General features: G+C 46.5%; 2 protein-coding genes across 2 annotated transcripts; both read left to right on the top strand.

Moving 5' to 3' along the window:
* Positions 1-1694: 1694 nt before the first annotated feature.
* Positions 1695-26603, top strand: LOC121578297 (SLIT-ROBO Rho GTPase-activating protein 2-like; the record flags this gene model as incomplete). The annotated part of the gene is made up of 17 exons (XM_045217773.1): positions 1695-1916; positions 2281-2382; positions 2973-3170; positions 3482-3566; positions 4158-4185; positions 11482-11512; positions 12565-12625; positions 13896-13973; positions 14163-14297; positions 14438-14543; positions 19106-19330; positions 20327-20403; positions 20967-21165; positions 21405-21533; positions 21821-22046; positions 22340-22450; positions 22565-26603. Coding segments are annotated over 17 exons (2526 nt in total), but the record flags the coding sequence as incomplete, so codon positions are not given.
* A 2268-nt stretch (positions 26604-28871) lies between these two features.
* On the top strand, positions 28872-63550 carry LOC121578296 (inhibitor of nuclear factor kappa-B kinase subunit epsilon-like). Its single transcript, XM_041892579.1, has 20 exons — positions 28872-28954; positions 29958-30081; positions 35629-35766; positions 35873-36002; positions 36120-36301; positions 38513-38673; positions 38880-38990; positions 39097-39276; positions 39416-39612; positions 39940-39998; positions 40677-40768; positions 40864-40965; positions 41148-41202; positions 41493-41605; positions 41748-41824; positions 41947-41986; positions 56629-56730; positions 56837-56933; positions 58611-58711; positions 63077-63550. Exons 2-20 carry the CDS (start codon positions 29980-29982, stop codon positions 63138-63140), a joined length of 2103 nt encoding a protein of 700 aa, XP_041748513.1. The 5' UTR covers positions 28872-28954; positions 29958-29979; the 3' UTR covers positions 63141-63550.
* The last annotated feature ends 37913 nt before the right edge of the window (positions 63551-101463 follow it).

The following is a 101463-nucleotide window of genomic DNA, read 5'->3' as shown; positions in this document are numbered from 1 at the left end:
TCTCTCTCTCTCTCTCTCTCTCTCTCTCTCTCTCTCTCTCTCTCTCTCTCTCTCTCTCTGTCTCTCTCTCTCTCTCTCTCTCTCTCTCTCTCTCTTCTCTCTCTGTCTCTCTCTCTCTCTCTCTCTCTCTCTCTTCTCTCTCTCTCTCTCTCTCTCTCTCTCTCTCTCTCTCTCTCTCTCTGTCTCTCTCTGTCTCTCTCTCTCTCTCTCTTTCTCTCTCTCTCTCTCTCTCTCTCTCTCTCTCTCTCTCTCTCTGTCTCTCTCTCTCTCTCTCTCTCTCTCTCTCTCTCTCTCTCTCTTTCTCTCTCTCTCTCTCTCTCTCTCTCTTGTCTCTCTCTGTCTCTCTCTCTCTCTCTCTCTCTCTCTCTCTCTCTCTCTCTCTCTCTCTCTCTCTCTCTCTCTCTCTCTCTCTCTCTCTCTCTCTCTCTCTCTCTCTCTGTCTCTCTCTCTCTCTCTCTCTCTCTCTCTCTCTCTCTCTCTCTCTCTCTCTGTCTCTCTCTGCTCTCTCTCTCTCTCTCTCTCTCTCTCTCTCTCTCTCTCTCTCTCTCTCTGTCTCTCTCTGTCTCTCTCTCTCTCTCTCTCTCTCTCTCTCTCTCTCTCTCTCTCTCTCTCTCTCTCTCTCTCTCTCTCTCTCTCTCTCTCTCTCTCTCTCTCTCTCTCTCTCTCTCTCTCTCTCTCTCTCTCTCTCTCTCTCTCTCTCTCTCTGCTCTCTCTCTCTCTCTCTCTCTCTGTCTCTCTCTCTCTCTCTCTCTCTCTCTCTCTCTCTCTCTCTCTCTCTCTCTCTCTCTCTCTCTCTCTCTCTCTCTCTCTCTCTCTCTCTCTCTCTCTCTCTCTCTCTCTCTCTCTCTCTCTCTCTCTCTCTCTCTCTCTCTCTCTCTCTCTCTCTCTCTCTCTCTCTCTCTCTCTCTCTCTCTCTCTCTCTCTCTCTCTCTCTCTCTCTCTCTCTCTCTCTCTCTCTCTCTCTCTCTCTCTCTCTCTCTCTCTCTCTCTCTCTCTCTCTCTCTCTCTCTCTCTCTCTCTCTCTCTCTCTCTCTCTCTCTCTCTCTCTCTCTGTCTCTCTCTCTCTCTCTCTCTCTCTCTCTCTCTCTCTCTCTCTCTCTCTCTCTCTCTCTCTCTCTCCCGTCTCTCTCTCTCTCTCTCTGTCTCTCTCTCTCTCTCTCTCTCTCTCTCTCTCTCTCTCTCTCTCTCTGTCTCTCTCTCTCTCTCTCTCTCTCTCTCTCTCTCTCTCTCTCTCTCTCTCTCTCTCTCTCTCTCTCTCTCTCTCTCTCTCTCTCTCTCTCTCTCTCTCTCTCTCTCTCTCTCTCTCTCTCTCTCTGTCTCTCTCTCTCTCTCTCTCTCTCTCTCTCTCTCTCTCTCTCTCTCTCTCTCTCTCTCTCTCTCTCTCTCTCTCTCTCTCTCTCTCTCTCTCTCTCTCTCTCTCTCTCTCTCTCTCTCTCTCTCTCTCTCTCTCTCTCTCTCTGTCTCTCTCTCTCTCTCTCTCTCTCTCTCTCTCTCTCTCTCTCTCTCTCTCTCTCTCTCTCTCTCTCTCTCTCTCTCTCTCTCTCTCTCTCTCTCTCTCTCTCTCTCTCTCTCTCTCTCTCTCTCTCTCTCTCTCTCTCTCTCTCTCTCTCTCTCTCTCTCTCTCTCTCTCTCTCTCTCTCTCTCTCTCTCTCTCTCTCTCTCTCTCTCTCTCTCTCTCTCTCTCTCTCTGTCAGTGCTGTGACCTGGGCTACCATGCCAGTCTCCACCGTGCGTTGCGGACCTACCTGTCAGCGGAGATGAACGTGGAGGCGTCTAAACACACTGGTCTGGAGGGCCTGGAGGGGGCAGTAGAGAGCCTGGAGCCCAATGGGGACAAGCAGAGACTGATGGAGACCTACAATAACGTCTTCTGTCCCCCCATGCGCTTCGACTTCCAGTCACACATGGGAGACACGGTACGGGAATGTGGTGGGGGGTGATACGTGCTGTGGGGGGTTGGGCTGGTTGGGTGGGGGTGGAGGGATTAGTAAGTGTTTGAGTTTAAATCCGGAATCTGTAGCGGTGGATCTGCCACGTCCGTTTGTAATATTACATCAACAAAGATGTTACTTCAAACAACACAGAATTTGTTTTCCCTCTGACATCATTGCACATGCGATAGAACAGCGGAGTATGTACTATGATTATTTATTTTTTACCATGAATGCGCCTGGGGCGACCAGCATGTGGATCTCAGCTGTAAACTAATTGTGTGTGTCTTTCTCATTCTCTCTCTCTCTCTCTCTCTCTCTCTCTCTCTCTCTCTCTCTCTCTCTCTAGATGGGGGTAGTATGTGCCCAGCAGCCGTTAGAAGGGGAGTTACTCCAGAGGTGTCAGCAGCTGCAGTCCCGTCTCTCCACCCTCACCATCGAGAATGAGGAGGTGAAACCTGCACTCCTCCGCCTCATCACTCCATCATTTTACCCCTTCATCCCCCCATCTCTCACTTCATTACTCCATCATTTTACCCCTTCATCCCCCCATCTCTCACTTCATTACTCCATAATTTCACCTCCTCCTCCCCCATCCCTCACCTCATCTTTCCATAGCCTTTTCTGTTCATTATGACAGTTTTGATTTGTCTTCCCACTCACACCATTTCCACCCACATTTTGAAGAGAAACAAGATGTTTTATTAATTTTTAATAGAAAAATAAGAAAATAACAAATCAAAATAACCTTGCCTTGTCTACACGAACACTCACACTTTTCTTGCCAGCTCTGACTTTGCTGATAGCTACTTTTATTGAGGATTAATGTACTTACTATGACTGAGATATGTGCTTGTCTCATCTAGCTATCTTAAGATGGATACACTAACTGTAAGTCGCTCTGGATAAGAGCGTCTGCTTAATGACTCAAATGTAAACAATTGATTTCACCCACATCTGTTGACAGAATTTATGACACTATCTCTCTCTCTCTCTCGCTCCCCTCTCCCCCTCCCCCCTCCTTTCTCTCCCTCTCTCTAGGTGAAGAAGACTATGGAGGCCACTCTGTCGACCATCCAGGACATGGTCACCGTGGAGGACTATGACGTCAGCGAGTGTTTCCACCACAGCAACTCCATGGAGTCGGTCAAGTCCACCATGAGCGAATCATTCCTTAGCAAACCCAGCCTGGCCAAGAGACGGGCCAATCAGCAGGAGACGGAGCAGTTCTACTTCACGGTGAGAACCAATCACAGGGCAGAGATGTGTCGTGTTGAGGACAGTGGTGTGTTATGGTGATACAGGAAGAGTCAGTGAGGTCTTGTTGTGGTGATACACACATTCACATGCGCTGCCTAAGGAGGGGTCAGTGATGATACACACTCAAATCTGTGCACAGTTACTAACGTCCCCCCCTCGTGCGCGCGCTCTCTCTCTCTCTCTCTCTCTCTCTCTCTCTCTCTCTCTCTCTCTCTCTCTCTCTCTCTCTCTCTCTCTCTCTCTCTCTCTCTCTCTCTCTCTCTCTCTCTCTCTCTCTCTCTGTACTGTAGAAACTGAAGGAGTTTCTGGAGGGGCGGAACCTGATTACCAAACTGGAGGCCAAACATGACCTGATACAGAAGACTCTGGGAGAGAGTGAGTCACACACACACAGTCACATATTGCATCAACTTTTTAACTGAGCATGTCACTGCTAGGACAAATAGTTTGAACACGTTTCCAACAGCGTGTTAGAGAGACATTTGTGCGTGTGAGAGAGCAGAGCAGAGCAGAGCAGGGATTGGAGGACGGGGGGTGAAGGAGGCCAGAGCAGGCCACAGAGAGCAGACGCGTGTTAGGCCACACGAAGGGCCACATTGGGGAGCAGGATGGGGCAGGGGGGATAGGATGTGGGAGGGAGGGAGGGAGGGAGGGACGGAGGGGGGAGAGCACAGCTGTGGATGGGGGGGAGATCCTCTGGGATGTGTTTAGCAGGAGGTATGGCTCCGACAGGAAAACCATTGAGACTGTGTGTGTATTAGCGTGTGTTTGTGTGTGTGTTTTAGCGTGTGTGTGTGTTAGCATGTGTGTGTGTGTTAGCGTGTGTGTATTCCAGGGGAAGTCTGTCACAGTTTGGATCCAGCTGCGGCCATTTCCCTCTTCTCTTCCTCTTGCTTCTGCTATAACTTAATATTTTTTTCTCTCTCTTTCTCCCCTCCCCCTCTTCCTGTGTCTTCCCTGCTTTAGGTCAGAAGACTGACTGTTGCCTTGCCAGGTAGGTGAAGGAAGGAAACACATACACACACTTACCATTGGGAGGTTCTATAGTAGGCTCTATGGTCTATTTGACTGTCTGGGCGTGTTTATGGGCACATACTCATTATTCTGTTAGCGGAAATTGTGTGTGTCTTTGTGTGTGTATGTGTGAGTTCACAAATGTAAGAATATTCGAAGATAAATATACAACGCAGAGGACTAGTGGTCAAGAGGACTAGAGGTCAAGAGGGAATTAACGATCAATGGAAATAGTTGTTTTTCAGTTCAACATCTGTTTAGAATAGATACATTGAGCCTAAAACAGGATACTTGGGGGGTTGGCTATTGGCCCAATTTTATTGCAAGGAATTCTAATTGGTCAGCCACATGCTAGGCTTGAGGCTATAAACTGCATCCTGTCTCTTTGTTCAGTGGAGAAACATTGAGAACAGGGAAGATTGAACATCTACCATCTACTTCCCAGCAAAACAACTATGATTTGTTCTCTTTGAATAAATATTTTTTCTCCCCCTGATTTGCTTTGGGGTCTGTGTTATTGAAGAATAACATCAACTGCTAACACATACAGTGGCTTGCGAAAGTATTCACCCCCCTTGGCATTTTTCCTATTTTGTTGCCTTACAACCTGGAATTAAAATGGATTTTTGGGGGGGTTGTATCATTTGATTTACACAACATGCCTACCACTTTCAAGATGCAAAATCTTTTTTGTGTGAAACAAACAAGAAATAAGACAAAAAAACAGAAAACTTGAGCGTGCATAACTATTCACCCCCCCAAAGTCAATACTTTGTAGAGCCACCTTTTGCAGCAATTACAGCTGCAAGTCTCTTGGGGTATGTCTATATAAGCTTGGCACATCTAGCCACTGGGATTTTTGCCCATTCTTCAAGGCAAAACTGCTCCAGCTCCTTCAAGTTGGATGGGTTCTGCTGGTGTACAGCAATCTTTAAGTCATACCACAGATTCTCAATTGGATTGAGGTCTGGGCTTTGACTAGGCCATTCCAAGACATTTAAATGTTTCCCCTTAAACCACTCAAGTGTTTCTTTAGCAGTATGCTTAGGGTCATTGTCCTGTTGGAAGGTGAACCTCCGTCCCAGTCTCAAATCTCTGGAAGACTGAAACAGGTTTCCCTCAAGACTTTCCCTGTATTTAGTGCCATCCATCATTCCTTCAATTCTGACCAGTTTCCCAGTGCTGCCACCACCATGCTTCACTGTGGGGATGGTGTTCTCGGGGTGATGAGAGGTGTTTGGTTTGCGCCAGACAAAGCGTTTTCCTTAATGGACAAAAAGCTCAATTTTAGTCTCATCTGACCAGAGTACCTTCTTCAATATGTTTGGGGAGTCTCCCACATGCCTTTTGGTGAACCAAACGTGTTCACTTATTTTTTTCTTTAAGCAATGGCTTTTTTCTGGCCACACTTTCGTAAAGCCCAGCTCTGTGGAGTGTACGGCTTAAAGTGGTCCTATGGACAAATACTCCAATCTCCGCTGTGGAGCTTTGCAGCTCCTTCAGGGTTATCCTTGGTCTCTTTGTTGCCTCTCTGATTAATGCCCTCCTTGCCTGGTCCGTGAGTTTTGGTGGGCGGCCCTCTCTTGGCAGGTTTGTTGTGGTACCATATTCTTTCCATTTTAAAATAATGGATTGAATGGTTCTCCGTGAAATGTTCAAAGTTTTTATAACCCAACCTTGATCTGTACTTCTCCACAACTTTGTCCCTGACCTGTTTGGAGAGCTCCTTTGTCTTCATGGTGCTGCTTGCTTCGTGGTGCCCCTTGCTTAGTTGTGTTGCAGACTCTGTGGCCTTTCAGAACAGGTGTATATATACTGAGATCATGTGACAGATCATGTGACACTTAGATTGCACACAGGTGGACTTTATTTAACTAATTATGTGACTTCTGAGGGTAATTGGTTGCACCAGATCTTATTTAGGGGCAAAGCAAAGGGGGTGAAAACATATGCACGCACCACTTTTCCGTTATTTATTTTTTAGAATTTTTTCATTTCACTTCACCAATTTTGACTATTTTGTGTATGTCCATTACATGAAATCCAAAAAATAATCCATTTAAATTACAGGTTGTAATGCTACAAAATAGGAAAAACGCCAAGGGGGATGAATACTTTTGCAAGGCCCTTACGTATTTATTTGGACAGTGAAGCTAAAACGTTTAATCTATACTCCAGCATTTTGGATTTGAATTAAAATATAAAAAAATGAGGCAACAGTACAGAATGTCACCTTTTAGTTGAGGGTATTTTTCTGTTTTACCGTTTAGAAATGAAAGCACTTCATGTATCTAGTCCCCCCATTTGAAGGTGTCACAAGTATGTGGACAAATTCACTTATAGTGTATTAAAGTAGTCAAGAGTTTAGTTTTTGGTCCCATGTTCCTAGCACGCAATGACTACATCGAGATTGTGACTCTACAAACTTGTTGAATGCATTGGCAGTTTGTTTTGGTTGTGTTTCGGATTACAGTGCCTTCAAAAAGTATTCACACCCCTTTTTCCACAATTTGTTGTGTTACAGCCTAATTTTAAAATGGATTAAATAGAGATTTTTTTGTCACTGGCCTACACACAATACCCCATAATGTCAAAGTAGTTGTGTTTTATAATTTTTTTAACAAGTTAATAAAAAATGAAAAGCTTATGGCAAGCCTAAACAAGTTCAGGAGTAAAAATGTGCTTAACAATTCACATAACATGAACTCACTCTGTGTGCAATAATAGTACTAAACATGATTTTTGAATGACTACCTCATCTCTGTACCCGACACACACAATTATCTGTAAGGTCTCTCAGTCGAGCAGTGAATTTCAAACACAGATTCAACCACAAAGACCAGGGAGGTTTTACAATGCCTTGCAAAGAAGGGCACCTATTGGTAGATGGGTAAACAAAATATATATATATTGAATATCCCGTTGAGCATGGTGAAGTTATTAATTACACTTTAGATGGTGTATCAATACACCCAGTCACTACAAAGATACAGGCGTCCTTCCTAACTCAGTTGCCGGAGAGGAAGGAAACTGCTCAGGGATTTCACCATGAGCCCCATGGTGACTTTAAATCAGTAATGAAGTTTAGTAGATGTGATAGGAGAAAACTGAGGATGGATCAACAACATTGTAGTTACTCCACAATACTAACCTAATTGACAGAGTGAAAGGAAGGAAGCCTGTCCAAAATAAACTATTCCAAAACATGCATCCTGTTTGCAACAAGACACCCAAGTAATACGACAAAATATGTGGCAAAACTTTTTCACTTTTTGTCCTGAAGTGTTATGTTTGGGGAAAATCCAATGCAACACATTACTGAGTACCACTCTCCATATTTTCACGCATAGCAGTGGCTGCATCATGTTATGGGTATGCTTGTAATTGTTAAGGACTGGGGAGTTTTTCAGGATAAAAAATAAACGGAATGGAGCTAAGCACAGGCAAAATTGTAGAGGAAAACCTGGTTCAGTCTGCTTTCCACCAGACACTGGAAGATGAAGTCACCTTTCAGCAGGACAATAACCTAAAACACAAGGCCAAATCTACACTAGAGTTGCTTACCAAGAAGACAGTGAATGCTCCTAAGTGGCTGAGTTAACAGTTTTGATTTAACAAATGTTGCACAATCCAGGATGGCTCTTAGAGACTTACCTAGAAAGACTCACAGCTACAATCGCTTCCAAAGGTGATTCTAACATGTATTGACTCAGGTGGTTGAATACTTACAGTTGAAGTCGGAAGTTTACATACACTTAGGTTGGAGTCATTAAAACGTGTACAGGTACCACGTTCATCTGTACAAACAATAGTACGCAAGTATAAACACCATGGGACCACACAGCCGTCATACCGCTCAGGACGAAGATGCGTTCTGTCTCCTAGCGATGAACGTACTTTGGTGCGAAAAGTGCAAATCAATCCTAGAACAACAGCAAAGGACCTTGTAAAGATGCTGGAGGAAACAGGTACAAAAGTATCTATATCCACAGTAAAACTAGTCCTATATCGACATAACCTGAAAGGCCGCTCAGCACGGAAGAAGCCATTGCTCCAAAACCGCCATAAAAAAGCCAGACTACGGTTTGCAACTGCACATGGGGACAAAGATCGTACTTTTTGGAGAAATGTCCTCTGGTCTGATGAAACAAAAATAGAACTGTTTGGCCATAATGACCATCGTTATGTTTGGAGGATAAAGGGGGTGGCCTGCAAGCCGAAGAACACCATCCCAACCGTGAAGCACGGGGGTGGCAGCATCATGCTGTGGGGGTGCTTTGCTGCAGGAGGGACTGGTGCACTTCACAAAATAGATGGCATCATGAAGGAAGGAAAATGATGTGGATATATTGAAGCAACATCTCAAGACATCAGTCAGGAAGTTAAAGCTCACCTCGTGGAGTTGCAATGATCATGAGAACGGTGAGGAATCAGCCCAGAAGTACACGGGAGGATCTTGTCAATGATCTCAAGGCAGCTGGGACCATAGTCACCAAGAAAACAATTGGTAACACACTACGCAGCTGGGACCATAGTCACCAAGAAAACAATTGGTAACACACTACGCCGTGAAGGACTGAAATCCTGCAACACCCGCAATGTCCCCCTGCTCAAGAAAGCACATATACATGCCCGTCTGAAGTTTGCCAATGAACATCTGAATGATTCAGAGGAGAACTGGGTGAAAGTGTTGTGGTCAGATGAGACCAAAATTGAGCTCTTTGGCATCAACTCAACTCGCCGTGTTTGGAGGAGGAGGAATGGTGCCTATGACCCCAAGAACACCATCCCCACCGTCAAACATGGAGGTGGAAACATTATGCTTTGGGGGTGTTTTTCTGCTAAGGGGACAGGACAACTTCACCGCATCAAATGGACGATGTACGGGGCTATGTACCTCAGCCAGGGCATTGAAAATGGGTCATGGATGGGTATTCCAGCATGACAATGACCCAAAACACACGGCCAAGGCATCAAAGTAGTGGCTCAAGAAGAGGCGCATTAAGGTCCTGGAGTGGCCTAGCCAGTCTCCAGACCTTAATCCCATAGAAAGTCTGTGGAGGGAGCTGAAGGTCCGAGTTGCCAAACGTCAGCCTCGAAACCTTAATGACTTGGAGAAGATCTGCAAAGAGGAGTGGGACAAAATCCCTCCTGAGATACGTGCAAACCTGGTGGCCAACTACAAGAAACGTCTGACCTCTGTGATTGCCAACAAGGGTTTTGCCACCAAGTACTAAGTCATGTTTTGCAGAGGGGTCAAATACTTATTTCCCTCATTAAAATGCAAATCAATTTATAACATTTTTGACATGCCTTTTTCTGGATTTTTTTGTCGTTATTCTGTCTCTCACTGTTCAAATAAACCTACCATTAAAATTACAGACTGATAATTTCTTTGTCAGTGGGCAAACGTACAAAATCAGCAGGGGATCAAATACTTTTTCCCCTCACTGTATATATATACACTACCGTTCAAAAGTTTGGGGTCACTTAGACATTTCCTTGTTTTCCAAGAAAACATACATGAAATGAGTTTGAATAGGAAATATAGCAAAATGCATAGGAAATGTAGTCATTGACAAGGTTAGAAATAATGATTTTTAATGGAAATAATAATTGTGTCCTTCAAACTTTGCTTTCGTCAATTTGCAATTACAGCCTTGCAGACCTTTGGCATTCTAGTTGTCAATTTGTTGAGGTAATCTGAAGAGATTTCACCCCATGCTTCCTGAAGCACCTCCCACAAGTTGGATTGGCTTGATGGGCACTTCTTACGTACCATATGGTCAAACTGCTCCCACAACAGCTCAATAGGGTTGAGATCCGGTGACTGTGCTGGCCACTCCATTATAGACAGAATACCAGCTGACTGCTTCTTCCCTAAATAGTTATTGCAGAGTTTGGAGCTGTGCTTTGGGTCATGGTCCTGTTGTAGGAGGAAATTGGCTCCAATCAAGCGCCATCCACAGGGTATGGCATGCCGTTGCAAAATGGAGTGATAGCCTTCCTTCTTCAAGATCCCCTTTACCTTGTACAAATCTCCCACTTTACCACCACCAAAGCACCCCCAGACCATCACATTGCCTCCACCTTGCTTGACAGATGGCATCAAGCACTCCTCCAGCATCTTTTCATTTGGTCTGCGTCTCACAAATGTTATTCTTTGTGATCCGAACACCTCAAACTTCGATTCGTCTGTCCATAACACTTTTTTCCAATCTTCCTCTGTCCAGTGTCTGTGTTCTTTTGGCCATCTTAATCTTTTCTTTTTATTGGCCAGTCTGAGATATGGCTTTTTCTTTGCAACTCTGCCTAGAAGGTCAGCATCCCGGAGTCGCCTCTTCACTGTTGACGTTGAGACTGGTGTTTTGCGGGTACTATTTAATGAAGTTGCCAGTTGAGGACCTGTGAGGCATCTGTTTCTCAAACCATACACTCTAATGTATTTGTCCTCTTGCTCAGTTGTGCACCGGGGCCTCCCACTCCTCTTTCTATTCTGGTTTTCTAATGATCAATTAGCCTTTTAAAATGATAAACTTGGATTAGTGCCATTGGAACACAGGATTGATGGTTGCTGATAATGAGCCTCTGTACGCCTATGTAGATATTCCATTAAAAATCATCAGTTTCCAACTACAATAGCCATTTACAACATTAACAATGTCTACACTGTATTTCTGATCAATTTGATGTTATTTTAATGGACAAAAAAATTGCCTTTCTTTCGAAAACAAGGACATTTCTAAGTGACCCCAAACTTTTTAACGTTAGTGTATATATAAAAAATGTTTTAATGGTCATCCACTTTGATATTAGGTAGTATTTTGTGTAGATCGTTGACAAAGAATTACAATGAAATCCATTTAAACCTTGTAACACAACAAAATGTGAAAATAGTCAAGGGGTATGAATACTTTCTGAAGGCACTGTACTGTATGTTGTACCCAATAGAAATTAATGGTAAATCATGTATTTTTGTCATTTTGGGGTCACTTTTTCTCACTCATCATTATTCAGGATTCATTCATGATTATCCGTAATCATGGTAGCATCCACATTAATGTAGAAGTGTTCATAAACATTTTATTCTTATTTACAATAAGTTACAGAGGACAAAGATCATACCCCCCCCACCCCCAAGTTACACATTTTAGCTACATTGTCCAAATAAATACATTAGGGAGTGTAGATCATTTCCAGAGTTGTGTATAAATAGTATCTCTGGAGGCGTAGTGATAGAACAGTGTTCTCTCTCTTTCCCTCTCTTTCTCTCCAGTGACAGGAGGAACTCTGCACTACGGAAGCAGGTAATTTTCTCTCTCCGTTCAGAGTGTGGTTTCATGTGTGTACGTTTCTCTCTCTGTGTATGTGGTTTTACCTTTGTCCTGGACTCACTGTCCACTGCTCTACATATTATGCACCAGCCCCATGCCAATCTCTTGCTAGGTTTACAGACTACACCATCTGAAACAGTTCTGCAGGTAAACTGTACTGTATTAGAAGGGTCAGTGCTATCTGGGGTCCTTGGGACGTCCCTAACCTAAACCCTAACCCTACCCTTAACCCCTACCCTAACCTTACACCTTACCTGAATCATTGTACATTTCAACTAGGGACATCCGAAGGATCCAAGATTGCAAGGACCGTATAAGAAGAGATAGATTCCATTTCTATTATAACATCCAGTGAGTGTAGCTAGCTCCCCCTAGTGGGAGCCTTCTGCTGTGATCCTCCACTGTCAACACCCCCCCCCCCAGAGATCAGTGAAACAGCAGGCAGCTTCTGAACAGCATACAACCACACTGATACACACAGACATGTAACACACAAATACGCACACATGCACAGACACACACACAGAATGTTCCACAGATTCCCTGCCCTCATCAGATAGTGATCTGTGGAAAACCCAAACAAAGGGATTGGGAAAAAGCTAACTCCTAGCAACAGCTGGCTTCTGTATTCCCGCGCTTCCCTCTCCGCTATGAAACCTCTTCCTCATCGATGTGTGTGTGTGTGAGTGTGTGTGCGTTCAAGCATGTGTGACTCCTTTTGTATGTGCTGTGTGCCTGATTGCATATGTGATTCTTGTATCCGTGTGTAAGTCATATTCTCCCTGTCTGGACTCTCAGTCTCAACACTGGTTACTGTTATTCTACTGCTCTCCCTCCATCCCTCTCTCCCCTCCATCCCTCTCTCCCCTCCTCCCCTCTCTCCCCTCCTCCCCTCTCTCCGACAGAGGGAAATGGTCAGGGAATTCTCTTTTCACTCTCCATCCCCCTTTCCTCTCCTCCCTCTCCTGGTTACCTGCACGGCATATTCTCTCCTCCTCTAATCCTCCTCTCCTCCTCTCTCTCAGGAGGCTGGCCAGGTCATCCCTCTGATGGTGGAGAGCTGTATCCGCTTCATCAGTCGCCATGGTGAGGATGCCCTGCTCTGTGCTCTCATTGGCTGGGTCTCTGTTGAATAGGTCAATGACTGGCTGTGTCTCTGTTGACTGTGCCAATGTCTGGCTCTGTCTCTGCCTGTGTGGATGGGTGTTTTGTTGTTGGCTTTGCAGGGGCAAAATAAAAAAAAATAAAAAATAGAATAACCTTAAGTATTGTGACATTGCAATATAAATAATTCAAATACAACAGAATAATAAATAGCCTGTGTCGGCTGTCTGTTGTCTAGAAGATCAGTAACATCGCTCTCTCTCTCTCTCTCCCTCTCTCTGTCTCTCGCTTTCAATTCAATTCAATGGATTTATTGGCATGGGAAACATATGTTTACATTGCCAAAGCAAGTGAAATAGATAATAAACAATAAGAAATGAACAGTAAACATTACGCTCACAAAAGTTCCAAAGGAATAGAGACATTTCAAATGTCATATTATGTCTAGTGAGTGTGCAATAGTTAAAGTACAAAAGGGAAAATAAATAAACATAAATATGGGTTGTATTTACATTGGTGTTTGTTCTTCACTGGTTGTCCTTTTCTTGTGGCAACAGGTCACAAATCTTGCTGCTGTGATGGCACACTGTGGTATTTCACCCAATAGATATGGGAGTTTATCAAAATTGGATTTGTTTTCAAATTCTTTGTGGGTCTGTGTAATCTGAGGGAAATATGTGTCTCTAATATGGTCATACATTTGGCAGGAGGTTAGGAAGTGCAGCTCAGTTTCCACCTCATTTTGTGGGCAGTGTGCACATAGCCTGTCTTCTCTTGAGAGCCAGTTCTGCCTATGGCGGCGTCTCTCAATAGCAAGGCTATGCTCACTGAGTCTGTACATAGTCAAAGCTTTCCTTAATTTTGGGTCAGTCACAGTTGTCAGGTATTCTGCCACTCTATACTCTCTGTTTAGGGCCAAATAGCATTCTAGTTTGCTCAGTTTTTTTGTTAATTCTTTCCAATGTGTCAAGTAATTATCTTTTTGTTTTCTCATGATTTGGTTGGGTCTAATTGTGTTGCTGCCCTGGGGCTCTGTGGAGTTTGTTTGTGAACAGAGCACCAGGACCAGCTTGCTTAGGGGGCTCTTCTCCAGGTTTGTCTCTCTGCAGGTGATGGCATTGTTATGGAAGGTTTGGGAATCGCTTCCTTTTAGGTGGTTGTAGAATTTAACTCTCTCTCTCTCTCTCTCTCTCTCTCTCTCTCTCTCTCTCTCTCTCTCTCTCTCTCTCTCTCTCTCTCTCTCTCTCTGAAGGTCTGCACCATGAGGGCATCTTCAGAGTGTCTGGCTCTCAGGTGGAGGTCAACGACATCAAGAACGCCTTTGAGAGAGGTAAGACTACACTACCCAGAAAGCCCAGCTCCAGCCATAGCATAAACAGTAGGACCTGCTTATCTCACAATACTCATTCTTTAACCCACCCAAATGTCTTTCCTTTCCCCTCTTTCTCACCCCAACACATCTCTTTCTCTCTCTCTTTATTTCCCTCTCGTTCATCCTCCCTTCATCCTCTGTCTCCAGGTGAGGACCCGTTGGCGGGGGATCAGAATGATCATGACATGGACTCCATCGCTGGCGTTCTAAAGCTCTACTTCAGAGGCCTGGACCACGCCCTCTTCCCCAAGGAAGTCTTCCATGACCTCATATCCTGTGTCTGTGAGTCTCCGCCAGCGCCACTCCTTTTCCATTATCATACCCTACAAAAAGACCACTGTCCACTGTCCAGTGGTTAGTGTGTGCGTGTGTGCAACGTGTGTGTTTGTATGTGTTCACCCTTTGTGTGTGTTCTGTTTCAGCTATGGAGAACCTGCAGGAGAGGGCTGTCCACATCAGGAAGGTTCTGATGTCTCTGCCCAGCAACACTCTCATCATCATGAGATACCTGTTTGCCTTCCTTAACTAGTGAGTAATGTTGTACTAACACTATTACAACACTACTGGAACATTACTACAGCTCAACTAGTGGTGATCCCACTGCACTACCAAAGCTGTGCTCAGGCTAATCTGTAATGTTGTATTCAGAGTAGCCCGTCCCACTATCCCTCCCTCCCTCGCTCCCTCCCTCCCTCCCTCGCTCCCTCCATCCCTCCCCTCTCTGTGGTCTATGTGTAGCCATATGGTTTCTCCAGCCAGCGGAATCTGTTACAGTTTCACTATCTTTGCCAGAATGAGGTGTGTGTGTGTTTCCCATACTGGTATAAATGGCTGCTCTGTGTCTGTCCGCCCTTACAGCTCTCCCCTGAGTCATAAAGGACACCAGACGTGCCAGAATCACCCTTTACTACTGCTACTACTACAACACACACACACACACACACACACACACACACACAGTCATCAAAGTCTCAGCTTTGATGACTAAACCCTCCATCTGGGGGCTGAGATAGAAAGAGAGAGAGAGAAAAGGAGTGAGGAGAAAAGAGAGGAGTGAAACTTGAGCACCATGTGCAGTTTTCAGGGTCCCAGACAGACAGGCCTCTTATGACAAATCCTGTTTGGAGCTGGTCCATTTGGTCCAAGTGATTCAACATGACCCCCAACTATGGCTGTGGCGGTCACGAACTTTCGTCAGCCGGTGATTGTAAAGCAAATAATTGTCGGTCTCACGGTAATTTACCGTTAATTAACATAAACACACTTAGCATCTCCTGGCTTCCACACATAGCCTACAAGACATTTAAAAAAGTCTAATAAATCCATGTAATATAGCATACACCTTCACAATAAATCCATTATTTATTTTAGACAGGTATAAAGAAGCATGATATGAAGAAAATGTAGTCCATTTCAGAAGAAAATAATAGCATACTCTGAGTTGTCCTTATGTTAGGTCCTGATGTGGCTATGCCAAATGGATGTGGGCTACACTAGTTCATTTAGAAGACAAGATTTGCTTATAATTCTGTGGCATTATTTGATATTATTTTATAGTATGAAGAATACAATTGAACAAAGCTGAATAAAATATAAATATTTTCTCCAAACGATTTGAGGGAGTGCGCACATGCGGCTATTCTGAGTTGAGTGGTTAACAAATAAATAGGTACTCCTATATGCTTAATTTAGAGTTATTAATGTTTTGATTTTTAATACATTGTAAGGCTGCATGATGAAAAAGTCGCTTGAAAGACATGAGCTCTGCTTAGTATTTTTTTGCGCAGGCTGTACACACTCCAATAGTCTCTCATTCACAATTTGACAAGCACTTGATAATGCCTCGAATTTCACGGCGGCATCCCCTTTGTGGCCGTAATGCCCCCTAAAAACATCCATGCCTTTTGCGGCCCGGAGTGCTGCGTTGTGTCCTTCTCTCTGAGTGTGCTGCGGAATCCGAAGTGCCTCTCACTCACATGGCTCTCCTTCACGTGATCGGGTCTTTCTCATAGGCTACAAGTGAAGATAGACACATGCGCGCGTCCTTATCCAATTCCGAGGTGCATACAGTGCCTTGCAAAAATATTCATCCCCCTTGGCGTTTTTCCTATTTTGTTGCATTACAACCTGTTATTTAAATGGATTTTTATTAGGATTTTATGTAATGGTCATACACAAAATAGTCCAAATTGGTGAAGTGAAATGAAAAAAATTACTTGTTTCAAAAGATTCTAAAAAATAAATAACAGAAAAGTGGTGCGTGCATATGTATTCACCCCCTTTGCTATGAAGCCCCTAAATAAGATCTGGTGCAACCAATTACCTTCAGAAGTCACATAATTAGTTAAATAAAGTCCACCTGTGTGCAATCTAAGTGTCACATGATCTCAGTATATATACACCTGTTCTGAAAGGCCCCAGAGTCTGCAACACCACTAAGCAAGAGGCACCACCAAGCAAGCGGCACCATGAAGACCAAGGAGCTCTCCAAACAGGTCAGGGACAAAGTTGTGGAGAAGTACAGATCAGGGTTGGGTTAAGTATCCGAAACTTTGAACATCCCACGGAGCACCATTAAATCCATTATTAAAAAATGGAAAGAATATGGCACCACAACAAACCTGCCAAGAGAGGGCTGCACACCAAAACTCACGGACCAGGCAAGGAGGGCATTAATCAGAGAGGCAACAAAGAGACCAAAGATAACCCGAAAGGAGCTGCAAAGCTCCACAGCGGCGATTGGAACATCTGTCCATAGGACCACTTTAAGCCGTACACTCCACAGAGTTGGGCTTTATGGAAGAATGGCCAGAAAAAAGCCATTGCTTAAAGAAAAAAATAAGCAAACATGTTTGGTGTTTGCCAAAAGGCATGTGGGAGACTCCCCAAACATATGGAAGAATGTACTCTGGTCAGATGAGACTAAAATTGGGCTTTTTGGCCATCAAGGAAAATTCTATGTCTGGCGCAAACCCAACACCTCTCATCACCCAGAGAACACCACCCCCACAGTGAAGCATGGTGGTGGCAGCATCATGCTGTGGGGATGTTTTTCATCGGCAGGGACTGGGAAACTGGTCAGAATTGAAGGAATGATGGATGGCGCTAAATACAGGGAAATTCCAGAGATTTGAAACTGGGACGGAGGTTCACCTTCCAGAAGGACAATGACCCTAAGCCTACTGCTAAAGCAACACTCGAGTGGTTTAAGGGGAAACATTTAAATGTCTTGGAATGGCCTAGTCAAAGCCCAGACCTCAATCCAATTAGGAATCTGTGGTATGACTTAAAGATTGCTGTACACCAGCGGAACCCATCCAACTTGAAGGAGCTGGAGCAGTTTTGCCTTGAAGAATGGGCTAAAATCCCAGTGGCTAGATGTGCCAAGCTTATAGAGACATACCCCAAGAGACTTGCAGCTGTAATTGCTGCAAAAGGTGGCTCTACAAAGTATTGACTTGGGGGGGTGAATAGTTATGCACGCTCAGGTTTTCTGTTTTTCTGTCTTATTTCTTGTTTGTTTCACAATAAAAAATATTTTGCATCTTCAAAGTGGAAGGCATGTTGTGTAAATCAAATGATACAAACCCGTCAAAAATCAATTTTAATTCCAGGTTGTAAGGCAACAAAATAGGAAAAATGCCAAGGGGGGTGAATACTTTCGCAAGCCACTGTATTGAAGATATTGGAAGAACTGTCCACATTTACTTTTCGTCAGCCAACAAGATGAGTAGGCCTAACTAACAGCAAAAGCTCTAGCCTATGTCAATCTACTATCCCTCCCCAAACTTGAAACTCACGCGCTGCTTATATATGCCAGTTAGGCATAGACCCGTTGTAAAGCGGATTAATGTGCTAATTTTACTTAGTTAGTTGGCCACTTTAGTTGTGAAACAAACCTTATTAAAACATATAGGCCTATGGGCTAGGCTACATGAGGTGTGTGACTATGATTAGAAAAAGTCACAAAAAAAAGGCATTGTTTCTTATACTGGGCATCATTCACAAGTGATAATATATCATTCACAAGTGATAGGCTAATATTGTCACCCATCAGACTATTCTTGATTTAATCTTGTCTTTACATATACTAAATAATATATGTGTGACATTTGTTTTGATTTAGAATGGACCATTATCATGCACCTGTATCGAAACAGGGGCAGCGGGAAAAAAATACATGTCATCTATCCACTTAAATAGCGAATGGAGGATGCTTTTCCACGTGGTTTATTTTCATGCCAGCCAGGTAGGCAATACTCCTGTTTTAAAGAGAAGCAATGTGCTTAATATTAGGAAAGTTGAGAAATAAATATAGTAGGCCTAGCCTATAGAAAGCTGATGGGATCCTCCTATTTTTATTAGTGGTCATCACTGTTTTCTCACACAGTTGCATAACCTATAGAAATGTTGCGCAACATGAGCTCATGGGGTCTCATGAAGTGTTTGATTAGATTTTCGAATCTATTTGCATTGATGTCAAAGTGATTAGAGGGACAATAGAGTGCTGAGTACCAGGCAGTTAGCAAGTTTGGTAGGGTACTAATGACCACCAGCAGCATCAGAGCTTGGAGAAGCCTAGTTACCGTGACTAAACGGGCTTATCCTATGGGGGCTGAGATTGTGGTCAGAATACCCTTGTACCCGAGAGTGCACTCATCCACACAAGATTGAATGGACTTTTAGACATTTTGGGGTGGAAACTCCCTTTAAAGCACCAATCCAATGCATGGTTGTTAAGGGGTCTGGAATAGAAGCAAGAGACCAGTCAGTCTAAAGAGATAATGAGCTGCCTAAGAGCTTTATAGCACATTCTGCTGCCTGAGGGGCTGGAACCCTGCTTTCCACTAATCCTGGTTAAAACATTACTGTCCTACACCCACCCACACACACACACTCTTTCTGGTTTAAACATTGCAGTCGTATACGCACAGAGACACGGACACAGATGATGGGTAATGATTTCAACAGGAATGCGATAAAGGCAGTACGTGTGTGTGTGTGTTCACGTGTGTGTGTTCACGTGTGTGTGTTCACGTGTGTGTGTTCACGTGTGTGTGTTCCTGCTAAACCCTCTCCTCTCTCTCCAGCCTGTCCCAGTACAGTGAGGACAACATGATGGATCCCTATAACCTGGCCATCTGCTTTGGGCCCACCCTGATGTCAGTCCCAGAGAGCTGTGACCAGGTGTCCTGCCAGGCCCACGTTAACGAGCTTATAAAGACCATCATCATCCACCACGACGGTGTCTTCCCCGGACCACGGGACCTGCAGGGGCCCGTCTACATCAGTCCAGGGGCCACTGACGAGGACTGGTGAGTGGGGGCGCAGGAGTAGGGGACAGTGTGTTAGTGTGTATGAGGCAGAGAGATGCAGGGGCCCCTATACCATTTATATGAGTAGTGGGGAAGACACAAGGGGCCTCTTTGCTACTTAGGAGAACTGGTGAGCAGTGTGTGTGTGTGTGTGTGAGAGAGAGTGGTAGAGACGGGGGCAACAGTAGTGGCTTGGGGATGGTGAATGGTTTTAGGGTTTTGGGGGGGGGGTAGTGATTTAAGGGTCTGGTCCAGGCCAGAGGGGCCAGGAGGATCCACTTACCCACAGAGCACTAATCTAAGGCCCAAGACACACACCTCTGGAACCCAGGCTTAGGTTGGACCAGTCCAGTAATGTAACAGTAGAAGTGGCAGGCATGCCAGGGAGCTTGCCAAAGCAACTCAGAGACACTACAGTAACGTCAAAGATCTCTCCAGTAAAGATCGCTCTATCTCTGGCCAGATCTGAAGTGTCTGTTTGTAACTAGATGAATGGAAGTATCTGATGTTGTCATATTGAAACCATTTACTCTCTCATTCTCTCATTTATAAACACATTCATTCATTTAGGGGAAATGTGTGTGTTTATTTTTTGTAAACATTTTTAGTCATTTAGCAGACTTACAGGAGCAATTAGGGTTAAGTGCCTTGCTCAAGGGCACATCGACAGATTTTTCACCTAGTCGGCGATTAGAACCAGCGACCTTTCGGTTACTGGCACAACGCTCTTAACCACTAAGCTACCTACCTGCCGTTTATCAGCTGTAGGTGATCACATGATATACACATTGAAGCACACACACACATACACACACACACACTCACACACACACACACACACACACACACACACACACACACACACACACATACACCCTCAGGGAAAACGTATGTACATATCTGGACTGTTTTGCTGCATGACCAGCTGTTTCACCAGTTGCTGATTCCCCCACCCCTATTCAAAATCAAATCTCTCTCTCTCTCTCTCTCGCTTAGTGATCCCCAATGTGAGCCCCCCCTGGTGGACATACCTGCTCCTGACACCATCTCTGTCATCCACAACAGAGATGATGGTGAGTACACAGCAATATGCACACACACTGTTCAAAACATTTTTCCATAATTCTGTGGACTGTAATGAGTTGAACCTTGCCCACTGATCTCTGTCCACTGACAGGAAGTATGATGCCCACGAATGCCATGCTGCACTCATTCACTCTGCCCCTAACTCTGAAGCTGCTTCTCTCAGCAACATTCTGCTTCTGACATCACCCCGCCCCCTGCTAGCAGACCACACCATACAGCCACACTCTGACCTCTTTTATCCCCCTTATGAGCACTTCATAACAGCTCTATGATCACTATATGACTGCCTGCTCCCCAACCACTTTGTCTGTAACCAACTGCTGTGGCACTAACCTGCTTGACACTAACACGCCTCCCTCTCTCTACCCCTGCTCCCCTGTTTCTCCCCTGTTTCTCCCCTCTCTCTCCCCTCTCTCTCCCCTCTCTCTCCCGTTTCTCCCATCTCTCTCCCCTCTCTTTCCCCTGTTTCTCCGCCTGTCCCCCTCCATTTCTCTCTGTTTATATCTCCCTCCCTCCCTTCCTACCCTCTCGCCCTCTCCCTGACTCTCAGGCTCATTGGTCGTTTCAGAATCTGACCCAATAGAGGCCATCGCTCGCTTCGACTACTCCGGACGGACCAACCGGGAGCTGTCGTTTAAGAAGGGCGCGTCTCTCCTCATTTTCCAGCGAGCCAGTGATGACTGGTGGGAGGGCCGACACAACGGAGTGGACGGACTGGTGCCTCACCAGTACATAGTGGTTCAGGACATGTAAGAGACCAGAAGACCAGTTTACACTAGTACAGAAGGGTTCAGACCAGTACAGACCTGTTCAGATCAGTATAAACCAGTACAAACCACTTTAGACCAGTACAGACCTGTCCAGATCCGTATAGATCAGTTTAAACCATTACAAACCAGTATAGACCAGTACAGGCCAACATAGAGAAGATGAGAGAATATAGTTCTAGTTGGCCTGGCTGTAGTCTGATCATGTGTGTGTGTTCCAGGCCGGACGGGGGCAGAGGCAGTCCAAAGACTGAAGCGGAGTTGCAGAAGGATAGAGCGTCCACTAGGGGCACCGCTGCCTCTCCTACTGGAGCTCACGTAGCTGACATCTACCTAGCCAACCTCAACAAGTAAGACACACACGCACACATCACAATACAGCATCTCGTCATTTACACCTTCACTGACCCAATTAGATCTCATTGTGTCTGTTTTCATCTTGTCACTAACCATTCCGATCTCTCTCTCTCTCTCTCTCTCTCTCTCTCCTCTTTTCTCTCTCCTCTTTTCTCTCTCCCTCTCTCTATCCTTCTCCTTTCTTTCTTTCTTTCTTTCTTTCTTTCTTTCTTTCTTTCTTTCTTTCTTTCTTTCTTTCTTTCTTTCTTTCTTTCTTTCTCTCTCCCTCTCTCCCTGTCAGGATGAGGAAGAGGCCTGAGTTGGGGAGTATCCGTAGAAACTTTTGGGGGTCTGAGGTGGGCCAGGGGGGTGATGTGTCCCTATCTGGGGCGACAGGAGGGGGCGTAAGGACGGCCAGTCTGCCGGTGGGAGGGGCTCTGGTGAAGGAGGGCGGCGACAAGCGACCGGTCAGCGCCCATAGTGTCCTCAACTCCTCTATCACACGCCACTCCTCTCTCAAGACCAAGGTAGCTTCAAAAACATAGCTTCTATTAGTACTGTACTATTGTTATTTTTCAGTTGTTGGGTATTATTTTATATCAGTGGAGGCTGCAGAGGGGAGGACGCCTCATAATAATGGCTGGAATGAAGTCAATGGAATGGTATCAAACACATCAAAGACGTGGTTTCCATATATTTGATGCCATTCCAATGACTCCATTCCAGCCATTATTATGAGCCATCCTTCCCTCAGCAGCCTCCACTGTCATCTATTATTTCTTGTTATTGCTGATTGTAATGAGTCTTATTTGTTGTGTAGGTGGAGAGCCCTCAGTTCTGCAAGGCGACTACCACGGGGCGCTCTAAGAGCTTCAGCAACCACCGGCCCCTGGATCCTGAGGTCATCGCTCAGATGGAGCCCACCTCACAGGTACGCCCATCTCTGACCTCTGACACCGCACCTATCATCTTTGACCCCTCACCTCTCATCCAAATGTGTGTGTGTATTCTGATTTGTATCTCTGTCTGATATCTCCTCTTTCAGGATATCGAGGCAGCTATGAGCTCTGCTCTGAGTGAACTGAGAGAGCTGGAGAGGCAGAGCAGTGCCAAGCACACACACACCCCCGACGTGGTGCTGGACACACTGGAGCAGCTGAAGGGTGTGTGTGGGGGTGGAGGTGGGGGCGCGTCCGAGCCCTCCAGTCCTCTCCACTCCCGTCTGCTGAGGGACAGCGAGGGCGCAGGATCTCCACACTCACACCCCCTCCAACGCAGCGCGTCGTCCGCCAGCGACGTCCCCTCCTCCTTCCGCCCCTCCAAGCCCAGGAGCCCCCTGCCCTCTTCCGCTTCCTCCTCTCTCGCCTCCTCAGCCCTCTCTGCCTCCAATCCCTCCTTCCGAGAGCCTCGCCCTCCAGCCACGCGGCCCAAGCCGGTGGTCTTCCCCAAGGGTGGAGGAGGTGGCAGTCCGGCTATGGGCTCCCCAACCACCACTGTCCCCCCAACCCCTCCTCCACCACCCCCACCCCAGCCCAACGACAAGTCCTGCCCCGCCTGAGGGCACTCACCCACATATACACATATACACACACACACCCCTTCGATCCACACATCCTGCCCCCATCTCCACTCACCCCAGTGATAAGTGGGATAGCTCTCACCTAGGATCAGCTTACCCTCCCAAACTCTTTAACCATTTATGGGGAAAAACCCCAAACAATATGTAAAGCATCCATGACTCAAGTCTGCCCCTTCTTGGGAGCATCAGTCAACACACCTACCTTCTGACTGACACGGACCAATACAGAAAATCAAACAAGGCATCAAAATGGACAAACAGCATGACAAAAAGAGATATGGCGCCTGTACTGTATATACTGGTGTGAGGTGTGTGTGTGTGTGCCTGTGTGAGGTCTGGGTGGCATACCTTACACTTGAGTGAGAGCACTGTTTGATTTGAAATAGATGGGACATTTAAGGACATTTATCCCCAACTAACCTTGAGAAGACTGGAGTGGACAGGAGGAGTGGTTCACCTGGATGGCTGTGTGTGTGTGTGACTCCTGAATCCACACTCTCTGAGAACACACAGACAGACTGTGGAACAGAGAACAATTAACTAACTCAGTACAAAACTCAGTAACATGTTCACTCTGCTGCTTCAAGACTGGGGCAAGACTGGATCTACCAGCCTGGACAGAAAGAAAGAGAGAGCTGGACTGATAGATGGATGGATGGACAGATGGAAGATCAGAGATGAGGAGAGGACCAGAGGATAAAGCGACTCCAGTGAAAAGCTGGGCTATATCTCAGATAGAAAAGCGCTGGAGTTGAGAATGCCTGTTTCTATGTGAGGAGGAGAGAGCTAGGCTACATCTCTGATCCCCCTAGGTGTCTGGGCAGCAAGCTGAGTGTTGTGGGGATTCATTCTAACATAAAGCGCTAACCAGTAGAGCTGCTTTACACTACACTCTTTTCTACTGTATTCTACTAGACTCTACATCAGGGCTTTTCAATTAGTGGCCCTCAGCGGCCAAAGTTATGCTGGTTTTCTTTTCTAAGTGGAAATTGATTGACCAACTAATGTAATTGATTTGGCAGAGAGTCCAATCACCTGTTTCCCAGGTGTGAAGGAGTCCCTAGTTCGAGGGAAATCATTTAATGCAGTAGTGATGGGGCCCTCCAGGACCAGAATTGAATAGCCTTGCTCTACATTCAGTACAACCAACATAGTGCAACGCTTGTCCGGCTTTCCAGCAGCACCTCCTGCTGGTGCATAAGCGCACGACATGGCCGTGTTCAATAACCACCCTTTCTTTAGCAATAAGAGTCTGACTCAGACTCATCAACTCAGCAGCATGCCAGGCCTGCTGCTTCTCTCTCCCTTAGATTCCCAGCATTAATATACACTCTATTGCAGAAGTAGAATACACAGACACATGCATGACGTGTGTGACGTGTGTATGTGTTCTGTGGCAGCTAAATGCCTTTCAGGTTCTAATCGCATGCTGGGGCCACAGCAGTCGCAGTGCTGACTGACTGACTGCATCTATCTACAATACAAGCAACGCACCACTTAGACCCGCTACATGCAAATTATGACTCCAAACAAAATCAGCAAAGATGTTATTTTTATGTGTAAATGTTTAATAATCATGATGATAACTGGAAAAGTGCAGATGAGGAATCTCAGTGAGGTGGAAGAGTTTGTTTAGATACAACCACAAACAAACCTCGTCAAGCACATTCGGAATAATGACATTATGCTTGTTTTCTTCCAGTTGTTAGTTAATCCTCAGATTATGTAATCCTAAATTGTGTGTCAGTGACTCTTCACAGCTCTTAGAACTCAAACATAAATGGAAAATCCACTCAAGAATTGTTTGGTATTTTTTTCATTAGTCCACTGTTGATACAGTCCCAAAATGTTTTGCTTGTCAGCAGTCAAGTTTTCAAGATATTTTGCATCATCATGATGATGTGGCCGGTGACACTTCGCTTCTTGAATGTCTAATATCTTGAAAACTTGACTGCTGACCTGCAAAGCCTTTTGGGACTGTAACAACAGTGGACTAATGAAAAAATATACAAATATAGTTTTTGAGTGGATTTGCCCTTCAACTGCTCATCATGAAGGGAACCAACTAATGGCAGCTCTCTGGAGACAGGGGGACAAACAGGAAGGGGACACAGACAGCAGAACCACTTCCTGTGTCACCAGAGCCACTCTGCTACCAGCATCACTGCTCACTAGGCTTAATGTTTGTGTGACTGACTAGTACTCAGTCCCAGCCATTTCAGACAGAGGACAAGAGGAAAAGTGTCACTGTCTCCTCTGTCGTTCCTCTACCAATAGCATTGGTGTGTATCATGGCGGACCAGCATCAAATAATTGATTGGATTTATATAATCCAATGACATGAGTTAAAGCAACAGCCCTGAGGTCTGTTCTGTTGCGCTCGTCTTTAAGAGAACCTCTGCTGTGACTCCCTAAATGTCTATTACACAACTCTGAGTGTCGCATCACGTGGTCAATGTCAAAACAATCCTGTCCTGTCTGTCACAGTGGGAGAATTAGCATTTTATGTCGTCTGAACTGTGATTTGTCAAGGGGAGGAGACAGAATGTTTTGATTGGTCAAGGTCAGTGGGAGGCGGGATGGTCTAGTGATTGACAGCTTTAACACCCTGTCTGAGATCAGGATATTTAATGTCAGGGCTCAGAGAACCCTGAGGGGAGAAGGGCAGAGCCACTAGTTAACCAGGCAGACATTTCTGTCATTCCCCCTCTCCCTATCACCCTCCTCTCTCTGTACCTTTCTCCTTCTCCTAGCATTCTCCCTCTGTTCCCACAGACACACCTTTTCCTTACAAATATCCCTCTGTCTGTTTCCTCCCTTATTCCTTCCGCCGCACCCTGCAAACCCCAGGTATATAATTGTATTATTGCATTCCCAAATGCTCTGTAACAGGTGGTTGAATTCTTAAATGTAATGTTTTATCTCTATGTGTGTATTTTAAGATGTATTTTACATTGTGTTGCTCCTCTTACCTCATCTTGGCAACTGGAGGGATTTTGTGTGTGTGTGGAGTGGTGGGGTGAATAGGCATTAACACACATGTCATACGAACATACACTCATGGGTGATGCTTTGTGGTTGGTGTCTTTGTGTTATCCTGGCTTCACTGTATAGGAGCTAGGAACCTCAGTCTCCACACCATATTATCAGTTGATCTCAAATCAATCATCATGCATTTAAAATTACATGGTGTGCTCGTGGACTGGTTGAGTGAGGATGATTTTTATTATGATTAACTATTGTTAAATATGCATTTCTTGCCCATTTGCAAACACAAGACCTAAAAAATGACTGTAATGTCAAATATATTTATAGTTGTCTCTGTATTACTGGAGAATCCTGTGTTAAGATGTACTTTGTATATACAATGTTGTACATTACAGAGGTACACTCTTTTTTTGGTACAATATTGTACAGTAATAGTAGTTTAATCAAATAGGTCTTCTATAATTCTTTGTGTAGTTCTTGTAGTAGACTTTTTTAAATAAACATTGCTTGCTATGAAGGTCTCTGCGTTGGTGTGGCGATTATGATGACGGTGATGATAGTGATGATGGATTGCATGTATCCAGTGGCGGCTCCTGAAAAAATTCTCAGGGGGGGCAATTTTTCTGATGATTTAGGTGACCTACACACATTTTAAAAAAGATATGTCCAGCAACAACATGAAGACAGGGGCAGCATATAAGTCAATACTGATATACACATTACTTGCTTCAAAAAGGCCTCATGGTTGAATTGGAAATATGTGCACCTGAGCAAGCAGGAGCTTTTGATAGAGGCTACTGAAAACATTGATGCAAGTTATTGGTAATAAGAAATTTTTATAGACTTCCATATTCTGCCCTCTTGTATAGATTTGTGAAAATGAACAGTGATAGACATTTTGCCTGAAAACAGAATTTGAAAATAATTTCTAGAAAAGGTAAACACAGCTATCTGTATGGCTTTGTAAATATGAACAACCATATTCTGGCCAATTGTATAGATTTGTAAAAAAAATTGTTTACTTTTTTTAAAATGAAAAATAACTATTTTAAACAACATCAACTGTGAACTGATTTGGGCGTGTGTGTGTTAAAGAGACAGACAGGGAGGGACAAAGAGAGAGAGAGGCTACATTACTTGTACTGAAACTGTTCTCTTCTCTCTTTCAATGCAGCAAAGCGGTCAATGACTTTCTCATTGAAATCAGGCATGCTGAGGACTAGTTTACTAGTTACTTTTTAGCTTGCTGCATGATCAAATTCAGCTGATGCGCATAGCAATGCACGTAATGGCCTTTCTTGAAATGCTCACGCACCTTTTGCCTTCTCTCGCCTCATCACACTGGCTCCATCGTAAGCTTGCGCAATGAGTTTGACTTTCACGTCGTCGGCAAAAGACCGTTCAGTCTCTCCAAAAGCACACTGGCGATTGAGACTGAGGTTGATTCCGAGATGGGAAGGAACTCAAAAAGCGCTCCTGCACTTTGTGGTTGTCTCTTTGATGTGAACTTCTTTCAAAGAGACAATCGAGTTGCACTGAACGCTATAGCCATCTTGATAGTAGTACGTGAATTGATTGATGCTGCTACCCGCTCTTTTCTTAGTTACGTTCATGGTTACGTTACGTATGACGAAAGCGCGTAAGTGCAAGCCCTCAGAAACCCATAGAGATTGTATTGAAAGCTCTGAAATTTGAAAAAAATAGATTTTACATGGGAGTCTATGACAGACTTCTGGGCGATTTTCAACCTGACTGAAATCGCCCCAAAAGGGGGGCATTTGAAGCACGACTTTAGCCTGATTGGACATTTAGTGGCAGTGTGGCACTGTGGCAGATCAGACGTCTAGATTACAACACTGATAACTACTGTTGCCGTGATATAATTGATTAGAAAAAAAATCTCTTCCTTTTCCCGTTTGGCAGTGCGTCGCCCATATCGCCCTATTGAACACACCGCCCCTGCATGTATCTGGTTATCTGTCTCTTCTCTTCAGGAGAGCATTTAGAATAGGAAACCTCGAGGAACACCCCTCACAGTTCTCTCTGATAGTCCAGGCCTGGACGTCATAAACAATATGAATATTCGTATCTTTCCTTCTCAAATCTTTTTTTTCAAAATGGAAGTTTCCAATAAATTACAGTAGGCCCTATGAAACCTGAAACACTATGGATGTAGTAGTAGTCTCGGAAAACCAAGATCTAGGAGCTTTGTGGGAGGCAACCCGGCTGTCTAGAGTGATGTAGTAGACAATCTAGACCACTAGATGTCACTAGAGCCTACCTTTGAAGCCGGCTGGTGCAAAACTCGGACGTTACAGCACTGCACCGAAACTTGCATAGAATCAAAGCTCAAAGAATCAAAGATGATCTATTATATTGATAAGATAGTCGAGTGATCGCTCTAACAATGGAAATACATGTCCTCAAAGGTGGAAGGCAGGGAAGAGGTGGGACCATTCAAGCCAATGAAAGGGCAGGTACGCGTGTGAACAACAGGCACAATTGAGTCGTTTTTTTCAAAGTTCCCGAAATGCCACGTGCGTCCACTTATATCAGTGCACTAGTAACACCCTAACAAATACGAAACTTCTATCAAATAAGCCTCAAGTAGCAATTGCATTTTGTGTTCGACACTCTCTCATTGGCCTCCATACAAAAATTATTCACTTCGTACTCTTCCTCTCTGATAGAATGCAGACTGCATTTCCGCCTAAATCTTCAAAGGTAACCCCATTCAGTGACGGAGAATACATTAGGAATTGCCATTGGGTTTGTTGGGAAACGTCAGAGAAATGTAGCATATTGTGCAAGCGAATAGTTCGAAGTTGTTCCTGTCACTTCTCACCACTGTGGGGAGAATCGAGGCAGGTAGGATACTTTTATTCAATTAATCGAGCCTTTTTGCAATGTTTGCCTATCCGTTTTCAAACATTTACATTTTAGTCATTTGGCAGACGCTCTTATCCAGAGCGACTTACAGGAGCAATTAGGGTTAAGTGCCTTGCTTAAGGGCACATCGACAGATTTTTCACCTAGTTGGCTCGGGGATTAGAACCAGCGACCTTTCGGTTACTGGCACAACGCTCTTACCCACTAAGCTACCTGCCGCTCAAACATGTATATATGCCTATTGTCTGCAGTGTTGTGTAGAAATGTGTTTTATGTGTCTATTTTCTGTGTTTGACAACGCCCTGTCAGAAATCCCTTCACAGTTGGCACGTCACAACACCTGGCGGTTCTCCTCTGTTGAGAACGTTTTACATTGTATGCTCGGCTGCAAAAGAAATGTGTATCAACGGTACCATAGAGGTATGATTCGAGGCAGTTGTATGTATCTCATAATGTAACAGGTAGTCTATATTCACTTGACAATTTGAAAACGTTAACTTCTTTCACTTATTGTTTACCTTTCTGACAGGAGCTAAGTCCACATTTCCTCTGACTTTATATGAACCCCTTCATTCTTAATTTCCTACCAACATCCTGTGAATAGGTTTCATTCTGAAGAGAAAGTGTTTCTGTTCTCCCGAGTGGCGCAGTGGTCTAAGGCACTGCATCTTAGTGCTAGCTGTGCCACTAGAGATCCTGGTTCGAATCCAGGCTCTGTCGTAGCCGGCCGCGACTGGGAGACCCATGGGGCGGCGCGCAATTGGCCCAGCGTCATCCAGGGTAGGGGAGGGAATGGCTGGCAGGGATGTAGCTCAGTTGATAGAGCATGGCGTTTGCAACGCCAGGGTTGTGGGTTCGATTCCCACAGGGGGTATGAAAAAAAATAATATATGCACTAACTGTAAGTCGCTCTGGATAAGAGCATCTGCTAAATGACTAAAATGTTAATGTAATGACTCATAGCCTATATTCCCTACCGCAGCCAAACAGACTCCTCCAGGTTCATGACAGAGAAAATGACGGCGAGCACAGCCAACTACCTGTGGTCACTGGGAGATGTGCTTGGGCAGGGGGCCACAGCCAGCGTCTATAAGGCCCGCAACAAGGTAGGACTCCAAACTCCCCCCTACAAAAAAAGATTGCAGTACCTCTTCTTCTTCGGTGGGGTTTATCGGCGTTTGGCATTCAACGTTATGGTGCATTACCACCACCTACTGTACTGGAGTGTGGGCCAGAGACGGGGAAAAACAAAATTCTACCTGCCAGCCCCGTTGCTCTTAAACAAGATAACAAAATATTTGAGACTATATCTAATGAAGTTCTACTCAATATACTATTTAAACTAATTTTCTGTATCCCCTTCTACCTCATTCTAGATCTCATCCTCTCTCTTTCCCTCTGATACTGCCCACACTGTAGCAATACATGCTCCGCGGTCTCTGTTTCCTGGCAATAATCACACTTTCCTGTTGGATGCTTTCCTATCACATTTAAGGTCTTATTCAACCGGCTGTGTCCCACACTTAATCTAAAAAATAGCCTGTTCTCTTCTGTCCCTTCCTGCCGTCCTTCCCACCCCGATTTTTCTCTATACTTGAAATAAATGCCTTCCCTTATTATCTCTATTCCACTGCTCCTGCCATCTCTGCACCATCACTGTCCATATCAGGCTTTTTGCCTCTGCCTTGCTCATTGAAACTTCAACATCAACATCCCCACTACTAAGTGCTTGTTAAGACAGTACATCTACTGCCTCACTAACTGTAAGTCGCTCTGGAAAAGAGCGTCTGCTAAATTACTAAAATGTAAATGTAAGTGTTCCCCTCCACCCCCACATGAGCTGGGACCCAAGTAAAGCTTGTCTGTATACCCATCTGTCTTATCCTACCATGGGTTTGTAGTACCTCATAAAGCAGGTCTTGTTTGCTACGTGAGCTAAAAGACTGGAGACTCATCAACACTGCACATGAATCAGAGAAAATAACTACTCTGTCTGGCTTGACTTCCTCCACCCACTGCAAGGCCAACAGTATGGCCATCAGCTCCGCCGTATATACAGCCAGATTATGTGTAATACGTTTCCTGACCACCACCCCACATTCCTGCACTACAAATGCTGACCCAGTAGGTCCTGTCCTTGGATCTTTTGAACCATCTGTGTAAATGGCCACAAAATCCTGATACACAGTATCCAGACGTCTCTTAAACAAATCAGATGGATCAACACCCTCCCTATCTTTCTGTAGTCTCGCCAACACTTCTAGATCAACTACTGGAGGCAGTACCCCTCCTCCCTTTCTCTCCCACTTTATTTTTCTCTTTCCTACTCCCCCCTTTATTTGTACCACTATGTTCCATACTTGCTTCACTTTCTTCTCCATCACTATCTCTGACAATTGTGTACAGATCCTTGCAACATGGGGCTGTTTATTATCATGCTGAAACATGAGGTGATGGCGGCAGATGAATGACACGACAATGGGCCTCAGGATCTCGTCACGGTATCTCCGTGCATTCAAATTGCCATTGATAAAATGCAATTGTGTTTGTTGTCCGTAGCTTATGCCTGCCCATACCATAACCCCTCTGCCACCATGGGGCACTCTGTTCACAACGTTGACATCAGCAAACCGCTCACCCACACAATGCCATACACTTGATATGGCACACCTGTCAGGTTGTAATGAGTGTGATAGGAGTCAGGCGCAGGAGGGTAAATCACCGAATACAGAGTTTATTCCGTCGTACATAAATGCGCTGGATAGCGACACACGAAAACAGGCACAGGGGAACCTATCTACCCTGTCAATACACGGTACGGGATACTCCAACAATATACAGGCACAGGGGAAATATCTACCCCGGCAATACAAAGAAGAAGAGCTCCACCGAGCTACACTACTCTCACAAATAACAATCACCCACAAGGACAAGGGGGGCAGAGGGAACACTTAAAGACACAGACTAATGAGGGGATAAGAACCAGGTGTGTGTAATTGACAAGACAAGACAAATGGAATGATGATATATTGAGCGGCAGTGGCTAGTAAGCCAGTGACGACGAACGCGGAAGCCTGCCCGAACAAGGAGGGGAGGCAGCCTCGGCGGAAGTCGTGACAGTACCCCCCCCTTGACGCGCAGCTCCAGCAGCGTGCCGACCCCGGCCTCGGGGACGGCCAGGAGGACGCGGAGCAGGGCGAGCCGGATGGTGACGGTGGAAATCCCGCAACAGGGAGGGATTGAGGATATCCCTCACCGGGACCCAGCACCGTTCCTCCGGACCGTACCCCTCCCACTCCACGAGGTACTGAAGGCGGTTCCGTGAACGTTCCATGAATGCCTTCCAGACCTTGGATGTGAACTGGCGACCTCGGTCGGACACTATATCCTCTGGTATTCCGTAGTGCCGGAAGACGTGAGTAAACAGGGCCTCCGCAGTTTGCAGGTCCGTGGGGAGACCGGGCAGAGGAGGGAGGCGGCAGGACTTGGAAAAGCGGTCCACGACGACCAGGATGGTGGTGTTACCTTGGGAGAGGGGAAGATAAGTTAAAAAATAGGTGCCTTACTCTGGGCGCACACCGAGCAGGAGGAGACGTACACCCTTACGTCCTTAGCCAAGGTAGGCCACCAGTACTTTCCGGTCAGGCAGCGCACTGTACGACCGATACCTGGGTGACCAGAGGAGGGTGATGTGTGTGCCCAGTAGACCAGACGATCACGGATAAGAGCAGGCACGTACCGCAGCCCAGCTGGACACTGAGGTGGAGATGGATCTGTGCGTAATGCCTGCTCTATATCCGCGTCCATCGCCCATACTACCGGCGCCACAATCCATACTACCGGCGCCACAATGCAGCCCGGGAGTATGGGGGTGTTGTCTCTGGGCCTCTCCTCTGTGTCATACAGCCGGGACAGTGCATCTGCCTTCACGTTCTTCGTACCCGGAACAGTGTAAAATCAAACCGGGTGAAGAATAGAGCCCACCTGGCCTGGCGAGGATTCAGCCTCCTCGCTGCCCGGATGTACACCAGGTTACGGTGGTCCGTCCAGACGAGGAAAGGGTGTTTCGCTTCTTCGAGCCATTGCCTCCACACGGTCAAAACTCGGACAACAGCCAACAGCTCCCAATCACCAACGTCGTAGTTCTGCTCCACCGGGCTGAGCTTCTTAGAGAAGAAGACACAGGGGCGGAGCTTGGGTGGTGTGCCCGAGCGTTGAGATAGGACAGCGCCTATCCCTACCTGGGACGCATCCACCTCCACTACGAACGGTAGTAATGGATCGGGGTGGACCAGTACCGGGCTGAGGTGAACAGACCCCGCAGTCTCCTGAAGGCCAGGTCAGCCTCAGCAGACCAGCTGAGCCGGGACGGCCCACCCTTCAACAGGGATGTAATGGGAGCTGCGACCTTGCCAAAGCCCTGGATAAACCTTCAATAGTAATTGGCGAAGCCAAGGAAGCGCTGCACCTCCTTAACCGTGGTTGGAGTCGGCCAATTACACACGGCTGAAATGCGATCTCCCTCCATCTCCACACCTGAGGTGGTAATGCGGTATCCGAGGAAGGAGACGGACTGCTGGAAAAACATACACTTCTCTGCCTTGGCATAAAGGTAATTTTCCAACAGTCGGGCCAGCACTTTGCGAACCAGGGACACATGCTCGGCGCGCGTGGCAGAATACACCAGGATGTCATCGATGTAGACCACCACACCGCGACCAAGCATGTCCCGAAACACCTCGTTCACAAAGGACTGGAAGACGGATGGAGCATTCATCAAACCGTAGGGCATCACCAGGTATTCATAATGCCCCGTGGTTGTGCTGAATGCTGTCTTCCACTCATCCCCCTCCCGAACACGCACCAGCTTGTATGCACTCCTGAGATCTAATTTGGTGAAGAAGCGTGCCCCATGCATTGACTCAATCACTGAAGGAATGAGGGGGAGAGGATAACTAAATCTTATCGTCTCCTTGTTCAGTGATCGATAATCAATGCACGGGCGCAGACCACCGTCTTTCTTCTTCACAAAGAAGAAACTTGAGGAAGCGGGTGAAGTGGAGGGACGTATATACCCCTGGCCCAGGGACTTGGTGACGTATGTTTCCATAGCCTCCGTTTCAGCCTGCGGCAGGGGGTACACATGACTCCTGGGAGGTGCAGCGTCTACCCGAAGGTTTATCGTGCAATCCCCCGCCCGATGAGGTGGTAATTTTGTCACCTGCGTCTTCGGAAACGCATACGCCAGATCGAGGTATTCGGGGGGAATGCGCACGGTGAAGGTACCGTCTGGACCTTCCACTGTGGTTGCACCAACGGAAACACCTAGACACCTACCCTGACACTCTCGCGACCACCCTGTGAGAACCCTCTGCGGCCATGAGAAGGTGGGGTTGTGGAGTGCTAGCCAAGGGATACCTAATACCACAGGGAAAGCAGGAGACTCAATAATAGAAAAATTAACCTGCTCACAATGAGTCTCCTTGGTGATCATGGTGACTGGTACAGTAACTTCCATCACTTTCCCGTAGTTCTCCAACGCGGCTCCTCCTCCGTTCAAAACCGCGTTGGCCCACTCCAGGGCTTTCCCCGAGAGGCAGGAAACGAGGACGGACACCTTCTCCCGCTCCGATGGGGCCGGCCTGATGCTGGAGAAGTAGAGCTCCAGTTGGAGGAGGAATCCTTGGCAGAGCGCCGCCGTCCTGTCGAACGCCCGTGGTCGGGATATCTCGATCCCTCCGGGTGCTGGGGTGTAGGTGGCTGGATCCGGTTGGCCAGCTGGTCTCAACAGATCGGGTCCTCTCCTCTCTAGGCGTTGGACGACCTGAAGAACCCGATCCATTGCTTCCCCCAAACTGGCCAGCATCGTGGAATGCTCCTGGACCCATGCCACGACTCCAGGCAAGCGCTCCTCTCCCGCTGACTCCATAACGGGTGGGTGATTCTGTGATGAGTGTGATAGGAGTCAGGCGCAGGAGGGTAAATCACAGAATACAGAGTTTATTCCATCGTAGACAAATGCGCTGGATAGCGACACACGAAAACAGGCACAGGGGAACCTATCTACCCTGGCAATACACAGTACGGGATACTCCAACAATATACAGGCACAGGGGAAATATCTACCGCGGCAATACAAAGGGAGAGTAGCTCCACCGAGCTACACTGCTCTCACAAATAACAATCACCCACAAGGACAAGGGGGGCAGAGGGAACACTTATACACAGACTAATGAGGGGATAAGAACCAGGTGTGTGTGTAATTGACAAGACAAGACAAATGGAATGATGAATAATGGAGCGGCAGTGGCTAGTAAGCCGGTGACGACGAACGCCGAAGCCTGCCCGAACAAGGAGGGGAGGCAGCCTCGGCGGAAGTCGTGACACAGGTGGATGGATTATCTTGGAAAAGGAGAAATGCTCACTAACAGGGATGTAAACAAATTTGTGCACAACATTTGAGAGAAATAAGCAGAACATTTCTGGGATCTTTTATTTCAGCTAATGAAACATGGGACCAACACTTTACATGCTGCGTTTATATTTTTGTTTAGTGTAGATCAAACACATCAAAGAGTGAGTGAGATGTCATGCGATAGCTAACTAACTAACTAACTTTTGATAACTAACTTTGTGTGTGTGTGTGTGTGTAGAAGACAGGGGAGCAGGTTGCGGTGAAGGTGTTTAACCTGATGAGCTACAGTCGTCCGTACAAGGTTCAGATAAGAGAATTTGAGATGCACAGGAGACTCAACCACAACAACATCGTCAAGCTCTTCTCTGTGGAGGAGGTAAGGATGGGGGGGGGCGGGGGGGGAGGCGGGAGGAGAGGAGAAGAGGCGTAGCAAGAAACTGTTTTTTTACTTTCGTAAACCCCCCATCTCTCTCTGTCTCTAGCTGAGCAGTAAACAGAAGGTGTTGGTGATGGAGTATTGTTCAGGAGGCTGTCTGCTCAGTCTGCTGGAGGAGCCAGAGAACGCCTTCGGTCTTCCAGAACCAGAGTTCCTCATAGTACTACAGTGTGTGGGTGAGTGTGTGTGGGTGGAGGGGTAGAGAGGTAGAGGGGTTAGGGGCCTGGAGATGAGGGGAGAAGGTGCCCCCTCCCCCAATCATTTGGATGAACCATTCATCTTATATCTTCTAGTGCACGGGATGAACCATCTGCGTGAGAACGGGGTGGTGCATCGGGACATTAAGCCTGGGAACATCATTCGTCAGGTGGGAGAGGACGGGAGGTCCATCTATAAGCTAACAGACTTCGGAGCGGCCAGAGAACTAGAGGATGATGAGAAGTTTGTCTCCCTCTACGGAACAGAGGAATACCTGGTGAGAGAGGGAGGAGAGGTGTACCGAGGGAGTAAAGAGGAGAGGTAGTGGAGGAGAGAAGACAGGGAGGCTATGGGGAGAAGAGGAGAAGGGTAAGAGACAGTTTAATTTATTAGGAACCCCATTAGCTACTGCACACGCTGTAGCTACTCTTCCTGGGGTCCACATAAAACGTACAAATACATGACAAAGTACAGAACCGTTATAGACAACAACAACAGGTCGGAGAGGAGAGATTTAATTGAATGTTCTCTCAGACATGTCTGAGCGTGCAGTTTTTCATAAGTCTTAGCAGATAACTTAAGGTAGGGCAGGCTATGGTATTTAGGGCAGGCTATGGTATTTAGGGCAGGCTATGGTATTTAGGGCAGTGTCACGATCGTCAGGGAGAGAAGTAGACCAATGCGCAGCGTGATGAACGAACATGTTACTTTATTTAATTAAAGCACGAAACAAAACAACAAACGACTCGTAACGTCCTTGGTAACAATGACCAACACGGAACAAAAACCCACAAACACAAAGTGAAAAACAGACAGTTTAAATATGGCTCCCAATCAGAGACAACCAGCCAACAGCTGAACTCGTTGCCTCTGATTGGGAGTCACTCAGGCAAACATAGAAAATGAAGAACTAGAACCCCCAACATAGAAAATAAACACATAGAATGAACACACCCTGGCTCAACAAATAGAGTCCCAGAGCCAGGGTGTGACAGTACCCCCCCCTAAAGGCGCGGACTGCGACCGCGCCTCAATACGAGCAAAACAGGGGAGGGCTGGGTGGGCATTCCTCCTCGGCGGCGGTTCTGGCTCCGGGCTTGCCCACCACCCTCCAACAAACCCCCCATAGCGCCCCTGGTCTGGTCTGGCCCCGCTGACTGGAGCTGGACTGGACGTAGCAGGAACGGTTAGCTTCAACTCCTTAGTGGAGCCGTTGACCGGTACCTGGTTAGGCACCGGTGACCCAGGCACGGGTTGTGCCGGACAGACGACGCGCACCACTGGCTTGGTGCGTGAGGCAGGAAAGGACCGGACCTGGCTGACGATGCGCACCCCTGGCTTGGTGCGTGGATCAGCAACGGGCCGGACCGGGCTGACGATGCGCATCCCTGGCTTGGTGCGTGGAGCCGGAACGGGCCTCACCGGACTGACGACTCGCACCCCTGGCTTGGTGCGTGGATCAGCAACGGGCCGGACCGGGCTGACGATGCGCACCCCTGGCTTGGTGCGTGGAGCCGGAACGGGCCTGACGACTCGCACCGTAGACTTGGTGCGAGTGGCAGGAACAGGCCGGGCCGGGCTGGCGATGCGCACCGTAGACTTGGTGCGAGTGGCAGGAACGGGCTGGACCAGGCTGACGACTCGCACCGTAGGCTTGGTGCGTGGAGCAGGGACAGGCCGGACTGGGCTGGCGACGCACACCGTAGGCTTGGTGCGTGGAGCAGGGACAGGCCGGGCTGGGCTGGCGACGCACACCGTAGGCTTGGTGCGAGTGGCAGGAACAGGCCGGACCGTACTGGGAACACACACCACTGGCCCTACGTGGGGATCAGGAACAGGCCGGACCGGACTGGCAACACACGCCAGTACCTCTCGCCGTGCCTCTACAACCTCCTTCCCCCTGGTGACCAGTGACTCCCGTAACCTGGCGTCCTCCTGCTGCCCCGTCTTCCACGGCGTTAGCCCCCCCCTAAAAAATGTATGGGCTTCACTCCTACCCGTGGCCAAGGCCTCCATCCCTCTTGCCAGACTCGCACTCATCTCCTCCCAAGTCCATCCTCTCTGCTCGTCACGCTGCTTGATCCAGTTTTGGTGGGTTTTTCTGTCACGATCGTCAGGGAGAGAAGTAGACCAATGCGCAGCGTGATGAACGAACATGTTACTTTATTTAATTAAAGCACGAAACAAAACAACAAACGACTCGTAACGTCCTTGGTAACAATGACCAACACGGAACAAAAACCCACAAACACAAAGTGAAAAACAGACAGTTTAAATATGGCTCCCAATCAGAGACAACCAGCCAACAGCTGAACTCGTTGCCTCTGATTGGGAGTCACTCAGGCAAACATAGAAAATGAAGAACTAGAACCCCCAACATAGAAAATAAACACATAGAATGAACACACCCTGGCTCAACAAATAGAGTCCCAGAGCCAGGGTGTGACAGGCAGGCTGTGGTATTTAGCGTGTGTGCGCGTGTGTGTAGCACCCAGACATGTATGAGCGCGCAGTGCTGCGGAAACCCCAGCAGAAGACCTATGGTGTGAGTGTTGACCTGTGGAGTATTGGAGTGACGTTTTACCACGCTGCCACCGGTTCTTTACCCTTCACACCCTACGGAGGACCCCGCAAGAACAAACCCACCATGTAAGTCTGTGTTTGTTGTGTGTTTCATAGCTCGAACAGTTAGTGTGTATGTAATTACTATGGGTCAATTGTAATTACATTGAAATTAACAAGTTATTGCTATTTTATTTATTTGGGAATCATCAAAACACAACACCAGCTGAAACAGGACGGTACAATAAATAGCTAGTGTCCTCTCCTCTGCTCCCCCTCTCCTTGCCGTGTAGGTATAAGATCACCACAGAGAAGCCGGTAGGGGCCATTGCTGGAGTCCAGAGGGTCAATGACGGACCTATACAGTGGAGCTACCACCTACCCCACAGCTGCCAGCTCTCAAAGTCAGTACCTCTGTGTTTGTGTCAGACCTTTAGTCCCTCACTCTCTTTTTACCAAATCCCTCTCCTCATTCTTCCACTTCTTCTCTTCTCTCCCCCCTGTGTGTAGGGGTCTGAGTGGTCAGCTAGTGCCAGTGTTAGCTGGTATATTGGAGGCAGACCAGGAGAGGTGTTGGGCATTTGACCAGTTTTTTTCTGCCACCACAGACATACTACAGAGAGTCTCAGTCCATCTGTTCTCCCTGCAACAGGCCGCAACTCACCGCATATACATACACCACTACAACACGTGAGTCTACACCCAAACACACACACACACACGTACAGTGTACACACACACACACACACTCTCACACACACACACACACACACACTTGCCAGTCTTTACTCACACCCACCTGTGCCCCCACACCTCTCCCGTCTCCCAGGGCGGCCGTCTTCTGTGAGGAGGTGGCGTCTCAGACGGGGGTGGGGCTGGAGCAACAGCACTTCCTGTTCCTGGGTCATGACCTTTCCCTGGAGGGCTCTATGAAGGTGGTCAACTTCCCCCCGACCTCGCCCTCCCAGCCCCTACTGCTGCTCAGCCGCGCCCCAGAGACACACGCTGGACTCCCCTACAGCGAATGTAAGCTGATCCTCCTGGCCCCTTTGGCCCAGACCCTTAAATCACTATCCCCCCCAAAAAACCTAAAACATCCAACATCCCCTAGCCACTACCATCTCTACCACACTTTCTACCTCACACACACACACACATTCTGCTCACCAGTTCTCCTCAGTAGCCCCCTGGGTGATGTGATATTACAGGGGTCCCTTGTGTCTACCCCACTACTCATATAAATGGTATAGGGGCCTCTTCACCTCTCTGCCACAAACACACACACACACACACATTAATATTGTGTTTCTAATGGATTAAAACCCTTTAAATAATGTGTTTTGTCTTCTGTAGCGGAGATGCCCATTATCCCATCCCGGTTTGACGTTGTGGCTGACTACTCTTTCTCCAAGGTAGGTGTGTCACTCCACACACGTGAGTCATGGGATCCAGCATTGTTTGACCAACTGGAAGAGACAGTTAAAACCCCAACTGAATGATCGGCACCTCCTTACCTTCAGGCTCTGATCAGTCCCTACACCCAAACGAGGGCATTGCGTTCTTCCACCTCTGGCCTGCTGGTCCCCCTACCTCTGTAGAAGCACAGTTCCCGCTCAGCCCAGTCAAAACTGTTCACTGCTCTGGCACCCCAATGGTGAAACAAGCTCCCCCACGACGCCAGGACAGCAGAGTCACTGACCACCTTCCGGAGACACTTGAAACCCTACCTCTTTAAGGAATACCTGGGATAGTATAAAAGTAATCCTTCTACCCCCCCCCCCCCAACAAAAAATAAAATACAAAAAATAAATAAAAATATGTTTTATATAGTCTAAAAATAAAACATTAAAATATTTGAAAGAAAAAAATAAAATAAAAATTGGAAAGTGGTTGTCCCACTGGCTATCATAAGGTGAATGCACCAATTTGTAAGTCGCTCTGGATAAGAGCGTCTGCTAAATGATGTAAATGTAAATGCATCTGTTGATGGCGGTGTTTTTCTATTTAGTGAATCACTCTTAATCAACCCCCCTCTTTTCCCTCCTCTCTCCCATTCTCCTCCTCTCATCCCTCTCTTTTCTCCTGTCTAGGTGATAGTAGGAGTGGTCCATCAGTATGTGAGGATAATGCGTTCCTTACACACACACAGAGAGGTGCTCCTACATGGATACTACAGCTTCATGTGAGATACACACATACCGTTAGAACAAACCAGCAACATCCCACCAATCAGCCATGATTGATGCTCTCCTCTCTGTCCCCCCCCCCCACTCCCAGCGAGAAGGTGCGTAGGGAGTGTGGCGACGCGATGCTCGGTATCAGCACGGTCGACATGAGACTGCAGTCCTGCCACAGCTCTGAGCGCAGACTACATACACTGTGAGTGACAGACCACATACACACAGTCACATACCAACACTTACAATCTCAGTCATTGTAACATTGTGAGCAATGAACACCTAAACCAGTTGTAGCAATACTTTAATTTATCTATCACCGTGCCTCATGTCCTCCTCTCATCCTCTCCTCTCATCCTGTCCTCCCATCCTCTCGTCTTGCAGAGGCCAGTTTCCCATTGACGCCCCAGAGGCCAGTTTCCCATTGAAGCTGCGGCTGGTGAGAGATATACTATTGAAACCACAGGAGACTGCTGAGGGGAGAACGGCACATAATAATGGCCGGAACAGAGCAAATGGAATGGCCTCAAACACCTGGAAACCATGTGTTGGATGTATTTGATACCATTCCATTAATTCCGCTCCAGTCATTACCATGAGCCTGTCCTCCCCAATTAAGGTGCCAATTCAGTTGAAACTGACTGGGGAAGGGTGTTGCGTGGTGGGGATGGGAAGGGTCCTTGATCTTGGCTGGTGTTGGACTTGTTTGTCCATTTTCTCTCCATGTAGATCAGGGAGAACCTGCCAGTGTACACCAGGGGGATCCGGGAGTTCCAGACCCGTCTAAAACACCTTCACGTAGAACTGGCCAAACACTCTGAAAATCTGTCTGAGGACAAGAGGTGAGACTTTCTTCCTAATGTTTATAACTGTCCCTTATTCACATCTATAGAAAGATCTATACAAGGACTCTGGGCAAAGGGATTGTAGTGTGCAGAGAGCTGGGGTTAAAATGGGGTCTGATGTGGACTCTGACCTCTACAGCATCCAGAAGATGGAGGTCTTTCTAGAGAAGATCATGGCCATTCACCAGCAGTATCGCAAAGACCGACTGACTGGAAGTACGTTGTGTGTGTGTGTGTGTGTGTGTGAGTGCGCATGCATGCGTGTGTGTGGGCCCTTGCATGTCTAACATGTATCTCCTGTGTGTTGTGTGCTTAATACATCTATGTGATTGTCCTAGAGCTTCCCTTCAATGATGAGCAGATACACAAGTTTGAGAAGTGAGTATGTCAGCATTATTTATAAGGAAAATGTGTGTGCATGTGTATTTGTACAGACCAGTCAAAAGTTTTTTAAACAATTTTCTACATTGTAGAATAGTAGTGAAGACATAAACTATGAAATAACACATATGGAATCATGTACTGTAGTAAGAAAAAAGTGTTAAACAAATCAAAATATATTTTATATTTGAGATTCTTCAAAGTAGCCACCCTTTGCCTTGATGACAGCTTTGCACACTCTTGGCATTCTCTCAACGAGCTTCATGTGGTAGTCACCTGGAATGCATTTCAATTAACAGGTGTGCCTTGTTAAAAGTTAATTTGAGGAATAATGCGTTTGAGCCAATCAGTTGTGTTGTGACAAGGTAGGGGTGGTGTACAGAAGACAGCCCTATTTGGTAAAAGATCAGGTCAATATTATGGCAAGAACAGCTCAAATAAGCAAAGAGAAATGACAGTCCATCATTACTTTACTTTAAGACATGAATGTCAGTCAATTCGGAACATTTCAAGAACCTTGAAAGTTTCTTCAAGTGCAGTCGCAAAAACCATCAAGCGCTATGATGAAACTGGCTCTCATGAGGACCACCACAGGAAAGGAAGACCCAGAGTTACCTCTGCTGCAGAGGATAAGTTCATTAGAGTTAACTGCACCTCAGATTGCTGCCCTACGAAATGCTTCACAGAGTTCAAGTAACAGACACATCTCAACATCAACTGTTCAGAGGGGACTATGTGAATCAGGCCTTTGTCACGAGAATTTTGTTATCTCAATGGTTGAAGTCAACTACTTCTCAAGCTTTTAATAATTCCCAGAGGTTGTAAGTCTCTAGTTAATAATGAATTAAACAAAGTCTCATTTCTGCATTAGATCAGTCTTTTATTCATGAGAGCTCTGCCCCAAAAATGGTAGCACAGTCTTTTTATACTCACACACACACACACACACACGTTCTTATCATAGGCTACTCCTTACTCAGGCAGGCTGCATTTTTTCACTATTCCCATACATAGTTATCGCGTTCTCACAATATTCTGCAAGCCTCTCACTCCCCCTCCCTGTGTGGGGACATCTGTTTTGGAAACTGGTCTCCCGTTATTGGTTTCAACGTTTACACTTCTGCTTGCCTAACTACAAGAGAACACAATTGGGTGGTTGTTTTAACTTTTAGTCATTTAACTTATATAATTTCTCTATCAATCCACCCTTGACTAACATTTAAAAACACATAAACCAAGAAAAACATTTTAATATTCAAATCCACATTAACTGAAGAGATCAAACACAACATCCAACTATAACTCTTACTTTGGAAATGTTCATTATAGTCTTCATAACATGATCCCAGAACACATTTCTAAGCAAAAATGGTCTCATCTAATCTGGGAGATTCAGGATCGAATTGGTCAGCATCGTCCACCAGTCCTGGAGGCATGTAGTGTTCATCCCATTGGTCTGAGTCTGGAATGGGTCCATACCTCACCATCTGCTTGGTCTTCGCATTCTCAAACGCTTTGCTCACCAAACCTCGGACACAGGGAATAAGATGAGAACCACATAATACAAGCATACCCATACAGTAGGGAGAACAAGTATTTGATACTCTGCCGATTTTGCAGGTTTTCCTATTTACAAAGCATGTAGAGGTCTGTAATTTTAATCATAGGTACACTTCAACTGTGAGAGACGGAATCTAAAACAAAAATCCAGAAAATCACATTGTATGATTTTTAAGTAATTAATTTGCATTTTATTGCATGACATAAGTATTTGATACATCAGAAAAGCAGAACTTAATATTTGGTACAGAAACCTTTGTTTGCAATTACAGAGATCATACGTTTCCTGTAGGTCTTGACCAGGTTTGCACACACTGCAGCAGGGATTTTGGCCCACTCCTCCATACATACCTTCTCCAGATCCTTCAGGTTTCGGGGCTGTCGCTGGGCATTATGGAATTCAGCTCCCGCCAAAGATTTTCTATTGGGTTCAGGTCTGGAGACTGGCTAGGCCACTCCAGGACCTTGAGATGCTTCTTATGGAGCCACTCCTTAGTTGCCCTGGCTGTGTGTTTCGGGTCGTTGTCATGCTGGAAGACCCAGCCACGACCCATCTTTAATGCTCTTACTGAGGGAAGGAGGTTGTTGGCCAAGATCTCGCGATACATGGCCCCATCCATCCTCCCCTCAATACGGTGCAGTCGTCCTGTCCCCTTTGCAGAAAAGCATCCCCAAAGAATGATGTTTCCACCTCCATGCTTCACGGTTGGGATGGTGTTCTTGGGGTTGTACTCATCCTTCTTCTTCCGCCAAACACGGCGAGTGGAGTTTAGACCAAAAAGCTCTATTTTTGTCTCATCAGACCACATGACCTTCTCCCATTCCTCCTCTGGATCATCCAGATGGTCATTGGCAAACTTCAGATGGGCCTGGACATGCGCTGGCTTGAGCAGGGGGACCTTGCGTGCACTGCAGGATTTTAATCCATGACAGCGTAGTGTGTTACTAATGGTTTTCATTGAGACTGTGGTCCCAGCTCTCTTCAGGTCATTGACCAGGTCCTGCCGTGTAGTTCTGGGCTGATCCCTCACCTTCCTCATGATCATTGATGCCCCACGAGGTGAGATCTTGCATGGAGCCCCAGACCGAGGGTGATTGACCGTCATCTTCAACTTCTTCCATTTTCTAATAATTGCGCCAACAGTTGTTGCCTTCTCACCAAGCTGCTTGCCTATTGTCCTGTAGCCCATCCCAGCCTTGTGCAGGTCTACAATTTTATCCCTGATGTCCTTACACAGCTCTCTGGTCTTGGCCATTGTGGAGAGGTTAGAGTCTGTTTGATTGAGTGTGTGGACAGGTGTCTTTTATACAGGTAACGAGTTCAAACAGGTGCAGTTATTACAGGTAATGAGTGGAGAACAGGAGGGCTTCTTAAAGAAAAACTAACAGGTCTGTGAGAGCATGAATTCTTACTGGTTGGTAGGTGATCAAATACTTATGTCATGCAATAAAATGCAAATTAATTACTTAAAAATCATACAATGTGATTTTCTGGATTTTTGTTTTAGATTCCGTCTCTCACCGTTGAAGTGTACCTATGATAAAAATTACAGACCTCTACATGCTTTGTAAGTAGGAAAACCTGCAAAATCGGCAGTGTATCAAATACTTGTTCTCCCCACTGTACAGGTTATAGCAGCTCCCAAGACAGTAGCTACAATAGTTTTCCATTATCCAAGGATTTCATCAAACCCTCTGGTCACAGAGGTATTAACCCCAGAATTCTCAGTCCATTCCTCACTTAAAGTTGTTAACCCAGCTATAGCTTTTGATACCGTCCCATCTGGGGCTGTATTATTTGGTATGAAAGTGCAGCAATGGCTGCCCACCATTCTGCCGACCCCACCTTTTTCTGCCAATAGCATATCGAGAGCCAACCAGGGACGGCTTGTTCAATAGGGCGATATGGGCGACGCACTGCCAAACGGGAAAAGGAAGGGATTTTTTTTCTAATCAATTATAAAAAAATAAAAATAAAAATAAAAAATATTTTTTTTAAATAAATTTATAAAAAATTATATCACGGCAACAGCAGTTATCAGTGTTCACGTCTGATCTGCCAGCCACTAAATGTCAAATCAGGCTAAAGTCGTGCTTCAAATGGCCCCGCCCGTTTTTTGGGCGATTTCAGTCAGGTTGAAAATCGCCCAGAAGTCTCTCATAGCCTGTCATGTAAAATCTATTTGTTTCACATTTCAAAGCTTTCAATACATTCTCTATGGGTGTCTGTGGGCTTGCACTTACGCGCTTTCGTCATACATAACGTAACCACGAATGAACGTAACTAAGAAAAGACCAGGTAGCAGCCTCAATCAATTCACTACTACTATCAAAATGGCTAGGCTTCAGTCCAACTCGATTGTCTCTTTGAAAGAAGTTCCTTTTTTGTCGGCGAACAAATCAAGATAAATTGGCAACGAAACAATTAGGACCTCCCAGACCAAATTTAATAATTCAACAGGTTTCTACTAAGCAGAGTCGTGAAAACTGTCTACGAGAATCGAGACGACCTCATAGAATGTTTTGAAGCCATCCGGACGGGTTCATTGGGTTCATTTGACCAGCTTACTGTGAGAGAGGCATCTGGTTACGTGAGGATGCTACATGATGAAGATTTTATTTTTTTCCTGCGGCTTTTTCACAAAATCATGCCCCACGTCGACATTCTGTACCAGAAGCTACAGAAGAAGGACATCGATGCTGTCTTTATCAAACGTGCCCTCGACAGCTTCACAAGCAGTGTGCAGGCCATAAGGTAAGATTAAACAATATCATTCGATCTTTCTCAAAGCAGAGCTTTATTTGAAAATGTATGCATGAAAGGAGACTGCATTTGTGTTTGAAATCACATTATTCTCATTATATATGGCCAGTGGTGTAATCTATCTTATTTTATATACTATGTGTACTGTGCAGTGGTGCTCATAAGCTTATGATCCCATGCTAAAGTTGACTAAAAGAGGAATAAAAACATAAAAAAATCATCTTTTGGAAATTGATCTTAATGACTTAATTAAAAAAGTTGGAAAATCCAACCTTTAAGGACACCAATTTTCTTTTCTTTTTTATTCCTCTTTTTAGTCAACTTTAGCATGGGATCATAAGCTTATGAGCACCACTGTATACTGTGCTGAACATCCAGGCTATGTGAGACACAAAGGCTAACTTAAACACTAAAGACTTTATGCATCCCTGCCCATTTTAAGTGGAACTTAAGTATTTGTACTATACATGGATACATTGCATATACCTGTGCATCACATAGACAACAATACTGTACAAAGCCAACAAACACATTGGTCTGTTTGCCTTCAGGGACTCCTCTCAACAGCAGCTGCAAGAAGCAACAGGAGCCAAAAGACCCAGAACAGCTTTGAGAAAAGAGGAGAAGCAGAGGCTGTCTGAAGAGGTCTGCAACACCATCCTGGATCACACCAAAGAAAGGTTCTCTTTCTCTGGCCACCTTGTGAGTGCTACCTTACTGCAAGCAGACATGTTTGAAAGGTACTGCCATTCATTTCCTGATGAGGCTCTGAATGCCACTGTGAATGCATACCCCATGCTGAGCAAGGCAAAGCTCAAGACAGAACTATCTCTGATCTATGAGAATCCTGAATTCAAGGGAGGCTGTGGTGCACTGGCACTGTACCAGGTTCTCATGAGCTACAACCTCCAGGAGACGTTCTCTGAGACTGTGACTCTGTTGAACATCCTCATAACTACTCCCATGACAACAGCTGAAGCTGAGAGATGTTTCTCAACTTTGACACGAGTTAAGACATTCCTGCGAAATTCAATGGGCCAGGAACGTCTGAATGCACTGGCCATGCTTTCCATGGAGAGGGAACTAGTCCTCAGCATGCCTGATTTCAATGAGAAAGTCATTGAACGCTTTGCTGTATTGAAACAGAGAAGAGAACACTTTCAGTACAAGTAATGTAGCCTCTCTCTCTCTTTGTCCCTCCCTGTCTGTCTCTTTAACACACACACGCCCAAATCAGTTCACAGTTGATGTTGTTTAAAATAGTTTTTTTTTTCATTTTAAAAAAAGTAATACAAATAAAAATCTGTTCATGTTCATTTTTACAAATCTATACAATTGGCCAGAATATGGTTGTTCATATTTACAAATCTATACAATTGGCCAGAATATGGTTGTTCATTTTTACAAAGCCATACAGATAGCTGTGTTTACCTTTTCTAGAAATTACTTTCAAATTCTGTTTTCATTCTTATTTCATTTGTTTATGGAAATGCATATTGTTTATGCAGTGTTGAGGAATGTGAAAGAACTCCCTTGATTATTTTTACTGTGATAACTTATTTTGATTTTGTAAGCCAACACTTTTGAGATCAGTCAATAAATGCTTCTGGTATTGACTTATATGCTACCCCTGTCTTCATGTTGTTGCTGGACATATCTTTTTTTAAATGTGTGTAGGTCACCTAAATCATCAGAAAAATTGCCCCTCCTGAGAATTTTTTCAGGAGCCGCCACTGGAGCCAACCTATTTTGCCCGGTCATGAGGGAGGTGGTGGATCACTGATCTGAGATTCCGTTCACCGTATCTCTAGTCTGGTTTACGAATCGTTGCTAATTATAATAGATATAATTGATCGCTACCCACCAAAAGAATGTCGTTGTAAAACCTTCCCCTACTTGATTCATAGCTTTATATTCATCAGGGACTCCCCTAGGAATTCCAATCGCATCCATCAAGATATGACAATTCTCATTCAGAGATAAACTCCTCTTATGTCTGTTTAACCCTTTACTTGGCTTCTGGTGGCTAATCCTAACTGGTTGAACTAGTAGAATGGGGGCGCAGGTACCTACCAACCCTTTTGGCAGTCTTATATAACCTTTACTGGTGCATGCCCACCACACATCGGCTACAGGTGCTGTGAGATTCAAACGTTTCTCCTGTGCCTCTGAACCCAGGTCAGTAACATTAACTACTGACTTACATCCATGTGCCATTAACACTGGTACTCCCCAGGAGTTAGAACGTTTAAACACCTGAGCCAAAGAACAGGCAGCAGTGGGTCCTGAACAGAGGTATAGTGCCCTACTATAACAAGCAGTTTGTCGACCACCTGATCCCCATCGATTAGGGAATTGTCTAATGGTTCATTTGAATCCACAATCTTACCCTGGTCTAACTCCTATTTTATGAGACACTCTTCCTTGATGGTCAGTATGTTGAGTTGCCTCTCTTTTATTTCTTAACAATGGTGGGGACTTAATAGAATTGGTGCCTGGAGGTGGTGGATCTTGATATATCAAGAAAATTGTCAAGACTATCATGCAGCTCAGGGTCCCCCATATTCCCAAGAACCGCCAACCCCCTCTTTCCCGTGGGTTTCCTGCAAGGTTCCACCCCATACTCACACTTCTAAGAGCACACACACAGTGATAAAAGGTTGGGATAGTGTGTGTGTGATCAGCAGAGTTTGTATGTGTTCCTACCTTTTTGCAGTGGGTAACGTGGACCCAGGTTGCTCTTTCGGCTATTCTAATGGCAAAAGCTGTGACCAATAGAACCTGATAGGGTCCTTTCCAGCAGGGCTGCTTCCAGTCTTTCCTTTTCAACGATTGGATCCACACCCAGTCCCGGGGTTGGATAGAGTGAGTCACCTTGTCTCTTAGCTCACCTGTAGGGCACAACATATTTGACATACGGGTGTGGTTAACAAATCATCTTCTCATGTGTTCTGCTAAGGTATGTTCTACTTCTATTTCAGCTTGCTCTGGCCCTCCCAATTCGGGCATTCTATATGGTCTACCAAACTCTTTCTCGAATGGGGACAATCCATTTTTATCTGGGGTTCTCCTAATGATCATTCATATTATTGATAAGCATTGTACCCAATTTCTACCTATGCTCCGTGCTAACTCTATAAAATCAATTTCCAATTGCTGGACTGGATATTTTGCCAGGGGATATTCCCCCTGGGGTGCTCTCTGTCTACCTTGGTGATTATTCTGTGCACAGATGACACATCTGGAACAAAACATTTTTTTTGTAATTAGTTTTACCATAGGCCAGTTTGGGATGAGTCGGATGGCAGAGTGAAGGAAAAGCAGCCAACAAGTGCTCAGCATATGTGGGACCTTTGATGTCTTCACGATTATTATACAATGTAGAAAATAGTAAAAATAAAGAAAATCCCTTGAATGAGTAGGTTTTTCCAAACTTTTGACTGGTACTGTATATATACATATACAGTGGCTTGCGAAAGTGTTCACCCCCCTTGGCATTTTTCCTATTTTGTTGCCTTACAACCTGGAATTAAAATAGATTTTTTGGGGGTTTGTATCTTTTGATTTACACAACATGCCTACCACTTTGAAGATGCAAAATATTTTTTATTGTGAAAGAAACAAGACAAAAGAACAGAACCTGAGCGTGCATAACTATTCACCCCCCCAAAGTCAATACTTTGTAGAGCCACCTTTTTACAGCAATTACAGCTACACGTCTCTTGGGGTATGTCTCTATAAGCCACTGGGATATTTACCCATTCTTCAAGGCAAAACTGCTCCAGCTGCAGCAATCTTTAAGTCATACCACAGATTCTCAATTGGATTGAGGTCTGGGCTTTGACTAGGCCATTCCAAGACATTTAAATGTTTCCCCTTAAACCACTCGAGTGTTGCTTTAGCAGTATGCTTAGGGTCATTGTCCTGCTGGAAGGTGAACCTCCGTCCCAGTCTCAAATCTCTGGAAGACTGAAACAGGTTTCCCTCAAGAATTTCCCTGTATTTAGTGCCAACCATCATTCCTTCAATTCTGACCAGTTTCGCAGTCCCTGCCGATGGAAAAACATCCCCACAGCATGATGCTGTCACCACCATGCTTCATGGTGTTCTTGGGGTGATGAGAGGTGTTGGGTTTGCGCCAGACATAGCGTTTTCCTTTGATGGCTAAAAAGCTCAATTTTAGTCTCATCTGACCAGAGTACCTTCTTCCATATGTTTGGGGAGTATCCCACATGCCTTTTGGTAAACACCAAATGTGTTTGCTTATTTTTTTCTTTAAGCAATGGATTTTTTCTGGACACTCTTCTGTAAAGCCCAGCTCTGTGGAGTGTACGGCTTAAAGTGGTCCTATGGACAGATACTCCAATCTCCGCTGTGGAGCTTTGCAGCTCCTTCAGGGTTATCTTTGGTCTCTTTGTTGCCTCTCTGATTAATGCCCTCCTTGCCTGGTCCGTGAGTTTTGGTGGGCGGCCCTCTCTTGGCAGGTTTGTTGTGATGCCATATTCTTTCAATTTTTTAAATAATGGATTTAATGGTGCTCCGTGGGATGTTCAAAGTTTTGGATATTTTTTATAACCCAACCCTGATCTGTACTTCTCCACAACTTTGTCCCTGACCTGTTTGGAGAGCTCTTTGGTCTTCATGGTGCCACTTGCTTGGTGGTGCCCCTTGCTTAGTGGTGTTGCAGACTTTGGGGCCTTTCTGAACAGGTGTGTGTATATACACTGCTCAAAAAATAAAGGGAACAATTAAACAACACTATGTAACTCCAAGTCAATCACACTTCTGTGAAATCAAACTGTCCACTTAGGAAGCAACACTGATTGACAATAAATTTCACATGCTGTTGTGCAAATGGAATAGACAACAGGTGGAAATTATAGGCAATTAGCAAGACACCCCCAATAAAGAAGTGGTTCTGCAGGTGGTGACCACATACCACTTCTCAGTTCCTATGTTTCCTGGCTGATGTTTTGGTCACTTTTGAATGCTGGCGGTGCTTTCACTCTAGTGGTTGCATGAGACGGAGTCTACAACCCACACAAGTGGCTCAGGTATTGCAGCTCATCCAGGATGGCACAATAATGCGAGCTGTGGCAAGAAGGTTTGCTGTGTCTGTCAGCGTAGTGTCCAGAGCATGGAGGCGCTACCAGGAGACAGGCCAGTACATCAGGAGACGTGGAGTAGGCCGTAGGAGGGCAACAACCCAGCAGCAGGACCGCTACCTCCGCCTTTGTGCAAGGAGGAGCAGGAGGAGCACTGCCAGAGCCCTGCAAAATGACCTCCAGCAGGCCACAAATGTGCATGTGTCTGCTCAAACGGTCAGAAACAGACTCCATGAGGGTGGTATGAGGGCCCGACGTCCGCAGGTGGGGGTTGTGCTTACAGCCCAACACCGTGCAGGACGTTGGCATTTGCCAGAGAACACCAAGATTGGCAAATTCGCCACTGGCGCCCTGTGCTCTTCACAGATGAAAGCAGGTTCACACTGAGCACATGTGACAGACGTGACAGAGTCTGGAGACGCCGTGGAGAACGTTCTGCTGCCTGCAACATCCTCCAGCATGACCGGTTTGGCGGTGGGTCAGTCATGGTGTGGGGTGGCATTTCTTTGGGGGGCCGCACAGCCCTCCATGTGCTCGCCAGAGGTAGCCTGACTGCCATTAGGTACCAAGATGAGATCCTCAGACCCCTTGTGAGACCATATGCTGGTGCGGTTGGCCCTAAGTTCCTCCTAATGCAAGACAATGCTAGACCTCATGTGGCTGGAGTGTGTCAGCAGTTCCTGCAAGAGGAAGGCATTGATGCTATGGACTGGCCCGCCTGTTCCCCAGACCTGAATCCAATTGAGCACATCTGGGACATCATGTCTCGCTCCATCCACCAACGCCACGTTGCACCACAGACTGTCCAGGAGTTGGCGGATGCTTTAGTCCAGGTCTGGGAGGAGATCCCTCAGGAGACCATCCGCCACCTCATCAGGAGCATGCCCAGGCATTGTAGGGAGGTCATACAGGCACGTGGAGGCCACACACACTACTGAGCCTCATTTTGACTTGTTTTAAGGACATTACATCAATGTTGGATCAGCCTGTAGTGTGGTTTTCCACTTTAATTTTGAGGGTGACTCCAAATCCAGACCTCCATGGGTTGATAAATTTGATTTCCATTGATAATTTTTGTGTGATTTTGTTGTCAGCACATTCAACTATGTAAAGAAAAAAGTATTTAATAAGATTATTTCATTCATTCAGATCTAGGAGGTGTTGTTTAAGTGTTCCCTTTATTTTTTTGAGCAGTGTATATACTGAGATCATGTGACACTTAGATTGCACACAGGTGGACTTTATTTAACTAATTATGTTACTTCTGAAGGTAATTGGTTGCACCAGATCTTATTTAGGGGCTTCATAGCAAAGGGGGTGAATACATATGCACGCACCACTTTTCTGTTATTTATTCTTTTGAATTTTTTGAAAAAAGTTTTATTTTATTTTTTTCACTTCACCAATTTGGACTTTTGTGTATGTCCATTACATGAAATCCATATAAAAATCCATTAAATTACAGGTTGTAATGCAACAAAATAGGAAAAATGCCAAGGGAGATTAATACTTCCAAGGCACTACACAAACATATACATGTATGTACAGTGAGGGAAAATCCCCTGCTGATTTTGTATGTTTGCCCACTGACAAAGAAATGATCAGTCTATAATTTTAATGGTAGGTTTATTTGAACAGTGAGAGACAGAATAACAACAAAAAAATCCAGAAGAACGCATATCAAAAATGTTATAAATTGATTTGCATTTTAATGAGGGAAATAAGTATTTGACCCCCTCTCAATCAGAAAGATTTCTGGCTCCTAGGTGTCTTTTATACAGGTAACGAGCTGAGATTAGGAGCACACTCTTAAAAGGGAGTGCTCCTAATCTCAGTTTGTTACCTGTATAAACGACACCTGTCCACAGAAGCAATCAATCAATCAGATTCCAAACTCTCCACCATGGCCAGACCAAAGAGCTCTCCAAGGATGTCAGGGACAAGATTGTAGACCTACACAAGGCTGGAATGGGCTACAAGACCATCGCCAAGCAGTTTGGTGAGAAGGTGACAACAGTTGGTGCGATTATTCGCAAATGGAAGAAACACAAAATAACTGTCAATCTCCCTCGGCCTGGGGCTCCATGCAAGATCTCACCTCGTGGAGTTGCAATGATCATGAGAACGGTGAGGAATCAGCCCAGAACTACACGGGAGGATCTTGTCAATGATCTCAAGGCAGCTGGGACCATAGTCACTAAGAAAACAATTGGTAACACACTACGCCGTGAAGGACTGAAATCCTGCAGCGCCCGCAAGGTCCCCCTGCTCAAGAAAGCACAGATACAGTGGGGAGAACAAGTATTTGATACACTGCCGATTTTGCAGGTTTTCCTACTTACAAAGCATGTAGAGGTCTGTAATGTTTTATCATAGGTACACTTCAACTGTGAGAGGCGGAATCTAAAACAAAAATCCAGAAAATCACATTGTATGATTTTTAAGTAATTAATTTGCATTTTATTGCATGACATAAGTATTTGATCACCTACCAACCAGTAAGAATTCCGGCTCTCACAGACCTGTTAGTTTTTCTTTAAGAAGCCCTCCTGTTCTCCACTCATTACCTGTATTAACTGCACCTGTTTGAACTCGTTACCTGTATAAAAGACACCTGTCCACACACTCAATCAAACAGACTCCATCCTCTCCACAATGGCCAAGACCAGAGAGCTGTGTAAGGACATCAGGGATAAAATTGTAGACCTGCACAAGGCTGGGATGGGCTACAGGACAATAGGCAAGCAGCTTGGTGAGAAGGCAACAACTGTTGGCACAATTATTAGAAAATGGAAGAAGTTCAAGATGACGGTCAATCAACCTCGGTCTGGGGCTCCATGCAAGATCTCACCTCGTGGGGCATCAGTGATCATGAGGAAGGTGAGGGATCAGCCCAGAACTACACAGCAGGACCTGGTCAATGACCTGAAGAGAGCTGGGACCACAGTCTCAAAGAAAACCATTAGTAACACACTACGCCGTCATGGATTAAAATCCTGCAGCGCACGCAAGGTCCACCTGCTCAAGCCAGCGCATGTCCAGGCCCGTCTGAAGTTTGCCAATGACCATCTGGATGATCCAGAGGAGGAATGGGAGAAGGTCATGTGGTCTGGTGAGACAAAAATAGAGCTTTTTGGTCTAAACTCCACTCGCCGTGTTTGGCGGAAGAAGAAGGATGAGTACAACCCCAAGAACACCATCCCAACCGTGAAGCATGGAGGTGGAAACATCATTCTTTGGGGATGCTTTTCTGCAAAGGGGACAGGACGACTGCACCGTATTGAGTGGAGGATGGATGGGGCCATGTATTGCGAGATCTTGGCCAACAACCTCAGTAAGAGCATTGAAGATGGGTCGTGGCTGGGTCTTCCAGCATGACAACGACCCGAAACACACAGCCAGGGCAACTAAGGAGTGGCTCCGTAAGAACCATCTCAAGGTCCTGGAGTGGCCTAACCAGTCTCCAGACCTGAACCCAATAGAACATCTTTGGAGGGAGCTGAAAGTCCGTATTGCCCAGCGACAGCCCTGAAACCTGAAGGATCTGGAGAAGGTCTGTATGGAGGAGTGGGCCAAAATCCCTGCTGCAGTGTGTGCAAACCTGGTCAAGACCTACAGGAAACGTATGATCTCTGTAATTGCAAACAAAGGTTTCTGTACCAAATATTAAGTTCTGCTTTTCTGATGTATCAAATACTTATGTCATGCAATAAAATGCAAATTAATTACTTAAAAATCATACAATGTGATTTTCTGGATTTTTGTTTTAGATTCCGTCTCTCACAGTTGAAGTGTACCTATGATAAAAAATTACAGACCTCTACATGCTTTGTAAGTAGGAAAACCTGCAAAATCGGCAGTGTATCAAATACTTGTTCTCCCCACTCTACATGCCCGTCTGAAGTTTGCCAATGATGAACATCTGAATGATTCAGAGGAGAACTGGGTGAAAGTGTTGTCGTCAGATGAGACCAAAATCGAGCTCTTTGGCATCAACTCAACTCGCTGTGTTTGGAGGAGGAGGAATGCTGCTGTAGTGTCGAGAAAGCGTTGCTAATTATGCTCTGAAACAAAGGAGTCCGCTTATGCTGTACTTTGATTATAAGTTTTATTTATATCACAAGATTTCAGCATAAGTTTACAGACGTCTGCAGCATCCGGAAAACAGTGTCTCAAAATAAAATGTCTGTTCTGATCTTCTTTGTTCCAACCCAGTACTTATAATCTTTACCAAGATATGGGTGGTTCCCCATACTGTCCAATCACCTGTCTCCAACAAACAGACTTCCTCTGTTCTATGGGGTGTCACTCTAAAACGGATCCCTCTAAAACTGACTAAACATCCTCTCAGGTTTCACTTGAAAACATTAGCAAAGTCATAATTCTTCATACACTACACTGCCTATGACCCCAAGAACACCATCCCCACCGTCAAACATGGAGGTGGAAACATTATGCTTTGGGGATGTTTTTCTGCTAAGGGGACAGGACAACTTCACCGCATCAAAGGGACGATGGACGGGGCCATGTACCGTGAAATCTTGGGTGAGAACCTCCTTCACTCAGCCAGGGCATTGAAAATGGGTCGTGGATGGGTATTCCAGCATGACAATGACCCAAAACACACGGCCAAGGCAACAAAGGAGTGGCTCAAGAAGAAGCACATTAAGGTTCTGGAGTGTCCTAGCCAGTCTCCAGACCTTAATCACATAGAAAATCTGTGGAGGGAGCTGAAGGTTCGAGTTGCCAAATGTCAGCCTCGAAACCTTAATGACTTGGAGAAGATCTGCAAAGAGGAGTGGGACAAAATCCCTCCTGAGATGTGTGCAAACCTGTTGGCCAACTACAAGAAACATCTGACCTCTGTGATTGCCAACAAGGGTTTTGCCACCAAGTACTAAGTCATGTTTTGCAGAGGGGTCAAATACTTATTTCCCTCATTAAAATGCAAATCAATTTATAACATTTTTTACATGCGTTTTTCTGGATTTTTTTGTTGTTATTCTGTCTCTCACTGTTCAAATAAACCTACCATTAAAATTATAGACTGATCATTTCTTTGTCAGTGGGCAAACGTACAAAATCAGCAGGGGATCAAATACTTTTTTCCCTCACTGTATGTATGTATGTACGTGTGTGTGTGTAACACCTCTCTCTCTCTCTCTCTCTCTCGCTCTCTCTCTCTCTCGCTCTCGCTCTTTCTGTCCCAGGATCCACCTGTTGTCCCTTATAAAGCGTGTAAAGGGTCTCCTTAGAGAGGACTGTCTACAGAGGTACCGAGACCTGCTGGCCTCAGCATCTACCTGGAGCAGGTCAGACACACACACACACACACACACACCATTTAATGATATCAACTCTGTTCCTTCTCTCTTCATGCTATTGTGTTGTTATTGTTCTTTATTTATGTGTTGTCAGTGTTCTCCATGAGATGCAGTGCAGACTGTCAGACTTTGGCAATTTCTCCCAAGGGCTGATGGGGAACCTGGAGAAATGTGAGGAGCTCCAGAACAAGGTTGACCCTTAACTATAATAATTGTTTTTATTTTTTATTAAAAAAGATATTGATGGAAAAAATGTTGACCCTTAAAGTCCCAGTTCAGTCAAAATTAAGTTTTTCCTGTGTTTTATATCATATTGTACAATAAAATTTTTTTATCAGTTATTTCCTGATAGTTGCTGGTTGAAAATACAGTCTACACAGGACCTAATCAGCAGGTTTGCATGGGCAGGTGTTTCGGCTTTCCATGGTGACATCACCATGCGGTAAATTGGTTAAGAGACCAATAACAAAGAGTTCCAAAGCTCTCTGCCAATAACAGCTAGTTTCCCCCTCTCCACTCAGACAGGCCTTAACTAAATTCTTGCTTGAGACATTCTTTTTTGCTTAAAAGCTATTTTTGCCAATTTTAATGGAAATCTATTACAGTAAGATAATTAATTGTTAGATATTGATATAAAAACGTCTGCATTGGGCCTTTAACTTTAAAAAAGTTTATGTATACAGTACCTTCGGTAAGTATTCAGACCCCTTGACTTTTTCCACATTTTGTTACGTTACAGCCTTATTCAGAAATTGATTAAATTGGTTTTTTCCCTCATCAATCTACACACAATACCCCATAATAACAGAGCAAAAACAGGTTTTTAGAAATTGTTGCTAATTTATAAAACAACAAAAAATGAAATATTACATTTACATAAGTATTCAGACCCTTTACTAAGTACTTTTTTGAAGCACCTTTGACAGCGATTACAGCATCGCGTCTTCTTCGGTATGATGCTACAAGCTTGGCAAACCTGTATTTGGTTGAGTTTCTCCCATTCTTCTCTGCAGATCCTCTCAAGCTCTGTCAGGTTGGATGGGAAGCGTTGCTGCACAGCTATTTTCAAATCTCTCCAGAGATGTTAGATCGGGTTCAAGCCCGGGCTCTGGCTGGGCCACTCAAGGACATTCAGAGACTTGTCCCGAAGCTACTCCTGCGTTGTCTTAGCTGTGTGCTTAGGGTCGTTGTCCTGTTGGAAGGTGAACCGTCACCCTAGTCTGAGGTCCTGAGCGCCCTTCCCCAGATCTGTGCCTCAACACAGTTCTGTCTCGGAGCTCTACGGACAATTCCTTCGACCTCATGGCTTGGTTTTTGCTCTGACTGCACTGTCAACTGTGGGACCTTTATATAGACAGGTGTGTGCCTTTCCAAATCATGTCCAATCAATTGAATTTACCACAAGTGGACTCCAATCAAGTTGTAGAAACATCTCAAGGATGATCAATGGAAACAGAATGCACCTGAGCTCAATTTCGAGTCTCATAGAAATACTTATGTAAGTAAGGTATTTCTGTTTTTTATTTTGAATACATTTGCAAAAAAAAATTAAAACCTGTTTACGCTTTGTCATTATGGGGTATTGTGTGTAGATTGCTGAACAAAAAAGTTTAATCCATTTTAGAATAAGGCTGTAACGTAACAAAATGTGGAAAAAGTCAAGGGGTCTGAATTCTTTCCGAATGCATTGTTTATTTTGTTTCATAAAGCTGCCTATATGCTGTATATATATATATATATATATTTTAAAAAAGGATATTGATAGGGGAGGTTGACCCTTAATCTTGAACCCCTTAAAACTAATATCTAGCATCAAACCTACACCAATAAGTGGCTTTGAAGGTAACATTGACCATTGTTCTCCTAAGGCCCTGGACAGAGTCCTGCTCAGAGCCCAGCCAGAACAGACAGGACCAGGGGGTCAGGAGGCCACAGACACACCCAGGGACAAGGACCACATGGTCATCAGGTACATGTGTATTTTTGGTTTTACTATCCTTGTGGGGACCAGAAGTCCTCACAAGGATCGTAAAACAAGGAAAATTGGTACAAGTGGGGACATTTCACCGGTCACCACAAGGGAAAATGATATTTTAGGTTTAGGGGTTAGGGTAACAATTAGGGTTTGGTTTTGGGTTAAGGTTAAGGTTAGGGTTATGGTTAAGGTTTTAGGGTTTATTTATTCGCACCAAAGAAAACAAGTGAAAGACAAAACAGTCTAATTGATATGTGTATTTGTAGATGAAAGTGCATAATTGGAGTATATTAATGTTGTAGATAGACAATATATTGTGTTTCTTAAACAGAGGGAGAGTTCGAGGAGGTGGCTAGTCTTGCAAATGTATTCTGTGTGAAGAGTAATTTGTGTAGGTAGGAAGCATATGTGCTGGCCCAGTCAATATTGCAGTAAATGAGATATGGGTAAATAAAGCTGTAGTATAGTGTTACATTCTGACCACACCGCTTGCGTGCGTGTTGATTTTGTCAACCCACACCAGACCTGATCAGGACACGCAGGTTGAAATATCAAAACGAACTCTGAACCAACTATATTAATTTGGGGACAGGTCGAAAAGCATTAAACATTTATGGCAATTTAGCTAGCTAGCTTGCTGTTGCAAGCTAATTTGGCCTGGCATATAAACATTGGGTTGTTATTTTACCTGAAATCACAAGGTCCTCTACTCCGACAATTAATCTTTCCTCCTTCAGGCTTCTACTTCTTCTGACTTTATATGGTGGTTGGCAACCAACTTTAAGGTGCATTACCACAACCAACTGGACTGGAGTACGGACCTCAGTTCATCTTTCAATCACCCACGTGGGTATATGCTCCTAAAAACCAATGAGGAGATTGGAGAGGCGGGACTTGCAGCACGTCATGCGTCACAAATAGAACCAAGTTCTATTTTAGCGTCTGGCTACGCAGACGCTCGCGAGCAGTGTGGGTGCAATGATTGAATAACATGTACGTACATTTATTTAGTAACGCTCGGGCACGCGACGCGGGTGGTGTGGTCAGCATGTTAGGAAGCAAGCCTGATGAACCAAACCACCGTTTTTTCTGTTGATACCAACGGACTTCACCACTTTGCTGCAGACAAAATGAATATCTTTCCAGGACAACTTTTCATCAACTAGAACACCTAGGAATCTAGTTGATGAAACCTTTCATTTCATTCCCACCAATTGAGATTCTGGCTCTTTTTTTTATACAATATTTAATATTCTTACCAGTGAATACAATTTTGATTCCCTAATCAATGAAGCTAACTCAGGCATGGCCAAGTTTTCTGAATGGTTCCAGATAAACAAATGATCTCTAGGATTTTAGAAAACATGGTAGTGTATGGTTCCAGTGAAGGGAAATCGTAATGCTACAGCATACAATTACATTTACATTTTAGTCATTTAGCAGACGCTCTTATCCAGAGCGACTTACAGTTAGTGAATACATATTTTTTTTATACTGGCCCCCCGTGGGAATCGAACCCACAACCCTGGCGTTGCAAACGCCATGCTCTATCAACTGAGCTACATCCCTGCCGGCCATTCCCTCCCCTACCCTGGACGACGCTGGGCCAATTGTGCGCCGCCCATGAGTCTCCCGGTCGCGGCCGGCGGCGACAGAGCCTGGATTCGAACCAGGATCTCTAGTGGCACAGTTAGCACTGCGATGCACTTTCCTGTTTCTGCATGATATGACCCCGTGCATAAAGCGAGGGCCATACATTTTAGTCATTTTAGCAGACGCTCTTATCCAGAGCGACTTACAGTAGTGAGTGTATAATTTATTTATATTTTTGTCGTACTGGTCCCCTGTGGGAATTGAACTGTGGCGCTGCAAGCATCATGCTCTACCAACTGAGATTGGAAGAGAGAAGGGACTATACAGAAATGGTTTGTCGAGATTGGTGTGGAAGAACTTGACTGGCCTGCACAGAGCCCTGACCTCAACCCCATCGAACGCCTTTGAGATGAATTGGAACACCGACTGCGAGCCAGGCCTAATCGCCCAACATCAGTGCCCGACCTCACTAATGCTCTTGTGGCTGAATGGAATCAAGTCCCGCAGCAATGTTCTAACATCTAGTGGAAAGCCTTCCCAGAAGATACTTTTCTGCTGCATCCCTCACTCGGATCGGACCAGGTCTGGATCCGACCAGGTGTATACGGAATGGGTGTAGTTGTCCTCGGGTCCTTTCGGAACGCGTCTCTCTATATTTAAATGTTTTATTAATGCAGATCCGGGTGAGAAAGCCCCAGGTCCATTTTGGAACAGGTCCAATGTTTTGGGCCCCGTTAGTTAGGGCTAGGGAAAATAGGATTTTGAATGGGAATCAATTGTTTGGTCTCCACAAGGATAGTAAAACAAACGTGTGTGTGTGCGTGTGTCAGCTTGCATACGTACGTGTGTATGTGTGTGTGTGTGTGTGTGTGTGCATAAGTGATTGGCTGCCTGCCTTCCTGCATGTGTGTGTAAAACCCTGTGTTTTATTGTTGTGTGTCCATGATGAAGGAGGAGATAGTGATAGTGGTGAGAGAGTTGCAATGCAACAACAGCATCATTGAGTGGTCAGTGGCCTTAGGCATTAGGGGTTAACTTTAGCCCCTAACGCTTAACTCTAACCTCCTATCCCTGCCAGATCACACATACAGTGGGGAAAAAAAGTATTTAGTCAGCCACCAATTGTGCAAGTTCTCCCACTTAAAAAGATGAGAGAGGCCTGTAATTTTCATCATAGGTACACGTCAACTATGACAGACAAATTGAGAAAATAAAATCCAGAAAATCATATTGTAGGATTTTTTATGAATTTATTTGCAAATTATGGTGGAAAATAAGTATTTGGTCACCTACAAACAAGCAAGATTTCTGGCTCTCACAGACCTGTAACTTCTTCTTTAAGAGGCTCCTCTGTCCTCCACTCGTTACCTGTATTAATGGCACCTGTTTGAACTTGTTATCAGTATAAAAGACACCTGTCCACAACCTCAAACAGTCACACTCCAAACTCCACTATGGCCAAGACCAAAGAGCTGTCAAAGGACACCAGAAACAAAATTGTAGACTTGCACCAGGCTGGGAAGACTGAATCTGCAATAGGTAAGCAGCTTGGTTTGAAGAAATCAACTGTGGGAGCAATTATTAGGAAATGGAAGACATACAAGACCACTGATAATCTCCCTCGATCTGGGGCTCCACGCAAGATCTCACCCCGTGGGGTCAAAATGATCACAAGAACGGTGAGCAAAAATCCCAGAACCACACGGGGGACCTAGTGAAGGACCTGCAGAGAGCTGGGACCAAAGTAACAAAGCCTACCATCAGTAACACACTACGCCGCCAGGGACTCAAATCCTGCAGTGCCAGACGTGTCCCCCTGCTTAAGCCAGTACATGTCCAGGCCCGTCTGAAGTTTGCTAGAGTGCATTTGGATGATCCAGAAGAGGATTGGGAGAATGTCATATGGTCAGATGAAACCAAAATATAACTTTTTGGTAAAAACTCAACTCGTCGTGTTTGGAGGACAAAGAATGCTGAGTTGCATCCAAAGAACACCATACCTACTGTGAAGCATGGGGTGGAAACATCATGTTCGGGGCTGTTTTTCTGCAAAGGGACCAGGACGACTGATCCGTGTAAAGGAAAGAATGAATGGGGCCATGTATCGTGAGATTGAGTGAAAACCTCCTTCCATCAGCAAGGGCATTGAAGATGAAACGTGGCTGGGTCTTTCAGCATGACAATGATCCCAAACACACCGCCCGGGCAACGAAGGAGTGGCTTCGTAAGAAGCATTTCAAGGTCCTGGAGTGGCCTAGCCAGTCTCCAGATCTCAACCCCATAGAAAATCTTTGGAGGGAGTTGAAAGTCCGTGTTGCCCAGCGACAGCCCCAAAACATCACTGCTCTAGAGGAGATCTGCATGGAGGAATGGGCCAAAATACCAGCAACAGTGTGTGAAAACCTTGTGAAGACTTACGGAAAAACATTTGACCTGTGTCATTGCCAACAAAGGGTATATAACAAAGTATTGAGAAACTTTTGTTATTGACCAAATATTTATTTTCCACCATAATTTGCAAATAAATTCATTAAAAATCCTACAATGTGATTTTCTGGATATTTTTTTCTCATTTTGTCTGTCATAGTTGACGTGTACCTATGATGAAAATTACAGGCCTCTCTCATCTTTTTAAGTGGGAGAACTTGCACAATTGGTGGCTGACTAAATACTTTTTTCCCCCACTGTAGTTGGCTCCTCAATTGTTTCATCTGAAGGACAAACTGTAGCATCACTCATTAAGATGTGACTATTTGTCTCCCACAGTTCTGCAGCTGTTAACTCTGCAACCATGTTGGAGCCTGATCTACCCAGACCCATCGGACTGTGACCAGGCAACTACACACACTCACTCAGAGAGTGAGGGGGAGAAGAGGAGAGAAGGAGAAGGAGAGAGAGTGCTCTTGTGACATATTCCAAATACGAACCTCGTCATTGTCATCAGTGTTAGCTATAGTAGTATTTTTACTAGACTGCCATGATGTAATAGACTGCTATGGTGACAGAGTTGGATGTCTCTAACTCAGCTGCTTTGGAAGTCACCAACCTTTCTCCTCTAATCTCCATAGTAACAACACTAACTGGAGAATTTTTAATGAGAAACGAACATAATAAATATCGACGTCTGTCTCTGTTCTGCTTTGTGATGACAGAAGAGGACAGACAGACAGATGGACTCATCATACACATTAGTATGTGTGTAACATGAATAAATCCATTCATGTGGACGTGTGAAAATCATATGATTTGTGTATGTTGATGTGATTGTCCTACGTCACAAGGGAGGACATAGAGTGACTGATATCAGCTGCCTTCAGACATGCAGCATGAGGGGATTAGACATAAAGGGAAAACACTCACAGAGCAAAGTCTGTAGACACATCTAATTGCTATGTTTTCTTCTGGGTTGTGTGAAACATGATGTTTCATTTCAGCAACGGGGGGAATCCAGGGAAATTCATAACCAACCACTGCCTCCTTCTCGAATCAGACCAGGTCAACTGCAAAAACACACAACACACTTTCATATTCAGCACATTACGGTGACTTCACTGTACAAGTTCTGAATATCTGCAACCTCCTAAATTCACTCAGTGCCAACATGTTTGATGATGACCGATAAAGAGCAAGCTGACAAAGGGAGAAGTTTTCCCAATCAAACAAGAAACCACTGAAGTCGTCACAATATGAAGTAAATACACTGTCAGAATGTGAAAGTGAAAGGGGCGAACAAGCTCACTGCATCGTGGTTTCTCAGAACACAGATGATGTGTTGTTACATGGACATTTTCATCATTTTCATCATCGTAACATAAAAGATACAATGTATTGCATTTGTACTTCATAAGCTACATGGTATTTTACTATCCTCTGTTTCTATTTGCATTATGATGTATTGTGACTAATACTGCATTATGATATTACTAGAACCAACCTCCCACAGGGTCTTCAGTATGACAGTGTAACATGTGTCACTCACTGACGCTGCCTGGGAAGGCCCGTGTTTATAAGTTAAATGTAGGCTAATGCCAACAGAACAAGGTCAGAGGTTCATGGATATTTGTCTTTGAGCAACACATTTTTATTCTATAAGTTATTGGAAAGAATGGTGCAAAATAGGCCTATGTCACCTTCATCTGTAGTAGCAGTAGGAATATAGTGTAGTAGTAGTACAACTGCAGTAGTAGTGATTTAATCCTATTTAGCCTATACTGTCATGTAGTAGGCCTACTGTAATAGTAGTAGTAGTAGGCTTGTAGACATAGTTGTAGTAGTAGTTTAATTCCTGGTTAGCCTAAACTGCAGACCTGGGTTCAAATACTATTTCAAATATCTAAATTACTTTCACATACATTCGAAGTAAGTATTCAGATATATTTTATTTGAAAAGACAAGTAGTTTAATATTTTAATGTATTTGGAAATACACTCCCATGTATTTAACCCAGGTATTTGAAAATAGTAACCTTTTTGAAATAAGTATTTGACTTCGAAAATATTATTTGAGTATTCGTTTTTTTTACAAATAACCATTGTTTTGGTGTTTTAGAAAATATTCAAATACACAGACAAAAGTATTTTAAATACAAGATACTCAAATATGAACCCAGGTCTGCTACATTGTCATGCAGTTCTGTAATAGTAGGCCTAGAAGTAGGTTAGTAGTAATAGTAGTAGTTTAATCCCTGGTTAGCCTCATGTCAAATCAGAAATCACCGACTAATCCCTGGATTAGGCGCGCGGCCGCTCTAAAATCGCTCGTGCCTCTAGCCCGTGGCATTTAAACGCGTATAGATTCATTGTATCGTAGGCGTCACTGTGTCACACTGGCTGCATGCGTGCCTTGGCTGGTGCTTCAATTTAGAGTTTACATTCACCGCACACACGCACTGATACACACTCGCTCACATACAAAATCATGGCTTCAGTGAGTGTGGTAGGACCAGGACAGCATCGCCCGGCTCCCGACCAGCAGCTAGTCTTTCATAAACTAACGGCCACCGGGCGGAAGAAAATAACGTTACAGAGGAAATCCTCACTGGAGATGATCCTCAGGAAGAGCTCGGTGACGCGGGAGTGCGGTTCGGTTTCGGCGGTATCAGCAGTCACAGCATCCCCGCTAAACCCGTCCCTGACCCCTGGACACCAAGGAGCCGTAGGAGGGGGAGATCCCGGAGTGAGATGTGAGGCTCAGCCGGGGCTGGTGCCACGTAGTTCGGACAGAGAGAGCGACAGCAGCAGCCCTGAGTGTGGGGACACCGAGGGAGACACGACAGCGGCGAGGGAGAAGGACACTGGTCAAAGCAGACGGAGCGGCAGCGGGAATGACTCAACTGGTGATCGAAGGAGTTCACTGAAGACCCTCACAAATGTTATGTCAAGCTCATCAGCTAACGCACAGATGACAGATGTCAAGTGTGACAGATCAAGTGCGCCCACAAACGGACATACGGTAGCACACTCACATCGCGACCGTCCGTTCAGAAGGCGCGCATCCAATGGTAAGACCACCGGCCCGAGGACCAAAGGGGACATCGGGGGGCCGTCACTGGAGCGGTTGACACAGGGAAGGACAGGGGTCGTTAAACTCGCGCGCACAGAACCCCACCGAAGGGAGGTCTGGTCAATATTTGCCTCCCAGAAGCAGGAGGACGCGCGCGTGCGGGCGGAGACAGGAGAGGGCCACCAGTTTGGAACCAGAACCGTGACGCAGGACTGGTGCGACGTCTGTAACCAGCGGATCAGTGCGCAGCAGGCGCTCAAGTGTAAAAGTAAGTAGGCTAGCCTCTAGGCTATGACAGTAGATGACAAATACATTCCCAGTTCTGCCAGAGGAAAATTTGCCATCTGTTGCTTTACTACAATATGATAGAGATGGTTTGTGGTTGATTGCTTTTCTGTCACCTTTTGTGATAGACCTATAGAATGATAGTACATAATTGCTTTGAGGGGTGTGATGTGACATCATGGTTTGGAGATGAGACTTGGATATTGACCTACCAAGGTGGATGCTGCTGGCTCTTGTTGTGGATTAATGTGAAAGGCACTATCAAGCCAGGACTAGAATAGCAATGGGTCACACTTTATTTGGATAGTCTGGATAGTCCATCTGTAGATGCTCTATAGATGGTCCTACTATCAACAAACTAGGCTAAATGTTGATAAGCAACTGCTTGCTTTAAGGTTAGGGCTAGGATAAGGGTTAAGTTTAGGGTAAGGATAAGGGCTAGGGTTAGGGATAGTAGATAGTTGAAATGTTACTGATAGTCTGTAGAGCATCTACAGATGTACTCTTCAGAGAGAGAGAGAAAATGTGTGTGTGTGTGTGTGTGTGTCTGTGTGTGTGAGAGAAAGAGTTAGAGTGTGACTCTGCCAAGCATTCAGAGCTGCAGCCAGCAGCCTCCTATGGAAACCTCATTATCTTGTCCTCCCAGCCTCGTCTCTCTGTCCCCCTCTCCTCCTCCAATCTCCCTCGCCTCCCAATGTCTCCGTGTCACAGCGTGATTTGCAAGCACAGCTTTTGGATCGTTTATTTCTCTTTTGTTTTTTATCTATTTCACTTGCTTTGGCAATGTAAACATGCAGTTTCCCATGCCAATAAAGCCCATTAGAGAGAGAGAGAGAGAGAGAGAGAGAGAGAGAGATGGTGGGAGCGGACAAAGTTAGTTTAGGGAGTTTACAGTGATCCGTATGTGTGCATAGAATATTAATCGCCTACTGCATTGCACGTGTCAGTACTGCTACTGTAGGCCATCTGCCATTGTCATATCTGTATGGGGGTATTTTTGGTCACAGTTATCTTGTCATGTGTGACTGCTCTGGAGGGTAGGAGATGGCATTTGTGTGCCCATGCATAATCTGTGTGTGTTTTAACTGGAGGGGTAAACAGACATGGCTCAGGTGTCATCTGCCCTACATTCAGTCCTACTGTAGGCTTCTCTCTCACCACTGTTCTCTCTCACACACAACCTCACACACTACTTTCTGCTCTAGATCCACAACGCAACAACAATCTGCCGCTGACTCTTCCATGACCTCCTCCACTCTTTCTCTGTCCTATGAAGGCCCTATGTAGGCTCTATGTAGGCTCTATGTAGGTTCTATGTCAGCACGCTCAGATGACATAATGGGGTTGTCCTGCCCGGTGCATAGAGGAGAGAGCAGGTCATAGATTAGAATGATATAACACACACCTGCACTGCTCTGGGCTGCAGAGGGTTAGACCAAGCAAGCGTGTTTGACCTGGCACATTCCGTGGTCTGTGTGCTGAGCTGGCAGTGTGTCAGCAGCACTCTGTCATGGGGAAGCTGTGACTGCAGAGGACTTTGCGATAAACGAGGGAAGGGAAGGGAGGAAGAGCGAGCGAGAAGATGAAGTGGACAAGATGAAGACTGGAAAGAGGGAAAAGCTGAGGGGAGTGAAAAGAGAGAGAGGAAGAAAGGAGGAGAAGTGTTGGTGACTAGGAGAAAGGAAACAAAGGGGAGAGAGGGAGGGAGCGGAGAGAGAGCGAGGGAACGGAGAGAGGGAGGGAACGGAGAGAGGGAGGGAACGGAGAGAGAGCGAGGGAACGGAGAGAGAGCGAGGGAACGGAGAGAGAGCGAGGGAACGGAGAGAGGGAGGGAACGGAGAGAGAACGAGGGAACGGAGAAAGAACGAGGGAACAGAGAGAGAACGAGGGAACGGAGAGAGAGCAAGGGAACGGAGAGAGAGCGAGGGAACGGAGAGAGGGAGGGAACAGAGAGAGAGCGAGGGAACGGAGAGAGAGCGAGAAAGGATAGTTACCGAGTCAAGGACAAATGGGAAGGAGGGAGGAAAGGAAAGAGAGAGGGAGAAAAGAATAGCGAGAGAAAGGGATGAGCGAGAGTAAAAGAGAGGGAGAGTGGATGAGAGAGAGAGAAATAGAGGGATAGAGGAATAAGAAAGGAGAAAGCGAGAGAGCGAGAGCCCAGTACTGCAGTGCTGTCTGATTTAGTGTGTGATCAGCAGGAGCTCACTGGAGCGAGACCAGAGACACGCTATAGCTACTGATCAACACTAGCAACACTGTGTGTTATGTGTGGAGTTGTAGGCAGTGCTTTATTCTAGATCCATATAGTGCAATTGTATATAATTGCCATAACATGCAGGATATAATCTCATAGAGCAGTTTGGGCTAGACGCACTAATCCCTCTTTATGTATTAATCTTGTGTGTGTGTGTATGTGTACAGTTTCTTACTTTAACCATCCTTTGTCTTTAACTGAAGCCTCACAAAATGTGTTATCCAGGGACAGGAACAATGGAGAGGGAGGAATTCTCGGCTAGGCAACAAGAAGATTATGGTCGGGTCTTTAGATCAGTGTAGTTAAAAACACACACACACACACACACACACACACACACACACACACACACACACACACACACACACACACACACACACACACACACACACACACACACACACACACACACACAGCTAATAACTGTCACAAACCGGGCTAGAAACTCCGGTCTCAGATGTGGAGAGCTGGGGGTACTACCCCTTAGCCACAGAGGAGGTGTTGTAGGACCCAAATGAAACACCCAAGGCAATACTCCAGGCAAGTAGATTTAATGTTCCAAAACAGGAGGCAAAACAAAACAACTCCACGAGGGGAGAAAAACAAACTAAAGATAACTTTGAACAACTTACTAGGACAGACACGGTGGGACAAAGCAGGAGACACATAGTCAGGACGCAATAACCAAGTGAGAAACAAGGGGAAAACACACAGCTAAAATACACAAGGGGAAACAAGGCACAGGTGACCTGGATCAAGCTAATTAGGACACATGAGGAAGAACTAAGGCAGAGGGGAACACAGATGACCTCTAGAGGCCCGGAGACAAACAGGAGGCAGGAAGCTGACACACACGAGGAAGAACTAAGGCAGAGGGGAACACAGATGACCTCTAGAGGCCCGGGAGACAAACAGGAGGCAGGAAGCTGACAGGACCCCCTCCTCTAGGAACGACTCCTGACGTTCCTTCCAGAACACCCTGGCCCCAGGGTGCGAAAATCTCGGATCAAACCTGGGTCCAGGATGTCCCTGGCTGGAACCCAGGAGCGCTCCTCCGGCCCGTAGCCCTCCCAGTCCACCAGATACTGCAGAGAGTTCTGGACCCTCCGGGAGTCCAGTATCCGGCGGACTGTGTAGGCTGGCTGGCCGTCAATGATCCTGGGAGGTGGCGGGGGTCTGCGTGGGGGGGCAAAGGGAGAAGACAAGACAGGTTTAAGGAGTGAAACATGGAAAGTGGGGTTAACTCTAAGGGAGCGAGGGAGAACCAAACGATACGACACAGGGTTAACCTTTCTAGCAATGCGGAAAGGCCCGATGTATCTCTGGGAAAGCTTCCTGGATTCGACCCGGAGGGGCAGGTTCTTTGTGGCCAACCAAACTCTCTGACCAGCTCGGAAACTAGGGGCCGTCCGGGCGGTGGCGATTAGCCTGACTTTGGTATCTCTGGGAGGTCCGAAGGAGGGCACGCCTGGCCTTCTTCCAGGTCCGCCTACAGCGTTGGACAAAGCGCTGGGCCGAGGGAACACCAACTTGCGCCTCCTCCTCTGGAAACAATGGAGGGTTGTAACCGAACTGGCATTCGAAGGGGGACAATCCGGTGGCTGAGGACTGGAGGGTGTTGTGGGCATATTCAGCCCAAATGATATAGGTGGCCCAAGACGTGGGATTACTGGCCGCCATACACCGCAGGGTGGTCTCCAGATCCTGATTAATCCGTTCCGTTTGGCCATTAGACTCTGGATGGAACCCCGACGATAGGCTGGCTGTGGCCCCAACAAGCCTGCAGAAGGCCCCCAAAACCGGAACGAGAATTGGGGACCTCGGTCAGAGACCACGTCCAGGGGAATACCAAATATCCGGAAGACATGGTTCATGAGGAGCTCAGCAGTCTCCTTAGCCGAGGGCAGCTTGGGCAGGGGAATAAACCGGGCAGCCTTAGAGAACCGGTCTACCACCACTAGGATGACGGTGTTGCCCTGAGATAGAGGAAGTCCCGTAACAAAGTCCAGAGAAAGGTGTGACCATGGCCTTCGAGGAACAGGTAAGGGATGGAGCAGTCCCTGGGGTCGCTGGCGTGTCGACTTTCCCTGGTTGCACACAGGGCAGGCCTCAACATAGACCTGCACGTCCTTCTTGATGGACGGCCACCAAAACCGCCCGTCGGAGGAACTCCAGTGTGCGAGCACTGCCTGGATGGCATGTCAAGGGCGACTCATGACCCCACTGCAAGACGCGGCCCCGAACAGAGAGAGGAACGTACAGGCGACCCGGGCAGGACCACCGCCTGGATCGGGCTCCTGGACAAGAGCTTCTCGTACCCCTCTTTCTAGTTCCCACTGAAGAGGTGCGACGATCCTAGACCTCGGAATAATCGATGCCAAGGGCTTCTCTTGTAACTCGGGAGAATAGACTCGAGACAGAGCATCCGGCTTGACGTTCTTGGTGCCAGGTCGGTAAGTCAGGAGGAACTGGAATCGATTAAAGAAAAGGGACCATCGTGCTTGCCGAGGGTTCATCCGCTTAGCCTGTTGGAGATATTCCAGGTTCTTGTGGTCTGTGAGAACCTGGAAAAGGTGCTGAGCCCCCTCAAGCCAATGGCGCCACTCTTCCAATGCCAGTTTTACCGCAAGCAACTCTAGATCCCCCACGTGGTAGTTGCGCTCGGCCTCAGACAGGCGGCGAGACATGAAGGCACAAGGGTGTAATCTCCCATCCGCACCCCTCTGTGACAGGACGGCTCCCACCCCCACCTCTGAGGCGTCCACCTCCACCACGAAAGGTCTCTCTGGGTCAGGGGTCACCAGAATCGGAGCAGACGTGAAGCGGCGCTTGAGATCCTCGAAGGCCCCTGCTGCTTCCGGACCCCAGTGAATCTTGGTCCCTCCTCCCTTGGTAGCGTCGTCAAGGGGGCTACCACCGAGCTGAAATTCTTAATGAACTTCCCGATAGAAGTTAGAAAAGCCAATGAACCGTTGAACCTCCTTGACCGTGGCAGGTGTGGGCCAATCGTGGACCGCCTTGACCTTCTTGGGATCCATCTCTAGGTGCCCGGGAGTGACAATAAACCCGAGAAACTGAGTCTGAGAAACATGAAATTCACACTTCTCAGGCTTAACGTAGAGGTGATTGTCAAGGAGCCTCTGGAGAACCCTGCTAACATGCCCCTCATGCTCCTTCAGTGACCTCGAGAAGATGAGGATATCGTCCAGGTACACGAAGACCGAACAGATTAAGCATATCCCGGAGAACATCATTAATCAGGGCTTGGAATACTGCGGGGGCATTGGTGAGCCCGAACGGCATCACCCGATATTCATAGTGCCCCGTGGGCGTGTTGGAACGCCGTCTTCCATTCGTCTCCTTGCCGGATCCGCACGAGATGGTAAGCATTGCGGAGATCCAGCTTAGTAAAAATGGAAGCCCCCTTGAAGCAGCTCAAAAGCAGTGGCCATGAGAGGAAGGGGGTATCGATTCCGAACCGTGATCTTGTTGAGTCCCGTAATCAATACAAGGCCTAAGACCCCCGTCTTTCTTTTCAACAAAAAAATGCCCGCCCCAGCCGGGGAAGTAGAGGCATAGATGAGGCCGGCTGCCAAGGACTCCTTAATGTAGGTGTCCATAGCTGCGTGCTCGGGGAGGACAAGGAAAAGATCCGACCTCTAGGAGGGCAGCACCCAGGGAGTAGATCAATGGCACAGTCATACGTGCGATGAGGCGGTAAGGAAGTAGCCCGGGCCTTGCTGAACACTGCCTTGAACCGATGGTAAACACTGGGGACTCGGGAGACGTCAACAGACTCTTGAAACTGGGTACTAGGGGCTGAGGGACTCTGAAGCATGCAGGTGAGTTGGCAGGCGGGACCCCAGCTTAGAATGGTGCCCGTAGGCCAGTCGATCTGGGGATTATGTCTGCATAGCCAAGGGTGACCCAGGATAATAGGATACTCGGGAGAGTCAATGAGATAGAAGGTCTCCTCCTGCTGGTGTTGAGAGATGGTAAGTCGCAGGGACTGAGTCGCCTCGGTAACCTTTCCTGGTTCCAGAGGTCTGCCATCTAAGGCTGTAACTGCCTGGGGTTGAGGAAGTAGTTGGGTAGGGATCTTAAGTTCCTTAGCCAAGGTTACATCCAGGAAATCACCTGCGGCACCGGAATCGATCATAGCCTGGACCCGATGCTGGTGGCCCCCCAGGACAGAGTGGCTGGAATAGCCAGGACAGCGTTAGTAGGAGGCGCTCTAACTCTCCCCATCACAGCCCTCCTGTAGCTGGGCGGGGACAGGCGTTTCCCCAGCTCGGGGCAAGTGGAGCGGAAGTGGCCGGCAACCCCGCAGTAGAGGCACCGACGTTCCCTCATGCGACGTTCCCTTTCGTTGGGAGAAAGCCTGGAACGGCCTAACTGCATGCTCTCCGGGGAATCCTGGAGCAGTTCAGGAGCCGGGGCAGCTCTGAATGACGGAGTCCAAACAGGAGAAACAGAGCTGCTCAGAGGAACTTGGGAATGAGACACCTGACGAGCGAGCCGTTCTCCGCTCTCTTAGACGATTGTCCAGGCGGATGGTCAAGGCTATGAGGGACTCGAGATCACCAGCTGGTTCTCGGGTGGCTAACTCATCTTGAAGGGGCTCAGATAACCCTCCCTGAAAGCAGACCCTCAGCGCTTCATCATTCCATCCGCTCCTTGCTGCTATGGTCCGGAAATCAATGGCAAAATCTGCCGTGCTTCGGGCCCCTGACGGAGAGACAGTAGGCGCTTGGAAGCCTCCCGCCCACTGACAGGATGATCGAACACCCGCTTGAACTCTTCTACAAATGCAGCGTGGGAGTCACAACAGGCCTCCTGGGACTGCCACACCGCAGAAGCCCAGGCGAGCGCCTTGTCTGAAAGAAGGGTAATGATGTAGGCAATCTTGGAACGGTCTGTGGGAAAACTTGAGGGTTGGAGCTCGAAGGTGAGGGAGCATTGGGTGAGGAAACCCTGGCAAGAGCTTGATCCCCAGAAAAGGGCTTGGGAGGTGGTAGTCGGGGCTCCGCCAACCGAGACGACCTGTCGTCACTGGGGGGTGACCTGGGGGAAGGGAGAGGACCAGGGAGGCGTTCAAAGAGCTGGCGGAGGGAACTCATCATTTCGGCCAGGATTTGAGAATGACTAGCCATCAGCTCCTCTTGTCGGCTGAGAACGGCTTCATGGCGCTGGAAAGAAGCCTCATGTCGAGTGATCACCGCCAACAGGTCCGGGGAACTGAGTGTTTCTGGGTCCATGATTGACTTGGTTATTCTGTCACAAACCGGGCTAGAAACTCTGGTCTCAGATGTGGAGAGCTGGGGGTACTACCCCTTAGCCACAGAGGAGGTGTTGTAGGACCCAAATGAAACACCCAAGGCAATACTCCAGGCAAGTAGATTTAATGTTCCAAAACAGGAGGCAAAACAAAACAACTCCACGAGGGAGAAAAACAAACTAAAGATAACTTTGAACAACTTACTAGGACAGACACGGTGGGACAAAGCAGGAGACACATAGTCAGGACGCAATAACCAAGTGAGAAACAAGGGGAAAACACACAGCTAAAATACACAAGGGGAAACAAGGCACAGGTGACCTGGATCAAGCTAATTAGGACACATGAGGAAGAACTAAGGCAGAGGGGAACACAGATGACCTCTAGAGGCCCGGAGACAAACAGGAGGCAGGAAGCTGACACACACGAGGAAGAACTAAGGCAGAGGGGAACACAGATGACCTCTAGAGGCCCGGAGACAAACAGGAGGCAGGAAGCTGACAATAACAGGGAACTGTGGACGAGACTGTCAGAACCATAAACCGCTCTCTCTCTCTGTTCTCACTCTCTAATTTATCTCCAGCATTCCATATTTGTTGGTATTGTTAAATATATAGCCTATAGAAATAACCCTCTGTTTAGCTCCCCTGGGAGAGCAGTTCCTGGGAATCATATGGCCTGCAGCACAATTCTCCTCTGTAGTTTTGTGTTGCAACAGACCTCTCCCCATCTTTACAACCATTGAATCTATACAGGGCATTCGGAAAGTATTCAGACCCTTTGACTTTTTCCACATTTTGTTACGTTACAGCCTTGTTCTAAAATGGATTACATTTGTTTGTTTTTTCCGCATCAATCTTCACACAATACTCCATAATGGCAAAGCAAAAACAGGTTTTAAGAAACTTTTGCAAATGTATTAAAACAAAAAAACGGAAATATCACATTTATTCAGACCCTTTACTCAGTACTTTGTTGAAGCACCTATGGCAGCGATTACAGCCTCAAGTCTTCTTGGGTATGACGCTACAAGCTTGGCACACCTGTATTTGGGGAGTTTCTCCCATTCTTCTCTGCAGATCCTCTCAAGCTCTGTCAGGTTGGATGGGGAGTGTTGCTGCACAGCTATTTTCAGGTCTCTCCAGAGATGTTAGATCGGGTTCAAGCCCGGGCTCTGGCTGGGCCACTCAAGGACATTCAGAGACTTGTCCTGAAGCTACTCCTGCGATGTCTTAGCTGTGAGAGCTCTGGAGCAGGTTTTCATCAAGGATCTCTCTGTACTTTGCTCCGTTCATCTTTCCCTCAATCCTGACTAGTCTCCCAGTCCCTGCCGCTGAAAACCACCCCCACAGCATGATGCTGCCACCACCACGCTTCACCGTAGGGATGGTGCCAGGTTTCCTCCAGACGTGACACTTGGCATTCTGGCCAAAGAGTTCAATCATGATTTCATCAGACCAGATCACCTTTTCTCATGGTCTTAGAGTCTTTAGGTGCCTTTTGGCAACTCCAGCGGGCTGTCATGTGCCTTTTACTGAGGAGTGGCTTCCGTCTGGCCACTCTACCATAAAGGCCTGATTGGTGGAGTGCTGCAGAGATGGTTGTCATTCTGGAAGGTTTTCCCATCTCCACAGAGGAACTCTGGTCACCTCCCTCATTGATAAAAATAGAAAAAAGTAGAGGGCCTAGAGCTGCTCTGCAGTACACCACACTTTACATGTTTGACATTAGAGAAGCTTCCATTTAACCTTTTCACGCGTGAGTTCCAAATATCTCTAACGGTCGCCCCAGCTTGAGTTGTTTTATGCACGTGATGTCAGAATGCACTCACTGTTCCAAAATGTTATTATTACATTCAGGACAACTTTGTAAGGACTGTTTGTGCAAAATGTTTCTGTGACAAAACAGTGTGGCCAGCTCAAACGTTGACTATTGCGTCAATCATAACGTTCTAAATAAGCGTTCTAATCACACCGGTTTGAGCGTACGCTGCAGGGACCACTGTAGAATGATCACACCCATTTGTTGGTACGTGTCAAAGGGTTAAAGAAAACCTTCTTAGTTCTATTAGATAGATAGCTCTGAATGCACGATATGGCAGAGGTTTAAAAGCCCTAACACATAAGATTTCTCAACAACAGGTTATGGTTAATAATATTGAAGGCTGCACTGAAATCTAACAGTACAGCTCCCACAATCTTGTTATTATCAATTTAATTTAACCAATCATCAGTCATTTGTGTGAGTGCAGTACATGTTGAGTGCCCTTCTCTATAGGCATGCATGAAGGTCTTTTGTTTATTTGTTTACAGAGAAGTAGCATTGTATTTGGTCAAACACAATTTTTTCCAACAGTTTGCTAAGACCTGGCATCAAGCTGATGGGTCTGCTGTTAGAACCAGTAAAGTCCACTTTTCCATTCTTGGGTAGTGGAATTACTTCAGCTTCCCTCCAGGCCTGAGGACGAAGACTTTCCTCTAGGCTCAGATTAAAGATATGACAGATAGGAGTAGCTATAGAGTTAGCTACCATCCCCAGTCAGCTACCATCCTCCATCTAAGTTGTCAATGCCAGGAGGTTTATCATTATTGATCGATAACAATGATTTTTACACCTCTCCCACACTAACTTTACAAAATTCAAACTTGCAATGCTTTTCTTTCATTATTCGTTTTTTATTCGGGTTAAGCAGGCACTGTGTCAAGAAGCAGTGTGGCTCGGTTGGGTTGTGTTTCGGAGGACGCACGACTCTTGACCTTCGCCTCTCCCGTGTCTGTTGAAGTTGCAGCGATGGGACAAGACTGTAACTACCAATTGGATACCACGAAATTGGGGGTAAAATACCCCCCCAAAAATAGGAAAAAGAACAAGGGGGATGAATACTTTTGCAAGGCACTGTAAGTAATGTCCCCACATGAATACTTTTGCAAGTTTCATGGCTGTGATAAGTTCTTTCCTTTTCTGGCGCACAGCTTAAGGAAAGTCCTCGTTGAGGAAGATATACGTTCCTCTCAAGTTCATGGCTCTTGCAAAAGTAGTCATCCCCCTTGGCGTTTTTCCTATTTTGTTGCATTACAACCTGTAATTTAAATTGATTTTTATTTGGATTTCATGTAATGGACATACACAAAATAGTCCAAATTGGTGAAGTGAAATGAAAAAAATTACTTGATTCAAAAAATTAGAAAAAATAAATAACGGAAAAGTGGTGCGTGCATATGTATTCACCCCCTTTGCTATGAATCCCCTAAATAAGATCTGGTGCAACCAAATACCTTCAGAAGTCACATAATTAGTTAAATAAAGTCCACCTGTGTGCAATCTAAGTGTCACATGATCTCAGTATATATACACCTGTTCTGAAATGCCCCAAAGTCTGCAACACCACTAAGCAAGGGGCACCACCAAGCAAGTGGCACCATGAAGACCAAAGAGCTCTCCAAACAGGTCAGGGACAAAGTTGTGGAGAAGTACAGATCAGGGTTGGGTTATAAAAAATATCCAAAACTTTGAACATCCCACGGAGCACCATTAAATCCATTATAAAAAATTTGAAAGAATATGGCATCACAACAAACCTGCCAAGAGAGGGCCGCCCACCAAAACTCACGGACCAGGCAAGGAGGGCATTAATCAGAGAGGCAACAAAGAGACCAAAGATAACCCTGAAGGAGCTGCAAAGCTCCACAGCGGAGATTGGAGTATCTGTCCATAGGACCACTTTAAGCCGTACACTCCACAGAGCTGGGCTTTACAGAAGAGTGTCCAGAAAAAATCCATTGCTTAAAGAAAAAAATAAGCAAACACATTTGGTGTTTACCAAAAGGCATGTGGGAGACTCCCCAAACATATGGAAGAAGGTACTCTGGTCAGATGAGACTAAAATTGAGCTTTTTAGCCATCAAAGGAAAACGCTATATCTGGTGCAAACCCAACACCTCTCATCACCCTGAGAACACCATCCCCACAGTGAAGCAGGGTGGTGGCAGCATCATGCTGTGGGGATGTTTTTCATCGGCAGGGACTGGGAAACAGGTCAGAATTGAAGGAATGATGGATGGCACTAAATACAGGGAAATTCTTGAGGGAAACCTGTTTCAGTCTTCCAGAGATTTGAGACTGGGACGGAGGTTCACCTTCCAGCAGGACAATGACCCTAAGCATACTGCTTTGTCATGGTAATAATGTAGGTTACGCTGTTGCTCCTCACAGTTTCAGACAGGGCAGGTCACAAGGAAGATTGAAAACAACAACAACAACAACAACAACAACAACAACAACAACAACTAACAGCAGGGGTCTAGACAGCCACAAGCCCGGGACAATTCGTGGTCCCAGCCACAATGGCTAACTGTGTCGCGGGCTGTGTTCAAGCCGTCAAGAAAACCCTGCTAGCTTGATAGGCAGCTAGCTAGCAGCTAGGCTAGCTGCTACGCCAAACAGCTCCTCAGACCCAGCCTTGGTCGACAGGATCACTGGAAAGATGGTAGCAGTCCTATCAACTGATGCCAACCGCTTCACGGGATCCAAACTCAAATGGTAGCTATCTAGTAACCAAACTATTTCAATAGAATTTTCAAAACTTCCCAAAACAACAAACTTTCCAAAAACAACAATCCGACCTTTCCCTAGTTCCTCGTTCAACAGGAGGTGGCGAAGAACATTATGCGGGAGATTTCTGTCATCCATGGCAGACAGACAGACAACTATAATACTAGAGCAGACATCTAGTCTAAAATGCTGGTGACAGACAGAGACATATAAGACCTATGACAGACATTAAACATCTTCTTAAGTCTGTCTCTCTGACACTAATCTGGCTAGTTAAGGGTCACTCTTCTCCCCCTCTATCCTCGCTGTCTTTCCTTTCGCTGTTCCCCCTTTTTCCATTCCCTTTTTCCTTCTCTTGTCCTCTCCACCTCCATTTTCTCTCTCCTCTTCCTCTAGTCTTTTTCTTTCTCTACCCCATCTTCTCTCTGTCTGTATATCTCTTCTCTTCGCTCTCTCTCCGTCATGTTATGGTGTCTGCAGTGGGTTGCTAATCCCAGATGAGGCAGCTCCTGCCGGGGGATTAAGACTGGTCAGACGTCAGATTAACTTTTAATTGAAGGTTTCTGAGGTCGCTGTCGTAGAACTACGCATACAGTACCAGTCAAAAGTTTGGACACACCTACTCATTCAAGGGTTTTTCTTTATTTTTTACTATTTTCTACATTGTAGAATAATAGTGAAGACATCAAAACTATGAAATAACATAATCATGTAGTAACCAAAAAAGTGTTAAACAAATCAAAATATATTTTATATTTGAGATTCTTCAAAGTAGCCACCTTTTGCCTTGATGACAGCTTTGCACACTCTTGGCATTCTCTCAACCAGCTTCATGTGGTAGTCACCTGGAATGCATTTCAATTAACAGGTGTGCCTTGTTAAAAGTTAATCAGTGGAATTTATTTATTTCTTAATGCGTTTGAGCCAATCAGTTGTGTTGTGACAAGTTAGGGGTGGTATACAGAAGATAGCCCTATTTGGTAAAAGACCAAGTCCATATTATGGCAAGAACAGCTCAAATAAGCAAAGAGAAACGACAGTCCATCATTACTTTAAGACATGAAGGTCAGTCAATGTGGAACATTTCAAGAACTTTTAAAGTTTCTTCAAGTTTCTTCAAGTGCAGTCGCAAAAACCATCAAGCGCTATGATGAAACTGGCTCTCCGAACACAGGAAAGGAAGACCCAGAGTTCATTAGAGTTAATTGCACCTCAGATTGCAGCCCAAATAAATGCTTCACAGAGTTCAAGTAACTGTTCAGAGGAGACTGCGTGAATCAGGCATTCATGGTCGAATTGCTGCAAAGGAACCACTACTAAAGGACACCAATAAGAAGAAGAGACTTGCTTGGGCCAAGAAACACGAGCAATGGACATTAGACCAGTGGAAATCTGTCCTTTGGTCTGATGAGATCAAATTTGAGATTTTTTATTCCAACCACCGTGTCTTTGTGAGACGCAGAGTGGGTGAAAGTATTCTTGTCAAAATTCTTGAAGCTCTGTCAAATTGGTTGTTAATCATTGCTAGACAACCATTTTCAGGTATTGCCATAGATTTTCAAATAGATTTAAGAAAAAACTGTACCTCGACCATTCAGGAACATCTGCTGTCTTCTTGGTAAGCAACTCAAGTGTATATTTGGCCTTGTGTTTTAGGTTAATGTCCTGCTGAAAGGTTAATTTATTTCCCAGTGTCTGGTGGAAAGCAGACTGAACCAGGTTTTCCTCTAGGATTTTGCCTGTGCTTAGCTCCATTTCAGTTATTTTTCTATCCTGAAAAACTCCCCAGTCCATAACGATTACAAACATACTGTCACGGTTTACTAAGCCAGAACCCAGAAGCAGACCAGGACAAGGTAAGTGGTGTCAAAGGTGAGTGTTTATTTAACTGATCCACGAGTGCTGCTGAATAATCCAGGGAACAGAGCGGGCGGCGTGGATGAGTTGTTGAGGGTGCAGTAGTTGGTCCAATGATGGCTCGGCAGCCGCCGACCATCAGGCAGAGGTTGGGTGAAGGTTCCGGACGAGTGACTGCAGGGAGAACAAAACGGAGGTAAGCATACAACAAGCAAACAAGGTGCAAAACAACAAAACTAATGCTCTAAGCTCTAAGACTGATCCGCTGATAAACATACTGTTCATGGCTAACGATCCGGCAGGGAATGGATGTTAGGCCAGAGCCTAAGAAGGGTGATGATCAGGACCAGGTGTGCAGATTGCTGATGGGATGCAGGTGCGGAAATCAAGAGAGCTCCCGCCTAGCAACGTTGCCCGGCAACCAGGCAGGGAGCGTTCCAGAACCCTCTGGAAACTGGAGATCACGAGCAGAAAAACTAGTACACAGACAGGACCCGACTCAGACTGCCGGGATCGTTACAGTACCCCCTCCGACCGAACGCCACCGGGCGGACTCCCCGGAGCGCCAGGATGGAGGCGGTAGAAGTCACGAATGAGGTCAGCATCTAGGATCTGTCGCCGCGGAATCCAACTCCTCTCTTCAGGACCATACCCCTCCCAGTCCACGAGATACTGGAAACCCCGGCCCCGCCGTCTGGAATCCATGATGCGTCGCACCGTGTAGGCAGGACCACCTCCGATCATCCGAGGAGGAGGAGGAGGAGGCAACAGAGGACTGAGGAAAACAGGCTTGAGGCAGGAGACATGAAAGGTGGGATGGACTCTGAGCGTCCTCGGTAGTTTGAGTCGAACTGCCACCGGATTGATCACCTTCTCCACCACAAACGGACCAATGAACTTCGGTAACAACTTCCTAGACTCAGTCCGTAAAGGAAGATCCCGTGTGGCCAACCAGACCCTATCTCCGATGGTATAGGTGGGAGCGGGGATCCGGCGACGATTCGCCTGGAGCTGATACCGGTCCGAAACTCTAAGGAGTGCCTTTCTGGCCCGATGCCAGGTCCGGTGGCAACGACGAATATGGGCCTGAACAGAAGGCACTGAGAGCTCCTTCTCCTGAGAAGGGAACAAGGGAGGTTGGTAGCCATACAGGCACTGGAAGGGAGACATCCCAGTGGCAGATGTAGGGAGAGTATTGTGGGCATACTCAACCCAAGGCAACTGAGAGACCCAGGAGGTGGGGTTGGACGAGACCAGGCAGCGTAGCGTGGATTCCATCTTCTGGTTGGCTCTCTCCGCCTGACCATTAGATTGGGGGTGAAAACCAGATGTGAGACTGACTGTAGCTCCAATGGCCAAACAGAAGGACTTCCAGACAGCAGAGGTGAACTGAGGGCCACGGTCGGAAACGATATCACTGGGCAAACCGTGGACCCTGAAAACCTCCCCTAACCAGGATCTCGGACGTCTCCGAGGCAGAGGGAAGCTTGGCAATTGGCACAAAGTGGGCGAACTTGCTGAATCTGTCCACGATAGTCAGAACGACCGTGTTCCCCTCAGAAGCGGGCAACCCAGTGACAAAGTCCAGGGCCAGATGCGACCATGGTCGCCGGGGGAATAGGAAGGGGGTGAAGTAGTCCAGAGCTGGGCCGATTGGTACTCTTATTCTGCGCACACACTGGACAGGCAGCAACAAAACCCCGAGTATCCTCGGTCATGGCAGGCCACCAAAAACGTCTGCGAAGAAACGCCATCGTCCGAGCCACGCCAGGGTGACAAGCCATCTTGCTGGCGTGGGACCATTTGAGGACAGCAGGACGAACCGACTCAGGCACAAACAACCGACCGGGTGGCCCGTTACCGGGACCGGGCTGCGTCAGAAGGGCCGCCATCACCTCCTCCTCAATCTTCCACCTAACTGCTCCCACGACGCAGTTCCGGGGGAGAATAGTCTCGGTCTTGGACCCACTCTCTTCCGTCTTGGAGAACATCCGGGACAAGGCGTCCGCCTTGCCGTTCTTAGATCCAGGTCGGAACGTCAGGGAAAAATTGAATCGTCCGAAAAACAACGCCCACCTGGCCTGACGGGAGTTGAGAGCGTCTAGCCGATTGCACGTAAGCAAGATTCTTGTGGTCAGTCCAGACAATAAACGGTTGCTCCGCCCCCTCCAACCAGTGGCGCCACTCCTCCAAGGCAAGTTTCACCGCGAGAAGCTCCCGGTTACCCACATCGTAATTCCTCTCCGCAGGCGAAAGGCGACGAGAGTAGTAGGCGCAGGGATGGAGTTTACTGTCCGTGGAGCATCGCTGCGACAGGATGGCGCCAACTCCCACATCAGACGCGTCCACTTCAACGACGAACTGACGGGCCGTGTCCGGTTGAGAGAGAATCGGTGCGTTGGTGAATCGCCTCTTCAAATCCAGAAACGCTCGATCCGCCTCCGGATTCCACTTGAAGGTCCTGATACTGGAAGTCAAGGCAGTTAACGGAGCGGCCACACGGCTGTAATCCCGGATGAATCTGCGGTAGAAATTCGCAAACCCCAAAAATCTCTGGAGCTGCAATCTCGTACCGGGCTGGGCCCATTCCAGAACCGCTCTAACCTTCTCCTGGTCCATCCTAATCTCTCCCCTGGAGATGATGTACCCGAGAAAGGATGTCGTGTGGGCGTGAAACTCGCACTTCTCGGCCTTCACGAACAGGCGATTCTCCAACAATCGCTGCAGAACCTGCCGGACATGCTGGACGTGGTCGGGAAGGTTCCTTCGAGAAGATCAGAATGTCATCCAGGTAAACAAACACAAAGAGACCGATCATATCTCTCAGGACGTCGTTCACCATACTCTGGAATACCGCTGGAGCATTGGTCAGTCCAAACGGCATCACCTGATACTCGAAGTGACCCATCGGTGTATTGAAACCCGTCAACCACTCGTCCCCCTCTCTGATCCGGACCATGTGATACGCATTGCGTAGGTCTAGCTTGGTGAACACCGTAGCACCCTGTAAGGAGTCGAAGGCAGAACTCATCAAGGGCAGGGGATACTTGTTCTTGACCGTGATGTCATTCAACCCCCGATAATCAATACACGGTCGAAGAGAGCCATCCTTCTTACCCACAAAGAAGAATCCTGCCCCCAGGGGGTGATGACGAGGACGAACGAGACCAGCAGCTAGGGACTCCTTGATGTAGGTCTCCAAAGCCTCACGTTCAGGTCGGGAGATACTGTATAACCTTCCCTTGGGGTAGACAGCTCCAGGGAACAGGTTGATGGCACAATCATATGGTCGGTGGGGAGGGAGTGACAGAGCCTTCTGCTTACTGAACACTTCCCCCAAATCGTGATATGTCTCGGGAACCAGGGACAAATCTGGGGGTTTAGCCTCAATCACCTGACTGGGAACCGAATGGGGACAGGCAGTCTTGAGACAGTTAGCATGACAATCAAGGCTCCAACTCGTTACCTTGCCCGTCACCCAATCGAACGTGGGATTGTGTTCCTTCAGCCAGGGGTATCCAAGGACCAGAGGAACATGGGAAGACGGCAGAATGAAGAATGAAATCATCTCAGAATGATTCCCCGACAACAGCATCTTAACCGGTTCAGTCCTCATCGTGATACGTGCCAGACTACTGCCGTCCAGAGTGGTAGCTTCAATGGCTTCCGGCAATTGCTCCTTGGAAAGCCCCAGCTGTTCCACCAACTCGGCCTCAAGAAAGCTTCCATCGGCACCTGAATCGATAAAGCGTTAATCGCTAAGCTCTGATTCCTGTTCATAAGGGTAGCCGGGAAACGGGGTCTGACAGAGGTATTGAGAGGTCGAAACTGGCTCGCTAAAAGTCCTCCCAACTTTAGCGAGCCGCGCAGTTTGACGACCGCCGGGAACCAGTGGCGAGGTAATGTCCCGAACCACCACAGTAGAGGCAACAGTTAGTCCTACGTCTGTGTTGGCGCTCCTCCTTGGTTAACCCGTGCCGCCCCACTTGCATGGGTTCAGAATCGGGAGACAGGACCTCTCCACTAATCCTGTGTGGTGGACGATGATCGACGTATTCTGGTCCAATCCCGACCCGACTGGAACCTGAGAAGCTGATCGGTTGGACGGGACCCATTGCTTCTCCCTCCTTCGCTCTCGGACTCGATTATCCACCCGAATAGACAAGGCTACCAAGCTGTCCAGGTCACTAGGCTCCGGATAGGAGATCAACTCATCCTTGAGCTGCTCCGACAGACCCTGGTAAAAGGCCGCTTGCAGAGACTCCTCATTCCACCCACTCTCCACAGCCAACGTCTTGAACTCGATCACGAAGTCGGCCACGCTGCGAGTTCCTTGGCGAAGCGAAAACAGGCGCCTAGCTGCGTCCCTCCCTCGGACGGAATGGTCGAAGAGCTTCCTCATCTCGGCCGTGAACCCCTGGTATGAAGCCATGCAGGAATCCTGTCGTTCCCAAACGGCTGAAGCCCACTCCAGCGCTCGACCACGCAGCAACTCAATCACAAAGGCTATCCTAGCTTTGTCTGTGGCATAAGAGTAGGGCTGTAGATCGAACACTAATCCACACTGCATAAGGAAGGAACGGCATCTTCCCAGCTCCCCCCTCATATTTATCCGGCGTCGGAACCTTGGGCTCACGGAAGGACACAGCTCCAGAAGCGGCAGGCGAGATGGGTGAAACCGGTAGTGGATCCTCCACCGGAAACTTGCGCTGGTTCTGGACCTCCGTCAGACCGGTAGAAAGGTTCCGAACTGACAACGCGATCTCCTGTAGTACCGTGCTATGATGGCCCAACATCTTCTCCTGATGGGTAATGGCATGGCGAACAGAGTCCAGGTCCGCTGGGTTCATTACTGGCCGGATCGTTCTGTCACGGTTTACTAAGCCAGAACCCAGAAGCAGACCAGGACAAGGTAAGTGGTGTCAAAGGTGAGTGTTTATTTAACTGATCCACGAGTGCTGCTGAATAATCCAGGGAACAGAGCGGGCGGCGTGGATGAGTTGTTGAGGGTGCAGTAGTTGGTCCAATGATGGCTCGGCAGCCGCCGACCATCAGGCAGAGGTTGGGTGAAGGTTCCGGACGAGTGACTGCAGGGAGAACAAAACGGAGGTAAGCATACAACAAGCAAACAAGGTGCAAAACAACAAAACTAATGCTCTAAGCTCTAAGACTGATCCGCTGATAAACATACTGTTCATGGCTAACGATCCGGCAGGGAATGGATGTTAGGCCAGAGCCTAAGAAGGGTGATGATCAGGACCAGGTGTGCAGATTGCTGATGGGATGCAGGTGCGGAAATCAAGAGAGCTCCCGCCTAGCAACGTTGCCCGGCAACCAGGCAGGGAGCGTTCCAGAACCCTCGGGAAACTGGAGATCACGAGCAGAAAAACTAGTACACAGACAGGACCCGACTCAGACTGCCGGGATCGTTACACATACCCATAACATGATGCAGCCACCACTATGCTTGAAAATATGGAGAGTGGTACTCAGTAATGTGTTATGTTTGGGGCAAATCCAATACAACACTTTGTATTCAGGACAAAACGTTAATTGCTTTGCTACATTTGTTGCAGTATTACTTTAGTGTTTTGTTGCAAACAGGATGCATGTTTTGGAATTTTTTTATTTCTGTACAGAGTTCCTTCTTTTCCCTCTGTCTGTTAGGTTACTATTGTGGAGTAACTACAATGTTGTTGATCCATCCTCAGTTTGATCATATCACAGCCATTAAACTCTGTAACTGTTTTAAAATCACCATTGGCCTCATGGTGCAATTCATGTGCGGTTTCCTTATTTTCCGGCAACTGAGGACCCCTGTATCTTTTTTTACCCATCTACCAAAAGGTGCCCTTCTTTGCGAGGCATTGTAATATCTCCCTGGTCTTTGTGGTTGATTCTGTGTTTGAAATTCACTGCTCGACTGAGGGACCTTACAGATCATTGTATGTGTGGGGTACAGAGATGAGGTAGTCATTCAAAAAGTCATGTTAAACACTATTATTGCACACAGAGTGAGTCCATGCAACTTATTATGTGACTTCTTAATCAAAGTTTTACTCCTGAACTTATGTATGCTTGCCATAGGAAAGGGATTGAGTACCTATTGACTCGAGACATTTCTGCGTTTCATCTTTAATTAATTTGTAAAAATGTCTAAAAACATTTTTCCATTTTGACATTATGGGGTATTGTGTCTCAAAAATCTCAATTTAATCAATTTTAAATTCAGGCTGTAACATAACAAAATGTGGAAAAAGTCCATGGGGGTGAATAACTTCCAAAATAAAGGAAACACCAACATAAAGTGTCTTAATAGGGCGTTGGACCACCACGAGCCGCCAGAACAGCTTCAATGCGTCTTGGTATAGATTCTACAAGTGTCTGGAACTCTATTGGAGGGATGCAACACCATTTTTCCACAAAAAAATCCATATTTTGGTGTTTTGTTGATGGTGATGGAAAACGCTGTCATAGGCGCCGCTCCAGAATCTCCCATTAGTGTTCAATTGGGTTGAGATCTGGTGACTGAGACACACACACACATTGTAAATGCTTTATTTGAATCCACCAATCAAATTTACAAAAAAAGGATCCAAACATTTCCAAGATCCCTGAATGCATGGCACTCAATGGTACAGAAAGCACCTCCTTCACCAAACAGCTACGCTACCCACAACAGCTGAAACAGAGCAGTACCTAGTCAATTGCTTTGCCCTAGTTTTTGTCAGGCCCGCAATCTGCAAGCCTGTGTACGTGGCCGAGAATGCCAAATATCAGCGCCACCAGCCTGCACCTACACCCGAGGCTGTCCAAGCGTGCCACGAGGGGCTGGTACTTAAGCAGCTTCTCTGCAAAGGACTGCTCCATGTAGCCGTCAAATGAGCAGCCCACTTCCAAAATGAGCACCTCCACCTGGCCTCCCCCCACAACAACAACATCTGGTGTATTTGGCACACAGGAAAACACATCATCAACATCAAACCAGCTTCTCCTTACACAAGAATGTTTATGCATGTGTGCTTTTGGTGAGACTACTTGTCTCACCTTGCTGGCTATCAGGTCAACAAAGCGGTCATGTCTAACAATGTACAAATACTTGTATGAACAGCAGCCATTCACAACATGGGCAATGGAATCCATTACATTTGACTCATGTAGAATACAAAATGGTTCATGCTTTGCAGGGTAGTCCTAGATTATATTTTGTTGGTAGAACTTGCAGCCTTGCCTTAACAGTAAAGGTGACACACACACACACAAACACATTTTAAACCCCCTATGCTCCTTTGAGACCCCTCTTCTGATTTCGAAGGAGTCAGGCGCAGGTGGGTAAATCACAGAATAACAGGATTTATTCTGAAATACAGTTACGCAGTAATGCGTCACAACACTTCAGTCGCACTGGAAAATACAAGGCACACAGGGAAATTTCCCGGCGAAACAAAATACACGGAGCTCCACCGAGCTTCTCTATCCTCCACAATAAACAATCACACACAAAGACAAGGGGGCAGAGGGAATACGTATACAGGTACTGATGAGGGGACATTAACCAGGTGTGTGTAATAAACAAGACAAAACAAATGGAATGATGAGATGAGGAGCGGCAGTGGCTAGAAGGCTGGTGATGACGAACGCCGAAGCCTGCCCGAACAAGGAGAGGTGGCAGCTTCGGAGTAAGTCGTGACAGTACCCCCCCCAACTTGACGCGCAGCTCCAGCAGCGCGCCGACACCGGCCTCGGGGACGGCCAGGAGGACGCGGAGCAGGGCGAGCCGGATGGCGACGGTGGAAATCCCGCAATAGGGAGAGATTGATGATATCCCTCACCGGAACCCAGCACCGCTCCTCCGGACCGTACCCCTCCCACTCCACGAGGTACTGAAGGCCCCCCACCTAATGCCTCGAATCCAGGATGGAACGGACGGAGTACGCCGGGGCCCCCTTGGAAGAACCTCCCGCACCTCAGACTCCTGGAGCAGACCAGCCACCCCCAGCCTGAGGAGAGACACGTGGAAGGAGGGGTTAATACGGTAATCTGGAGGGAGTAATATGTAACCTCGTTTATCCTCCTCAGGACTTTGAACAGCCCCATAAACCGCGGGCTCAGCTTCCGGCAGGGCAGGCGGAGGGACAGATTCCGGGTCGAGAGCCAGACCCGATCACCCGGTACCAAGACCGGGGCCTCACTGCGGTGGCGGTCAGCGTTGGCCTTCTGGTGACGCACGGCGCGCTGAAGGTGGACGTGAGCAACGTTCCACGTCTCCTCCGTGCGCCGAAACCAGTCATCCACCGCAGGAGCATCGGTCTGGCTCTGATGACACAGTGCCAGAACCGGCTGATAACCTAAAACACATTGAAAGGGCGATAGGTTAGTGGAGGAGTGGCGGAGAGTGTTCTGGGCATATTCTGCCCATGGCAAGAACACCAACCACTCCCCCGGCCGGTCCTGGCAGTAGGACCGCAGGAACCTACCCACATCCTGATTCACCCGTTCCACCTGCCCATTACTCTCGGGGTGAAACCCATAGGTCAAGCTGACCAAGACCCCCAGATGTTCCATGAACGCCTTCCAGACCCTGGATGTAAACTGGGGACCCCGGTCAGACACTATGTCCTCTGGCACCCCGTAGTGCCTTACTCTGGGTGCACACCAAGCAGGAGGATACATACACCCTCACGTCGTTAGCCAAGGTAAGCCACCAGTACTTTTTACGGTCAGGCAGTGCACTGTATGACCGATACCTGGGTGACCAGAGGAGGGGGACGTGTGTGCCCAATAGATCAGACGGTCACGGACAAGAGACGGCAGGTACTGCAGCCCAGCTGGACACTGAGGTGGACATGGCTCTGTGCGTAACGCCCGCTCCAGCCATGACAGTGCGTCTGCCTTCACGTTCTTCGTACCCGGGATGTAAGATAGTGTAAAATCAAACCGGGTGAAGAATAGGGCCCACCTGGCCTGGCGAGGGTTCAGCCTCCTCACTGCCCGGATGTACTCCAGGTTACGGTGGTCCGTCCAGACTAGGACAGGGTGTTTCGCACCCTCGAGCCAGTGCCTCCCCACGGTCAGGGCTCGGACAACAGCCAACAGCTCCCGATCACCAACGGAGCTTGGGTGGCGTGCCCAAGCGTTAAAACATGACAGCGCCTATTCCTACCTTGGACGTATCCACTTCCACTACAAAGGGTAGTGATGGATTGGGATGGGCCAGTACCGGGCTGAGGTGAACAGAACCCTCAGGTTACTGAAGGTCCTGTCAGCCTCAGCAGACCAGCGGAGCAGGGACAGCCCACCCTTCAACAGAGATGTGATGGGAGCTGCGACCTTGCCAAAGCCCCGGATAAACCTCAGATAGTAGTTGGCAAAGCCAATAAAGCGCTGCACCTCCTTGACCGTGGTTGGAGTCGGCCAATTACACATGGCTGAAATGCGATCTCCCTCCATCTCCACACCTGAGGTGGTAATGCGGTATCCGAGGAAGGAGACGGACTATTGGAAAAACAGACGCTTTTCTGCCTTGGCATAAAGGTCATGTTCCAACAGTCGGGCCAGCATTTTGCGAACCAGGGACACATGCTCAGCGCGCGTAGCGGAATACACCAGAATGTCATCGATGTAGACCACTACACCGCGACCAAGCATGTCCCAAAACACCTCGTTCACAAAGGACTGGAAGATGGATGGAGCATTCATGAAACCGTACGGCATATCCAGGTTTTCGTAATGCCCCGTGGTTGTGCTGAATGCTGTCTTCCACTCGTCCCCTTCATCGGACACACACCAGGTTGTGCGCACTCCGGAGATCTAATTTTGTGAAGAAGCGCGCCCCATGCATTGACTCGATCACAGATGGAATGAGGGGTACAGGATAACTATAACGTATTGTCCCCTTGTTCAGTGCTCGGTAATCAATGCAAGGGCGCAGACCTCCGTCTTTCTTCTTCACAAAAAATAAACTTGAGGAGGTGGGCGAAGTGGAGGGACATATGAACCCCTGGCATAGGGACTCGGAGACATTTGTCTCCATCGCCTCCATTTCAGCCTGCGACAGGGGATACACATGACTCCTGGGAGGCACAGCGTCTACCTGGAGGTTGATCGCACAATCCCCCGCCCGATGAGGTGGTAATTTGATCGCCTGCGTTTTGGAAAACGCATGCGCCAAATCGAGGTATTCGGGGGGAATGCGCACAGTGGAGGTAGTGTCTGGACTTTCCACCGTGGTTGCACCAACGGAAACACCTAGACACCTACCTTGACACTCTCGCAACCACCCCGTGAGAACCCTCTGCGGCCATGTAAAGATGGGGTTGTGTAGTGCCAACCAGGGAAGACCTAACACAACAGGGAAATCAGGAGACTCAATAATAAAAAAGGTGACTTACTCTCTATGGGTCTTGTGCGTAACCATATTGACTGGCGCTGTAACTTCCCTAACGAACCCGGACCCTAATGGTCGACTGTCAAGTGCTCTGATAGGGAGTGGAATGGAGAGGGAATCCAATGTAACCTAGACTGTGCAAATGATCTGTCCATAAAGTTCCCAGCTGCACCTGAATCGACCAGCGCCAGGATGTGTAAGGTACAGTGCGCAGCAGAGGGCTCTGAACGAGTGTGGGTGTTCGATACCTGGGGTGACGCGAGAGTGCCCTGCCTGCCGCCTCCAGACCCAAAAGAACGCTGACAACAGCGTGTAGGAGAATATCCTCTTGTGCCACAAGAGTGACACTGGCGCCTGCTCGTTCTACCCGGACCCAGCCGTTAGAGTACGAAACTCCAGGGCGAAGTCCTGTGCGGTCCTCGTCCCCTGCCTCAGGTGGACCAGCCGCTCGCCCGCCTCTCTACCTTCGGGCAGGTGATCGAAGACGGCCTGAAAGAGGTGAGCGAACTCCCTGTAGTTGTCCAACGCGGCTCCTCCTTCACTCCAGACCACGTTGGCCCACTCCAGGGGCCGATGGAGCGGGAGAAGGTGTAAGGGGAAATATCCCGGTGAAACAAAATAGACGGAGCTCCACCGAGCTTCTCTATCCTCCACAATAAACAATCACACACAAAATCAAGGGGGCAGAGGGAACACTTATACAGGTACTGATGAGGGGATATGAACCAGGTGTGTGTAATAAACAAGACAAAACAAATGGAATGATGAGATAGATAAGGAGCGGCAGTGGCTAGAAGGCCGGTGACGACGAACGCCGAAGCCTGTCCGAACAAGTAGAGGTGGCAGCTTCGGAGAAAGTCGTGACAGGATTAAAAGTACATTTACTTTGTAATACTTCTGACACCCAACTTTCTAGCTCCACCCATAACTTTTGGACTTCATAGGATTTCCAGAAAGCATGGATTATTTAATCATTTTTAGTTTGACACTTAAGACATCACCTATACATGGAGGGCTTAGGTATAGCATAACCAACAGGTGAAAGGACTGCCTACTAAATTACATGTTGGGGCAGGCAAAAATGGCAGTGTGGAAGATCAGGAAACATGAGATGCAGGGGGTGGGGTGTACTGACCCCAGAGCTGTGCTGCTAGGGCTGGTGCGGGCTCAGCTCACACTGGAGCATGTACATGGGGTGCTGGGGCGTGGGGTGTGTGGGGCGTCAGGGGGGTGTTATGTACAGTGGACGAGGAGGGGGGCTTGGTTCTAACTTACTAGGTCCGTTAAAATGAAGTAAAGTTTATGCTATTAAATATGTAACTATTTGGCCTTTATTGGCATGAGCAACATGTTTACATTGCCAAAGCAAATGGAATAGGTAATAAGCAAAAGTGAAATAAACAATCAGAAATTTAACAGCAAACATTACACTTGAGACATTTCAAATGTTATATTATGGTTATGTACACTGTTGTAACAATGTGCAAATAGTTGAAGTAAGAAAGGGAAAATAAATAGACAGACAAATACAGTGCCTTCGGAAAGTATTCAGAACCCTTGCCTTTTCCGCATTTTGTTACATTACAGCCTTATTCTAAAATTGATTAAATGTATATATTTTTTGTGATCTACACACAATACCCCATAATGACAAAGCGAAAACAGGTTTTTTGAATATTTTGCAAATGTATTAAAAATAAAAAACAAAAATACCTTATTTACATACGTTTTCAGACCCTTTGCTATGAGACTCGAAATTGAGCTCAGGTGCATCCTGTTTCCATTCATCATCCTTGAGATGTTTCTACAACTTGATTGGAGTCAAGCTGTGGTAAATTACATTGATTGGACATGATTTGGAAAGGCACACACCTGTCTATGTAAGGTCCCACAGTTGACAGTGCATGTCAGAGCAAAAACCAAGCCATGAGGTCGAAGGAATTGTCCGTAGAGCTCCGAGACGACAGGATTTTGTCGAGGCACAGATCTGGGGAAGGGTGCCAAAACATTTCTGCAGCATTGAAGGTCCCCAAGAACACAGTGGCCTCCATCATTCTTAAATGGAAGAAGTTCGGAACCCCCAAGACTCTTCCGAGAGCTGGCCGCCCGGCCAAACTGAGCAATCGGGGGAGAAGGGCCTTGGTCAGGGAGGTAACCAAGAACCTGATGGTCACTCTGGCAGAGCTCTAGAGTTCCTGTGGAGATGGGAGAACCTTCCAGAAGGACAACCATCTCTGCAGCACTCCACCAATCAGGCCTTTATGGTAGAGTGGCCAGACGGAAGCCACTCCTCAGTAAAAGGCACATGACAACCCGCTTGGAGTTTGCCAAAAGGCACCTAAAGACTCTCAGACCATGAGAAACAAGATTTTCTGGTCTGATGAAACCAAGATTGAACTCTTTAGCCTGAATGTCAAGCGTCACGTCTGGGAGAAACCTGGCACCATCCCTACGGTGAAGCATGGTGGTGGCAGCATCATGCTGTGGGGATGTTTTTCAGCAGCAGGGACTGGGAGACTAGTCAGGATCGAGGCAAAGATAAACAGAGCAAAGTACAGAGAGATCCTTGATGAAAACCTGCTCCAGAGTGCTCAGGACTTCAGACTGGGGCGAAGGTTCACCTTCCAACAGGACAACGACCATAAGCACACAGACAGAACAATGCAGGAGTGGCTTCGGGACAAGTCTCAGTGTCCTTGAGTGGCCCAGCCAGAGCCCGGACTTGAACCCAATCTCTGGAGAGACCTGAAAATAACTGTGCAGCAACGCTCCCCATCCAACCTGACAGATTTTGAGAGGATCTGCAGAGAGGAATGGGAGAAACAGGTGTGCCAAGCTTGTAGTGTCATACCAAAGAAGACTCAAGGCTGTAAAGGTGCTTCAACAAAGTACTGAGTAAAGGGTCTGAATACTTATGTAAATGTGATATTTCCGTTTTTGTTAAAACATTTTGCTTTGTCATTATGGGGTATTGTGTGTAGATTGATGAGGGAAAAAAACAATTGAATCAATTTTAGAATAAGGCTGTAATGTAATAAAATGTGGAAAATATCAAGGGGTCTGAATGCACTGCATAGTTTGTATTTACAATGGTGTTTGTGCTTCACTGGTTGCCCTTTTCTTGTGGCAACAGGTCACAAATCTTCCTGCTGTGATTGCACACGGATGTATTTTACCTAATAGATATGTGAGTTTATAAAAAAATCTAATTATTTGCGGGTCTGTGTAATCTGAGAGAAATATGTGTCTCTAATATGGTCATACATTTGGCAGGAGGTTAGGAAGTGCAGCTCAGTTTCCACCTCATTTTCTGGGCAGTGGGCACATAGCCTGTCTTCTCTCAAGAGACAGGTCTGGCTACGGCGGCCTCTCTCAATGGCAATGCCCACTGAGTCTGTACATAGTCAAAGCTTTCCTTAATTTTGGGTCAGTCACAGTGGTCTGGTATTCTGCCACTGTGTACAGTCGTGGTCAAAGGTTTTGAGAATGACACAAATATTACTTTTCACAAAGTCTGCTGCCTCAGTTTTTATGATGGCAATTTGCATATACTCCAGAATGTTATGAAGAGTGATTAGATGAATTGCAGAGTCCCTCTTTGCCATGAAAATGAACTTAATCCCCAAAAAACATTTCCACTGAATTTCAGCCCTGCCACAAAAGGACCAGCTGACATCATATCAGTGATTCTCTCGTTAACACAAGTGAGAGTGTTGACGAGGACAAGGCTGGAGATCACTCTGTCATGCTGATTGAGTTTGAATAACAGACTGGAAGCTTTAAAAGGAGGGTGGTGCTTGAAATCATTGTTCTTCCTCTGTTAACCATGGTTACCTGCAAGGAAACACGTGCCGTCATCATTACTTTGCACAAAAAGAGCTTCACAGGCAAGGATATTGCTGCTAGTAAGATTGCACCTAAATCAACCATTTATCGGATCATCAAGAACTTCAAGGAGAGAGGTTCAATTGTTGTGAAGAAGGCTTCAAGGCGCCCAAGAAAGTCCAGCAAGCGCCAGGACCGTCTCCTAAAGTTGATTCAGCTGCGGGATCGGGGCACCACCAGTGCAGAGCTTGCTCAGGAATGGCAGCAGGCAGGTGTGAGTGCATCTGCACGCACAGTGAGGCGAATACTTTTGGAGGATGGCCTGGTGTCAAGAAGGGAAGCGAGGAAGCCACTTCTCTCCAGGAAAAACATCAGGGACAGACTGATATTCTGCAAAAGGTACAGGGATTGGACTGCTGAGGACTGGGGTAAAGTCATTTTCTCTGATGAATCCCCTTTCCGATTGTTTGGGGCTTCTGGAAAAAAGCTTGTCCGGAGAAGACAAGGTGAGCGCTACCATCAGTCCTGTGTCATGCCAACACTAAAGCATCCTGAGACCATTCATGTGTGGGGTTGCTTCTCAGCCAAGGGAGTAGGCTCACTCACAATTTTACCTAAGAACACAGCCATGAATAAAGAATGGTACCAACACATCCTCCGAAAGCAACTTCTCCCAGCCATCCAAGAACAGTTTGGTGATGAACAATGCCTTTTCAAGCATGATGGAGCACCTTGCCATAAGGCAAAAGTGATAACTAAGTGGCTCGGGGCACAAAACATCGACATTTTGGGTCCATGGCCAGGAAACTCCCCAGACCTTAATCCCATTGAGAACTTGTGGTCAATCCTCAAGTGGTGGGTGGACAAACAAAACCCACAAATTCGGACAAACTCCAAGCATTGATTATGCAAGAATGGGCTGCCATCAGTCAGGATGTGGCCCAGAAGTTAATTGACAGCATGCCATGGCGTATTTCAGAGGTCTTGAAAAAGAAGGGTCAACACTGCAAATATTTAATCTTTGCATAAACTTAATGTAATTGTCAATAAAAGCCTTTGACACTTATGGAATGCTTGTAATTATACTTCAGTATACCATAGTAACATTTGACAAAAATATCTAAAAACACTGAAGCAGCAAACTTTGTGAAGACCAATACTTGTGTCATTCTCAAAACTTTTGACCACGACTGTACTCTCTGTTTAGGGCCAAATAGCATTCCAGTTTGCTTAGTTTTGTTGATTAGTTCTTTCTAATGTGTGAAGTAATTATCTTTTTTTTTCTCATGATTTGGTTGGGTCTAATTGTGTTGCTATCCTGGGGCTCTGTGGGGTCTGTTTGTGTTTGTGAACAGAGCCCCAGGACCAGCTTGCCAAGGGGACTCTTCTCTAGGTTCATCTCTCTGTAGGTTTTGACTTTGTTATGGAAGGATTGGGAATCGCTTCCTTTTTAGGTGGTTGTAGAATTTAACGGCTCTTTTCTGTTTTGATAATTAGCGGGTATCGTCCTACTTCTGCTCTGCATGCATTATTTGGTGTTTTATGTTGTACGTGGAGGATGTTTTTGCAGAATTCTGCATGCGGAGTCTCAATTTGGTGTTTGTCTCATTTTGTGCATTCTTGGTCGGTGACCTCACAACCGTAGAGGGCAATGGGTTCTATAACTGATTCAAGTATTTTTTGCCAGATCCTAATTGGGATGCCAAATATTATGTTACTTTTGATTGCATAGAAAGCCCTTCTTGCCTTGTCTCTCAGATCGTTCACAGATCGGCAACAGTGTCTAGATGGCATTTCTATTTAGGGCAACAGTGTCTAGATGGCATTTCTATTTGTGGTCTTTTTTGGAACACCCTTATTTTTGTCTTACTGAGATTCACTGTCAGGGCCCAGGTCTGACAGAATCTGTGCAGAATGTGTAGGTGCTGCTGTAGGCCCTCCTTGGTTGGGGACAGAAGCACCAGATCACCAGCAAACAGTAGACATTTGACTTCAGATTCTAGTAGGGTGAGGCCGGGTGCTGCAGACTGTTCTAGTGCCCTCGCCAATTCGTTGATATGTATGTTGAAGAGGGTGGGGCTCAAGCTGCATCCCTGTCTCACCCCACGGCCCTGAGGAAAGAAATATGTGTTTCTTGCCAATTTTAACCACACACTTGTTGTTTGTGTACATGGATTTTATAATGTTGTATGTTTTTCCCCCAACACCGGTTTCCATCAATTTCTATAGCAGACCCTTCTGCCAAATTGAGTCATAAGTTTATTTGAAATCAACAAAGCATGAGAAGACTTTGCTTTTGTTTTGTTTTGTTTGTTTGTCAATTCGGGTGTACAGGGTGAATACGTGGTCTGTCATACGGTAATTAGGTAAAAAGCCAATTTGTTATTTGCTCAGAATATTGTTTTCACTGAGGAAGTGTAGGAGTCTGCTGTTAATGATAATGCAGAGGATTTTCCCAAGGTTTCTGTTGACTCATATCCCACTGTAGTTATTAGGGTCGAATTTGTCTCCTCTTTTGTGGATTGGGGTGATCAGTCCATGGTTCCAAATATTGGGGAAGATGCCAGAGCTGAGGATGATGTTAAAGAGTTTAAGTGTAGCCAATTGGAATTTGTGGTCTGGATATTTTATAATTTAATTTAGGATACCATCCTTCCTTCCCTTCCTGCATTGTTGGTTGTCTGTAAGCATTTCACGGTAAGGTCTACACCTGTTGTATTCGGTGCATGTGACAAATTAAATTTGATTTGATTTTATCAAAACCACAGGCCTTTTTGGGTTGAAGGGTTTGTATTTTGTCCTGTAGTTCATTCAATGTAATTGGATAATCCAGTGGTTTCTAGTCGTCTTTAATAGATGATTCTAAGATTTGTAATTGATCATGTATATGTTTTTGCTATTTGTTCTTTGTTTTCCCCATACATCTACATTTTGGATAAATGGCTCTTCATGTTGTTGTTTGTTTAATATGTTCAAATTTTCCCAGAAGTTGTTAGATTTGATGTAATCTTCAATTACATTGAGCTGGTTTCTGACATGCTGTTCCTTCTTTTTCCTTAGTGTATTTCTGTGCTGTTTTAGTGTTTCACAATAGTGAAGGCATAGGCTCAGGTGTTCTTGTTCTCAGTGGATAGGTTTTGCGATTTCTTTCTTAGGTTTTTGCATTCTTCATCTCTCTCTCTCTCTCCTGTTCGCTCTCCTGTTCTATCTACAGTGGGGAAAAAAAGTATTTAGTCAGCCACCAATTGTGCAAGTTCTCCCACTTAAAAAGATGAGAGAGGCCTGTAACTTTCATCATAGGTACACGTCAACTATGACAGACAAAATGAGAATTTTTTTCCAGAAAATCACTTTGTAGGATTTTTAATGAATTTATTGGCAAACGATGGTGGAAAATAAGTATTTGGTCAATAACAAAAGTTTCTCAATACTTTGTTATATACCCTTTGTTGGCAATGACACAGGTCAAACGTTTTCTGTAAGTCTTCACAAGGTTTTCACACACTGTTGCTTGTATTTTGGCCCATTCCTCCATGCAGATCTCCTCTAGAGCAGTGATGTTTTGGGGCTGTCGCTGGGCAACACAGACTTTCAACTCCCTCCAAAGATTTTCTATGGGGTTGAGATCTGGAGACTGGCTAGGCCACTCCAGGACCTTGAAATGCTTCTTACGAAGCCACTCCTTCGTTGCCCGGGCGGTGTGTTTGGGATCATTGTCATGCTGAAAGACACAGCCACGTTTCATCTTCAATGCCCTTGCTGATGGAAGGAGGTTTTCACTCAAAATCTCACGATACATGGCCCCATTCATTCTTTCCTTTACACGGATCAGTCGTCCTGGTCCCTTTGCAGAAAAACAGCCCAAAAGCATGATGTTTCCACCCCCATGCTTCACAGTAGGTATGGTGTTCTTTGGATGCAACTCAGCATTCTTTGTCCTCCAAACATGACGAGTTGAGTTTTTACCAAAAAGTTATATTTTGGTTTCATCTGACCATATGACATTCTCCCAATCCTCTTCTGGATCATCCAAATGCACTTCAGATGGGCCTGGACATGTACTGGCTTAAGCAGGGGGACACGTCTCGCACTGCAGGATTTGAGTCCCTGGCGGCGTAGTGTGTTACTGATGGTAGGCTTTGTTACTTTGGTCCCAGCTCTCTGCAGGTCATTCACTAGGTACCCCCGTGTGGTTCTGGGATTTTTGCTCACCGTTCTTGTGATCATTTTGACCCCACGGGGTGAGATCTTGCGTGGAGCCCCAGATTGAGGGAGATTATCAGTGGTCTTGTATGTGTAGGTGACCAAATACTTATTTTCCACCATAATTTGCAAATAAATTCATTAAAAATCCTACAATGGGATTTTCTGGAATTGTTTTTCTGAATTTGTCTGTCATAGTTGACGTGTACCTATGATGAAAATTACAGGCCTCTCTCATCTTTTTAAGTGGGAGAACTTGCACAATTGGTGGCTGACTAAATACTTTTTTTCCCCACTGTATTTCTTCTCTCTTGCTATCTCCTCTCTCTCTTTATCTCTCTCTCTCTCTCTGCTTTCTCTCCTGTTTTCTCTCTCTTTCTCTTTCTCTCTCTCTCCTCTTTCTCTCTCTCCCCTTTCTCTCTCTCCTTCTCTCTCTCTCTCTCTCTCTCTCTCTCTCTCTCTCTCTCTCTCTCTCTCTCTCTCTCTCTCTCTCTCTCTCTCTCTCTCTCTCTCTCTCTCTCTCTCTCCTGTTCTCTCTCTTTCTCTCTTTCTCTCTCCTGTTTTCTCTCGCTCTCTCTCCTGTTCTCTCTCTCTCTCCAGGGAGGCAGGCAGGCAGGTGTGGGGTCGGTCTCTGGTCACTGCTCCCACAGGAAAATATGGGGAGTGACACTGCCACTGATAACACAGCATGCAGGTAGAAAGGCAGGGGACATTTGAGCAGAAACTACCATGAATTAGTTAAATACAGAACGAAAACTGAAAGCAGGGAAAATAGATCAACCATCCTTCTCGTGCAGTGAGCCTGTTTATTTTGGCCTATAGTGATGTGTGTCACTGTTGCATTATGCTTTACAAAGCTATCTCCGTTGGTAGCTAGTTTATGCACCACATATTCCCTTCCTATACCCTGCATACAGTATAACCTATGCCCTCCATATACCTTGTACCCTTCCTATGCTCTATACCGTAAACCCTATGCCCTCCCCCATCCCCTACACAGTGCTGGTCTTGTCCTCAGCAGCAGCCATAGCAGTCTGACTGGGTGTTACTTTCTCAAAGCTCCATGGACTCCAGCAGAGGTGTTAATATATCGTATCTTCCTCTACTAACATACCACTGCCACACATGTTTAATAAACCACCAACATAGCTACAAATGTCTAACATAACCCCTCCTGACCATGCTAGTTTCGTCTGAGCAGAGAGTTCAACATTGGGCCAGAGGTTTTCAAAGTGTGTGCAGGTCGGTTGTATGTGTCAGTCATAGAGAAGTTGCTGCCTCTGAGCTTTCTATTCACCCCTTCATGATGAGTGTATGGCATGCATGGTTAGGGTTGTGGGTAGGGTTAGGGTTGAGCCAGGGTGTGGACATGGAGCTAGGGTTAGGTTTAAATATAAAAATTATCATAAGGAAGTGGATGAACTGTTATGGCGTCCCGTGGGATGCATATTAACAAGTGATATTGTCTTCACGTAAGATACTATCTCCTATATCTGTTACTAACGTGTGTCTGTGTGTGTGTGTGTCTGTGTGTGTTTAGGCTGGTGCAGTTCTCCTGTATGTGTGACAGATCTGTGGGGAGTTTTACTCAGGCTATATTTAGGGTGCCCTTGACAGGTCCTGGGACTGCTCAGAGGTGTGTGTGTGTGTGAACTGCCTTGTCTTAAAGGATGTTAGAGAGAGGAGGAGAGGGCGCACAGCAGGCGGTTCAGCTACAGCAGAGACCAGCGCTTAAAGGGATACTTTGGGATTTTGGCAATGAGGCCGTTTTTTAAGGTTGGGCGGTATCCAGATTTTCATATCGTCACACCGTCCTTCTCTCACCCCGAGATTCATGGTATTACTGGTTTAGTACACAAGTGAGTCCATGCCCTGACGAACTTAGGCTGTTCTGAGGGCAAAAGGGGGATATGCAACTCAATATTAGGATTGTGTTTTTAATGTTTTCTACACTCAGTGTATATTATTCACGCTGTTGCAGATTATTATGTCATATAGGTGTGTGTGTGTGTTTGCGTGAGTGTGTGGCTGCGTATGTTTTTTGAAAATGTTCATTAATCATGACATTTACATGCAGTGTAAAGAAGTGTGTGTGTGTGTGTGATTGATGAGGGCTGGTACATCCTGTGCCTCCAAACTCCTCAGAAGTAGGGCAGGAAAAGTCCCAGCAGCCCTCTCTCTCTTCTCCAGCGCATATTAATAGCCGTTGGAGTGTCATATACACCAAGATACGCACGCAGACACACACGTCACAAACACACACAGAGCTGGTGCGATGCATGTCATTTACAATAATACGATTTCCCACCGTCTCTGTGATGTTTTGTGGTGAATCATTTCACTTCATCCGGCTGTGACATAGAGAGAGAGAGAGAGAGAGAGCGCGCTATATGGGGGAGCGCGCATGGATGAGTGTGTGTGTAGCGTTGGGGCTCTGTCTCTTTAAGCTGTTTGCTGCTGCAGAGTGTGTGGGTGCTGCAGCAGAGAGCTGAGAGAACGAGAGAACGAGAGAACCCCGGAGTCCGTCAGCTACAAAACAAGTGAATGAGAGAGAGATATTCCAGTAGAGGGGTGAGGACAGCAGAAGGGTGAGGGTAGTGGTACGTGTGGGCAGTAAGGAAACGGTTGGCAGAGGAGGGACGGAGAGGCAAGCTGAGGTTTGAGGACTTTGAAGGGTAGAGGTGTGTGTGCGAACTAGCGGAGGGGTACGGGAGGAAAAGGAAGAGGTGTTGGTTATGAGTGTGTGTGTGCAGTGTGTGTGTATGTGTGAGGTTAGAGCCGTGTAAGTGCGTGTTAGGTGTGTGTGTACGGTGTGGCAAAGCGAGAGGTGGACGGGGTGCTAGTTCGGAGTGTGGCACAGCTGGGCGAGTGGTGGCGCTGGGATGGCGGGCACTGGGGAGGATGGCGAGCTGGCAGCCCTCGGACCGATAGGGAGCCCCTCAGCCGCGGGCAGGAGAGGGGCAGAGGGCACTCGCCAGGGAGCGCTGGCGGACTCGGGTACAGGACGGCAC

This window comes from Coregonus clupeaformis, unplaced genomic scaffold (genome assembly GCF_020615455.1).
Source record: "Coregonus clupeaformis isolate EN_2021a unplaced genomic scaffold, ASM2061545v1 scaf1220, whole genome shotgun sequence".
In the NCBI taxonomy this organism is placed as follows: Eukaryota; Metazoa; Chordata; class Actinopteri; order Salmoniformes; family Salmonidae; genus Coregonus; species Coregonus clupeaformis.
Note: the sequence above shows the minus strand (reverse complement) of the source record. Positions and strands in the feature narration are given on the sequence as shown.

Bases quoted from the DNA above. Each gene is read 5' to 3' on its own strand.
- LOC121578296 (XM_041892579.1), top strand. From the start codon at position 29,980: ATGACAGAGAAAATGACGGCGAGCACAGCCAACTACCTGTGGTCACTG. The intron at 35,767-35,872 runs GTAAGGATGGGG...CTCTGTCTCTAG, and splicing joins AGCTCTTCTCTGTGGAGGAG to CTGAGCAGTAAACAGAAGGT. The intron at 58,712-63,076 runs GTACATGTGTAT...TGTCTCCCACAG, and splicing joins AAGGACCACATGGTCATCAG to TTCTGCAGCTGTTAACTCTG.